Consider the following 144,179-nt stretch of genomic DNA (forward strand, 5'->3'; position numbering starts at 1 on the left):
TAAAAAATGTAAGCTGAAAATTGATTCTCATGTGTTAACATGTATATGTAAACATTAACGGTTAAGAAAAGATGAGTATCTGTAAAATGGTGAGTTATTAATACTACACATAGAGAAATAATAAGATTGCTTGGTACTAGCCTAGAGTAATAAAAACTACATAATTCACAGCTTTACATAGCTTTTATGTTGATAAACTGCAAAGGCAAAGGTAACCTGTGAGCAGGTTCTGGAACTTTGAGCAAGCTCTTAAAAGAAAGCTGAAAGAAAAGCCTTCTTTTGGTTTTTATTTTCTATTTCTGATAGAGCCAAATTTGGATTAACAGAGTTTGTACTGTGGAAAAAGGAATGTTCCAAGTTTAAAGAGGAAACAGTACAGGGTTAATCCTTCTCCCTCTAATATAATGGTGCTTCAATGAAGATGTGAGTGAAAACACTTTCTGCGCCAATGTTCACAAAAATCTCTTGGGTTCCAAAGCTACAACGCTTAGACAGGAGAACTCGTTTCAGACTTCTCTGACTGAGGTGCCTGCAGAAAGGTTGCCCCTTACATGTGGGCTGTTGCTGAAACAACCTTCACAATAGGAAAACCTTCCACTGTTTTTAAGGGATCATGGTCAAACCTGAAGTGTGCTGCTTGTATTCTCAAAGAGGGGATCAGGAGACTAAAGTCTATCCTCTGGCTTACATAGGGAATGAATGCATATGCCAGCCTTTAAGACATTTTCTGCAACAGAGATTTGCAAACTGCCCCACAGTCTGTTCTAAGATGCTTATAAATGAGCTTTCTAAAAGAGCAAGGTCACCGCAGCAGTCTAACATTCTCAACAGATATTTGAAATTCCACTGGAAAATTTAAAGAAATATAAAACCCAGGTTTTCAATATCCACTTGAGTCATAGATCATGGAATTTCAAGGACACAAAACTACTCTTGCTGTGCAGTTTCACATAGTTAATCATGCAGCAAACCACTAGGTAGAGCAGCAATACACAAGCTTAACTTGGATGCGTGCAGTAGAATTCGCATTCATTAACGGCCCATTAAAAAGATGTTCAGAGTAGATCTGAACTCTAACAGGAAGCATATGAATATTTCAATATTTTTCAATTGATTTCTTTGTAAATTAAAAAATTGGAAGCCACAAAAGTTATTTTTACACTGTCATCTTTCAGCAAAACCACACTTCCTGCGGTACTGCTTTTAGCCTTGACTTTGTATTGCATTCTTCTACTTCTTAAAAATATGGTCCCTAAAAATTCATCCTTTTTTACAGTTATTTATCATAGCCATAAAACAGGAGATCCAGATATATTGTGTTTTCCCTTCTTAACAGTATCAGCTTGCTTAGTAATCAGCTTTCTTGTTAGAAGGTTTATGATACAGATCAGCTATCTGAATTTATCTTGTTTATATTTGAAAAGGGGAAGTCTTTTAAACATTTCTTTTACCACTAAAATGATCCCTCTGCAGCCAAAAATGCCATTAAACAGGCAGAGGAAAGAGACAAAAGAGTCCTTAGGTTTTAACTGTATTTTATCTGTCTCATTCTCAGCTGCGTTGACATACAGACTGTTACAAGATTAATGGGAATTAGATTGTTTCATACTTAACCACAACAACTCCATTTCTCACCACTACACATTTCTGAATGAAAACTTTGCAGAAGGCTTCTCGTTCATGACACAGGGGCAGGTGTGGGAGCTGATGTGCCAGCTGTAAGAATGGAATAATAATGCCAACCTGAAGCTGAGTCTCTGGCTGGCCCATGCCCTGAGTTTGCCATAGCTGCTAATCACCAGGAATACCTTGTTTGTGTTGATGCCAACTGAACAGCAGTTTTGCACTGGGAGCAAGCGACATTGCAATGCCTTGCCTCAAGATTTAACAGCAGTGGGATTAACAGACATTGTCACATCCTCCAGTGTTGTTGTTGTTGCTCTGCAATTTCTTAAAAAGCTGCTTTCAAGGGACACAACATCAAACAGCTAAGAACTGAACACTGAGCCTGCTGGTATGGCCCCTGGGTACAGGCGCAAGGGTAAAGCTACTTCATCAAAGGAGCCAGGTCTCTACTGCCTGAACTACAGAAAGGCAAGGAGCAGAGAGAGGAAAACAGGAAAGGAGGTGACAGCTTCCATTTCTGTTTGAGCAAAGCAAAAGCAGACACAGCTTTTCATGTCATTATAGGATACCTTTTGAGATTTTGGGTGTGAACTCACCCACTGTTCCTTATTCTGGGGAGGTTACTGGTTGGTCAATAACTGTCATTCAACAAGAAATTTAGGTATCAAAGTAAGGAGAAATCCTTGCATGAGGGAACTTCCACTCAGTGCTTTCCCCAAAAATGATGAAACTGCTTGCATGGAGCGGACACATTTGTTTCTGCTTACCATCATGCCGTGGAGTATGAGGATGTGCCTGGAGTTGCTCATATTGGGAATTGTGCTCTTTTGCTCCTTCTGTGGCTCTGACATCATCCTGAGTAAATGCACAACAGCTCTGTAAAAAACAGGTCTGTCACACAGATGAAATCATTGACAAATGTCAGTAAATTCCTGGACTTGAGCAGCAATGAGATGTGTCTTAAATCTGTCTGAGGAGACAGAGGGAAAAAAAGACAAGAAAATGTTTCCCATTTAAGATGTTTGTGGATTTGTGCTAGGATTGGTTTTGTCAAAAATGCAACCCAGTGCTTCTTTTTTTTTTTTGCAGATCTTACACCCAGGGCTTTTCAGAATTGCACACAGACTGACAATTCTAAATTCGAGTTAAAATTGACTGCTTTTTGCATGTATGAGAGCTAATTTGATCCTGTTTCAGAAAAGGAGAGTCTCTACTGGGTTCTGCTCTCATTATAGGCAGAAAGTATGAAGGTAATGAAACCAGGACCTTCTAGATGACACAGGGAAGAGGATGGTATCCTGTTAAGTAAATAAATAAACCCTGCAGCTACCACACAGTGATTGGTGACTCTCCTGTCTGTTCCTAACTCTGCTCTTCCCTGAAGCTTAACAGTTTTTTGGGGGGTGGCAGTCATCACTCTATCTAGCTGGAGAATGAATGAACAGGATAGATATTAAACTCAGTCTCCAACCCTGCAGTGCGGAGCTGCAGAGCATAAAGATTCATTGGCACCCAAGTTCTACTTGACTTCATAAGCTATTTGAGCCGAAAGTGTATCACTCCATTTTTGACTTTACATCTTCAATTGGCTTTTCCGTTGCCTCTTTGTATAGGCAAAATCCCCTAGGATGTTCCTCAGATTACTCAAACCAAAAATTCAATTTTTCTGTACAAAGCTAAATGAAGTTACACAATAGATACCGATGTAATGAACGCACAATGGAGTTTCTTTGTAACTCCACCAAACCTTTCCCCAGCACTAGAAAGTCAATCAAATGTGGGTTCCAGCCACAAATGGCATTACTTCCTTTCCGTGGTAATAGCTACTGCAAGGAACATCATATGAAAACAGTACACTTAATATTCACTGGTTATTTCTCTGATTCGTGTTGAGTGAGCAAGGTGTTTGCCTGCCTTTGTGACTTTCCACAATGCAAATTCCTCTAATGTTGTGAGCCAAAGCTGTACTATCTTCCAATTAGCAATGGAATTTCACAGGTAAGGGAGAAACAGCAGGAGAAAGCCCTGCATAGTAGAACGTCTTCCATAAGCACATGCCTGATTACCTCAGAACATTAATATTCCTATGCAATGCTTGCTTGTATATGTGATAATAATATTCATTTTAAATGTTCTGTTTCAATTCTCTCCACCTATAATTAACATCTGAGAGTAAGAATTATTTCAGAGAGCGTTAGTCTGATGATCATAACAATAAATCACCTTGTCAAAGGAACTGTTGCTTGACCAAAGCAAACAAGATGTCAACCATATTTAGAGAGTTCATCAGAAAACCACTTTTATCACAGGATGCAGTCCAGTAATGGTAGCTCAGTGTTGTAAAGAGATTGGATGAAATAAAAATTCTGCAGTAGAGCAAACAGTATCCTTTGTATGTGAACCGCTACCTTCCACTGTTTTTATCTCAACCAAGTGCATTTAACGAATATACAGAACTACTGTGAGCATCCTAAGGGAAGGACAGTTCCATCCAGACCTGCAGGGAACTTTGTGTCGGCTGAAAGGGATGGTCACACTGAAGGCTGTGGTCAGCATCCTGTGCCTGAAACTGCTCCATGAGCCAGCTGGCAGAACCACCAAAGACACAGGATGTGGTATGAACAGAGCCATGTTCCTGGAGTCATCACATCCACAGAAGTCAACTCTGCAACAACGTGTGGTGTTTTTTGCTACAACTTGAATCTGAATTCCTTGTAAGCAATGCAGAAATGTGGTAGAAAAGACCTAGGTACGTTTCCATAAACAGCACATATAAAACTATATGATGTGGAGAAGGCATGAGTAGATAACATTGTGTGTAGCTGTATACAGATTATGTCCGTTATCACTATTCATTGTCCAAACACTTCACTAAAGGTTTAACCTAGAAACTCTTTACCTCCATTTCTCATTTTGTATTTTGAAACAAGGATTTATAGTGTTGGAATCCAGCAGAATGCAGCTAAGTTTAATATTCCTCACAAGCAACTTTAGCCTACCTGCATTTGGGAAGGAAAATTTAAAGCCACTGCTCCTAAAAGAACTGATTTTCTTCAGTTGGAAGGGGAATCCTGGTAGAAAAGAAAATTCAGAGTTTTACTTCACAATTTCACTGGAAAGGAACCACCTCAAGTCTCAGCAGTGTTTTATCTGTCTAAGATAAATTTGGGAAATTAATGAATGCCCAAGAGAAGTCCTTAGACTTTCCTTTTTCCCACGCTTTTCTTTTTTTCCTCATTTACTGGCCATTTGCACAGTTCAGAGTATGCCAAGCTCGTTAGTGAAGAAAAGCTATGGGAAAGGTATGACAACAGCCATGCAATGACAGAGTGAAATGCCCGTTCAGATTCATTTCATCCGTTTGGAAACTCTGCTCTCACAAGGAGTTGGCCAGTTTCATTGAGGGTAACTTTTTTGCCTCAGAAAGTAAAGGTAATATTTTCCTTACACAGACTTGTACCAAGCCCGACAAAACTGAAGTGTGTCGAAGAAAACAAACAAAGCAACCAAAACAAACTCCGAAAGCCCAACAGAGAGAACGGGTCTCCGGAGGGCCTCAATGCAGAAGCAGATAGCAATGCTGGCTGGACATGGGCGTTCCATGTGCTTCCATTACAGGGTGCAGGACAACCCCACTATTCTCTTGGTATCCTTCATACGCTTTAATACATCAGGCCACAGTCTCCTCCTTCACAGCATGAGAAAATAGTTGCTGTTTTGAAATACCATTCAGTACCTTGCATCTGTGTCCACTGACACAACTGTGCATATCCACTGCACATTCCCCTAGCAGAATAGATAGTGCAGCTTGGTGCTGATTGTGTCCACCTTCTCACTCACCACAAGACAAAACAGCTTCAGCCTAAACCTGGCAATTCAGGACTACCTGTGTGTCATTTAAAGCCATCACAACATACAGAACGTGATTTCAAAATAATACCTTTTCCTGATGCAGTCACAATTTCTCCCCTCCCCCAGTTCTAATTTTCAGTTTCAAAATACTATGGCAGTTCTGTTATGTTAAAAACTTTGCTGTTTCCTTCTGAGAGCAGCCAGTCGTGGAGTACGCAGGCACTGATTTGCATAGCCTCCTTGACTTCAGCGAAGCTTCCAGTTGCTGAGTGGTTATCTAGGGATGTACAACCAGCTCCAGTCAAAACAACTCTGTGGTTTCATTTACATATGGGGGAAAAAAAACAAAGCGATGAGTCAGAAGTGGAGCTCTGTTTATTATGTAATAAAATAGTAAGCCTTTCACAGAAGACGTCAGTCTGTGTTCACTGTAGTACTTCCCCCAGAACTGTCTGTAAGACCTAACTTGACCTCAAACCCCAGAAGCCTGGAACTGGCTCTTCACTGTCACAGGGAAGTGCATTGTTGTAGCAGCCATGTGAACATGAAGAGCAGCGGCCGTTACACTTTAAGCAAAGTGGTGTGTTTGCACAGACACACGTGTGCACACACAAATTCTCCCCTCCAACGTCTCTGATGAAGTTCATGTGAAGCAAACTCCCAAACTAAATGAAGATCTCAAAGCAACTTGGAAATTCTCACCCTGTGCTGTTCCTCCTCTGCTAAACCTGCCACGTCTCTCTCAAAGACACATAGAAATCTTGTATGGAAAAATAAAGCATGATACATTTGCTGGGTTTGCTTACTCGAGTCAACAGCATTTCTACTTTTAAATCATCTCCAGAGCCAGAAGTAACAGGTCTGTAGATGATCATACCCCAGGGGCATGAAAACTGAGCCATGGATATTGCTTTCACAGTGGGGCTGGTGGAATATCTCTCTATAGCTGCCAGCTGGAGGACGGTGAGAAAGAACGACATTAAGACCTGTAGATCCAGTGAGTAAGGGAAGAAAACACATTTGCTGTGGACAGGAGCATAATTTGATCCAGTGAAATACAAAGGCCAGAAAACCCATGATTTCAGAGACTAGTATCTTCAAAAGTCATCAGGGAGGTGCAGTGTGCCTGCCTGCAACTTGATGGAGGAGGGTTTTACCTGTCTGTAAGCCCAGGTCTGTAAACTTGGTTTGCGTGTCAGAGAAACAGCATGTAAGCTCTGATGCAAACTCAAAGGTGCTGCCATGTTGTCATTATCTTCTGCAAGTGGATAGCATTGGGTGACATTAGATCTCTGTCTTTTTAGAGGGTGTGATTGCCCAGCTCAAAATTCAGTGGAAAAACACTGTGTAAGAAAAAAACCTTAGTTTTCTGTGTATTATTTAAAACCAACACTGAAGCCCAAGCATGTCCAAACAGTGTAAATAGCTTTAAAGAAATAACATCCTTAAAGTACAGAACAGGCTCTAATTCTCTTTAACTGTACCAAAATTTTGTATGTACCCTATCCTGCTGATCAGCCAATCAGTTCCTCTACCATATTCTACATAGAACAACCTCTCACACTGTGAAAAATCAGTGTTATTTATTAAAAATAATGATAAAAAGCCGATTTCCTTCATTTGCTGAGGAGAACTTTGCAAGCATTGATTTTGAATGCTTTTTTTTTTTTTTAACATAAAACCCTAGCACGTTATATTGGACATCAACCAATCAATCCTTGGGTCATGTAGTTTTCATGTCAACACACAGCTCCGTAACTATGACTGGTGATGTTACACTGACTATTTTGGAGTCAAGGTTTGGCTGATGATTTCAAGGTGCTCAAGAATTGCAGCCGTATCTCTGCTCCATTTAAATAAAAGAATATTTAACTTAGAATGTACAAAATCCCGTGTTCACTGTACTGGGTCAGGATTTCACTCCTGATATTTACAGATGTGACTTGCGAAATGGCAGTAGGACTGAAGGAATTTCTGACTGCTTGGTGGAGATTAAGTACAGACAAGAAGGATTTTAATGTCATACTCCAGGTGCTGCCAAATAAGAAGAAAAGCAAGAGGGACACATCTCAAAAACACTAACAAGCACCTGCAAACTTTTTGCTGTTCCAAAATAAACCAGAATAAAAGATGAAGATTATTTTTTCAGTAGGATTTCTGATTTGACAGAAGAGCACAGATGCTCTGATACAAGTTTCTTCTGCAGCACTTACATGGTCTGTAGAGATGTTTGAATCTCATCCCCTCCCATACCCACACCACTGCCCTTCAAGTGGAAGTTATTCTTTTGGGCTTTTGTACATATCTTAGTAATTGACTTGCAATTTCAGTAATTTTTCGTGGTTATTCTGTCTGTACTTTTCTTACAGACTTAGGAATAAACAAAACCAAACTGGAAATACAGAAGTTCCATCGTGTGGTGTCACACTGACACTGTTTAGGTCATCAAGAGCCTTTGAACACCCACAAATAAGGTAAAGACAGACATGGTGGGAGCCAGGGACCACCATCAGCTCTGCAAGTAGGATGAGATTTGACATGTAATTTGAGTAGTTTCTGTCCCTGTTTGCTGGCAGTGATGTCACACTGACCACCAGAAGCCCCAAGTCCCTTGTTTATCTCTGCCAAGAACCTGCTGTAGCAACTGCAGACCATGGTTGGCATCATTCCTTCTCAGCCCTCTGTCCCACCGCCTCCATCCTGTCCCCATCCTTACATATCCAGTGCCCCAGCTGCCTTCCTTACCTGCTAGTTCCTATTACACACTCTCCTCCACATTAATCTAATCACAGACAAGCTGAGTTTCTTTCTCCAGACTTCTGCTGAATTTGCAAACCATAGAGTCTCTTATCCCTTTTCATTCCCTTCATGCTCATCCCCCTCAAGTGCATTTCAGCAGAACCTCTTCTGCTTTGAAGGTAATAAAGTTTTATAAAATGCTTGACTTGAATAATATTTTGTCTACCATTTATACATTCCAGTTTACATTTTATACCCAACTTTAACCTTTCTTGTGTTTAATTCTAGGCTTTAGTTCATGCTCATTTAATTAAGGAACCATCTGCAGTGCTTAAACCAGATCCAGAATTCTCAAAGCTCAGTGATTTTCAGAACAGCCCCTCCAAAACTGCAGTTTATTTGAACTTTGTGAACATTTTCACTAAACCCAGACTGCATTAGCACTCCGAGACCATTGCTGGCATTAGAAACTTCAAATGTATCTGTGACATTCAAATTGGGCAACTAATGTATTTTCCAATGTGACTACAAGTCTCACTTGTGGTGTGCCAACAAAGTTCATGTGACCAATGCAAGCATGCAATGGCAGAAGATGATATCAAAACCAAATCTTGCCAAGAGCTTTCACAAAAAGATCTAATTATGGGAAACGAAGAATTATTCAAGCCAAAAGCTTCAAGTTTCAGAACAAGAGAACTAATGCAAACAGAGCTGGCATAGCAAACATTAGGAACCTGTCCTGAACAAGGGAATTTGCTTTGGACAACCCTGCAAAGCATATGCATGCAGCAGTCTATACTGGGTTACACACTGGTCTCTGCATCACACTGCCTTTTCACCTACTACTAAGTGACACGATGTTGTCTGGTAAGATTTTGGTAGCTGGGTGGAAGTGGAAGGAGGCTACAAGGGTGGCTTCTGTGAGAAACTGCTAGAAGCTTCCTCCATGTTAAATGGAGCCAATGCTACCTGGCTCCAAGATGGACCCATCAGTGGCCCAGGCTGAAACCCATCAGTGACAGTGGTAGCACCTCTGGGATAACATGCTTAAGAAGGATCAGCAACTGGACTGTCAAAGTTCAATCCACCAAGAACAGCAGAAAACGTTACTTGATGCAGTTTTCCATTTCAACTTAGTAGTTCGCAACTGCTTTCATTAACTTAATATATTATTTAAGCATTTGTACCTTCCCTGCAATAATTTCACACCAATAGTCTTTACTGTTCTTATGGAACTCACAAGGTCTCAGTGTGGATTACCATGGCATTTAATACTGAGAAATTAACATACTGATCAAGTTACCCAACTATAGCAATACAAACACACCATTTGCTTCTACCATGTGCTCTAATGACAAGGTCAGTTGTCTTCTCTATTCAGGCAAATTACTTGAAAATGAGAAAGAAATTGTATTAAGAATTTCCAGCATAGAAGATGACAATGATGTCTTTTTAGTTATGAATCAGAAATTCACTGCCAACCTTAATATACTGCAACTGAAAGCCACTGATCTTTAACAAGTAGCTTCATAGAAAGTTTGAATAGTTTCATTCCATCTTCTGATAGATAAATTCCAGTTAGACTCATGTTGAGGATGATCTCACTTGCAAGACTAATGCTCTCAATTCATCTCAAAATTAACAAACTCCACAAAGATTCCTAATGTACAGTCAATTCTTTGGTCTACTTCCCTTTTGTCATTTCTCCCTATACCCAGTTCATGTTTTTGGGTGAATCAGACACCTCTGGCCAGCTGTGCCCATTCCCAAGGCACATGTACCCACGTCAGTGCTGTGCTACCACAATGGGGCTCCTCCATGGCCCAGGCAATTGCTCAGAGTCAAAGGACTTCTGGGACCCAGGGCCAAAACATGAGACTTTGCTTCTCCAGGTGTACTTACAAGTCCTGGCTGCTGGAAACATTGCACCTCCTTGCACATTAGCCAGCTCCCGTAGTTTCATCAGAGGCTGATGAGCTCCACAGCACCAGCTTAGTGCACATGGTTGGGAGCCAGTGGCAAACATGAGAAGAACTAGGAAAGGCTGTATTGCAGCAGTGCTCTGCTAGGTGAGCTGAAGCAATTGCACAAGTTTACTCTAAGGTTGCAGGAGGAGGCAAAGCGGCTCTCCAGCAGAGCCTGGATAGGAAAGAGCTTGCAGCCGTTCAAATTGCTCACAGTCATTCTGCTACAGAAGTGGCTCCTGGTCCATGGTGAAGGAGCCCCTCTTGTCCTTTTCAGCCTCTTACTGTGTATCAGCAAACAGAATTTGCAGGGATGAAGCCAATGCTAGAATAATTATGGATGTGAGCTACCTCCTCATAGGCATGGGTGAAAGACAGTGTCTGGAGGCATGCAGTGATGTGAATGCCATAGCCTCTTCATGTCTGTGACTGTTTATTCTGTGCTGGTTTCTCTGCCTCCATAAGCGTTCAAATTTCTTGCTTTAACAAGAACAAAATCATAAAGTAATCTAAGAATGCAATGTAACCCTCACACACTGGACTTCCTGCCTCCTGGGTGGGTGGAAAATGTCCTGGGTAGCTTCATTCCTGTGACATCAAGAGAGCTCTTACAAGACTGGTAGGGGTATGAAATGGGGAAACTCACTGGGGCAATTTTCTTTCTTCCTCTTTCATTTTCCATGTGTGTGAATATACTGCCCTTCACTGGTAGATCCAAGCTTAAAAAAACCAATTAGCTGACACTGAAAAGAAAGACCATGGGTTTCAGTGATGGTCAGAGAGTTCACATGTCCGTATTTTTTGCCCTGAGGATAAAAAAATATATAAATAAAAGATAATTATTCCCTTTAAGACATCTTTTCTTTAAAAAGAAATGCCCATTACAAAAAAAAAGAAATTGGAAGAGAAACCTGGATCACCAAGATCAATTCCCTGTCATCATGGCCACACAAGAGGTGTTTACTCCAGAGCATTCCCCAGACAGCCCCCTCCCAAGCTGTTAAATGCTCTGAATGCATTTAAAGCTGAAGGCTACAAAACCAGTATGTCATGGTGAACCCAGGACACAGCGTATCAGTAACACAGCAGGAAAGACATTATATTGAGTATGAGCCCCTCCAATTCTATGGAATTTCTGAGATGAAACACCTAAAGAAAGGACCACATCTCTTTCTGCCACAAAAAAGGCAAAAGAAACTTCCCAAGTCATTTACTAAATCTCACTGAAAAGTCCTCCCTGAGCCTTTGTCCCATCAACTGGCTTAACACCAAATATCTGAGCAAAACATATTAACTTAGTTCCTCTAAGAACTGCTTTATAGGAACAAGTCAAAAGGTCCAGCAGAACCAGCATCTCATTCTTCCAGAGACTTCCCTCATTAATTGGGATGGTACACGGACAAGCACCATATTCTTTTCCCAAAACAGGCCCGAGGGGGGTGTGTGGTGCACTGAAAGCAGGACAGACATTTTGAGGTCAGAAGGAAACTGGTTGGAGCACCCTGTGTGCTGGTTGCTTGTGTGGCTGGCCTGGCCAAGGCAGGAAGCAGCCGGGTGGGTTGGCTGCTCCTACAGCAGGTCAGACATGACCCACACAGTTCAGGTTCTGGATGAAATATTGCAGTGGAAGCAGCCTGACCATTAAGCTGTGCCCCATGAATACACAGTCTTCCCATAGTCTTTGATTTTGTTATTTTTTGTCTGTGAGGGCTTGCTCTAAAGATATCCAAGCACTGCACAGCAGGGGCAGGGACTTCTCCCTACATCTCTGCTACCAGTTCACAGGCTGGGATAAATTCCCTTTGGTTAAAAAAATACCCCAAAAGAAAAATTTGCCTTTATTGACTTTACAAGCCACTCCATTGCTCTGTGTTGGAAGCCGTTTAATCTTTTTAATCACCCAAGCAACAACAGCAGTGTATCACAAACACACCGCAAGTGTATTACAAATGCCACAATCTTCTTACCATGAATCTCAACCTTTCTCTCTCCTCTTGGCAAACACATACCCACAAGTTTCCCTAGTGGTTTCACTGCTGCTAGAAAAGAGCTGTTTTGTAGATCCCCTTGTTAAAACACTGTCAGAACAGCACTGACATAGCATTCCCAACTCAGATTCTCAGTTCTGCAGTATTTTCTCTGTAGTCTTTGGGAGTTAGACAGTTTTGACAACATCGGTGTGGTCTGAGGGGAAAAAATATAACACACACATTGAAACATATTTTGAATGGAGGAATGGGTATCATCTTCTTGGGGTGAACAAAAATTCCATGTGTTCTTTTAAGTGTTATGAGAAAGGTACCCTTTTCATTGAAAAGGGCTTCTTCATTTCTGCGGAGACTTGTTTCAAATACAGATAGTGAAATAAGCTCTCAGAAGTCAGGTTTTGTGCCATAAAATTTCCCACTTTAGAAGCAATTCTCCAGTGCAGTCTATCCTGAGCCACAGTCATCAGTCTCAATACTGCTTTCTTTGTGGAACCCAGAGTTCAGACATTGGCACTACACACCCTCCCTGCCCCTGCATCCTTTTCATTAGTAGGTGTAAGTCATCAGTAGGTCCGAGGCTGTTTTAAGCAGAAATCAGAGTGTCTCATTCAATGTTGTTATGGATAACTCCAAATCTGCCCAACCAACTGAGCTGGAAAGTTTGACATTTTTTCTGACATCCTAGGATGTTGGTGAGGACTCGACTCCAGCAGAGTTTGTGCTGTGCTGTATTTCATTAGGCACTCACATACAGCAGCTGGCACAGGAGAGTCTCTCTGCAATTGTACAAGCACTGAATTTTGATCAAGGCTTCAGACAGGTACAGGTGCTCAAATCTGACTTTCTGATTCTCTTCAGACACAGTTGTTGTTTCTGAGGCTACTAAACAGCAAGGAAATAATCCACATTCTGTTGAGTAAATACCCTTGTGCCCAGAAAGGAAAAAGGAAAGAAAATCTACTCATACAAAACCTATTTTTCTAAGTTAAGGCTCTGGCTCTCCTATGTGAGAAATCTTATTCCACTGTTCCACAGCTACATTTTAATGAGGTTTAGACCTCATACCAATACATGAGAGTCAGAAAGCCCAAACTTTTTATTGACGCTTTTCTTTCTTGGCTGCCTTAAGACCTACCAACATTTTTTATGTTGTACTTAGAAAAGCTGAAGACCTGCAAAACCAACATCAGGTTTTGCAATTAGGGCACAATTGTGGACAGCTGCCCAAAGAAATAAGGTTTAAGCAGGATGGTGTCAGACTGAGGCCCTTGAAGAAGACCAGAACCAGCTGTAGGGCTGGCAGTAGTCACAGCCCCTCTAGTGAGAATACAGTTATACCAACCCAAGTATGCCGCACCAATACAAACTCCTTTCTTCCTGGAAACAGCTGAGCTATCAGATAGCCCAGGGGTTCCCTAGGTTATTTTCTTAATACATTCTGTGGCCAAGCAACTCTTTAAGAAACATTCATTTCATCAAGGTAGCTCTTTTATATTTTTTTTACCATATAGATTCAAAGGAATGCAGGCAGTGGTGAAACAGAGGGCTTTCTTCAGGGAAATAACCAGGGAAGACTTAGTTATATGCACAGCTAGACATGAACAACCAATCCATACAGCCTTACAAGCATCTTTAGTGACTCATTTTTATCTCTCCTCATTCTTTAAGTTTTTAAAGGTTGGATAAGGACAGCAGTTACTCTACCCATTCACAGCAGCAAGCCATGTTACCTCGACTGGGTCCCAAGAGAGCACCTTTCATAAGTGAAGCACTCAAAGAAGAAAAACTGTTAATATGCCAAAATCTGGCTGCAAATCAACTGACAGGCCATTAAAACAGTAACCTAACTGCATTTCAGGACCTGTGATTAAAGATACCTGGGAGACATCATTAGCTGTGCTCCGTGCTTGACTAATCAAGGTAGTCAAAAGGCCACAAGTCCGCAAAGCACCATTCAAGTGCTTCTGAAATCTCATCTGAAAGACTCTTCGCAGAGTCAATGAGTGCTGGGAGCAAAAGTGCAAATCTGGGTCTTAATGGCACAGTAACACCTCAGGAAACAGACCAGCACATTCACATGATTCTCTTTAGGATCCCAAAGGATTTCCCAGCCCAACTAAATTCTCCAGTTTTTAATTGTTGAAATTTTGCCTTTGAAATCCATGGGCATTTGTAATTAAAGATTACAGAATTTAGGACCCTGTAAGAGCATTTCCAATGAAACAGAAACTTTGTTCATAAGTTCCTAATTATTTCTAGGTTCAAGTAGCAATCTTTTACTTCTGAATTTTTAATTTAGTAGAGTGACAAACTCAGTTACATGAATATACACACACTAGAGATTAAAAAGAAGGTAGGCTGCCAGGAAGCAAACTTCTATTTCCTTAATTAGCTTAGAAAATTAGAGGGAAGTTTAATGACTTCACACTATTAAAATGTGGTGCTGAAGAATAATCCTTCATGAAAAGAAAGAGAATTGTCTATAAAGATGTCAGAACTGCTACCACTGCCTCAGCCAGAAGCAAATTCAGGTGGACCTTTATGAGGATTATACAACATTTGTTGCATTCACTTTAAATAATTAGCCTCCCACTTCCCTCATATCCTAATCCAGAGCCACTTGCAAAAGCAAGGCAGCAATATACTGAAAGCTAATTTTCAATGTAAGCCAAATGTGACTTTAGCTTCAGAGTTGAAAGAACCATAAAAAAACCCCAACACTTTTTCTAAGTAACTTATGCAAAAAACCTCGAGATTTTTAGACCAGTTCAAAGATACCTCAGCTTATTTAATTGCTGCATTTTTGAAGGTTCCTGCTGCATAAACACAGACTACAAAGAGAACACAGCAGAAAAGGCTAGCTACAAAGATACAGTTTTCAGTATGAATCTAAGGAATTCCTCATAGTCATGCCTTACCAGAGAGCATAGGAGTAACAACATACAGATCCATAGATATTGGAGACTTCCAGTACAAAATACACACAACCCAAACCTCCTCCTTACCAACAAAGCCCAGCACCACAGTAATTTATACCTCCCAACAAAAAGGGTGTGATCAGGAAGGTGTTTCAAGTAGGAGTTAGCTGTGAGCACCTGTGTCTTGTTATCTTTGAACCTTGGAAAGAGGCTAGAAAAGCCGTGCTCATATGAGGCAAAGCAATGCAGAATAGGATGCATTGAGATTAAAAGAGAATGATTATACTAAAAAAAAAGTTAATTCTGCTGCTGAAATATAAAACTTCACTGAAGTTGCATCAAGGGAATGAAAATAATCAGATTCTAAGATCAATGGTCAGTAGGGCACCAGATTATATGGCTCTAAAGGATTAGTGGTAATTCCTTCAGTGTCTCAAAGGCTGAAATCAAAAGGGATAGTAAAAACAAGAGTTCAGGCCTCTCTTACACTGGAACTGTCTGGCTTTATCACGGGTGGAAAAGTCTGAACCTTATGGTGATACTTTAAGCAGTTTCACATTCTCAACAGCCCTGGAAGTTTGCTGCCTTTAACATAAAAAAGCTTCAATATTCCTGTGTTCAAAATATGTGATCATTCTTTGCAATGAGAAACTGAGACACTGTTTCCATACAAGCTACCAGCTTGAGATAAACACCACAGAAAAACCTATCTTAATATTGTAGGGAGGATGTGATTTTATTTTTATTCTTAACTTGGGAGAATTAATTGATCCCTCATGATATAATGGGAAAGCTAAGATGTCCACCGTATTTGAAAAATCATGGTAGTCAGGTGAAGTTCACAATGACTGGAAAAGGTGAAATATAACCCCATTTTCGAGAAAGGGAAAATGGATGATCCGGGCAATTACAGACCACTCAGTCTCACCTCTGTGCCTGGTAAAATCTTGGAGCAGATTCTCCTGGAAGGCATGCTAAGGCACATGAAAAACAACAAGGTGCTTGGTGACAGCCAGCATGGCTTCACTAAGGGGAAATCCTGCCTGATCAATTTGGTGGCCTTCTATGATGGGGCTACAGAACTGATGGACTGGGGTAGAGGCATTGATGTCATCTACCTGGACTTGTGCAAAGCGTTCGACACTGTCCTACATGACATTCTTGGCTCTAAATTGGAGAGACATCAATTTGATGAATGGACCACTTGGTGGATAAAGAACTGGCTGGATGGCCTCACACAAAGAGTTGTGGTCAACGGCTCAATGTCTGGCTGGAGACCTGTAATGAGTGGTGTCCCTCAGGGATCAGTGTTGGGACCGGTCTTGTTCAACATCTTCATTGCTGACATGGACAGTGGGATTGAGTGCGCCCTCAGCAAGTTTGCTGATGACACCAAGCTGTGTGGTTCAGTTGATACGCTGGAGGGAAGGAATGCCATCTAGAGGGACCTTGACACGCTTGTGAGGTGGGCTGATGCCAACCTCATGAAGTTTAACCATGCCAAGTGCAAGGTCCTACACCTGGGTCGGGGCAATCCCAGGCACAGCTACAGGCTGGGCAGAGAAGAGATTCAGAGCAGCCCTGCGGAGAAGGACTTGGGGGTGCTGGTCGATGAGAAAATGAACATGAGCCGGCTTCAGTGTGCACTTGCAGCCCAGAAAGCCAACCGTATCCTGGGCTGCATCAAAAGGAGCGTGACCAGCAGGTCGAAGGAGGTGATCCTGCCCCTTTACTCTGCTCTTGTGAGACCTCACTTGGAGTATTGTGTGCAGTTCTGGTGTCCTCAACATAAAAAGAACAAGTCCAGAGGAGGCCACGAGGATGATCAGGGGCTGGAGCACCTCCCATAAGAAATAAGCTGAGAAAGTTGGGGCTGTTCAGCCTGGAAAAGAGAAGGCTGCGTGGAGACCTCAGAGCAGCCTTCCAGTATCTGAAGGGGGCTTATAGGGATGCTGGGGAGGGACTCTTCATGAGGGACTGTAGTGATAGGACAAGGGGTAACAGGTTAAAACTTAAACAGGAGAAGTTTAGATTGGATATAAAGAAGAAGTTCTTTATTGTAAGGGTGGGGAGGCACTGGAATGGGTTGCTCAGGGAGGTTGTGAATGCTCCGTCCCTGGCAGTGTTCAAGGCCAGGCTGGACAGAGCCTTGGGTGAGATGGTTTAGTGTGAGGTGTCCCTGCCCATGGCAGGGGGGTTGGAACTTGATGATCTTAAGGTCCTTTCCAACCCTAACTATTCTATGATTCTATGTGAGATAGGGATATGTGAGAAGATCTATAATTTATTAGAATTTAGTAATTAGTTAACCTGGTTAGGCATTAGAAGGGAGAGAAGGATAGAGGAAGGGAATGTTTCATCACTGTAAATAGTGTTTGCCTGGGAAGGCTCAAATAAAGGCAGAACTCAGGACATGGGATGCAACTGATCTGATGTTTGCTAACCCACTAGGGCAAAATACCCCAAGAAATTATTCATGTTCCATTTGTGCTGTGTTGATATTTGGATGTGATTTCTTTGACGTTTTACAGTGCCCAGCTGTTTGGGACTGAAAGACATAAAACATCCGCAACAATGCTTGAGTTTTACTACAGTGACATTCCATGGGCAGAGAGGATGATCTTTTGGGCAGCTGCCCTCGTTCTGAGAGCAGCAAAATAAAAAATCCAACAACTTGCTTTTGAAGACTGCTGCATACACGGGGCCTGAGTGGTGGGGGGAAACATTCTATACATTTTATTTCAGTTACAAACAAATGTTGATCTTTGGATATTTTGGGGACTATTTTGTGATTCATAAATATTCATATGCTTGGAGTTCCAAGCTCCAATATATCCTGAATGAATTTCTAATAATATTATACTTTTATTTGGAAAGTTTTTGTCAAGAATGTCTGCTGAGTTTACTTTGCTATAATTCATATGGAAAGATTTGCTAGGGGAAAATAGCACCATTAAATACATTGGACGGTTATGCAAAGTTGATTAAATTGTTTCAGTTAGTTACAATAAACAATAGGATCATATTGAAACAACATAGTTTGAAATTGAATGTTCTGTTCTCATATTCATAACTAGAATCATGTTGGTTATTTACATAAGTTATCCTGCCAGAATGCAGCTAATATCACATAACTCATTACCATGGCAGTGCAAAGAGCACATCATGAATACTCACTGAACACTTTTAATGTAATCAAAGTCACAGAAATATGGCATTTAATGTAATTGTTCTGAAGGAAATACACATCTGAATCTCTCTATTCCTTTGTAAATAACGGAAGTGTGAAGTTACCTAATTGCCCTGAGATTTATTTTATTGCTTTAACTGGAACTAAGCTAATGTGAGTCTGTCAATTTGTTAATAGCAATAGACACTGTTCCGACTCTGTGATAAATTTAGAATAATAAAGAATGAACAAACTGAGCAATGCAAACCATGACAGTGATTTCACTGCCAAATTCCTTGAGATAAACATATTGATCAATTTACATTATATCAATCCCTCCAAACCCTTAAGAATTTGAAATTAGAAATACAAGCTGAAATTTAAAACAATTTTATTCCCTAAGAACCTTAAATGACTACTCCTCCATGACAACCCCAAGTAAAAATGGAAGTTTTCAACATACTTTTCTAAGTATTTAATATTTAATCTCATTGCTTTTTCTGCCTTTCTCATTCCTTACCTAGTCTCAAAAGATGTCAGGGAGGTTTAAAATAGACCTTTATCCATTTTTAGGGTCTATTTTTATCTTCAGACTGTGGTTCTCCATTTTTCAGTGCTGAAGACCGTTTTTTCTGCATTGGCAAAAATACACTGTTTCTCGCTTTCATTTCCTTCAAAGATAAAGTGATTCGGTTGGTTTTGCACGTTTTCTCTTATTTTGAAGAAAGTTTTTTAAAAAAACATAAAACCTATTGGAAATTTAGAGGTCAAATATGGCCAGTTAAAGGGCAATGCTTGAAAACCTTGAGTTAAACAATACTTTAAGTTCTGGTGCTCAAGGACTCAGCCACTAGAGGGTAATATAAGATCAGGAAAAGGGAACTTAACGCATTCCAGCTTGAGCTTGTTTCCAGAATTTAGAAGTTCAGGTTTTAGTGCCAAAGTTTCTTCAGATACTTTCTAAGACTGCTCGGTAGCAGTAAAGAGCTGTTGCTGCTTACACTAAGGTGACATGGAGGAGCCATAGCTAAGGACAGAGACACACTTGTACAAAGGGAGCTGTACTTGAAAGGAGGGGTATGATCTGCCAGTTTCTCTACTTGAAAAGCTACACTGATGAAGAAAATGCTTTGCAAACTGTAATGACTGTTAATGAAGTTAATGCCTTGAAGGCAACCGCTTAAAGTTAATTTCAATGTTGTTCTTGGTGAGCCCAAAAGCTGCTATTTTTCCAAAGTGAGAGTGAAATTTGGCCTTATGGAAATACTGCTGTATGAATGAGAAGTGAGGTTTTCTAATGGAATCACAGAAAGTGAAGTTACAAAAACCCATCATCCTATTTAGGTCTAAACGAATGCAACCAAAAGCTCTGGGAACTTTTCAGTGACCTTTACAGGCTGGCTGGAAGGGCCACTGAATGCTTCCCAGACACCAGACTGGATCAGGGCTACAGACCACACTACAGAGCTTATTTACAGAGTTTGCAATCTGAAGTGCATCATCCTCCCCCCTTTCAAGTGACTTAAGAATGAAGGTTTCTGCAAGTTCCTCAGAGATAAATACCTCTGCACTGACTCACACAGGAAATTGCTGAATGACATGCAATAGCTGTTACATTCTCAAATCTTTATGCACAAGGCCAATACAAAATGTTCTAGGAGCTATACTGTGCAAGCTGTTTGGTTTTGCTGAGATTTAATTTCCTCAACTTTTTTCTTTCTTTTCGTTTATTCACTGCAAATGAATTTACACATATGGCTTATGTCAATAGGGTCAGCACTGTATGCTGTGAGCTGATAAAAACTCTCTTTGAATACCACAACTGGTAACCTGTATTGGATTCAGATCAATGGCACCAGCAAGTAAAGAAATCCATGTATTGTAGCAATACTTTCAGCCATTATGAAAATAAATGCTGTTATCACAGTTACAGATAAGTTACCTCTGGGGATTTTTTTTGGTTTTGGGTTCTTTTTGTGGGTTGGGTGTTTTTTTTTTCACAAAGAAAATGGGAAAGAAGAAGGAAGAAATAAGATGGAAGAGGCGTGAACACAGGGAGAGGAGTAAGACATCATACTGCCTGTCTCTAGGACACTAACAGCTTATTCTGCGTTTGGGATATGCACAGGCAATATAGTGAGAGTAAGAGCGTCTGCTGAGGTGGAGCCAAATCTGGTACTTGCTTTGAACCTTGCCTTATGTTCTATCTCAATGTGTATCCTGAAATTTGGCACACAGTTTTTTTATTCCAGACTGGAAGGCACCCACCAGATCCCATCACTGGCCTCCACAACTGGAGCTGTGCACACGTTGCCTTTACCTTGTCATCCCCTGAGATCCAAGGAAAATTCTGCAGTTTGGGTCGCTGGAGTCTGGTATACGGAAGGTGTCTGAGATTTTTGCAGTAAAGCTGCTATATCCAGTCAGCATTAGTGTGTCTAACAGCTCCTGACTCTTTATTCCGTCAATTGCATGGTAATTCTTCCTGGTCAATTCCTTCCGTCAATTCCATGGGAAAATCCTAAAAAATTTCCTGTGAGGAAACAGACACAAATTAACAATAAGCTGTTCCTCTTTTGGGAGAATTATGGGCTGATAGGCCATATGTAAGAGATGCTCGGAGAAAGTGTGGAATCACACCTTGTTAAGAAATGCACACTCAAAGCATGTATACTCTGACCTGCTACTCTTGTTTAAAAGAGTTTGGTCAAATCAAATCACTCTCAAATGTAGACTCTGGCATGTAAGACCAAGAGTTTCCTTCATCATATTAAAATATGCCTTGAAGTGTACTCAGAGGCAGTAGGTTTGACAAGTCACAGCTCAGACACATCAGCATTGTTTCACCACATACGGACACTTCAAAAACCTAATTAAAAAAAAGAAATGAGAATGTGAAATACACCAGGAGATCAATATCCACTGGGATTTTCAAAGGCATTCAGTGTAAAACTCCCCCTATACACATGGTCTGCTCTACACCACTCTAATTATGACTGAAAATCTCTTTATAACTGGAAAGGAAACGTTTTTATTATTCAAGCTGAGAAAAATGCAGTCAGCACAAGCAGCAGGGTAAAGCCTTTTTAACACTTTGATCAAGTATTATTGGGAATTGTTTTATTACAGTATAGTCTGTGTTTTACATTAATTACATTTTTCAATTTCTCCTTTCATTTCAACCGATTTCAGGGCATTTCAAGTAAAATGAGATTTTTTTTTTCTTTGAGATGTTTTGGAAGACAATTTTTTCTGCTGTTGGGTTTTTCAGTATTGGCTCTGCATTGTTAGAGTCACACAGGATAAATGCTGCTCACTGAACTGCCAACTGAAGCTTTTAGAGTCAAGAATGACAAGTGGCATGCCATGAATAAGGACCACCTGGTGCAGGTATTTTTATAGTTATGATTGTATTTTAATAGCCCCTAGGATTTGAGAATGTGTTCACAAAGGAAGCAGGCATGTCCTGACATTTCAAACAGTTTTCCTCCATAAATAACAGCAGAACAGGTTTGTTATGTCCTCTGTGGGAACTGTGAACCCTTTTAGCATTAGAGGGACAAGAAACTTTGCACCTTGCCATTGGGAATGCAAAGTCTTAAAATCCTGATAAACTTGTCAGGGACAGAGTGAGGGCTGCAAAGATCTGAAAACACTGTAGAGCCATCAAACCCAGAGACAAGCAAAGAAGTAAATCTTCCAGTGACTTATCTATCTCCCATTAAAGTCTCCCTTAGATCTCATGTCTATTGAATGGGCAGCACTGGAGAAACCCCTGCCATGATGTCTTAGCAGAAGTGTAGAACTCAGTTTTACTTCACAAGGAGAACCAGCATGACTCCTTCATGGCTGTATGCTGCCAAAAATTATGCTGCTACAGAAAAGGGGCTTCTGTAGAATATCTCAAAGACACTCTGCACTCAAACTAGTACTCCTTACAAACACTGGCCTGGAGCAATATCAAGGAAAATTACAACTCCGCAGCTAAACTTTAATAAAAGGAAAGAATCTAGAATTTTTAAACCAGAAAATGATGACAACAACAGAGAAAAACAAAAAGGCCCTTCCTTATCAGAAAGTCAACTCCATACCCTCTAATGTTACTTAGATAGAAAGTACACAGTCGTTGAGTCAGCAGAGGGGAAGAGAAACTAGTTCCATATTATGGGCCACTTCCAGATAATCTGAATATTCTGTCTTTTGCCACTTGCTACAGGCAAGTTTGTACTTTGGGCTCAAGACTGGATGGATCTTTCCAAAATATCTGTTAAAAAATAAGCTATATTTTATCACAGCAGCATCAAGCAGTGCAGGTCAAACAGATACTTCTAATGTTTTCCCCTTGATTCCACTCTACTTTGTCCACTAAACATCAAAGCCATTGCAGGAAAAGCATCCTTAAAGGTGATGGAGTTGAAGTAGGAGTTAATTTGTCCTCAAGCAGCCAGCTAGAAAATTTCTTACTGCTGTTTGTGTCTGATGATTTAGGGAATGTAATAAACATATTGCTGATCTCATTTTCAGTGCAAGCAAGAAGCAAAATAGATGTATTAACTATTCAGGCCTAGCTGCTTCTCTTTCATAGGCACTGAAAGTAAATTATTGTCTGCTGCTGTGGCCCCTAGAATCCAAATTTAGTTACATAGTTGGCATAAATGTGTCCTTAAATATCAACAAGTTAATATTGCTGAGATTAATCATAGAACCTGCTGAGGTCATCTACTAAATTACTGAGTCAGTTTACACACTGGCTCAGTAATTTAAGTGTAAGCATAGAGTTAAGAACATTCTTAAACTGAGACCCAGGAAGCTACACTACTTACCCCTTTTTAATTCCCAAGTTGAGAGCTAGACCTGTCACTGAGCAGATTTTTCCCCTTTCTCTGTTGTGTTTGTCTGTCTTCATTGATTCTCTTCAGCTGATTATTTCCTAATTCTGTCAAGAAAATGAACTTTGCTAGATCCTCCAAAGGGTTTTTCTTTTAGCAGTATAACCCCCTCTACCACTATTTTAAGTATTATCAGGATCTGACAATAATAGACATAATTGACATAATTGAAGACCTTTCTCTTTCTCCATGATAAAAACCAAAATTCAAAGATAAATTGCTGTGGCTGTACTACCCCTTTCCATCTGGCTTTTCCTTTTTTCCCTATTCCCAGGTTTGAACTGATTTTTCCAAATCTGTCTTGTCTTGATTTTGCCAGTATCTGCAAGTGAAAGGAATGGGCTTTCCATTTATTTCACAAACTGTACTGATTGGCTTTTAGGGGAAGCCATGATAAAAATGAGATCAAACACACAATGTGCCCTTGAGAGCTGGATCTGCAAAGACTTAAAAATGAAAAAAGGGCCAGGGCCAAAGAACTCTTATTTCTTAGTAGACTCAGCAAGATGGAGGTCATAGCGGAGCCAGGGCATACGCGGCTGGAGAACCAAAAGGGACAGACCAAGCTCTGGTTCCATCACATCTGCATGTTGATTTCCACTTGTGCTTTTATGCCTCCTTTCTGTATCAGGCATGTTGCAGAATCCCACCTCCTCCTGCCTATAGACTTAGCAGAAAACGTTCAGCCTCCCAGCTCGCCGCTTTACTTGACTGCCTTAGTCTCTTCACCTTTGAAGAGAGGAAGCAGATTGTCAAGTTGAGGCGCAAATGACCCTGGTTCGGCTCCCTGAAGAGGACAATGAAATGTAATACCTGTTCTGTATGGCTTTATAATAAAAATAACAAATAGGGTGTCCTTTTCCCAGTTATTCCTGTGGGAGGGATAACACTAAATCAAATTCTAAGGGACTTTACTCCTCTTTGTGGTATATTCAATAAATATAATATTTAGCTTTTATTAACTTTTTCAGCATCACTAATAACACTAGTCTGGGAGCTTCACAGCACTGGTGTTTATTTACATAACAGCTTTACAGCTGGATTTGGAAAAATTCCTATTGCCAGACAAAAAAAAAAAAAAACCCACCAAAACTGTGCTGATCAGGATGCACATTTTTGGGATGCTTTCAGCACAATTTTCTCCTGTACTCACCTCTGTACCAGCAACACTTCATTTGTTCACAGCATAACACTAATCAGCATTCACTGCAGTTGTGCTTTGCCAGAACTGTTACAGAACATGTCTTGGTGCTGTATATTAGAATATCACAGCTACCACAAAACTAGTGATACAATTAGCAGCCACCTCTGGGGAGTCTGATTTCAGGTGACTTGCTCAGCATCTATCCCTTCTGTGTCTTCAGGCTGCTGACTGATTCAGTCCATTGAATTTCCATTCCTCCAAAAAGAAGGCAGAGCCTTGCATACAAACAGTGCTTTCCTATGCAGCTGATTTATCCCACAAAGTTCACCCTGGGCAGTGGTGGAGACAGGTCCTCCATCAAGTTAGTAAGCAATCGAGTAATTACGGATTGTGCCATAATGCATAAACATAAGATGGCTGATGTAATGTTCATGAGGCAAGAGTAACTGTAGTATTGCCTTGCTTTTGACACCTTTATGAATGATCTGGTAACATTGCTTCCAGTAGTTTCATATAGAATATATGCACCCATCACAAATATTATGATCCAGGGTTTCTGCAGACCATGTACAGAAGCTGTCTTCCATAACGGGTGCCCTCTGATACCAGTTTCATCCCTGAGATGGCTTCTGATGAATCACTGATGACTGCTCCTCCATCTGTTGTGCTTCCAAAAATGACAGCATGACATGATGATTCACCAGTCCTGTGTTAGGAGATTGAAAAAGATGTTTTAAGAGCCAGAAAAGATGTTCTTTTTACATTTATTGAGGATGATATGTTCTGTATACACTCATTGCAGATGCCTGGGGAAGACGTTCACTATTCTGCCAGCTCCCCTTATTGGAGAACTGGTTTGAATCTGATTTGGTTTCCAGTATATATAAGCCACAGAGGAACATCAGGTTGATGCTGGCTGTTACAGTCCCTAAATGCCATCATGTCAGGACCTTTGAAGTTTTGTTTCCTCTATTCACTCCTAGACCTGTCACATTCATATGCTGGAGCTAATATTATAAAGTGAGCATATGGGAAGCCCCTCCTTTCTGTGTCAGCAACAGCAGTGATTCAGTCTCTCAGCAGTGATTCAGCTGCTTTTGGCAGTGAAGGGTTTGCAAGCAAATGCAGTTTACAGGTTGTCTCATCCAGTGATGAGAAGTGAAGTTTCACTGCCTAATTTTGCCCATGAGGTCATGTTTTCCCAAAACCATGTCTCCTGTGCTCTCACTTCTTCCCACTTCTCTCTCCTACTTCTGCCACCAAACTGTGTTCATCTTTTTCCTGGGACAGGAGCAACTCCAGCTCCTCGTTCTTGACTGGACAAGGTGTAACAGCTTAGGGCAAGGGAAGAAATTCTCTCATGAGTCTGTAATAGCTTTTCGTTGTACCTGGAACAGCAACTCTCAAAGGCAGATGGATCATCAGTCTCATTTCCCATAGTTCCTACCTTAGTTTGTTCATGGCAATCAACAAAGTGGTGTCACTACCTACAGACTAAGAAAGGAAGCAGATATGTCCATTAAATGGTACTGTATATCTATTCGCAGAAGTGGGTATATTGGCTTTGCCATTGCTCTGAATGTACCATCCCGAAAACAAGCACAAGAAAAAATTCCCTGTAGCAAAATACAGAATTCCTATTTACCTAATTAGTGTGTGCAATCAAAACACAATGAAAACCCATCTTTAATACAGCATGAATTAAACCCCTAAACAGGCACAGTCTTGCTGAGCTGGCTCAGCCCTCAGCCTTCTCATGTAAGTATTCTGGAGTGTGAAACCCTCAATTTCAGCTGTCCCTTAGTCTCAGCAAGGGTGAAAGTCCTGATGGAAACTGATATTGGTGCCGTGAGTGATGCTTAGTGCCATACTGAAGCATACCAGAACTTCAGACCCTGGCAGATCTGATTGCAGCCTGCCTGGAGCCAGTAGCTGCAGCTCACACCATCACTAATACAATCAGAAGGGGCAGGAAGCTGGTATATTTAGACTTTGAAACTGACAGAAGCAATTGCCACTTGCTGAGAATAACTAGAAATTTTTAAAGGCATTGAAAAGATCAAGGATTCAATATATGCCAGAAACACTCACACAGTGCCCTTTTACAGAAGTCTCTCACACGCAGTGAATGGATAGTACGATATGCTGGAGAGTGCCTCTCTCTGGACAGCATCCATCTCTCTGGATAAGGACAGACTCTACTACTAAGGTAATAAGGAAGCAGTTTCTTTAAAACTCTAAGCATCCCTGAGGACAGCTGCTTAAGGCCATCATTTCCCTAAATATCTGCTTTCCAGTTAATAAGTGTTACTGTTCCCACCAATATAGTTTTATTCCCACAAATCTCTGCCATGTCACACTGCATAATTTAGACCTCAGCAGGTAAAACCAAGTTGTGAGTTCCCTGCACATACTCATGCTTAATCACATTTATCCCACTGCCTGCAGGTGCTCTGTGCTGTATTCCTGCTCTTAAAAAATCCCTACTAGACAGGTTCCTGGCAGACAAATTCTGTTTATTCAAACACAATCGTAGCCAGCAGCATAAAAATCTGGACATATTAAATGTGCAGAAACAGCTTCAAACAATAATCTATTTCTGGGATCACGTCATCATTTTAGAAGAAAACCAAGAGAAGTTCTGATGGCACTGAAGCTGTGAATGAGCCATGAAGCTTCACCTCATGGAAATGGTTTCTCTACTAGTGCAGGGCAGATACAGCCACTGCTACCTCCATGGCCTTGCTGCAGCCGGATTCAGCAGCCCCTGATGGTTGCACCCACCAGGGCCAGAAGCTCAAGCCAGAAGCTCAAGCAAGGGGGTCAAATGCATAGCTAACAGTGGGAAGTAGGAACTCCTCCGTTAGCTCCAGCCTGAGCCTGAGCTTTCACACAAAATGTGTCATTTGCTGTCTGAGCTATGCGGTCCTGAGGTGAAGGAAGCATCTCCAATAGCAGCGGCTGTTGGAGCAGGAAGAGGAGTGTGCTGGAGATTAGGTGCTTTTCTAGGAGTCTCATTTGACTATGACATGCCAAAGGCTGGAAGAAGAGCCTTCAGGACCTGTGTGAAAAACGGATACCTTTAACTTGTATGAAATAAAGCCTTTCCCTGACACCACTTCCTTCCTCCTTGGAACAACAAAGAGGTGGGAATGAAGGCAGGTGGGCCTTCATACATTGATACACTGAGAAAATTATCCTCCTGTGGGCTTGGCTAGTGCTGATATTGTTGGCATGAGTGCTGCACCTATCTTCTCTAGACATACCACACACAACAAATAGGACTTTAAGCAGCTATGAAGAAAATTGTCCAGACACCAGCATTGCCTCCACTAGGTCCTCGAGAGCTAGCTCCATCAGGAGTGTGTTGGGACAGATAAGAACTCATTTCCATATGTGTGCAATCCAGTCATACAGTGCTGCTGACAGAAAATTCAACTTAATAAGCCTAAAAATACGATTTCTTTCCTCAAACGAGTTCAATCAGAAGATGAAATTGGGGCCTGTAAATTATGATTCTGTTTACTTAAAAAGGGCAGTTTTGAGCACAGCAAGGGGTCTGCAATGACTGAGATCCCCTAGAACTTCTGCCCCAGAAGCCTCTCTGCCAGCATGTAGCTGGGAGCACTGCTCCATGTATAATCCTGCTTGCCAGTGTCAATTAGGAATTTCTTGACCTCTGTGACAACCTTAATTAAAACAATCAGAAATATAAATCTTCAGCAAGGAACAGAAGGTCTGGGGAAATGGTCCATACTGGATTGCTATTAAGACTCTCTTCCGCTCGGTTGTTCCTCGGTAATCTCAGAGGAGAGCTGCAGTAAGACATGCTACCTCCGTTTCATGTCCCAGCAATTAACTTCCTGACTAACAGCAAAGATTGTTCCAGCTCAAATGGCTGCAGCTGGCAAAGGACAAACAGGTCCTTCAGACTCCACGGACTGCTCCTCATCCCACAGCATCCTGAGCCAAACCAGTAACAATTTGTGCTTTATACTGTACGTTTGTAAAAGATAATATTCGCTAGAAGGGAACCAGTCACTGGGCACAAAGTTGGGTCATTTGTTTGAAAACGTGATTTCACTAGCCATGTTTTCCCCCAGATCTTCAAAATTATCTGTTGGAAGGCTGGGAGTTGGGTTAGGATGTTGATTCTCACAAGAGGAAAGATAAGATTGTCAGTGAATGCAGATGTGTTGGGTGCAAAAGGAAGAAATCACAATACTCTGTTTATAACTTTTGGGTCAGACCACCAAGCAGCAAGTCCATGACATTATCGAAGAGCCTGGTACACTTCGACATTGAAGTCTGTACTCTCATTCTTTCTCCATAGGAGGTGCCTTGCTACTGTGTTTTCAGTGGACTTTCCTGGACTACAGATTGCTTAGGCTGAAGAACACATTCTTGCAGCTCTGTTCTTCCTCTGAAGAGGTAGGTCCTTCCTGTTGACTATGACTCCAACAGATATGTACCATTTTTACTATGGGTATGGAACCTTTACCTGAAACTCAAAAACTCTTGGCTGAAGAACTTTTTAAAGCCTTCTCACCTGCTTCTTCTTAGGCCAGAATAACATGTGAACCTCTGAATTTGTCCCCACTGGTTAAAAGGGAGTAGGGTATAAATCCTGAGCATGTTTCCCCAGCTGAGGTTAGAAGAAAGCAAAAGTTTCTTCACCAAGCTCAAGATCCTTCAAGCCCATCCTCAGCACTTCATATCACAGGGCTGTAGCTCCATATGATGAAAATGTTTGTCTAAATATGTTCTGGAAAGAAATCTGGCCTTGTTTCTCAATATACTAAAGAGCTACGACTTCAGCAGAGCCACATAATGCCACCCCGCTACACTGCTTTCCTTTGTGCTCTGCAAAGCTCATGTTAGGAGGGATCCTTGGGGTGTGATGGGAGATGCTGTTAGAAGTGCACTTTCTAACAGATAAATAATGTTCAAGAGCAGAGGGACTGGAAGGAGCAGCCAGCAGAATGAAGGCAAAAGGGTATCCAAAATAATGCTACTTGCTCCATGACAGTTTTCTCTCTGAAGGAAACCTCTCTTTGTCAAATTGTGAGAGATCCATGAATGATCAGAGTGGAATGAATGCCTTGTTTCCTCATGCTTCCCAGAGATGCTGTGTTCAAACCAGCTTCTGCCAAAATCTCATAGGCATCTATTCTGCCTGTACATCCATTGCTGTGGTTTTTGAAGTCCCAGGAGTGGGATGGAGCTTTACAATTTGAGTTATCTTCAATGCTGCCACTGGGAATGCCAAGGAATTCTATGGTGCTCCACCAGTCTGAATTTCACAGGGAATAAACAAAATTCCCTTGGATGTAATTAAAACCTCAGGCTTCAATAATGCAAAACTGGTTTTCTTACTTAATGACAGTTTATGTGTTGGTATTGCTCCACAAAGTTTTTCAGAGGTAGCTTATCTCATTCTCCTTTCCATTCTTCTCCAGAAAGGTAGAAATAAAAGCATGACTGTTTCTCTGTGTCCTTCTTGCTTTGATTCACCCAAGAAATATGAAGATAGGAGCAAGAATGTTTCTTCATGTAGCTCCCTGTGTAAGAGAGAGCAGCCTTCAAGGTGCTCTAGTTAGCACAAAGCTATCTGAGAGGCAAAACACAGCGTCAGCCTCTGCACTAAAACACCCTGGGAAAACCTGCTGCAGCAAAGATTTTCTGGCATTGCTGTGATGAGCAGAAAGTTATCCTGTACTGGGGCATTCCCTGGGAGTAATTTCCACCAGGTTACATGTCTTTTTCATGCTTAGGTGGTTTAGGGGAATCAGAGTTCTGTAATGCCTCCTCATTAGACCTCTGATAAATGCACAAAGCTATGAAGATGACATGTGAAAGTGTGTGTGTTTTCTCACTTGTGAGTAATTGCTCAGTGATTAAATCTGTCAGGAAGAAGCAATGGTCGGTCTCCCTCGGAAGCATTACAAGCCCCAGAGAAAGTCCTTATCTGGTTAAATAACCACCCATGAGTCAGGTACTCTCTTCTCTTTTCCTGAAAATAAAGAGAGAACTAGTTCAGAGCTGGTAACTAGTTCTGTAGGAAAGGGAGGGACCTATAGCGGGAAGAAGTAGCTTCCATTATCTGAACCAGAGCAATAATCTCAGATGGATTAGTAAAATCCAGCAGCTGCTGTCCCCACAGGACAGAACTGCTGAAATGTCTCTTGCTGCTGGTCCCATGCCAAAGGAGAAAAATACTTTTCATGCAGTGCAGTTCAACAAAGCTGACAGTGTGGAGTGAGAGAAGGCCAAAGATGAATGATAATGTCACAAGATCTAAAACCCACTTGGAGCTGTTAAATCCCCCCCCCCAAGGAAACAGCGAAAAGCTGTTTCTGCCTATTGATCTGGTTCTGTTCTTCATCTTTATTCTTCAAAAGCTGCGTTTTATTTAAAGGCAAAAATGCAGGAATTGGAGGTTGTGATAAGCAATTCCTCTGCACTCCCTCTCCTTGGGCTCATTTCACTTGCATGTTTTTATCTCCCTTAGCTTGTGTCAGCCTCAAAAGGAGCAAATATATTGTCATTTTTTAATTTCCTCACACGCACAGCCAAGCTTACAGATTCCTGCTCCTCTTGAAAAACAACAAAAAGCAGCTTGGTTTTTAGTGACAGAGATTACAATAAACTTTAAATGACAGAAACTGGTTTTCTGCTTGGAGACAGTTAAGGTGGCTTGGCAGAGCCCTAACATGTCATGGGGTTCTGCTTTTCTACCTTCTCTATTTCTAATTCAGAGTGGCTATTACATGGTGTAACATTCTCCCTAATAGTTCCCTAATTCTTCAGCAGGTCCTGCAGACTATTTTTCCTCATCCCATTTTATTGGAAAGTCTTTATACTATTCCTAGTCACTTGAGAAAATAGCTGTCTGTGTATTTTGGGCATTGGAGTAAAGAGTGATCTACATTTTCCATCTCTTCATTAACCCATTCCCTCATCTTAGGTTCACACAAGGATTGCCAGCTCTGTCCCTTCTTCCTTGGCTGTTTATGGGGTAGTCTGAAATTGCTATTTCAGTGAAGGCCTGTGATACCACTTGGAAAGCATAACTAACGCATGGTGCTTCCCTAGAAGCAGATCTTGAGCCGGCCTGCCACAGCCCCAGTGATACTTGCAGAGAACTGCTCCCTTAAAGCCTTTCTACAGTCATGGCTTAGTAAGTGTAGGCTTTATACTCAGAAAGTTTTACACACATTTGCATGAGGAGGATCATGAAACTGAAACCTTCTGGGCTTTTGTGTATCATAAAGGAGAAGATCACGTCTTGTCAGAGACAAGAAATGGCCCAGATAAAGGATTGGCGTGCTAAGTGCTGTTTTATCTATCTTTGTGATATTAACCTAGAATACTTACGTATTAGATCCCACTGAAATGGTTCTAGCAGAGATATTGTCAACACACACAAATTGTTTTATTTTTCTATGCAGCCTCATTGCTGCTTTGTTTCATTTCCTCAACATAAACTCCTTGCAGCAGAGGCAGGGCATACAGCTAGATGTCTTCTGAACATATAGCTAGATGCAGCCATGGTTTTTGAGTGATGGCTTTCTTCATAGCTTCAATAAGATTTTGCAGTCACATTGCTTAAGTCCATTAATAACTCTTCCTCTTTCCCAGAGCCTCTCCTCTCCTACTGTTAGCTAGCATTTTGCTGCAAAGCTATATGAAGCAAATGGCCCTTTGGTATGACAATATGATTTACTTGCTCTGTTCATTTGCAGCAAATACATGCAGTGCTTGCTTGTCCACAAGAGATGCTTTTTCTAGGTATCTTTTGGCTGTCTCACTAATCAACCACAGGTTACCAAATATTTCATATTCAGGGAACTTTCTGTCTGGTGGAAACCCAGTTCCACATAGCTTTCTTGTGTTGTCACCTGCACACATGAAGTACCACCGTTTGGTACAACCTAAGAAGTGATTTTCTGTCAAGAAATGAGACAGAAATTTTTCCAGGCTTACTCAGAACTAAAACTTTTTTTTATACCAAATAAAATTTCATACAAATGATACCAGAATAATTTATGTTCATCATTAATGTGCTATAAATAAAAAGAGCTGTATCCAGGGCTCTGGTCCAACTGACATGTCTCTGTTAGTGTTATTACCGTCCCTCCTGCCATCAGACTGGAATGGTTGGGATTGCACCAACTGGGACAGAGACCACTGTTCAGTATAAATCCAGACCAACTATCTACATCAGAGGGTTATGAGTAGGCCTGCTTAGTATTTCTCTATTGAATGGTTCCTGTGGGTGATAATTCAGAACCACTCAGAAAATGAGGGGCAACGTCGCACTCACAGTTTTTACAACACTGTAAAGAAAGACAAAGACTTTGCCCAGTATTTTTCTCACCAAAAGCACTGATTTCTCTCTCTACAGAAACTGAAAAACTACTGGAATATCTTGGTAAAAGCCGCAGTGTTTGTTCTTGCTGCCAGAAACATTGCCAGGTACCTCCTCAATGCAGCACCTCCCTACCAGCTGCAGAAACCAGCTTTCAGCAAAGTGGATAACCCACCTCTGATCAGCACAGCCACCCTCAGGAAGAGGAGGGAGAGCTGTATCTCAGACTGCCTGTCACACTCTAGCCTGATTTACCACACCAGAAGTAACTCCACTTCAACACAGGGGGTGTCATCCTTCACCTTTAGAGCCCTTTTTGTTTTCTTCCAACCAGAATTAAAAGCAACAGTGCATTTAAATAAATACAGATGCACTTTAAACAGCAGGAATTAAATTTCTGCTCATGCCACCCAAAAGCTATTAGTATGACCACCATGGAAGCACTGCTCAGATCTGATAAAATACACCGAGGTCAGAAGCCAGTGTCAGTGTTACACATTGTTTAACTCATGTGTAAAAGCTGTTCATGCTGAAGCACAAGTTGGAGCTCTGCTGTCACTGCTCTCTGCTGATCTGAAGATTTGAGGCAATGAAAAACATCCTGCCACTGTCAGCTGGAATTACACTGTGTGGGGAATAATCTCACACTTCATTACTCCGTCCTACATGGGTGCAGTATTGGCAAAGGCTGAAGGACAGACAGGATTAAAAGTGCTGGCTGAGCAATCTGGTGCAGTCTGGCAAATCCTGTATTCTTCTCTCAGCAGCTAACTAAACTAGCATCATCACTGGGGTCTGGCAAAACTGTCTTTTACTGTTCTGATCAAGTGATCTACAACTACTGAATAAAGAGAGAAAGAGAGAAAGAGAGAAGGGGATAAAAGAAAGAGAAAGATGAGAAAGAGAGAAAGGGAGAGAGGAAAGAAGAAAGGGAGGGAGGGAGGAAGGAAGAAAAGAAGAAAGGAAAAATGGAGGAAGGGAGGGACAAGGATTTTAAACACTATATTCTTTCTTTGTGCCCTTAGAACAGAACTCTGCTACTGTGTGTGTTTCTGTAGCTCTAAATGCTGTAGCACTCCATTCTCAATGACAGATAGCAAGGTAAGAAAAAACAAATTGACATTGCCTTCTACAAATTCACCAACGAATTCCTGTCAATGCATGCTGTGCTCTTTCTGTCTGTCTAACTGTGGATATTAGATTTATACTCTGTCTGGAATTTATACAAGTGTTCACTATGGGATCTGAGTTTCAAAGTAAAAAGCAGGCAAAATATCTGCATTTTTTTCCACTGTGAAGTAGTTTGTCAAATCCAATGCTATTTTTATGGAATTTAACTTTGTAGAGTGCAAGTGGCACTTCCCCATTTCCTTAAATTTTCTTGTTCTGTTTTCCCATCTCTCATAAAATATTCACTTATTATGAAGATGAAAAATGCTTAAAAACCTGAGAGATGCCAAGCATTTTGAGCCTTTTCTTTAAATCTGCTGAATGTCTCAATTGAATTAACAGAAAATGAATATGCTCTAAAAATTAAGCCCATTTATCTTCCATTTGTTTCTTTTAGCCTGTCTTTCAATTCAGAGACAAACAAAAAACAAGGTTGAAAACCAAGAATCACTGGTGGAAAGTTTTCCTATATTGTCCAATTTTAATCATGCTTAATCATGTAAGTGATTGGACCAAGATTCAGTGTTTGTATATTGAGCTTAACGATGTTTGATTGAAGTTTCTGCTAAAAAGCTTTTCTAAACCAAGGTGCGCTTCAGCAGAGTTTTTAGCCTTAAACTAGTTGACTCGGTTGCACTCACTGGAACTCATATTCATAATCCTTGCAAAACCTCACACCATCCACTGAAATTTCACCTGCTCTTCATTCTCCTTTTACAAAGACTTCAATTTTATGAATCAGCCTTTAAGAAGAATTAAATAATTCCTGACTTCAGGACATTATTTTGTATGGAAATACAGAGCATCAAATCAGAGAGTCTGACAGACAAACTTTCAAAGAATGTGTGACTCAGTGTGTGGTTAAATCAGAATGATAACCCCTTATCTCTACCCACTGGAATGTCCCCAAGTCCCTAAACTAAACAACTAGTTTACTAATTGCTAGTGAGACTTTGAAATGAAGAGCACTTAAAGACTGCATAGGACACAGCAGTTCACATACTGCATGTAGCCCCAGGAGATCAAATTAATGCCTGTTGATGGGAAAGACTGCTTCCCCTCCATCCTTGCTTACTGTCAACTTGGAAAACCACTTCCTTAATCCTCTCTGCTCTGAGTGGAGTCCTCTGCATGCTTTTGGTCATGCCTCCATAATTCAGATAACCAAGATAAGAGAGGCCAGCTACTCTCTAGACTCAAAATGGTTGGCTGGTGCCTGAGGCTCACTGTAAAATGACACTATCAGAGAATGGTCAAAGGCAAAACATTTTCTCTTATAAAACCAAGAAGTCCGTTGGCCTCTATGACAGATTCCTGATCTCACAATCTGGCAATAGTTCACCGTAGCTATAAATAACAGTCAAAAATAGAAAGAAAAATCAATAAGTGAACGCTCATGGCTTCTGTGCTAATGATATATAGCTCTTAAATACAGATAAAAACTGCATTGCAGCTAGGAGTATTGTAATTTTTTTCTACTAAAATAAGAAGTGAAAAATACTAACTTAGGAGGAAAAACTCCTACTTTGCCTATGCTGGGGCATTCATTCATCATCTACAGCTTTTCTGGAGGAGTGAATGCATTAAAAGACAGTGTTGATGGCTGAGAGATCTGGGGCTTTCAGTGCCACCAGCATAACTACAAAATGGACATGACAAGCTTCCAAATCTTGCCACGCTCACTTGGAGTGGTCTTGCACGTAGGAGGAGGCTCTCCTTCAGTGTCTGTTGGCTCTTGTTATTTCACTGCGCAGCTTTGAGGATAGTATTGCTTGAACACCCTGTGCTGGATTAACAGGGATGTGGGTACAGTTGTCTAAATAGCTGCTAGAATTGTAAACATCTGAAGACTGAGATGTAGTCATGCTCATTAGAGGCATTTTGGATTCTGGAATCAGAATCAAGCAGCCAGAAAGTTGGGACTTCATCAGTTGCAACACAAAACTTTGTGCTCTCAAGGATTTTGCCAGAGAGAGAAGAGAGCAGTGATGACTCCTGGCAAGCTGCCTTTTGTGCCAGCATGCAGCATGTTCATGGCTGCTGTGACGGAGATCACTTCTGTGAGGGACTTATCATTTCAACAGTGTTTCTGAAAAATACAACCTGTCCTTTCCCCAGGAGCTGATAACAAACAATGAATTATGAAAACAATGAGCAAGCACCAGATCTCTTTACAGATTTGTCGTGAGTAAAAACCAAGGCACCGAGACTTAGAAGGTCTGTCTTCTGGGATGGTTCCACCCACTAGGAATTCTGGTCAGCTTATGGCAGGACTTGCTCTCCCACACAATGCAACACCAACTCAGAGACAACTTTGATGTCTGCACAGCACACCATCCATGTAGAGATACCAGCCTGGATCCCAAAACTGGTGTCACCACATGATGTTACATCTGGGATAGTAACCTGAAAGCACAGTCAAATGCCCCATCTGGAGAATCAATCTGCCACAGCTCTGCCACTTCCAGTTCTGGACCTAATTAAGACTGCTATTGAACAAATACAAAGTAAGTAAGTAAGTAAAAGACATGTGAAGCTTTGTCATGGCAAATCAACTCACCTATTAAAGAAACCCCAACATAAAAAATATGACAACATGTAAAACTACAAGGGAACCTTTTCATTACAGATTAAATGTATTTTCACATATACACAAATTAAATTAATCTCTGCTTCACCTGTTTATTTTTTACCTGACTGACAGCATTCATAATTCCTGCAAAGAAAACACTTACTGTTTCTCATTTTAAAATAGATGGTAATTTCACAGAGGCCTGGCTACAAATAAGTTTACATATGAAAATCCTCAAAATGGCTTATGCACTAGACTGGAAATTAGATATATCTCTGAAGTGTTTGTAATATAAAGTAGTGAACACTGGATCATTAGAAATAGTGGGACTGGAGAAAACGCCAGAGGAATTCTACCCTGCCTTCTCTTCATGATGTAAGTTAAAGATTTATTTAGTGGCATTGCCCCTTCCATTAGCTTTGCTTGCTTGCAGGCAGAAGTTTTGTCAAAGGGGGTAAACGGAAAGCTTCAGACACTTTGTTTCAGCACAGAAAAATGTGCTTCAGAGGGAGTGAATATTTGAAAAGAACCTGTGTCTAATGGAAAGCTATGGGGAGTGCAAGAGTATCTTTCCCAGCTTTGCAGAAGTCCCCAGGAGACAGTGCTAATATTCTTAATTCTTCACTAATACAGGACAACAGATGAGGTACTAAAAAATCTGAGTATCTGAATTTAGAGTAGCTTCCCTAACATGGCACTCCAAGAAACTGAACCAAAGACATCTCAAACATCATTGAAGAGAAACCCCACCATTAGCTATAAGAAAAGGGTTGTGATGCTATTCGGTCCTCCTGTGGTGCTCTCCCAAGTCTGCTACCTAGGGTCCCAGCTACTTCCCTCAGCCTGTGTCACTGGCACACAGGCAGTGGAGGAGCACACCTTACAATGCAGCAGCATCATGATAATGTGACAGGAGCAAAAGAGCAACTGTATCAGTCCAGCAGCTCAGTGTCTTGTCTCAGCAATGGACAGTACCAAATAACCAGAGAAGAGAATACAACCAGTCTGCAGGCTCATCTTTGCACCTTGCTGTCTGCTTAGATGTCACAGATCACTCTTTGAAAGTACAGAACTTCATTTGGGGCCGTGAGATGCTTAATCACCTTTTTTTGGCTTAGGAACTGTGTATTTGCAATACATTGACCATTAGCCCTGTTTGAAGGTCACCTCCTGACTCCCTGATATGGTGTACAAGCCAGAGGTATTAACGACCATTCTCAATTATATGTCTGAAATATATTATTAAGGCATCCTGACTCTTTACTCCCACTGCTGTCTTCTGCTCGCTGTAATAAAATGCTCTTAGTCAGCCTTTTTCTCTAGGGAAAAGAGATGCCAGCCCAGAGAAGGTGATTTATAGAAGACAAATGAGAAAGGTTGAATAAGATCTCATTTAGGGCCTTATTGTGCTATTGTTATTCACAAAGAATAGCTGCTTACCCCCATCAGGACCTGCTCTTGGATTTGCCTTGAAGTAGTTCTTGGCCTTAACAAAGGCTGCAAAAAAAAGGCCTTAAAAACTCATGGGTTTGCTGCAACATATCAGTTACGCAAAGCAGGAGAAGAGCTGACCTTAGCACGATGGCCTGCTCTGCAGTGCGGCAGAGAGCTGCCCTCGGCACAGACAGCAGCTGCTGTGCAGGGCGCAGGACAAGCCTGAGCTGTCAGTTGTAGTTCAACTCCCTGCTAGGCTAATAGTTTGCTGCATGGCCTGGCATCTCAAGAGGCTATATAACAACTACAGAAGTCAAAAGGAAAATGAGTCGATCAACCTAACACTTCTTTTTTTAATGCAGCCTGAGTCATTATTGCAGTCAGTAAGCTATAACTTACTGCTTTAGTCAAATCATTGTTACCATCATATATTACCTTAGAATCTATCACTATTAGAGGGTGAATGATGGAAACTAAGGCTTCTCATTATCCTCAAATGCCTCTGCATTAAGTCAAAAGGGAAATGTTTCTTTTTTTTTTTCTATCTGAGCCATGAAACTGGGAAAATTTATCAAATAGCAAAGGCTTTTGCAGCAGCTCCCGCAGAGCCCAAGCAAACATCCCTGCAGTGGTTTTCCTGAAGGCAATGAGGCTGTGAAATACTTAGGAAAATGTAAAGCCCACCTTTCAAGATGAGGCTGGCACATTGACCCCACTGTTAACAGAGCTCATGCCCTTCTGCAGAGATGGAGAGGAATCTCTACCAAGCAAAGACCCTCAGCACATGGTCTGGATAATGTATGGGTAAGCCATACCACGTCACATCACAGCACTGTGGGTGTATCATCTGCCTCATCTCTAGTAACACTTCCCTAGCACACCCTGGTTTTGCTGTAAGACCTATTACCTGTGGAGAGCATTCAGTCGCTGTGAATTTTCGTGAGGAATCTGGAAGGGAGAAGGGATGCTGCCAGGACTTTACACCTCTTTTACAGAATTTAACCACCTGCATAGTGTCATGTAAGGAATCCCCAGTAATCTCCTGTCTCATCACTTTGTTTTGTGCTTCTTAAAATCCTGATTCAGTTTTGTCATTGAGATGGTCTCTATCCTTAAGCTACCAGTTACCTTCCCCATTATTTAGGACTGTTCTTTGTTGCTGGTTTTGGTTTTAATTTTTGAGGTTTCCTACCACCCCCTTACGGGTTCACAATATTCACTTCTCCCCAGGATCCAATAATTCACCTCCCTGCCCACCACAACACCGACAAAATGATTTACTATGAAAGAAGTAAGGTAAGACATTAATGTACACCTGGCAGTGGTAGACTTCATCATGGTAGATGGAAACGGGTTTAGCTATCTTATGCTTATTGTGGGATAGTACAGGACATGATCCTGAATCTGGGCGATTACTTACAGCTGCTTTCTGTGAGGATACCTTTGTTTATGCATTAGAAATCACTGGCACATCCATATCCACAGTTCTGCTATCTTTGCTACAGCAATAATAGCATTGACCCTCCTAGTACAGTGCTGCAGCACTAGAGCTCAGAACTACTGACTTCAGAACACCATGCTAATCTACACTGTGAATTCCCAGCCTTGGTGGTTACTTAACACTATTTATGAATGTTTATGCCTGTATTTAATTTCCCGTGGTGGTTGAAGTCCTTCCCTGAGACTTGCAAAAATGGTATCATATATTTCCAAAGAACCTTTTATTCAGTATAAATAAAACATTATGCAGCAGCTTTAATTTCCTGATAATTAAATGTTAAACTTTTCCACAATGCTGGATCCTGAGCAGTGATAGGAACAAAACACTGTGTTGCTGAGGCTTCAAAGTCCAATTTGTATACTGAATTCACTTAAAAAACCTTGATGCTCATGTATTTCTTAAAGCTGCATATTGAAGCACAGTGTTAGGAAGCTGGGAAGGTGTATAAAGGAAAAGTTAGGCTGGAAAACAATCAGGTCAGTGGAATTTCATATGGATGGCAGGGAAGCAAGCAATGTAAGTATTAGAAAGGAGAGACAAGAGGAAGCAGCCAAAATACCACAAGTGTTTCGAGTGCTTGGTTAGAAACTGATCTCCAAAATGCTTTGGAGAAGACTTGAGCAGGTAGAGTTTAAAGGAGACAGGGACCAAAGACTGAGCCAACAACTTGCTGGAAAGGGTTTCAATTTATCCTAGATTAAATAAATAAATAAAGCAGTTTTTATTGGTGTGATTTGTTTCCTCTGCTGCTGCTGTGCTGTGACTAAAGAAATTTTTAATCTCATCTTCTCAGGCTTCTCAGAGTCACAGCTGTGGCCTATGACAAAAATAGTCTGTTCTCATGAAAATACCTGTGACTGGAATGAGGAGTCAGTCCAAGCCCAGCAGGAGCAAGGAAAGACTCACAAAGGCTGTGAGAAAAAGCCCTGGTTAATGCATTTGCTAATTCATTGCACTTTTACTTGCTAATTAGCAAGCACAAGGAAAAGAAGAAAAGCCAACAACAGAGGCTACATCCCTAGCTACTGTAAACCCCAATTTACACCAGCTAAGATACTCCAAGGGAAAAGATACTTGCTTGCTGTTTGTCTTGATATAAGTAGCAATTACTCCATGGCTACTGAGCTGAATTTTGGAGTTATGGGCCAAATTATTTGAGCAGGCATATTCTGAGATATCCATCTTGCAAAATCCTTTGTGCAGAGCCGCAAAGTTATCCCTGGGTATTAAAATAATCTCTTTCCATTTAATTATACTGTACCAACTACATACATACTTTCCTTCTCATGAAGCAATTCTGCTTTCCTGTAAGATGGGCTCCTCAACAAACTAGTCACCCAAATAACACCAGCCCTGGCTAGGTCAAAGAGCACCATGAGTCATTTCTTAAGGAGGAAAAATAAGATAACTTGCAGATCGAAAATATCCCTGTGTATGAATAAGGGAATTTCACTCCCATTGGCATTTAGAGCTGAAGTAACTGTCTCCATATGAACTCAGTGCCTTCCAAGCAGAGCATTTGCTAAGTCGGACAAAATAAGCAGGATACTAGTGCTTCTTCCCCCGTAACTACTCAGTGCTTCGTGCGGTAGCTGTGAAAACCCACTGCATGACTGAGCCATCTGGACATGTGTTTCAAAACTAGAGCTTCAGAGAAACAGTCATGCAGGTTTTGTTTTTCTAAATCTATCTAGAGCTCATCCAAGCAGACAAACTTGGTGCAAGGGAGGAGGCTGGGCTGCACATCAGAGCCCCCTTGTTTACTGGTAAATCCCACACAAGGGCCAGCACAGGAACATCTCTTTGAAGGATAAAAGCATTAATCTTTCTCTGTAGTGCCTGCCAATAAAATTAGGTATAAGTTACTGACACGGTCACTAAGCAGACTGACTGCTTGAAATACTTTCCCATTCTTAGATGGAGACTGTTTTATAAATTCAAATTATTTTTTATTTAGGTGACAAAATATGTTTTTATAATAATTAGTGCAGTCGAAACAAATACCCTTATGCCATCACCAGTGGAAAATGTTAAAGACCAGTGGCCTGAACCTTTCTTAAAAATTACTATGTCTAGAAAAAGAGAATATTTAAAGAGTTAGAAGTTGCATGTAATAAACCACATAATTTTGATCATTTTAATCATAAGGGAAAAAATACAGGACCAAATCTTGACATTGACAGAACTCTGCTGATGATGCCATGGCAGGATCTGATTTATCGTTGCATTTTTCTATCCTTTCATTCCCACTGTGCTTGTTCATTCACATTAAAACCTGGACTTGCTTAGATCAAAATGCAACTGAAACACAGAATGGAGGCAGCAGCCATTTCCTGAAATCCACCAAAAGATCTATTCCTGAATGAGCTCTTTGGAGCTGAAAGTCCTGACTGGCAACCAAAGTGACACAAGTCATCAGAAAAGCAATTCTGCTTTCTGGATATAGTCATCAATTGAAACACAGGTGACCAAAGAAGGTGGAACAGGTGAAACACAGGTGACTGAAAGAAAGGGGGGGAAAGTATAAGAACAGTTAAGCATTGGATCATATTGTCCAGAGAGGCTGTAGAGTCTCTGTCCTTGGAGGCTGCTTTGTCTTGTTTGAACAAAACCTTGAGCAACCTGATCTGAAGCCAGTACTGACCCCACTGTGAGCAGGAGGCTGGACCTCAGACCTTGCTTGGTCCCTTCCCAGCACAGTGATTCTCTAAGGCATGAACAATCTTTGCTGTTTATATATGTGTTTAAAAATAAAGCCAGAGAAAATGGGTAACTCTTCCACTGAGGATTTAGAGTTCTTAATATAGTTGTTAAAATTTGTATTCCACTGTTTCGACATTTTACCTAGATGAAAACAAACACAGTGAGGGTATCCTATCATGAACCCATTTAACATTTTTTATCCCCACAGGCTCTTGCCTTGAGGAGGGAAAAGGAACATCTGTTCTTTTGGCTCCAGTTAAGGGTTTAAGTCTTCCCAGTCTTGAGGAGCGCTTCATAAACAAAGCCTGAGATCACTGGATGTTCCCACAAAACTGTTTGTGTAATCAGGCTGAGATGGTTGCAAAAGCAGCCACACTGAGGCTGCTGTATGGTAGTAAGAAAACCTGCAGCAGTGTGCTGTCAATCGCTTCAGAGATTGTCTTTTGGATAAAGAGGGATCTGAGGACATTCAGAACTATAAATCAGCCCTAGACTAATTTTTTGTTCAAAAAAACGATTACAAACACACAAATACACAAGAATTGTTACTCTCCAGTCAGCAGTTACCTGGGTAAGAAAAGAGAATAGACTGGTTGGTATTTGTATCTCATCCATCTTCTGAGTCTTCCAGGACCATCTTGGTCACTCTGATGAAGATGAGTGACAGCAAAGCTGCAGCTGCATAAAATCCCCTCTTTCCTGCCCTGTGACATACAGCACGGTGGTTGATTGTACAGAGGAGGAAGAGGCCGCTGCCCATCTCCTGCTGCATGCCTGGTTAAGCTGCCCCAGCTTGTGGCTCCTGTTGATGGGCTGCACCTGCTGGCTCTTTTTGGAGTGGGGCAGTAGGATTCAAAGTGGTGGAGGCAGCTTCAACAAGTTTACGTGTTTCCTTCAAGCATCGGACACAGAAAATGTTTGCTGGATTCTGAAGTCAGGGCTTGAAACAAACCGCAGTTAATGCTCATTGTACCAGAACAGTTGCATTTTCTCATCTTCTCTGGGTTCAGGCAGATGTGACTGCTTTGTCAGTGTGGTTTAGGAGCACAGCAGGTTAGTGCAGAAGAAACAAATCATCTCTGGAGCTTTGGAGGCTTTGCCTTCACTCAGGAGGCAACCTGAGTCCCCTCCACAAGCAACTCAGGAGAAAAATACAACTCTCTTTAGTAGTTTCCTGAATTTCAATGAATGATTATTTAATGTCTCTAGGTTCCTGGCAGGACCATCCTCTATTTCCTTTTTCAGCTGACTCATCCTGCCACACTGTCATTGTCACCAGACACCTCTCTCACATCATTGTCCCAGTTGTGCCCTTTGATTACCAGTTCTATCACTAATCACTTAACGCCAGCTTTAGTAATCTGTATTTTCACAGCTAACTCAGGATTCTTTGGAAACTCAAGATTTAGGAGGACTGTTAAAGACAGGGTAGACAAGACCTTGCTTCCATCTATGCTTTCATTTTCCCATTGGCTCCAATGGGGCCAGGACACCACCTTTAGTGTCTGAGAGATAAGCATCGACAAGACATTTTAAAATCTGGGTTGTTGATCTTAAGCACAGTAAATCCATTTGTATACAGAAGAGATGTCATTTGGACTGAGAATTAATGAAAACCAGTCACAGCTGGAATTTTCTTCCTCTTTAAAAGGAACATCTCATTTTCTTCTAGCCCTAGCCAGACGAATACCATGATTTCTAATGTTTGGTACACAGCCAGTTTAACCAGTTGTTTTGCAGTGGCTCATTCTGTGTGTGCACAGATGCTCTAGAGCCACCGGAGTGCTGTTTTTCTTTCCTCAACAACCAGGCAGAAGGCGCTGTCAGGGTTTCCCAAATGACAGTGTCTGGAGAGCCTGAATGAAGTTTCTCATATGTGAAATTAAAGCCAGCGGTGTTTTATTCATCAGGGAGCTGTCTGGTGTGCATCGTGAATGTCAGGTAGGTGTAACCCGTATCAGTTATCAGGAGACAGGATCAAGACTGGAAATTAAAAAGCTGTCTATCTTTGCTTCAAAGCTGGCAGGGACAAAAACTTAAAGGATGAAGAAACTAATCAATCCTGGGAATGTGCTGTGTGGACTTTCAAGAAGTGAGAGTAATTATCCTCTCTAATCTCTCCCTGAAGCCCATAGCAGCATGTGGCCAGATATTAAATGAGTAATTCAGGAAGAGAGAATATAAAGTAACCATATACACAAATATTAGGCTCAGTGAGTTTTCTTCTTCTCAACTTCCCTGTTTCTCAGCATGTGAAGCTAGCTACGTACCTTCAAATCAGCATCGCTTATTCTTGTTTTGTCTTACGCTGAAATCCCCCAAAGGGAGTTGAGATCCGAGGTTTCACCTTTGATGCCTGCCTCACAACTGCAGCTGCCACTGCTGCTGTCCTGCAGAGCGTGTGGGCCCTCATGTGGGGCTGTTGGGGTGGACCATAATGGGTGAAGCTGGGCCCCATGGGGATCCTGAGTACTGGCGCTGCTGGTACCAGAGTCCGTTAGTGCTGGCTCCCGGCTGGTGGTGAACATGGGTGCACTGACCATGCAGCATCCGAGCAACATGCTGGACTTCTTCACTTGTATTTCTAATGCAGACAGAGAGCCCAAATGTGCCTTTCAGACTGAGTTACTTTCCCAGCAGTGCTGACCTCAGTGTTTACATTTTTGAACAAAACTCTCAATCTCTTTTATTGTCTCCTGAGAGGCAGAAAAAAGCATCTGTGATTATTGCCCTCATATTTTAAAAGATGATCACTACCATTCACACAGACAAGGGCCTTTCCCATGCGTGCTGTTACAAGCATTTCCCCTCCCAGCCCACAAGTATTTTGGGGCAGCAGAGAAGGAAGAACCCTATATTTCCTTTAGAACATTTCACGCTTCCTCTTGCTGTTGTGTTTTCCTGCTCCTCTCAAAGGGAACACTTTCCTTTTCACATAGCTTAGCCTTCAGTAGTCAGTCTCACTAATCCTCCCATGCTTCCATTTATTCCTCTGTAGAATAACCCATGTTTGAAACCCAGGAGAAACTCTCAGGGTGTTCTGTGATATATGGATGATACAGAAAATAATTCATAATCATGGTAAAGTATCCAATGATATGATGTTATCCATCAAGATATGAAATATAAATGTTGATATAATAATAAGATAAAATGAATTATTTGAAAGAAAGCACAGAAAGAAACAGAAGTCTCTGATGAACCCCACTAACTAGCTCTAGTTAAACCTGGGAATTTCTCAGTGGAAATTGTTTCATCAGAAAAGACAATATTTTCAAAAGCAAAAGATTACACTAAAAAAGAGAAAACTGAGACTGTTTGGGTTTGGTTTCTTTTTTACTTTGAAAAAGTATAAACATTTTAAAATGTTAAAGGTGAAAAATTTTTACCTGCCAAAATATTCCTTGTTTAAAGCTCCTACATCTGGGCTAGGAATACTAGTAAATATTTAAAAATAAGAAAAGAGGCTTTGGAAGATAAAAGCCAAAAGAAAACAACAGCTTCATTTTTCTTTGGGTTCTGTACTTTTTTTCACCTCACACTTCATTCCAGCTCCAGCTCAGATAAATTTTGTAGACACTTGCAAGTTTTTCAAGGAAAATCCATCTCAGATGCAACAACCAGTAGCCAATTAATTATGAAGTGATCCTTTCCAGGAGAAAACCCAAGCACAAGTTCAGCAACCAAAGAACGTTACTGCCTTGGCATGTGCCAAAACAACATTCCTAGACTTTTTACCTAAAAGATCACACATCTTTTCTGAAAAAGTAAAATGACAAAAGGCCACCATGTATCTCACTATGAGCTCTAACTGGGAAAGGAGATGATAATGACATGCTCCAATAATCACAATTTTACTGTTTGTTACTTCCATCATTTTCACTGAAGATACTGATAATACAAGCCAGGTCCCAGCTGTTCCTGGGGACCAGCATGAGCTGGAGTTGACACCTTTCACTGTCTTTCAGACGGTTGGTGGTCCACAGACTCTTGATGTAGGGAGGTCTTGCTTCTGATTTTACTCCTTTATCACACAGTTTCCCCACTTCTGATACAGGAAGGACAGCCTCACCCACTGTTGCTATCAGTTACTGCTCCAAAGAGTGATCCTCCCCTTCCAAGAAGAGTCATGCATCACCTGGCTGTGCCAGAGCTGAGAAAGTCCTTCTCTTGCTGGTGGCTGCAAGCAACCATAAGCCACATCCTCTACTTCCCCAGGGTGAACCAGCAAACTCTTCACTCTGAGGTAAGTCTGGTCTATATGCACAAGGATAACACAGAATTGCTCTGATGTATTCCCAAAGACAGCCATTGCCCTTTCATTAAGTTCCTTGGAAATAAAACTAAGCTGAATTGACAGCTTTGGTACCAAGGGAAGAAAATCCATGGTTCAGTTAAAGAAGAGAGGGAGGGGAGTAGATTCAATGGAACATTATTAAGCTCTTTCTTTCTTTTTTTTTTTTTTTAAACAAGAAATGTTTGGAATTGGGTTTACAATTCTCCTGCTGTTCTAATTTTAAATATTTCCTTTACATCACTGAAAAGAAAACTTGGATTTAGTAAATCCAGTGTGTGAAAGGTCCTTTGGGCTGGTAATAAGACTTTCGAAGTTGCAGAAATCAGTCTGTGAAAAGATGTTCACTGGGCCCGTTAATGTGGAGTGTCTCTTCAAAAGGGAAGGCTGACTTGGCTACAGGAAAGTAATTCCTTCTCTTGCTCAGATAAGGCTTTGATCTTTTTTAATACAATCCTGAACCTTACAAAGCCATTTCTAGTAATTGCAATCCTTGAATAGTACACTGACCTTTCATATTTTAAAGATACAGCCCTAAAAATAACTTCATTTTTAGAAGCAACCTTATCTTTGCAGTTCTGTGGCACTATCAATGTGCTTTGTCACTTCTTAGTTCAAAACGTTGTCAAGATGAAGGTGGCTTCACTCAGCATAATGAGAAAAAGGCTGTTTATTTGTCCTCTCCATAACTATTTCTGCGTACTTCTTCGTAGCTTTATTTACCTATCAAAACCACCATGATTCTTGTTTCTTGCCTTCAAAGACAGCCTACACTTGCAATTTTGGATAAGCATTAAGTGAAGACTTCGAGAGCAGCTATTTTAGAAGCAAAACAGTGCAGGAAAAAACGTACTTAAAAAGCTCAAAGGCAATGAGATTCTTGTTTTCTAATTTGGGAAGTTATTAGATACACCTTTCATATTGTTAGCAAAGGCAGAGGGTCTGCTTGTTCAAAGAGCTCTCAGACGAGCTGGAGGGATGTCAGGAGGGATGGTGCTCTGGTGCTGCCAGTTTCACTGCAGGGAAGTCTGATTTGCCAGCAAAGGTCTGGTCATAGTGGAGCTGAGCTCCTCCAAAGCTCCTTCTCCCAACCTGTTTCCACACAGCCCAAATGTGACCTGGGTGGTAAAGACTGGGGTCAGTATGGTGTCAGCTAATGTGGCTGTTACATGCACTAGTTTTGTATCTTTTACACAATACCCTTCAATACCTTATTCCAAGTCATCATCCCTACCATTGGGTCATCTTCTTATCTCCAGCCTAGAAGCTGACAGCATCCCTACCAAACTTCCAAGCCTCTCTGCTATATAGATGGTTGTGATGAAAATGGACAATGGGCTAGTACAGAAACATAAGACTTCGTCTGAAACTCAGAATAATTTCAGTCTTTGGGATGTGGCTTAGTTTTCTCAAACTGAGAAAACATGAAAAGCCCAGATCACTTGTAAAATTGTATCAACTTCATTAACAACTTGCAGGCTATGCAGATCCTGTTTGAACAGAGATGATCAGTAAATGAGGGTTCAAGTGTTTTCAGTAAAACTCCATAAGGTTTCTAAAAGGCTGTGAATAATGTCAATTGTAAATTCTTTACGGCAATGGCAATGAACAAATAATAAACCCAGTGATGAACAAAAGTGTACATTTCTCTAAGGATCCATGCATCAATTTTTTATGGTGGCAAGTATTTATATAGCTGATGAAATGAAGAACATATGTACAGGGAAAATGACAAGATAAAGCTTCATGTCTTGTGTAACCCTGAGTTTGCTAATGCAAAGCCAAGAAATATTTCAGTAAAAGCCTGTGCATTTGTCCAGAGAAAGTTTTCAGAAAGAAGTTTTATATCAAATTCTCAGGGACTTTTGCCTAGAGCTGATAATGGCTGCATTTATGGCTATTACTGTCAAGAAAGCTTCTTTCATTTGAAAATCATTTGAAAGTGAGGAGAAAGAGCTGAACTGAGTTCAGATGAAAGAAAGGCTGTTTTCAGCAACAAGGTGCAGCTGGTATCTGCAGTGGTAGACGGATAGTGTGACAGGGTAGGAAGCCCGCATGGACCTAACAGGGACAAAAGTGAATGCTGAAAGGAGAATTGTTTCTCTCAGGTGCTTCAAAAAAAGAAAAGCTTCCCATCAGTTGCCACACACTGCACATATCAGAGCTATTAGTGACCTCCAGCTGCAGTCACTGAGGGAGGGCTGAATACCTTATGCTGCTGCTGGATCCCTGCCATTGCACACAGCCCATCTTTTCTCATGGGCCCCCCAGGAAACCTGCTACATGTGCTCGCCTGGCTTCTTCTTTTTCATTTTATAGTGCCCTGCTGAGGACTAGACAGCCCTGTTAAATATTTGACATAAGACCAACTAGGAAAAAACTCTACTGTCTTTCCAAAAGCAATAAAAGGACACATGCAGGGATGAGAGGATGGGGGAGGAAGCAGAGACATTTAAACCACCAGGTCATCTCCAGACTCCTAGAACTGCTCAATCCAGGCTCCTGATGCTCTTTGCATGAGGCTTCTCCAACACCCTGGCCACTTACAGCATGAGCAGAGGGAACAGGTGAATGGGTTATTGTTGCAGCCCCAAAGCAGAGGTCCTGCCTGATGGGGCTGTGGCAGGACATGTCCTCTGCTGGGTCAGGCCTCAGGCTCCAACCCCTCCCTCTGAGGTCCCCAGCCATAAAGAATACTGCTACCTCTCTGGAAGGGATTTAGCAAGACAGACACAAGCCACTTTAATCAAAACACCACCCAAGTGAGACCCTCTGATTAGAAAAAGAGGGTGAGAAAGAGAAACACAGCACAAGCAAAGCCCCAGTGTCAGGTTTTTCGCCGGCATCAGAAAAAGGGAACAACTGAAATAAGCTGTTTCAAGTACTTGCCAGTGGCCTAGGTGGTTTGAACAACCTTCCTGAAAAAAAGAGAAACATAAAGCCCATTGGCATTGTGGTCTTATGGTGTTCCTGAAAATCTTCCTTTTACTTGGTCTGTTTGGGTGCCCTGCTATTTTGTAGTGATGCCGTGTCGTTAAGATAAGATGCAAACATAGCTAAAACAATCTTTTTCTCCAGACTAACTAGATTTACTTGCTGACTTGTAAACCAATTTGAAATAATAAGACTTGAAGAGCAGCTTTATCAGAATGACAATTTATGACTTTTCCAGATGTGTTTTGATATCCTTATATGAATTCTACCTAAGCCTTGATGTTTCAAGATTAAGCCATTACTTCTATAAGAAATGATCTGCCTGCCTTCAGGTTATTTTATGTGCTGACTGTTGCCATTGCCAAGAGTCAAACTATGAGGAGCTGAATAATGCCTCTATAGAAAGGGTATTTATAATTTTCATCATTAGGTATCCATTATAACTATGTCTGAGTCTCACCTAAGAGTTCGCCCCTAAACCAGAGCCAAAATACCCCCCACATTTGCAAAGAAACATCCCTTGCCCCAAGTAGTTTTTCTGTTACCAAGGTGGAAAAAATTACTATCAAATTAACTGGCACCAACAGCGTGGAATAAAGGCTGACCTGATTGTTCAGTGTGGAAAGAAAAACTTTTATTTTCTATGAAAAATGAAGGCCTTCTTCTTTTCATTTATATGACATTTTACAGTCCCCTTCTTTCATTCTACCTCCAGTGTTAGAGTGCTCTGAAGGCTGTGATTTCAGCATACAAATAGCCATCTTAAAACAAACAAATCTGTGAATCGAAAGAACAGCTACAATGCAGACAAAAAGTTGCCTTGTAAAAAAAGCAATGGACTAAAGTGATTCTGTGTAAAATTAACCCAGCTGCCCCCCATGACTACAGCAGAAATAAAATGCCATGCATGGAAGACAAGTTACAAAAGATGGAAAACCATGTCACCATGTGGCTGAGAACAATATATATTATCCCGAAACAGTGATAATTCAGATGGAGACAGCAGCCTGTATGAGTCAGAAAAGTTTTATCTGAATACATCTAAAATAGGAAAAAACACCAATTAAATACAAATAACAAGGAACTTAAGAGATGAAGCAAACTCGCCTGACTGCATCCAAACTTTGGCAATATTTAAACTGGTTACTAATCTCTGGGTTGCGTCCAGCTTCACAGTCAAATCATAAATCTTCACAGGACCAGAGGAGAAGAAAATTAAGATGTTCTGAAATTTTGGGACAGAAAATATAGCAAGAAGTGCAACCAATCTGAAGGAAAGCTCAAATCCCCAAATTTACACTGGCAGCCAGACGAAAAACTGATTATAGATCAGCAGATAACCAGGAATGATAAGGATTGTAGAATTTTTTTAACAGATCTGCTGTTAAAAACCAAACCTGATCTTTTACCCTTGCACTAGAAGAGTTCGACAAAAATTATCATTGAAATATAATCCTAAAATGGCAAAAGCACTGCAACTTAAAAATGTTTCGGTTTACACATTTCAAACATTAGAATAGTTTTAGTTTAAACAACCTCACTGAAGGTTCACCCACAGTCTTTGCACAAAGAAAGCATCAAGCATCCCAGTGACAATTCCTATCATATGTGATAGAAGAATAACCCAAACGTTAGAACAGAAGACTTCCTTTTTGGAATGTTTTCATACCAAATTGTTGAACTGTGACAAGAAAAAGAGAAACCTAGTTACCTTTTCCAAAGCTGCATACCCAGATTTGTACACAGGCAACTGTCTGTAGCTGTCCTAGTTTAGGTTTCAATGGTTGTGTGCAATGCACAGAAGCAATGCATTTCAGTGGCCATCAGTCAGGCTGGTGCTGCAGGAGACAGTCCTGTCCCTCAGTGCACACAAGTGTAAAGAGGCACAGCAGACACAGGAGAATGACATGGGGCAACTTAAAGTGGTACCACAAGGTTATGACAGGAAGTGGATTTAATTTGGTTGGGTTTTCTATGTTCAGGTTCTCCAGTTTTATTTGAGAGTTAGTTCTACACTGAGATTCACAACTACCATCAGCTCAACTGCTGCAAAACACTCGTGTGTGTCGTTGCAGATGGGCAAATCAGGGAATATTGGCTTGACAACAAAAATTTTATTAGTACCATCAGCTATAATAAACCACAGTCATCCTACACACCAATAAAGATGACGTGCAATAAAGATTAGGTAAGATGCTTTGAATATACTGCAGAAATATTACTGATGAGTTTCTTGTGTGGGTTTGTGTCTGATGTGCAAAGATTTAACGAAATATGACAGTACCTTCCCAGTGAGGGATCAGTGAACTTGGAGCCTTGAGGGGAATGCAAGGAGAAGCAAGACAGAGAACTAGCTTCCATGGGGAAACAACTAGTTTTATATATTGATTCCAGTGTTTCACTGTCACAGAGGAACCTCTGGGAAACTCTTAAGGAAAACAAAGGAGAAAAGAATTTCTGGATCTGAATTTAATCACATAATATCATGCAGTGCAATATCAGGAGAACTAGTATGCAGCCTCCCAGCTGTGTTACCACCAGCCTTCAGCTGATGAGTCTATAAGAGCAACCAAAGCAGAGAAGTTTGACTGCCTGCAGTGAAGTGGAGATTTGGGAAAGCTCTTAGGAAACAGCCTTCAGTGGTAGCAAAATGTTTCAGTGATGCCAAATTCCTGGCTTAGAGGAAAAAACGCCAGGATCCCTGGTAGGCACTAAAACCTGCATCAGATTGATCTTCTTAATCCTTGGGAGGCAAGACCTTTTAGTTCAAAGGCCCCTACTCCAGTGGAGATCACAGTTTTGCTGGAAAGGGCCACGGATACCCTCTGTGAAACATCTCCATGCACATGCATTATGTCAAGCTGCTTTGCATAATGTGAGAAGAGAGGAAAACCTTTTTGCCTAAACCTCAAATTTGCTGATGCTTGACTTTACTGCAGTTTTCAGAACGCAAAACTGAAATTTCTTGGTTTCACCTGAATCTTAAGAAGAGGAACTTACCAGAATCCTATTAAAAAAAGGTTGTTTTCATCATATTTTCACCAAGACTAACTCAGGCTCTATCATAAATCACAAAGGAGGATGAGCTTCAAAGAGATTTATGGCATTATTGGCAGTGGATCAAGGCTGGCCCTGTGACCTTCCCCAGACATGTGGAAGTGAGAGGATGTCAGGCCATCAGTTGCTTTATCCTCTGATTCCAGGACTGGGGAAAAAACAATGACAGTGAGTTGTGTCTAAAACCCTCCAGTCTGGCTGTCAAAGAGGGAAACAGTTACTTTAAAAGTTGCAGAAGTAACTGAGAATAAGAGGCCACAGTGGTTATTTTCTTTGGAGTTATTCACACACTTGAATTTTTAAATGCTGCTGCACTGGGAAATATGAATTTCCCCACTGAAGAAGGCAGCAATACTCAGTAAATATAGAACATTTGATCCACTCAGGACAATAGTAAAAGCACAGACTAAAGCTAGTTGGCTGTGAGAAACTGCTCCTTTCGAACTTATCCCAGCATATCCTCATGGTTCTTTTCACTTGCATATTCCTGGTCATTTTCTGCATGGATTTCTGTCCGCTACATCTGTGGCTTCATTCATGCTTCTTTACTTCAGTTACATTGGTGGAAAACTGAGTCTTCCCTGTGAGCTGTGTACTTTCTCCAAAAGCTCCCCCCTAAAGTAGGGCTACTCAATCTGCCTTTGCTTATTTATGAGGTTCTGTGATTGCTACCTATAATTTCTTCCTGGAGTCTGTCTATGAATATCTGTAATAGGCATCCAGCCCAACAGATACAGAGCTGATTTTACAAAAGTATTTTTTTCCTATGTGGATGACTTATTTTGCTGGATTGGGTCTTTTTTGCCAAAGTAACTTATTTCTATAAGCACAACCTGTCACATATGTATATCCTGAGAACAGCTCAGCTGTGAATGTGATTAAATGTTTTACACAGTGAATGTTGCTGAACAGATTTAGTGAACTATCTTATAACTACTGAGTTCTCTGATTCCTTATGATCATTGTTATGACATATATTGATATCAGGAATTTTACACATTGTGACTTTTAAAGATGAAATATTGCCGCTGTGATTTGCCTCTCCATATGCAACCTGTCACCAAGAGCATGCTCTAGTGTTTGATCACAAACCAAGTATTAACCGCTCAGCATGACCACAATTCTAGCTAGGCAGATCTTGAAAGATGCCATGCATCTTTCATGATTCTTCAAAGTGAGCAGAGGCTTTGGTTACTCCTGCTTGGATAAGAAATGAAAGTCTAAGAATACCATGCAGCTGTCATAACCTCTGGGCCAAAGAGTGTATTTATAACCTGGCTATTCTGCCTTGCTCCTAACCCTAGCCAAAATTCCTAAGAGGAAAACAGCTTTTTGGGAATCCAATCCATTCAGAGCTCCGGGCAGTTTCGGACCAAGTTTCGGAGAAAAATTATCAAGTTTGTTCTTAGTCAGATGAGCAATCTCTGTCCTGAGACTCATCAATTACTGCCTTCTTTCATGCTGTATCAGTTCACAGTGGCTACCAACAGAAGAAGAAACATTTGTCTTAAGTGCCTACCCAGACTATAACTCTTGATCCACTTTCACAAGCAAACCCCTGCCTTTTCCAACAGGGAGATGAGGGGAGCCTGGTGAGAAATGAAGACCTCAGCTCAGTAAATACAGTTTCCATTCAAAACATTCATTCTATGATTCTATGACTAAAACGTGCAATCACTCTCCCTGTTAATGCTCACATCAGAGACTGATCTGCTCTTTTGTCCCTAGAGGTCACTGCAAAGCAGAATTAAAGTGCTAAGGCAGCGTGGGGAGATGAGCAGGGACCTTGGCTCTATCTTCCCCCCTATTCTTCCATTTACCTGCTTTCTTTACTGGCACTGTGCTGCTAATTCTCACAGTCTGGTTTTAGTTTATTCGGTGGAACTCTTTTTTATATTGTATTTATTACAAGTAACATAAAGAAACATACATGTGTGGCCATATGCTTATAAATATCATGTGTTCCTCCATACCCCCTCCATGGCTATCAACAGGTAGCTACATGAGACATATTTTGTTCAGAATGGGCTAAGTTTTCTTCTGTTTATGAGCTGCTCAAAGTTAGCATCACTGTAGGGCTGGGATGCCTTGGGTCACAGCAAAGGAGTAGAAAATTGAATAGGTCAGTCAGGGAGTTACTTAATCATTTTAATTCACTTTAAGTTATTTGTATGAATGAAACCATCTGCAAGAGAATCAGACTCACAAACCACAGATGTGTCAGCAGAGAATTGTAGTCAGCCGCACACTTCCAACAAGCTCTTGTTGGATGATAGTTGTAACAGAGCTTTAAAGCCTACTAAATACGAACCATTTAGATACAAACATTTAGGATTCTTCCAGGATTAGTGACAGCTTAAGGCATGACAGTGAAGATGTTTATAAGCTTTCTTCTAAGACAGGAGATCTGCAGTAATGCAGCCAATTATCCTCATCCGACTTTCATTTCAACTTTTCTTACCTGCTTTACCCTCTCATCTCTTTTTGGCCTGAGATCTGTGGCAGCTGTTTCTTATGACCACAGAGTGGTAACATCACATCCCATCTTCAACACGAGCTGTCCACAGAGTATTTAAACCAAAGCAGCCAGAGTATCTGCTTAGGCCATTGGCCATGGACATAACTCTGCCAGATTTCCAGCTAAAGCATGTGGGACACTGGGCTAGAGATGCAGACAGCAGTTAGAAGACAACTTCAGACAGAGTCTGAGATGGAACCGAGTTCTCAATGAAATGGATAAATCATTTACATTTTAAATATTTATTCAGCAGAACCCATTTGCTAATGCTGCTTTCCTCAGGAAAGCAAGTATTTCCTCCCATACTGATGGAGGATGTTTTTCTGCTGTCCACTGATGGCACTGACCAACCAAAGTCAGTTGCTGGAGTTATGCATGTTCCAGACAGAATACAGACACCACTTCACCAAATGGAGTGGCTTATTATTGTAAACTGTGAGATAACCCAGCTGTGCTGTCCAGCTGACATTGAAACAAGGGTACATGGGTTATATGCACGGGGTTATGGCACTGAAATACAGCAGGCTGGGAATTACTCATGTGAAGGGAAGATATATAATTTAGGATACTTAAAGGTCTGGGAGAAGATGTGGGAACATCCCTGGCAGTGTTCAAGGCCAGGTTGGACAGGGCTTGGAGCAACCTGCTCTAGTGAAGGATGTCCCTGCCCATGGCAGGGGTTGGGGCTGGATGAGCTTCAATGTCTCTTCCAACACAAACTACTCCATGATTCTGAGAGGGCTTATATCCACATTATGTTTGACCAAAGGAAGCAGTCTGCTGCTTCTGTTAGCTGCACTGTAGTGATACATGGAAGCATCAGTGAAAAGAAAAAAGGGGTGGGGTGGAGGGGGGAAGAGATGAAAAAAAATACCACAAACAGAAGCAAAAGCAGAAGAGAGAAACATGAGTGTCAGATGTTAGCAGATAAAGAAGAATTGAACATCAGATCCAGAAGTCTTTTGTGGCACCAAAGACCATGCTATGAGCAAGATAAAAGAAGAAAACCATGAAATACTTTTTGCATGCAATAGCAGCTGGCACCAGAAAAGCACCAGAAAAGATGACTGAGGAAAGGGAGCATCAGCGGCACTTCATAAATACCCCCTGATTCACAAGTGCTGAAGTAATGACTGAGACACAAGTCAGATGTACTTTTCCCACCCCATTTGTCCTCTGGGTTTTTTTTAGTTGTAGGAGATTACTAAAATAATAATATGAAATCTTTAAAATCCCTTTTATCTCTTCCTACCTTCTACATGCCCTACTAATGAAAAAGGTGAGTTTGTTTTCAGCTCATACACACGGGTATGAAAACACCATAGAGAACTTCTGGAAGATTACTCACTGCTGTGTCTGCCCTTTAGGGACTGAGCCAGCTGATGGGGCCAGTTACAGTTACAGCTTTTAATTACTGAATAATGAATATCATTTCCAGATCATTCATTCCACTCAGGTGTGGATTCAATAACCTTTTAAACAGACAATTATTACCACACTGAACCAATACAGTAAAAGAAGGATCACGGTTACAGTACAACCCTTAATCTTTAATTAGAGACATAACTTCTTGCTGCAAAAGACCTTCTCTGACCTTCAGCAAGTAACTTTTGATTTCTTTGTTCCTATTTCTAAGGAGAGCATAGTAGCACTTTCTTACCTCAGAGGGGTGCTGTAAGTATCCAAACATTACATATTTGAGCTACGCTGTAAGTATATTCAAGTGGGTATCACCCACTTTATATTCCCATCACTTATAAATATTGTATCGCCTATAAATTTTAAAGTTATAAAGTTTTACATTCTCTCTGCAGAGAGAATTAGGCATTTTCCTGTCAGTTATGTAGATTTACTTTACTGTTTCCTGCTCTTCTAATATCATTCTTTTATCTACCAGACCACACTGAAAAGTAAAATATATGTGACTGTGAGACCTTTCCATGGTTTGAGAACACACGACAGATGAAAATAGAGCAATTTCCTAAAAGTGCCAAGAGAATTTTTCATCTTCACTTTCTAAAGAAAGATCACATTAAATATTACCTCTTTCTGTATAGAAATCTTCTCATGCACTTTCAGTGAAAATTACTATTTTCTCTCAAGGGAACAGAAGAAAAGAAAACAAAACAATACAGGTTTTCATGAGTGCAGTGTAGGCTGAATTTCAGCACATTTACTCAACTCTCAGATTAAATTATCTGTCCTATAAATCAGTTGAGAAAGAGTGCTTAAAACATGTAAGGGGTAATACAGAGAAAACGAAACCTCAGACAACAGCTATTTTTCCATCCTATAAAAGCAGGCTGAAAGTCACAGCTTTCTGCAGTCAAGCTATAGTCAAGTGCCAAGGCAAGGGTAATGCTCAGCAGAAGCCAAAGGCAGTTCATTGCCTCAAGCCACAGTCCTGCCCAAAATCTCGTTTCAAAGCAGACATCTGCAGGATTCCCCTCTGTGTCCGGCTTAGGAAGCAGAGCTCAAGATGCAAGGAGCAGGGCCAGGTCGGATGGGGCTTGAAGCAAGCTGCTCTAGTGGAAGGTGTCCCTGACCATGGCAGGGGGTTGGAACCAGATGAGCTTTAAGGTCCCTTCCAACCCAAACCAGTCTATAATTCTATGATCACACACAGTCATTAGTGCCATTGCCTGTTTTTATAACCATCATCTGGTTTTGAACAAGCTAATGAAGGCTATGGAAAGTCTGACCAGGTACAAACTTGCCTATTTGAAGCCCACTTTGGCAAGGATGGAAAGTGGGATGTCTAGTTCATTTTTCACCCCTTCTTCTTCCCTGTTGCTTATGCTTTTTAACACCACAACCATGCTTATCTACTTTTTAACACCACAACCATGCTTATCTACTCCCCTTACTATCTGAGGACTCCAGCCTACAACATGCTGCACCACTGCAGTGCTCTCTAGTCCAGGTTGATCCTGGGTGGTTGATCACACATGGGAGGTACTGCAGGATGTCATCTGATTGTTAACACTTCTGTACATATCTCAGTAACTGCTGCCTCTGCCTTTGTTGCCTCTTCACAGGAAGCTTCTTAAAAACTGAGAGTGAATACTAAACCCAAGGCCAGTGGGGTCAAGAGAGACAAATCGAGCTAGCCCAAAACAAAGCCCCATTACAACTCCACTACACTGCCATTCCCTAACAGCTCAGGGGTCCCATAGTTAGTAAAGATGTTCCTTTACTAACATGAACAAAAGTGCAGGATCAGTGAGAAGCCAGGAATAAACATTTAACAATCAAAATAGAGCATACTGGGGTCAAGAGAGTTTCCCCAGTAAGAACTGATTTATTATTGCTCAGTGAGCAGCCTGGTGGGGTAAATGCATGCACACACGTGTTGTGACAGTTCAGTAACCTCCTTGCTCTTTAAAACAATTTGTGCTGCAATCCGTGCTACCTCTACACTTGCACAGATACAAGAAATCTCCTTGACAATAGTACCTCACATATTTATCTGCTGTACAAGAACAGAATAAAATATACTTCTGTAAATTTTGTCATGCTTTTAGTTTCTATTATATTGTTTGCAGCAAAAGAAGAAACAATGTCAAATGGCTGCGTGGAGAGATTCTGTTATAATTGGGTATTTTAGCACAGGCTGTTCCATCCCAGTTGAGAATACTTTCTGAAAGAAAACCAAGTGATAATCATATTTATTTCCCAATTTTGCTCAATAAAGCAAATATTGCAGTAGATGGGGTTTTTCCAAAGTTTTAAGCAGAAAGGAATATTCTAGAAAAAAGGGAAATTAATTTCAGCATCACAATTTCTGCTCTCTGTGCTTTGCTGTGTGGCAACCAGACACAGCTCTGAGCTGTGAAATCCCAATAGGAACCAGCAAATGGCCTGGAAATTGTAGGTTTGCTCAGCTTGGCAGTTCACCACTGATTATCAAAGAAAGAGAGGTTTGTGCCTAAAATCAGGATGTGAGGTGGGTTGAAGGAAGGCTTCAAACTGAAATGGGAATATCTGGATCTAGGATTTGCCCATTAGAAATATATTTCCTTATAGTGTTTTTAAGAAGAAAAAGTCAAGAAGTGATAAATTGATCTTAATTTCTAAAGTTTGCCTCTGAGGATGTGGTCTTCATAAAGCATGCACTCAAGGTCTCAGTTTCCAGAAGCACTCAGACAGGCACTGCCATGAGACTTCTGTGACTGACAACCCTGAGAGCACCATTTTCTTGAGCCAAGTTTTCTTCCAGTGCCCCTCAGTTTTTATGTTCCTGTTTCTCACCCCAGCGGGTACAAAAGAGCAATACATTAAAAATAAAAATTAAAAAAATCATGAATATTTGCATACTTCAAGATTTCAGAAGGGTTTGAACCAGGCATTGGCTCCGTGGAGGAACCTGTCTGGCTCTTTTGCCTTTGACATTTCTTCCTCATTTTTTCCTACTTCAGATCTTTTGCAAACTCTCATTTGTCTTGACTTTAGGTCTCCCCTGGCTTTATGTTCATTACAGTGCCAAGGAAAAAGCAAGTCATCATTCATGTGCAAAAAATAAAAAGGAAGCAGAAAAAACTCACTCATGATATGAATTTTAACTGCAGATACTGGGACTGGAAAAGTCCATCCAGCTGCCTGCATTCAAACCGTCTTTCCCTTCACACTGTTCACTTTCTCCTGTGAAAGCACTGGTATTGGTATTGTATTTAACAAGTGTTTCACAACCAGCATTTACTATTATCTTACGCTGTGTCTTTAACAAAGCACCATCCCAGCTTCACTTATACCACAGACAAAAAAAAAGTGGAAAAGTTGGAAATAAAGGGTATCTGTAAGCCTCAGTTTGTACTCATTTGGGATTTTGCATATAAGTTGCTGTCCTACAACTCTAAGACACTTCAGACGTAAGCCAGGAATCCTGGGGGGAATTCCAGGTTTAAGCAGGATGTCTTTGCTTGAGTAATTGAAATTTCTTATTTCATTTTCTCTATCCAGGGGTCAATACCACCTCAGGAGACTGAAGACTCACAAGTTGAAAGATTCTTTAACTGCAGAAGAATATTGACACTTTCTGACAGGAAGTATCTTTTATAAGTAAATAGCATTTTCTTCCTCATAGACTATCAGGTTTTCAGAGGAAAAGCATAATGAACAAGGAAGGAGGAGTAAGCAGGACAAAGACAAGAACTGCAATTAAACAACTGATTAAGATAAATATGAAGCTATTAGACCAACATAAAATGTAAGAGGGGTTGTGAGCATTGATGTGTCTCCTACCTCAAAGTAACCTTCTGTGCAAAGGTCTTCCCTTTCTTTTAGTGTAGGCTTTGATCTTCCCTGAACTACTCCAGTTAACCTGAGTGCTGGCTTTCTCTGTAGTTGTTCCTGAGGAATAGTCCTTCTGGCTTTATTTTCTGATTATACAGTGCAATTTTATTCTACAGTGTTCAACAATAAGTGTTCTATTTGTCTTCAATTGGGTTTAGAAACTGATGTTTTGTTTTTAAACCTTTAAAATTTTGCATTTTCTAAGCCTAATGTATTGTATTTGAAATTCTTTCTTTGAATGGTTTCACTAACAATATTTTTTTCTCCATCTAATAAAGCTCTCTGCAAAGTGTAACATTATTCAACTAACACTTCCTAGTACTCCTTCCAGTATTTCTTCACACCAGTGCTGTGGATGTGGTTCCATTTTATTTTGCTTCCTGAATTAAAGAAATCACATTATCTGCCTTGTTTGTGCCTTTTCCCTTTCCTACATGTGGTACTAATTGGGCAATCATATGTTCATCAGTCAGGGAGCAAAGGGGAGCCAGCAGACCACAGACACCCCAGGCTGCTGTTCTCTTGGCACTACAGAACAAAATGAGAAAGACCATATTATTGTACTCCACAGTCTATATCGAGAGCAAATATCAACCTGAAGGTTGTTAGTGTTGCATGGGGTGCAAATAAGATGATCGGCTGAACACAAGCTGTCCTTCTGTTGTCCTTTGTTAGGAAAAAGATTTGCTACAGCTTGAAAGTTCACTGAGTCATAATTTGATCAAGATTGAAAAGCCAGTCTCTTGGAAGTGAACTTGGCCAGGATTCAATCAGCATGTGCTTAAATTTAACGGCACACACCAATCAGTGTGGACGTGGGAAAATAGCAGCAAGCCTCAGAACTGGAGAATATGAGAAATATTACTACTTCAAGAAAAGTAAGATAAAAAAACTCCCAGTAGTTGATCACTCAAACTGACAGACTCTCCTGCTCCACCACCACTATTCTCAGTTTGAAAGCTGTGTATCAGCAGTCAGACAAACTCTGCTCTTTCAGGAAAACTGAAATCCTCATGTGCCTTTTTTATTCCCTTTATAAACAGTACAGCCAAAAAAAAACCCCATCCAGGTTGTCTTAATTACCAACAGTGTTGATGTGTGAAGAGGTGCACACTGTGGTTTTATCGCACATTTTGGCAGCGTCTTTCTCACACTGATTTTCTCTGCAGACAAGGCAAGGCACAGACATCTGCTCCTGTGTGTATGTGATGCTTCAGTATGAAAGCAGCAATGATATCCAGAAAGAGTACACGCATGTTAAGCCAGCTCATACAGCTTGGTGGTATTAATTCAACATCATATATTTAAAGGGCAAATATTCTTGTGAATGTTAAGTAGCATTTACATTATAATTATAGCCTCTCAAAATACATACTCTATTTCCTTTCCATGTCCTTCATGGTGGAGCTGACACGAAACACAGGACAACTGAAAGACCAGCGTAGATGAACTTTGAATTCACCTTAGCTTTAGTAGCTGGAAAGTAGCAGATTGAAACCAAACTTCAGCAAAGGGTCAAGATCTGCTGAAGATTTGAAGATTTCTGGGATAATTTCATTAAGATGTTGCCCACCTGGGAAATCGCGTGATATAAAACATTACTGGACTCCCCACACTCACGGTTTAGGCCTTCCAATTTCTAAGGTACTTAATGATACAGCCAAGGTAGCATAAGCAGTCTTTAACCCCTGGGAAGACAACACTTTATCTCTTCAAGCTGTTTATTCAGTATGGGTCCATCTTATATATTCATTTAAAATAAAGCTTCTGTGACCTCTAGGAAATAAGCATGTTTGTGTCAGCTTATTGTGCTGAAAGATGCCAGATAAGTGGTGTCTAGAGGTGAGAGACCTGAACTCAGCCTTTGCATCACTTCTCACTATTAATGTGTGTATGTAATGAAGAAGGTTTTACAGCCCAGCCAAATATTTGATGAATAAGCTGTCTGAGTGCAGTGCTAATGTGTGACCTGGCTCTGGTTTGTAACCTCCTTTGTGAAAGGCCACACACAGTTATTGCTGCTTGTAAAACGCCACAGAAAACCTTCAGTTGTAGGAGCAAAGACTGTTTTAGCTCATCATACTATTCAAGTCACCAGAATATGCCCTGTTTTGAAAGCACAGTGTCCAAGATAGGTGTTGCCTGGAAAATGTTAAAAGCTATAATTTTTACTATCTCACTCTCAATCAATGCTTTATACACCGAGAATCTGTATGCTTCCTGTTGCTGCAGTTTTACCTCATTTGGGCTTTGCTTTCTTCTTTTCCTTTGTAGTAAAGATGGCATAGCATTTGCCTTCCCTGCATTCTCCTTTGATCCCTGAAGAATCATTCCCACTGGCATTTGATACATTTGTGCTAAGACATACTTCGAGTAATAAGGGAAAGCCCCAAACAGCACAGGCTGTTGTGGAACATTAATTTCATATGTTATTCCAGCCTGGTCCTCAGCAGGAGAACTGCTTTAGTGAGAAGGAACACACAAAACCTGTGTGCATGTGTGGACTGGCAGTACTGGCTGCAAGTAGACTAAGAACATCTTTGGTCTGGCTACTCCAACAACTATAAGCTCACCAATTTATAGCTTGCGTCATGGGAGAGGATCTTAGATGAATCCCAGCAGGTAGCTCAAAGAGGCGTAAAAAAGCCTCTGTGGTTTAAAACCAACCATAGCTTTTGGGTGGACAAATATTTCCTTACTTTGAAATATTTTATGATCTTCTGGCATGAATTGTACAGTTTATGTTATCTCATATAGCATATTTCTCTTACTAATGCAGCATGGGGGGGTTATTTATAGAACTGTACTTTGCAGTGTGCTCCAATAAATATTTGTGGCAGTGAGTTCCCAGAGTTAATCACACATTGCGCAACAAGCATTTATTTTTGTTTTTCCATGTAAAATTCAGTGAACATTTAATTCCACTGACTGTCCTGTGACTGTCTGCCCATTCCTGCGCTACTGCTGCCGTGAAAATATACACTTCTGATACACCTGAGTTTTAATTCCTTCTCATACAGACATTTGTTCTATCCTTCCAACTGTGAAGCTCAGTCAAAGATGGGAAGGTGGCCTGTGATTAAATGCCAGGGAACAGACCCCTGCCAGGAGAGCCACACTCTCTGGGGATAGGTTGGGGGGGGATCTTAAATAGCAGTGCTGAGCTGCATTTTCCCTTTGTTTCCTAAAATGTAGGGTAAAATCAACAAGTATCATTGCAAGTAATTTCCTAGATGTGAGAACCGTCTTGCCTGTCTTAACCACTGGAGTTAGATTTCCAGTCTAAGGCACTGACTTTGTTCCTCTGAAAAGGATATCTCCATTCATGATTAAAACAATACTAGGGCTTGACCCTTTGTGCCACATTTTCCCTCTTTGTCATATGAAGGATATAGATGTTGTGCTATAAAAGTTACCTCTATTGTAGGCCTGGAAACTTTAGGTAAGAGTGTGCAGTGTGCCTGTTCTATGGTACCTTGTTATCTAAGCAAAATGTAGAGCCTGGTGAGACTATAAATTAATTAATGTTTATAAAGTGCTGCAAAAGCTTAAATAGAAAGTGCTATTGAAATACAGCATCCCGCAGGAGGATATTCACTTAATCCTTTGGCTTTTTTGGTCAGTAAACCGGTAATCATCCTCCCACACTGCCAAAGTAATAGTTCTTTGCTTTTCTTCACTTGTGATTCTAGTTTAATAGTGATATACCCCATAGCAGCAACTCTGCTTTTTCTTGCCAAAGCTTGGATTACTTTTCTCCAGAGTAATGTTCCTGGAAGATCATTCCATAGTAACTGGATTTTGAAGGCAATTAAGAAGATTTTGTTCTAGTTTCCTAATACAAGTAAATGCAAAAGCAGATGCAGAAAACTATCACCATATTCTTTTCCACAGCAGGGAAAGGTAATCCTGGCAACCAGAAAAGAAGTTCAGGCTCCCAACCTGAACTTTGTACCATTTATTAACTGCTGCAATTGCTTGAGATTTTATTTCTCACCCCATAGCAGTGGGAAGACAGTTGTCACATGAATTCATCTCCAGTTCCTGCTGTGATCATACTAGTAATGAAATCTCACATATTATCAGAGTTAATCTGAGCTGTGGAAGGATTTTTGCCTATGATAAAAATATTAGAGTTTGCAAGAATGGTTTGACTGATTTTGTCAGAGGCAATCACTACTGCGTCTCCACCTTCATCACTCATTTTAATTTGATTTCCAAGTTTCTCATGGGCTAACCTGAGGAAAGGAGAAGGGAGATTTAAGCACAGCTACATGGAAATAAATTCTATTTAGCCTGAGACTGATCTTGAAAGTTGTTACTGAGTAACATCAAGCTACAGCTGCTACAGTTGTTGAATATGTCTGGCTGGGTCAGCTAGCAAACATAGTTAAGACGGAGTCGGCATTTTCTAACTGAATGCCATTATTATCAGTTCCAAAAGTTACCCTTTTAAAAATTAGAAGCCCCCAAAGATGTAGCAAGCCAAATACAGCATTGCTTCAAAGTATACATATCAATTGTAAGAACATTCTGTACTTCATAGCAGCAGCCCTAATCTACTACAAGTAGCACACGTAAAACCCCAGTGAAGCTGGGAGGTGGATAGAGGTTCCAGGCTGCCCACAGTCACCAAAGAACAACCATGCTGACAAGACCAGCTTCAAAGCTGCCTGAATGACAAAACCAGACGGTGTTTGTCTCTCTGAGACATCAGTGAGAACAGCTTTTACAGAGATGAGTGAAAGAACAAACTCATTACCAGCAGTCCCTCCAGTCTGCACCACCTACAAGGACAAGTAGACAAGAGACCACGATGTTACTTCTGGACTCTCCTTATTAAGGTTTAAATTGCAGACAGAGAAAAAGAATGGTCTTTCTTTTTTCTTTTTTTCCAAAAGAATAGATTGTCCTCTCAGCCATAAGTGTAAGTCATGCTGCTGCCCAGCTAGTGATCATGGGTAGTTCTTCGACCAGTCCTTCATCTAGTTAGAAAGGATCAAAAGCAGAAAGCAGCACATGATGTTGATCAGAGCTCCCTTAGGTCCTCAACTTGTCTCCCTCTAGCATCTTTCAACCTTTCCTATGCAGGAAAAGAAGGTACAGTTCTTCTACCATAGCAGCAACTATATGGAATCAGTGTTAGGAAAAGAAGAAGGGAATATTCTCCATGCATAGATTTATGGAAAGACTACCAGTTTATGAATGCTAAAATACTATAATCAAGTGTGCCTTGGAACTGCTCAAAAGATGATTTTTGGCTCATATAAAACTTTTCATGAGTTTACTAGGCACAACCTACATAGGGATCAGTTACATTATTGAATATGAGTTTATTCAACTCTGTGGTTGATAGAAAGTCCTTCAAGAAGTGGCAAGAAAGAACAGCATGCAGTGTAGACCCAAGCCTGCTCTCTTCTACCCTGTGAGAACAAACTTGAATATTACTGACTTAGTGAAGGAGGCAGGTGAAGTTAAAGCAGTTTGGAGCCAGTGCTGCTCAATTGCTCTTCCAAATGCCAAACAGAACTTCTATCAACATCAGAAATTAAATTTGCTCTCTGTATTTCATTTATTAGAAGATGAAGAAAAGCTTCAAGAAATATTTTTTCAAATCATGTTAATGTTAAGGGAAAAAAAAGAAAAAAAGAAAAGACAGAATATGCTTTGCTGGTCCAGCAGTTTTCCTTGAAAAGTATATTTGTAACCTGAGAAAATTCACAGCTTCTGACTACGGAGATCAACCCCCTGGAAGGTCTGCTGTACAACAAGGAGCTAATGCGTCTTAGGCTGTCAGCAGCATCTGTCCTCAGAATAAATCAATTTCATAAAAAATTACAATGCATAACAGCCTAATTAAGTTGAAGATCCTAATTAGACAAATTGAAAGACATTTCTGGCAACAATGCCTGCCCTCTTTTTTTCTTTGAAACCTAAAACTGCACGGTGAAGTGCTTTTTCAATTCCATGAGCCTTGAATGCTTCACCCCTGTAATACCTTTACAGCTCATTGCTAATGTTGTTGTCACTTCCTATGGCAGTGTGTGGTTCACAAATAGCACAATCAGGACACCACTGGCAGGCCTGTCTCTGTAATTGAAGGGAAATGTCAGATATTACAGTACAATTTTTTCCACAATTTTTGGGCTAAAGTTTGCTAAATCCCAAGTGCTCCTTCACCACACCAAACTATTTCTAGGTATTCTTATCTGCCTAATCACTTTTGTCAGCTCTCATCAAGTGAAGTACCTTTGATGCTTGGGTCTTAAATTGCAGTGGACAAACTGTGGAGCTTTGTGAGATGGTGGGCACTACAGGTGGGCTAAAAAAGTCCAAGTGGGGCAGGCTGCATATAGCTGAGAAAATTCAGTTTTCCTGCTTCCTGTGAAAAATGGCACATGAAGAAAATTCACTACCTTGAAACAAGAAGCAAGTAGTAAATGGATAAACGCAATAAGCCAGATGCCAGGTTTGTCCTTGGTTTTGTTTCTCATGCAGTGCAGCTACTCAGAAAAGGTGCGTGTGATTCTTCTTTTTGAAGTGCTAAAAATTAGTATTAATGCCTGCATCTTCTGATTCAAGCCAAGCCTAGTCCTTGCACAGGAAACTATGCAAAGCAAGGATATGCATTCTCATTCTTCATGTAATGACCTGAAAAATCTGCCATCACAATTCACTTATGTATTCATACATTACAAGGCCAAACACAGCACTGCAGAGCCTCAGTAAGAATTCATATCACAGGTGTGAGGGAATTTCTGCTTCTCTGAATATAATATTTTTTTAAACATAGATCTATATTGATTTGATAATTGCTAAGAATATGAAATCTACTAAAGTCATCAGTCAATGTTTTCTTCACTTTATAGACATGTTTTTCACTTCCAGATGGAATTCAGTAAGCTTCAAATTCTAAGCACCAGACCATGGAATACTTCTGCCTTCCTACAGAAAGAAAGTATCAGAGTTGTTTTGTCTGTGGTTCACAGATTCATCTTGAGATTGCTGTTTGCAGCATAAGATCAGGTTACCTTTGACACGTTCATTGCTAAAGAAGGCTGGGGTTTAATTTACTCTTTTAGGAATGACAAGGAATATTTTTTTCAGGCCTGTTAATTTTTTGCATGCTTTCTCTTGAATTTTCTGATTTGAAGATTTTTCCAGTTCCTGTGTAGAGGTTCCTTGTAGGGCTGCTTCGCAATCTGCCTTATGTTTATGAACTTGCCTGCTGCATTAACAATTTATTATGCCTTGAATCAAATGTCTTTGCCCATGTGTAGCCTTTAAGGTGACCTACCACGTGGCAGAAAGAAGAAATGCTAAAGAGCTTTGGAATTCATCACAGACTGTCCACTGGCTTATACAGCTTACATTTATGCAAGTGAAAGTACAGCTTGACTTAACAAGAGCTCAGATGCCCTTTGCCTTCACTTTTCATGTCGCTGCAAGATGAACAAGTCAAGAACTCAAGTACTGTGAAACTGTTGACTTGATCAGTAGAGGGGTTACTGAGCAAAGTCATCTGTCCTCAAAGAACCATACTGTTAAGAAAATATATTTGAAGGCAAAAGACCTTTAACTTTAGTGCCAGTTACTTTAAATTTAACATCAGTTCTCTTATTTGTAGTAACTTCCAATAACTAGCTTCTTTTTTTCTGTCTGTTTAGAGAAATGACAGTTTATGTAACAAGAAGGAGTTGAGAGTAACTCAGCAAGAATGTTTTCCTTATCATATGCTCATTAAATTAAGAAGATGACCACATCTGCCTTGATAACAATCACAGATTTATCATCAGCTGCAATGGGATTATAGCAGCTCCAGGATTCTCTGCTTTGCACCAGTGCAGCTCTCATGGCAAGCAATACAAACACTGACTTTGCGGGGTGCTGGCTTGTACCCCATTGGAGAAGTTCTCAGTTGGCATTAATCTCAGCTGATCCTGTATTGCTCACACCACCAGGAAATCTGATCCCTTTCTCATCCCATACTTAGTATTCATTGCTATCAACTTTAGGCTGACCTGATCTTGGTTACAGTGTTAGATCTGAATAAAACTGCTTCTAATTCCATGCTCATTGCATGGGGGTGGGACTAGATGACCCATAAATGTCCCTTTAAATCCAAACTATTCTAGAATTCTATTATTTATATCACTTCAGCTGAGATCAGAGTTTTCCTGACAGCCTTTTAATAACAGCTCTTTCACTCAAGTATTGTGTCCTTTCTGCTGTGCAGCATTCAGGGCTGGCTCTTTCCTATCATCTTCTCTGGCTTCAAAGCAAATGGTCCATTGTTAACATCCCGATGTTCTCTCATCATCCTTAAAACCTCAGTATCAGTCATGTCTTATCTGTGCTAAAACAGTGATCAAAGCCTTTAGCACCCATTGTCATTGTTGCACTTACCACAAACCCCAGCTAGATATGGGGAGCAGAAGCAATTACATTAGTTGCTGGATAGTCCAGGAAAACGCAATGCAGTGTCTTGCTCTTGACATTAACAGTGGGTGACAAAAAGGCTCATTTCTCTTTATCCCTCCTGCAATGTCTTAGAGAGACAGAAACAGACAGCAATAGTCTTTTAAGTAACTTGTTCCAATCCACACAATCTATTACAGTCAGTGTTCTGTGTGTGCCTTTCTTCTAGGTCCTGGTTCAACTCTGTTCCAGATGGCTTCAAAGTTTACTCTGTAGAACCCATGCTACTACAGTGCACTGGGGTTGAGGGAAGAGTACCTCCTAGGGGAGCAAGTGACATCTCCAGATGGTTTTCTCTGATTTACTGCCCCTTTTATATGTGGTTCTGTGGAGCTGTGAGAATGTGCTTAGAAAATCTTTCAGACAACTCTAATTTAGTGCAGAACTGTTCTGGAGAATTCCAAAGCAATTTCTGTATAAGATAAGGCCCTTCTAGGGAGGGCTACTTATTACGTGCTGTGCTTTTGCCACATAACTTTCTGCTCATTTCAGGGATTAAGAAGGATGTTAATGCAGGAGAAATTCCTCTTTCAGGAAGAGCTTTGGGTACAGGAAGACCATGGTTAATCCTGTGCCCCTGGGGACTGCTGTGTCAACCTGTGGTTGCTTTATAAGAATGCTATACAGATGTTATTTCTCTTCAGGAAGCTGGCAGCCTCTCCATCTTTCGGGGTTCAAAAAGCTGATCATGGTTTTACACAGTATTTAGCATGTAATGACTTGTGAAATTTCCAAGAATCCTAAAGCTGATGTTCCCTTGTGTTGTTCATGGAAAACATCTTTTTCTTGTTTTCTAATACAACCTATGACCTTAACATGTGGTTGGAAAGGATGTACTTGACATCCTGCTCTTTTAAGATTTGATTTGATCCTTGACCAGAACATACTGTCTGATGAAATTTTACAAGATACAGTAAATGATGGCTCAGTGCAAGTTTTATTAATTGGAATGGAAAAAGTCAACCAGTAAAATTAGAGATGAATATCAGCAATGACACTCAGACTCCATACATTTCTCAGTGCAAGCCATGGGACTCGGTGAGATACTCAACACAAACTTGTATGGAGTTGATAGGTCACAGAGGAGAAGAAATTCCTGCCAGTTCTGCCAAATTACTCACCCGGCTTCTCAGTAAACCTGAATGCTATAGTGACAACCAACAGAAACACATAGGGCTCAATCCAAAACTGGCTGTCAGCTGGTAAGAGTTCATTTGTATCACACTAGGATTCCCCCAGAAGTAACTGCCTAAGAAGCAAACCACAGTCAGTGGGAAAACCTGGAGTAAGCTCCAGCCCCACATGGCTTAGCAGTCTGCAGCATACTCTGATATGCAGTCATCTCACCATTACAAAAACATATCCTTTGACAGAAGGAGGCAACACGGAACAGCTGTAAAGAATGAGGGATGGAACTCCATTCTGAGGAAGTAAAAAATGCTGTTAAATATTACCCAAAGTGTGAAGCATTGAACCATAGGAACAAAAAACTACTGAGATTCAATTAAAACTTGGTTAATATTTCGCAGCTTTTTTTTTTATGTGCCCTATATGTCTGGGATTAGGTACAAGAAATTCCTGAATTCTAATCTTAGGTATGTAATGGTATGCAATATATAAACCTTACAGCTTGCTTAAGCTGTCTGTGATCATCTCATCTAAGGATGCCTGTTCAGAGGATGCTGTGAGGACAAACTTATTAATGCATGTTAATCACTTTTCCACTACAGCCCAGCCCCTTGGTAAGAACAAATGAGGTCTAGAGAAGTGGAACAACATTTCTGTACATTTTATTTGGCAATTCCGACCATCTTCATTGATATTTTGAGCTCTGATAACATTTGAACAGTGCTGATTCCTCTATATTCTTTTCTCCTTTCCCAGAGCTAGAAAACTGAAACAACAGAAAAAAACCCAACAAAACAAAACAAAGCACAAACTTCAAATGCACTAGGAAAGCCTGTCTGAGAAATGTTCTACCTTATGAAATGTTTTACACATTACTTTCTATAGTCATTACTAGTGTGTTTCAAAAGCATCACAAGAATTGTAGTGCACTGAAGGTGCTCCAGCACATGGCTCTGTATAGCTCTGTTTCTGCATTCAGCCCACAGGGTAAGGGCATTTATAGTAGGAAAGAAACAGCAGAACTTTTCCATGCATAGTTCTGGTTGTGGCACACGCCAGTGCCAGGTGTGGTGCACCTTATCTTTTATTTCACTTCATTCCTTTGAAGCTACTTTTAACAGATCCAAGTAAACTAACCTTAATACAGAACTAAAAAACTGAAGACTATCTCCCTGGGGTGAATTGGTTACACTGCCTTATGCTTCGTGATCCTGCTTAAAAAACTACCAAAACTGACCAAAAACTTCATCCCCCTTTCTGTTTAACTGTCTGCTCATCTAGAGAATGCCATTAGTGGGCTCTCCAGAAAAAAATAACATACCTGATACCACTGAAATTGCAAACAGACTTTTCCATTCAGTTGTTATATGCAGCTAATCAAGTGTGGAATTGGACCCACTAATCATAGCTAATTAGAGGGTGGAAGAAAACTACCAGGAACACAACACTGTGTGACGTTATACAGAACAGCTCCAATCTGAGTTTGGTTAATACAAAGCAACTGCTTGATGACTCAGAATCTGGACTTACAAAGAAAACATCTGGTCCAGCCAAATGACAAACCTCAGTATCACTTTTGCTATGAACTGCAGTGGAAACACACCTAAGACCTTTTTGCAATGAGGAAGTGATATTGATGCTAGTGCATTATCAAAATTACAGCATCATTCATGTCCCTAGTGTCCTACCCAACCTGAGTCACGTTTCACTACAAAAGTTGAACAGATTAGCACATCCAAATCTACTTTTCCAGGTTCCTAATGAACTCTGGCATAGTGTTGTGATTTTATTTCACAAATGACAGATGTCTTACGTAAGATTTTGGTAGTGGGAGAGGTTAATTCTAGCACCATCTGGATGAATCTGGCAAAGACTTCCAAAAACACTGATCTAGCTAAACCCCAGATATGGCTCCATCCATTGGACCAAAGAATCCATCAGAATGTATTTCTTTTAAAAAAACCCAATTTATATATAGGCTCCTGCCACTGAAAATTTTGACCTACGCATTTTGTAAGTAAAACTTAAACGTTTTTGTAAAGTTAGGCTCGCAAGTCTATAGTTACGTGTCTAAGTATGCATTTAAAAGCCAATTCCAGATCTGTTTCTATGAAAAAGCATACAGAGACCTCCTAGAATAGAATGAGCAGCTTTGCTTATAGGCAGACATCGTACCAGAGGCTTGTCCTTCCAGTTGTTCTCCCTCACTCTTACCTTTCTAACCTCAGGAATCCACTCACTTATGTGTTAATGCAAAGCAGGAAGAAGGAAAAAACCTAGCCTTAGCCAAATAGTAAGCTTCTGGTTTGCTTATTGCCTTAGCAATGCTTACTAACATTATACAGTAACACAGTTCCCAGGAGATTAAGGTTTAAAATGTTTTGCTTCCTAACAGTCTTTCATTTCCCACATAAACACTGTGTTAATAAAATAAAGCCTAATAAATAAGTTATTCCGAATGTGATGACTAAGAAGTTATGAGTTACTTGGACCTTTTGGTTATCAAAATTTGCTGAAGTGAAAGGTCATCAAAATCCTGTGCTGTCTGTGCTGATCTCTGCTAGAGGAACTGTGTTATGAGGGGCTCTCTTGGCAGAATTGTCAGTGGCAGATTGCAGTTTCAACAGTGGTAAAGCTGCAAAGTTCTAACTAGTGGAATCTGGTATCTGTCTTATTTCTTCTCTGCAGAGTGGTTCGGTATCAGTCTGAGTGAGCAGAGGTTACAATTTCTATTCAAATTGCAATCACTTATCAATAGCTCTCCTGATCTGTATCACACCTGGGACATGGTCACAAAAGAGAGCTACTTCTTTGAAGGAATTGTAGTCCCTGGTAGCAAAAGGTGGGAACAATCTTCTGGCACAGGTCCATGTAGGCCAGGTAACTTGGAAGATGCTTTGGAACCAGTATTGCTCCTTCTGTGGCTGAAGAATGCTACAGCTAGATCACATTGGACCACTTTTGTTATTCCAGAGTTACCAGCAGCATGTGACACATCTCTTCCACTCTGCCATGAGTCAAGCTTATCTCCAAATCTGAATCAGTGTTGATCCTAATCTTGAGTACCTCTAGCAGTCTGTCTCCATCCCTTCTTGGCTACCTCATAACTTTCTCATGATGCTGCTGATAACAGCTGTCAGTATTTAGGGCTACCAAAATTATATTACAGGCAGGCTGTCCTAAAATGCATTGGAAAACAATCCATAAAAGTCTATTTTCAAAGGCATAACCTCTGAAAAAGGAGCATCACACAATTTTTAAGAGGTATGAGGTGAACACAGGCACTCAGGATCTGGAACCTCTCACAGAAAAGCCATTTGGATAAAGGTGAACTAGGTCATGCACTTCACTTAGCAATATATGGCTGCCCATTTATGAGTGTAGACTTAGTTTTCTAAAGTACCACATTTCTCTTCTGATCAACAGTGAAAGGGATTGATTAAAGTTACTGAACAGAACATATCACACAAATGCACTAAGCTCTGCTGAAGGCAGACTGATTAAAGTATTATGCACGTTGGATCATCCTTATGATTTGTTTTATAAAATAAACACTTGTGACTTTACCCTCTAAATTTCCCCTCTGTTTTTCATTCAGCACAGGCATCACAGTAGCTATACATTTGCTCTTGTTTATAGATATTTTGCTACTATACAGCTAAGCACATCCACTGAATATAAGAATTACTTTGAACAATAGAAACATTTAACTGCTAAAGACTATAAAAATGCCATTTTCATGAAGTGTTGTCTGTCACTCTCTTCAGTGCATAAAAATCAGAATTGGAAAGAACTTTCAAGCCAATGAGCTTCTCTCCTTTATGTCAATTAATCTAGACTTTTGCCCTGGCAAGATTTTTTCTACATTATATTTACTACCATTTTATCCAAAATAAGATAAAGACATCATAAATTACAAAGCTCTAGCACTTAGTCTGCTGGATAATATCTTCAGTCTCCTATTGTCGGGAAGCTTTTCACAGATACTCTGCCAAAATGTCTGTGTTATAAATCATTGCTTAGAATAGCAAATACTAGAAACAGAAACATACCAAGCAAGCTTCTCTCCTTCTTTCACTATTTTTGTTTATAATGCAAATTAATTGAGATCAAACTATTTTGTATACTCTGATTCTTTCATAATCACTTGGGGGTTGTTATGGACCACAGTGTTCCTAGTCAACAGCCTCTAAGACACTCATGAACACTAAAAGTAAAGGGCTTACAGAATCTTGGGACAGCTGCCTTTTCAGGTTGCAAGCACCTTTTATGCTTTGCTCATTACCATCTTCATGTCATGGATACACCTACAGAGCACATATAGCACTCACAGCCTGATGTATAGGACGAGCAGAGTGATGTGATGGACAGGCACTAGCATTTGAGACTGAGTGGTGTGCATTCCTCAATATGTCAGTACATAAGATGCGTAAGGACCACAGTACTCACACCACCACACTGGCCAGGGCATAGGATTGTGATTCAGTGGACCAGGTACGAACTATAGGGTCTGGGACAGGAGATATATGACAAATGTGAGATGGCAGTCAGGAAACTGACTGTCATGCCCAGAACATGCAATCAGACAGATCTGCACATGTGCTTGGTAACGTGGCCTCTGAGTTAGCTCAGTGAAGGCTACCTGCAATTGCAAAGCAAGGCGGCTGCATAGCTTGGAAGAAAACACAGAGAAAATTTTTAAGACAGAAAGGTATCAGTGGGATTTTGGCTACCAGCTCCCATGGGATCAGGATATCACCTGACCAAGATTTCATCCTTCTTGCTCTAAATGCAATCCACTGAAAGACGCTGCTGTTTCATCCCCTTCAGCTTTTAAATTATCCCATTCCCTTTAGTTATTTCACTTATTCAATTCTTCACTTAGGTTGTGCACACATGGGTGTGCTTGATAGATTCTCATAATGATCCTCTTATGCACACTGCCCCTGTCACCACAGCAGGAATACCAAACAGATAAACATAAAAATGAGCAAGCAGATACAGATGCAAACACTGGCAAATTACTTGAGTGAGAAATTCCCATGCCAAAACTCTTTCCAAGGTGGAATGGACCTTGACACTTATTAGTTAATCTTACACGTATTTGTCTCATATTAGCCTATGCAGCTATTTCTGCAGATACCTTGGGTTTCACTGCATGTGTTTAGTCTTGTTGATAAATTCTTAGCCTGATAATCATCCTTCCCCCTTGCTGCTAGCTTTTCTCTATCAACATCAGCAGCACATATATCAGATTTCGTTATTTCACGCTAAAAACTAACAAGCCCGGGACTTTAAAAGGCCATTTGATTTTGCTTATGATCCTAGCATCCAAATACTCTATTGAAAACCTCAGTGTGCAGGAACTTCTTACTGATCCAAACTGAAATGGGGTGGGGTGCAGGGTGAGAACTGAGGAAAGAATATTTAGCAGAAAAATTAAAGTTTGAAAACTGCAAAAAACTGATTTGGGAATTACAGGGAAGTTTATTTCTTACTGTTCCATTTAAAATCTTTGGTTTTTACTGATAAAAAACGGAAAAGGAAATTCCATAACAGAAGAGTGGATGACGATGATTCTATAGACAGCCAAATTGGTTTTGGTAAAAAAATAAAGCATATTGTTGTATTTTGTTATCCATTTGAACTGTACTACAACGATACACAGATTATTCCTTTTCCTGTCCTGTCATCCCTGCACTATGGCCACAATGGCACTTACTCAAAAAGCTAAATTTTACTAGAGCCATTTCAAAACATGAATGAACTTCAGAGCTTTCCTTTACCTGAAAACACAGTGTGGCCCAAATTGCTACTGCTCTGAACTTTCTCTGTCAGATCCTCAGCACACAGATGGCCTGAGGAATAAGAGAGTGAATCAAAATGTTAATCCAACCACTCTCAGAGAGGGCTCCCTGTCACACGTGCATCCAAACTTCACATATTTGGCCTAGCTTTACTCTTTGCTAAGCTGCTAAAACATCAAGTTTTAACTCTGTTGAAGTAGCAAAAGAGAGCTATCAAATGGAAGGCAGGGACCAATGGAAAGCTGAGGCTTGGAAGGAGACCTTCTGATGGATATTGTTTACAGCTTTCAGTGCAGTTTGGTTTCATCTCACTGGAGCAGGAAACAACCTCTGAGACAAGTATCTCCTCACTGCTGTCCTGGCGACATGATGACAGCACCAGAGCACTGAACAGAGGCCCAGGGAAAGGCAACTCTAAAGGAGAAGGCTCATCATAACACACAATCTGTAATTACACCACTTTGGAAGATGGCAAATTTTTATGTTTGAGTAAAATGCATAATCAATAATCAACAGGTCTTTTCAACTCATATCTCTCCACTCACACTGTGCTATTGAATAACAATAATGTTCCACTGCAACAGCTCCAGGTCCCTTGGTTTTCATTGTCACTCTGAAATGCAGTATATTAACATAAATTCGTCTGTTTATCTCATTTTTCTGAGGGTGAATGTATTTGCAGCTTTTCCTCAATATGAAATAAACTCTACTTATGTTCGGTACTCAGGTTTCATATACAGGGTCTTCCCAAGTGTGACATCTTGGAACATTTACACATGTCAAAATAGCAAAAATAGGGCAAAAATTCTTATGAGCACTTGTCCTTTTTTGTATGAGATTTATCATTCTCATAAACCCAGGATTATTTCAAAGCTAGGAAATTTAAACCTTCCTTTTAGTTAGTACAAACTCATTTATTTTCTGATTTTCCAAAGTAGATAATACCTTTTATTTAATCAATAAAAGACTCAAATATTTAAAGCACAGCTAACATTGACTGCCATCAAGTGTCTGATGAACACAAACTTCTTGATTAAATCCTGGATTCAGTACTTCATATTAGAGAGCACCTTTTGAGATTCACATTTTGAATTCAATATATTCATTTCTGCAGTGCTCCAGGCACAAAAATGTCTGTAAAACTGAATATTTAACTTTCATATCACTCCTGCTTTTTTGGAACTTTAATATTTTTATCATTAATATCACACCAAATAGAAATTAAGACACACAGTAAAGTGTTCAAAGTGGTCGCACATAATCTTTGTTTAATATAAAATAGAACCAATTGAAGCATATGTAACCTACGTGCATAAAAGGAATACCATAAAAAAGATGCCCAAGTAACATACATGTTCAAATAAATGCAAACCAGTTCTCATTTATTTGGCAATTTTCTGTCAGGAACATATATTCCCTGGGGTTTCTCAATTTTTATGCATTGGAACTCAGAGTTCAGGATGAGAAATTCTGAGTTGGTGGTTCCCAGTTGTTCATCTATCATCTTTTTCATTCCACCACTTTAGGAAATGGATGGACTTAGTGCATGAGCAATACGTTACCTAGAAATTCTACAGAAAATCTTGTTTTGATTGCTAGGGAAGAAGCTTTTATAGTTCATACAGCTATTCTGAGCGGTTATGTAGCAATTTCCACCTGCAGGTCACCATAGAGGTTGACAGCTGATGGGTATCAATTTTCTCTATCCCAGTTTCCTTGTGATTGATTGCTCCATGCAGAAACTCCCTCAACACTCAGTGCAATCACAGTTCAATACCTGGGGCAGAAGCTTCCCTTCGAGAAATGCCTCCTTCCCGTGCTGAGCAGTTCATGTGTCAGCAGCAAGAGGTGAGCCCCAGAGATCAGCACTCACAGAGCTCCCCTTGTCAGGTCCTCAGTGCTCTGAACCAAGACCTCAGCAAGGTCCCCAGCCCTTATCTGTGTTGCCTGCCTGACTACCCCAGGTTTTATGAACTTTTTTTTTTTTTACTTTTTCTGTTTAATGTATACATACACATAGTGCACATGAAATAAAAATTGCTCATCTGGGTGCCTCTGCTCTCATCATTCATAACTTGAATAACATTAGTGTCAAGTTTGGTTTTTGTGAGCATTTATCCACATAAGAAGCTCACTAGCAATGAAAACATAAGAACAGAATAGCAAATAAAAGGCTGAATCAGATTATTTTTGTTGTAATGACCCCATGTAGTGGATTGAGTGGCCCAGCTTCCTTTACAGAGCCTGTTGTCATACTATCAACCATTTTCTTGCTACATTTGCAGTGCAGCTCCACCAAGGGAGTATTATCCCAGTCTGCTCCCATGGTCCCTTCCATCTCATGCTTGAAAGCTTTAAGGCTGTAATGCTATATTAATCTGTGTTACAAAATGTCACTGGTTGCAGAGTACTGGTAATCCCACCTACCCCAGTAGAGCAAGGTGAAAGATTCCAGCGTGATCTGGGCTCTCAGTATGGCCTCTTGTACAATGACTAAATAAAAGCCGTACATATTATCTTGTCTCCAGGCTGAAACAAAAATCTAATGCATCAAGAGAAATTACATCTTTTTTTTCTTTAAAGGTGCGCATTCACTCTGTTAATTGAAGAGCAGACACTGGAAATAATCTGGTAATTGGTTCTTGCTGTAAATGATTTATTGGGCATTGTAATAAACATAACAGCTCTTTCTGCTTTCAGTCCACAGCTTTTCTTACCTAGCTGCTACTGCTAAGCTAATTGTCCTTGCTTGCAAATGTATTTGTATTGTACAAGCCTTTCCATTAATGCTCTGAGATTAAATGTCATAAAATTCAATGTTTCGGTGACACTTGAAAATGTAGTACCTGAATTACAGCAGTGGCTGCAATGGCGCACCTGTAAATCTGATACCTTGCCCTGAAGACAGAGTCTGAAAGTTTTTATTGATCTTAAAAGTTTCCATGTGGTCTGAACTTAGTGTTACGATCACTGTAGCAAATTCAGCAAAGAATTTCACTCCAAATCACTTCACCATCTACAGCTAGTACCAGAAAAAGACCACAGTATATATGGTTACCTAGCCCAAGGTGAACCATAGTGCAGATACGAATGCACCCAGGTACCAGCTTTCATTTCTTGAATTGCTGCTCTTTAACTGAGCTACTTTGTACCCTCTTAAGAAAACAGAGGAGAGATGAAACAGCGTCGTATCACCAGGATGCATTTAGAAACTATCTCTGCGTCTGGAAAAATCCAGTGTTATCTGTCAAATTAAGCATGGCTCTTTCAAGGAGACAGTCGACTCCCAGCTGCTGGAGAAATGGAACACTTATATAGGAGATGAAAGAATGGTGAAAATATGTTGACTGCATTACCCAGGACCTTTTGCATTCATCTTTTCATGTGTTTTCATAAGGTCCTAGTAAACTATTATGAACTGGGGCACAGCGTGAAATCAGGAGCCCACCCAGCCCAGACCACAGTACCTCAGAGCAAAATATGGAAGAGGAGACTGAGTCTCCTCTGGCCGATATTCCTTCCAATACCTTGGTATGCAACCAGGTTGTTTTATTGAGGGTTATGATTACCATCTGCAACAGAAGTCATAGTGCCCATCATAAACTGAAGGACCCGAGCCCTCAGTGGGGACTCAGAGGCTGGCTAAACATTCTCCCCTACATGGTGCCTCCCTGAAGTAGCTCCCTTGCTCACTGCCTCTCTTGCTCACCGCCTGTCCAAGACTCTCCAGCCATTGTTTTCCAGCTGCTCTGACACTTTTTTGTTGTGCTCTGTTGTTCAGATACAGGAGTGTCTGCTCAGATACAAGTTACTGTTGGAAAGGAAAGAGTAGGAAAGTCACAAATACTATTACGAAACAGTAATTCTGTTAAGAGCAATTGAAACATTCAGTATCACCAACCACAAGCCCCTATCAAACCTCTGCTGGAATATGACCCTGTTTCTCAGCCCAGAAAACAATATTTTTCATCAGCCGAATTAATTCATAGGAAGCATGAATGCACATATGACATTAGGTAGGGAAGCAGATGTATTTGGTGACAGCCTTACAGCTACAAGAATCATATAACATTTTATTTTCAACTGTTGTTCCAATAATTGCTTTCAGATACTGAAAACTGCTGGTTTGCACCAAGAAAATAAATAAATATGGAAGACACGTTACCATATTGCCATTTTCCCCCCTCATTTTTAGAATAGATTTAGAATCATAGAAACATAGAATAGTTACGGTTGGAAAGGACCTTAAGATCATCCAGTTCCAACCCCGCTGCCATGGGCAGGGACACCTCACACTAAACCATATCACCCAAGGCCTCGTCCAACCTGGCCTTGAACACTGCCAGGAACAGAGCATTCACAACCTCCCTGGGCAACCCATTCCAGTGCCTCACCACCCTAACAGGAAAGAATTTCCTCCTTATATCCAATTTGAGGGTTTAGATCAATCACAATGGGAACAAAATCCTTGCGCCCCCCAAAAGCTACAGATGTAGCAGCAGCATTCAAAGTCACATATACACCCTGAGTGAACAAAATACATTACCCTGACACTTGAGTTAATGCTAATAAAGACTCGCCCTTTCAAGACCCTTGATAATCCCAAAAGAGGTACTAACTTTGATCATGTTTCGTGGCCTGAATCACACAGCTCAAATCACCTCCTCTTTCTTCTTCTCTGTCAACTATAAAAAAAACCCAGAACTTGAAGCCATCTATCCCTAATCACACTGATTATAATTCAGTTCCAGACTAGTGAATAAAAAGCAATACAAGAGCTAGAACATGACAGAATGCTGGCCCAGAAAACTACAGATCTATGAAAAATGGCACTGTTCAACAGCTGTCCAGATTTAATTTTAGGATGAACAGCAGAACACATCACCTCTTGTTCTGCCTAGCATTGATTTACTACTTGCAGTACTAATTTAAATCATTTAATTTGCAGAACTTTTAGGTCCATCATCTGTTCCCACAGCTGAGTCAATACTGTGGCTCAGCTCACAGGAGAAATTGATCTGCAGGCCACTCTTTACAAGACAGATTAATTTTTGTCCATTGATTGATTGGCCTCTGTCCGCTACACGTACTTATTTTGGACCATTTAAAGCTCATAAGGTTTTATATTGAGATTTATTGATTTCGCAGGGTAATAAAATGATGAATGGGTGTTCAGCCAAGCACAGAGAACTGATGCAAGCTTGAGGGGAGAGACCCAAACAACCCCCACAGAGTGGAAAGTGAAGAGTTGCAATGCCCCCTCTGTTTCTGTTCAGATTTTCCCCAGGTGTTGGTGGTTCACTCTTCCAACCCACGCAGACTAAAGCAATACTTAGGGCAACGTGAGGCTCTTTTACCAGGTCTGTGCCTCCGGGTGTGCTCTGTTGCCTCCCAGCCTAATGTTCAGATAAAGATCTCCTGGTTTAAACACAGCTGGAAGGGCCAGCCTGTCCCTAGCTCCATCATCGAGGATGACAATAGACACACTTTTTACAGTCTTTGCTTCTGTCTCTCTTATCATTTAGTGGGACGTATTCAAGGTTTTGATCACTCTTTATGATCACACAAAATGCTTTAAAATCACACATCCTTCCTGGACATCAACTAAGTATTATCATGATTGGGATATGATGTCATATACAAATGCAACACACAAAGGCTACAAAGATTACAAAAATAACATGTTTTCCTGATAAAATATCATGTCTTCAAAAGCATTTTCATGTGAAGAAATTAAGACCTTTGCTGATGTTTGAGAAATTTTTATATTCATTATCTCTTATATTTTCCAGTTGACTGAAGAACTAATCTCACCATCCATTTTTGTGTAGTCAGCCCCATTACAACACAGTGGGAAACACAATCCTGATCTTTTACTCAGTCTTTTTTCCAGGTAGGGTTTAAGGTGTTAACAAAACCTCTAGTATATATAGCACTGCTAGTCACTGCAGGATACCAGCTGAGACTACCTTCCTTCTGCAACTGCAGTTCAGTTTGCCAGTATGGCTGAAAGACTGCTTTCCAGAGGGGGAACTCTGTCTGGATCTTGTATCTCTTATAAGTGTTGTATTCCATGTGCTCCAGCTTACAATCTTGAGATGTGTGAATTATGTCCAGTCTGGTCTTCGTGGCTTGGCAGTATTGTGTCTCATAAACTGAAATATGCAGCAACAATTATTCTCTCTATAGCATTCCACAGTATTTTATATTAAAAATCTGGAAGCCTGAAAATTAGCAGCATCACAATTAAATAATAAACATATGAAGGTGGAATCAGCTGGCACCTGGGTACATGAAGTACATCAACCACAGCAAAATGATCCAGCTCACATTCCATTGGAATCTGCAGAATTCTTTTAGTTCAAGGGACACAAACCCAAACCTCTTTCTTTCTGATGGTTTTAGTGTCAGGATTTCTTTTCAGACACTCTTTCAAGTACTTTGTATGCTCCCCACAGAAATCCCCCTGGAAGGAGATTTCTCTCTATATATAGTTCTTATAAGCATGGCTGACTCATGCAGGTCTCCACAACACGCTGCTTCAGTTTTATCTTGTTGCTATACCATATGTTTTTTGAACTACCACTTCAGCCCACTCCAAATCCTATCAAATGGCTCCAAAGGAGATAAATGGCCAAGGAGGAAAGCACTTCTGTTCTGAGCTACACTTTGTAGATGAGCAGTAACTCTTTTGATTTCATTGCAATTCCTCTGATATCTACATCAGGATATCTATCTGGCTCTTCATTTTCCTCTTCCATTAGAAACATATGCATATATTTTGCATTTAGAGATTTTGTCATGCTGAAAAACAAATCTCCCACTCAACATCATGCTGCTTGGAATGCATTTGAAATTAAACTTATTAACTGTGTATCTTTAGACTGTAGCTGTTCCACTTAGACAATCTTTACAACTCCAACTGAGCTATTAATTGATATTATTGCCCTCAAACTATCAGCTTTTTGTAGTCACAAATACAAAGGAAAAATACAAAAGATCCAGAATTAATTAATAATAGCAGCAGGCTTTCATTTTCAGCCTAGCACTTGTAACATTTTAGGATAACTGTACTATACTGGCTGAGTGTCCCAAGAACATATGCGCTTATTTAGTATATTAACGATTACATTCTCTTTGTGTGCTCTGAAATTAGAATACTTTCTCAAACAAAGGCTCTACAGTTGAGTATTAACAGGACTCCTGGGTCTGCCTCAGAACCTGCAGTTTGAATGTCTTAAACCCTGCCAAAATGTTTCTTAGCCTCTTCCTATAAGAACAAACAAACCACCAAGTATCACGTCATGTGCAGCATCAGCATCATGATACCCATTTATGAGCAAGTACAAATAAATTTTCTGTTCTAATTTATCAGGTTTCTTTTTACCTGTCTTGCTTGTTTGCTGGTTGCATGCATAGGAACGTGTGTACTTTACAAACATTTCACAGGCTGTGTTTTCATGTCATGCAGAAACACAGTCACAACCAAAAGGCACTGAAGCCTCAGTGTTATTATGCTGTGAGCCAGCTACAAAGTACAGACCTGGAAGTCCAGGAGTTCCACTGTTGCAGTGCCACTATGCAGACCCCCCATTTAGATGTATGTGGGAAGGGAGCAGGAAGAGTTGAAGGCAGCTGCTGCTTTTTTCAGCACTTCAGAGGGACTTCTGAATCCTACCGTATTTTATGCTTAGTCCTGCTTAGTTCTTTGCTCTTGAGGAAGCCAGAAGGTAGAGCTGGAACCCAGATTAGCCCAGCAGGTTGACCTGCTGGCTCTTGCCACTGCTCACTCCAGAGGAATTCTTGCCCAGGGTAGCAGCCCAGCATTCCTGCCCCAGACAGGCTGTGACATACACAGGTGTCCACTCTCCCTTTGGTGTGCTTGGGTATCTGGTGTCAAGCAGGAACAGCTTTTGTCCTGACACTATACTAATGCATTTACCCAGGTCTTTCCTGCTCTCTTCCAGATCTGACAGCCTCTAGCTAGGTGGGGGGGAAGCTTTAGTTACACCTTTTATGATTCACACCTAATTTAGGTGCAATTAAAACATCTAAAGTCATGAGAAGAATAAGACATATACCTTCCAAGGAAGGAAAAAGAGTGGTATCTAAACTATACATTTCTAACAGGTAATCTGCTTCTCACCAGGGTGCTTGTCAAGTTTGAGAAACTGATACACACGTAACAGACCTGAAGCATCAGCCTGGCTCAAGGTCACGCTGCAAGAACCTTCATCCTTCAACAAATCAAATGGTGAAGATCTACCACCAGCAGGAAAACCCCCCTTTACAGGCTGGCAGCCAAAGGAGAGAATCTGGTGTTTCCACTGCAAAGCATGAGGGAGCACAGAACTCTGTAGGAACTATCCCTTTTGGCACAGGGAAAAAGGCACTGGCCCTGTCAGAATCTTTGATGTAAGAAAGTCACAGGAGAGAGTCATTTAACCCTTCCTCTTTATGAAACAGCAGTAAAAGAAAAGAATGGGGGATTTAGGGAAAACCAAGAAGGAGGTATATAGTAGATATGGGTCATAAAAGAAGCTCCAAGATGGTTAAGACTTCCTTATTGTATATATGTGCTTTTAAATTAAGTTCATAGACTATATTATACATATTTTAGCATATAGACTCTAGTTGTGCCCCAGGGTGTGTACAAATAGCTCAGTATCGTGCTGGGAACTGCCTGATGAAAACGGAGCAAAAGCAATATTGTGGTTCCCACCACAAGGCTCACAGAAAGCTATGATCTTCCATCCTGGCTATGCCCTTTGGCCTCTCCAGTCCAGGAGGATATTTAATTATAGCCGGATATTTTAAGTTCAGGAGAGAGGAAGGAGGGAGAAGCAAACAATTTTAAAGATAAAACAATACCCTTTTGTTCATTTTTTTCTTTTATATAGGAATTATATTGCCCTGCTTTTATTTGCTCTAATTTAATGTGACATCTGTATTGAAAACAAACAAGCAAAAAAGAATCTCTATTTACTACCAAACACTGAGAAAATAGAAAGAAAACAGCGCTGATTAAAAAAAGGCAGTGACTAATAATCCCTAAAAATACTGTCACAGATCAGGTAGTTGCCTGGGACTCAGAGATCCTGTGTTTTGCATCTACTCATACCACTTTTTTGCCACTGGGACTTCTGGAAGTTGCAGTAGTATCACCAGCCTATTTCCTGAACTGCTTGGAGACCATTGGATGAAAAGCAGAAAGAGGAGGAATATAATTAAATGGGGTGGTCTATCATTTTTCTTGTTCCCTTCCCCAGCTTCCACAACAATTTGATTTGGCAATAGGCAAATAGAGAGGATTATTCACCCTAAATCTCTAAGACAGAATAAATCATCAGCTGCAAGCCATATGATAAACCATGTCCCCTAGAACAAGAATTACCCTTGAGACACATGAACATTTCTGGTTGGAAATCCACTGCACACAGCCCGTTTCCCAGCAGGTTGGGTTGCATCAGGTCACTTAAGGCAGCAATTACTAGCATACAGTATGCAGAGAGCATCCTGGGAGAGCCTTCAGGCTTGCTCATGCCATGGGAAATAATGTATTGATATTGAGGTTGACAGAAAACACCGTATCATCTGTGGTGTGCTGTGGATTAGGCGCCGCTGATCACTGGTATAGAATGAGTGCGGTGGGAAGGGCAAAACAAATGCTTTCCATGGAAAGCTCTCTTATTCCATGTCAAAGTGAAGAGCACATGAGTCCATGCTACTCCTTTGCATCAGTCCCAAAATATCTGTGCTACACACATGCATATGTAGAAACACCTGCAACGGGGATGGAGATTTCCTTTTGGCAGCGTCTGCAGTTCAGATTCAACGTTTTCATTTGAAAACCAGTAAAACTGCTATTAAAGGAAATGTTTGTGCTATAGTATGGCCACAAGTGGAAAGTATGCAGAACAGTGCACTGCTTTTTTCTTTTCTTTTTTTTTTTCCTTTTTTTCTAATGCAATCACTGCAGTGATGTAATTGGCTGTTTGAACCCTTCCTTAATCACTTCAGTAATATCCTACAGCAGAAGTCATCCTGCTGAAATTCACAGAACTGTCCGTGGATTTGGATACTGCTTAATAAATAGCCTTAATAAATGACCTGAAGTCAGATAACTGTCCAAGTGGCAGAAATGTTTTCCCTGGGCACAAACCTGTAGCACTGGGGAGTTCAGGCTGGGAATGTAACAGAAACTATCACAAGCCTTGTTATATAGCTGCTATTGCAGAATCATGAAACTATGTATTAAAAATTTGTCTGGATGACTTTATTCTACTTTCACCTCTCCTATGAATGCATCAGAAGCAGATACAATAAACAAGGAGGAATATTTATCACATTCACTCCTTTAACAAGATCGGAATATTGGCGTTTTCTAATAAAATTATGACGTAAATGTGATTAAATCCCAAGATCTAAAATGATGGAAACAGCACAGAAATTCAAAGCTATGTTATTAATGAGTAATATTTGCACAGTGCTGGACCAGATAAGATAGGGAGTATGTAAGGTCTCAGAGCTTAAATCTGTATTTTACCCAGAATTAATTTCCTCTAGCCACAGTCTCTGCAGCCACATGGCTATTTCTCTGCAGTTAAGAAACTTTGTCAATCTGCAAATGTCTCTTGTATTGGAAGAGTGAAAACGAGCAAATTTCATACTAATGGCATAGTAAGGGACTGAAAAAACTGTAGATCAGGCTTTATACTGTCACAGGTATTACCAGGAGAGCATCAAAAGTTGGGCTGAATAAAAGTTACAATTAAGGAAAGAGGAGAACCAAAATACACTGTCATTGCACTTGAAAGTACCTTCACTGATGCAGCATTCAAAGATATTTACAGGATTGTAGGGTGGCAGCTAAATTTTGGAGATAGAGTATTCTGTGATACTATGATACTCTATGAAGATAGAGTGCTCTATTCTATGAAATAGGAGCAGAATAGAGCTGCTTTTTTAGGATTTAAAAAAAATCCTGTATTTCAGGGGTTTTCAGGTAAAAAGAGGAATACAGTCGAACTAATCACTAGATTGGAATTCATTTCTCATTGAAATCTAGTATGTGTAGCTTATCAATCAATCTCTAAAACCAACATGTAACAGTGACTAAATATACTTGATCATTCTGGGAAGATAGCACAAAAGCATATACTAGAATTGTTTTTTCAGACACACAGGTAATGAACATTTCATGCCACCTTCTGATAAGGATTTTTCTGACATGGTTTTTTAAACATATAGCCTACAGGACTACAACTGAACTCAAAATCTAAAGGAAGGATAAATTCTTGGGTGTCTTTAGCTCTGCCAGTAACAGCTAGTGTATCTCTACACTGGAAGCCCAGTCATCTGGTCCAGATTTGGAAGCTAATAAACAGATATTAACATCTGAGTTAGTTATCTAGACTCCCTTCAGTATTGGGGAGGAGAAAGTGGCATTCCTAAAGGAAAATTCATTCAATTTCAGACTTCTACTTTAGAGGGAGAGGAATCATCCCATAAAGGTGTTGCTTTGCAGGCAGGATAACCTGGACAAAGCACTCAGAACTGATGTATACATGACAGATATCTTAAGTTAGAGGAGATGAATTCCACCATAAACATCTATACCCAGCATCTCCCTAAGTACAGGAGGCTCATGATTAATTCTTCTTGAGGGGAACATTTACAGCTGGCAAGGAGTCCAACACTCAGTGTTTATGCACAGCTATTACTCTTCCAGAGAGAGAAAAGTAAGCAGGTCAAAGATCAGCTATGTGCATTACACATTTCACTGTACTGTGCTATTCCTATCTCACATTTCACAAAACTGCTTTTGAGGTCTTCTGGGACTACAGTCTTCATCCGGGGCTGAAAGGCTGTTCAATAAGACAGGAGACATCTGTGATTTTGAGCAAATATATGCTTTGGCTCAGAGGCACCAGAGTTCTGGGATACTGACAAGCAGCACATCATGGCCTTCTGAATCTGGCAGGTGTCACTCACAAAGGAAGCTAAAAGAAATGCGGACAGGCAAGTTCACAGGTGTAGCAGAGTTGCCTCTTGGGTTCATCTTATAGGAGGTGACAGACAGTGAAGTGTAGCTTAAGAATAGAGCAGTCTCCTTTGGGAAAAGCCTTCTGAGAGAGCTTTCATCAACAGAAAGCATGACTCTTCCCTACATTTCAATCTCACTGCTTATTATTCTGTGGAACTTTCTTGCCAAAAATAACCACAAAAGGGTCAGAAGCTAAGCCAAAGGTCCATCTAGGCACAGCTAGCATTTACTTGTTCACAAAGTTTTTGAAAACATGCACACTACCAGCCGGGCTCTGACAGCAGAGCTTCAGCATATGGAAAAGAAAATCCACTCTTTCAAATTAAAAATAAACACAGCATGTTCCGGTGCTTCATTTAACTGCAGGCATTTCTGATTCTTCCTTTCACATTCTGTAAACCAATATCTTAAATTAGAATAAGGGTGACAGACAAATCAGGCTGGAGGAAAGGAAGGTCCCAAATCTCAGCCTCAACTTTGCCTCACATAGTTTCACAAAGCAGGCAGCAGCCAGTGCTCTTCTTGTGTGTAAATACGGGATATAGGCAGCACTTAACTGACTATAAAGTATCCCTGCAGTCATGTGGCCAGTTTCCTGCACTGTGAGGAGAGAGCTTGTACTGCTCTAGAAAGTCCTGATAAAATAATGGATGTTCCCTTTGCTTCTTCCCAATAAAGACCTACTTTGGGAACACGGCTGAACACGTGGGATCTTCATAAACCTCCCCTAAAGTACAAGGGATGAGTATGGTACAAGCCCTGTGTTACATTCTTTATCACAACACACTCTTCCAGCAGAAAAAAAAAGCAATATAGGAAGGCAGTAGAAAACACTAAAGCTGTTGATTTTGAAACAATCTGTACGGAGAAGAACACTTTTCTCATGTGTTGCAGTCTGTTTCTACCAGAATGGTTATTTTAGCAAAGAATGCACTTAGTGAGCTGGACCAGGAACTCATGGCAGATGACAGACGAGAAGCTAAAAGCCATGACTCTGTGCTGACCACAATCTCCACTAACTGAAAGTAGCACATTCACAGGGAGCAGACGGGCTTTCCTGTGTGAGCCTCCTGCAACCAGTTTTCCCCCCAAACGCTGCACAAGTTGTGCTCTGAAGCACTATGCAAACGTGGAGTGAAACACCACAGCCAAGAAGAGAGGCTATTCACTTTGTTGTACAACAAAGAACACGATCTATTTACATTTTATTTCTTCTTACTGCTTGGAAGATGAAAGCGAGTTTTCTGATAGCAAAGCTTTGAGTAGTGACATTTGTTACTTAATGAAGTCTGGAACAGCAAGCATCACTGCTCATCGTGAAACTACAGAGTAAGACAGTTTTGAGATGCAAAAATCAGTTCAAAGTATTAGTCAGATTTGAGCAGCAAAAGTAAAATGAAAAAAAGAAATGATACTTTCTGAAACACTATATATATTTGCATAACATTCATCCCACTGTAACGGGACTGCGGCCAAAGCATTTTTCACACCAACTCCTGTTGTCTCAGAGACAGTAACATTAGAAAAGCAGAGTTTGAGCCCTACAATATTCATGGAATTAACGTATTTCTTAGTCCCCTAAAACAATCTCTAACTATTTAACACTAAATGTCTCTGAAAATAGCTAGAAAATAAATGTTTGTATATTTTGACTATGTTTATCCTTTAAAATCATTAATAATGATTCAGATTAAGAATTAAATGAAGAGACAATTATTGTATAGTATTACAATTTTAACAACAGAAACTAAGACAAATGCCGTATCTCTAAGTAGCAGCTCTGGAAATAATTTTGGCAATTAAAACCAAATTTGCTTCCTTAATTATCACACATTGCTTTCACCAGCTTTAAAGTAGGGTGCTTCTGCCAGCAGATTATTTTATGTCAAATGCACATGCACACACAGAGCTAATTCCAACATAAAACATCTTTTCAGCCCCTGTATGCAGATTGATAAATTTCTGCAGAAACATTTGAAGCCTCTAAAGAACAGGAGGACATATTTTACTTTTATCCAAAACAGCTTATAGCTGTCATTTGTGAATACTCAGAATCACTCAGTAGAACGGGGAAATTCTTGCCCTGACTGTACTACTGGTGGATGAAAAATGCGTGTGCTTCAGGGGAAAGGAAACAGTTCTAATAGGAACTAAGGCATCTGAGGACAAGGGCAGGGGAGAGCAAAAGGGAGGGGGGGGGTTTTGAACATTTACTAGAAAACAACATCTATAAACAAGCTATGTCTACTAATAACTAAAAACACAGAAACTGCAAAGTTGGAAAGTAAAAAAACTTCTTTAGTATTGAGATACAGAATTCATTTGATATTGGGCAAATACAATCAAACATGAATTTTGTGTCAGTGATGTATTCTCTAAAACGTAGCACATGGCATCACTTGCAATGAATCCAGGCTCCTCAAAACCTACAGAAGGCGCTTCTTCCAGAACACAAGATATTTCAAAGAGGGATTAGACTACCCAGAAGAAAACACATTGTTTAAAACAACAGTGGTTCATACCACAGAAGTGAAATCCCTGGGACCCAAACAAATACAGAAGTGCCTCAGTTAGAGAATCACCAATAATTTCAGTTGGGAAGAAGCTCTGGATGCCTCTGGTGCAACTCCCTCACTCAAAGACAGCCCAGCCTTTATATTAGATACAGCTGCAAGGTCAGAATACGGTCATCAAGGCCATGCATGTTCCAGGTGTGAAAGCCACAGAGGATGGAGATTCTCCTTCCTCTCTGGGCAAAGAAGTCTAATTTAAAGTCACTTATGTATGTATGTGCACATCTCAGTTATAACTATGAACAGGGAAAAGCTCAGGCACTGGGATGTCTTGGCAGGCATCTGTAGGAAGCTGGATTGCCAACTGGCTTACCTTGGCAATGGAAGTCTCTGGCTTTCCTAAATCTTTTGCCTTTCCCAGGAGCACTGCGTGTTCCAGATATAGCTGTGTTAGGAGACCTGGGGAAAATACCCATCTATTAGATGAACAGACTTGTCATGGGCAATGACAATGGGCAGCAACCTTCTTTTAATTAATGTAATATTAATATGAAAATTAGAAAAATGTTTAACAGAAGAAAATCCAAATAAATCTTAATCAGCTTGTGCAGATAAATCATTCCTTATTATATGGACTACTCAGCCCTTGACAGCTAATGTTAAGCAAAGGGAGAGCTCTCTGCAGTATCGCTAAAACAACAGGTGATTCCAGTCCCAGATACAACAGACTTGTTACAACAGACTTATTATTTTACACTCCCCCTGTGCTGAAAACCAGCATGGTTAATCCAGAGAGCAAAGGGAAAGGTACATGAAGACAAGCCTAATAAAAAGCTCTTCTGAGAAGAGCGGGTAAAGAAATAGTTACAATAACTGGCAAGATCATTTCAACTAAATTTATATATTTTTACTTCATTAGACAATAGGGAAATGCAGTAAATGATGTGTAAAGTAAGTACACTTATTTTAGAAAATTAATTACAAAAATCGCTTTCAAATGGGACTAGAGGTATGTGGAGGCTTATCTGGTGAGATAGCATAGCCAAATCACAGTGATCATTCATGAATCCCATTAGATTAAATTAAATTAAGAATCTGAACAAATATGCCAGGAAGAATAAACAGATGTTGGCTTCTGTCCCCGTTATTTTCTTGGGGGCTTTCTTCTAAGGCAATATTCGTGCATCTCTTTCGTTGACTGAACTTTTCCAAAGTCAATTTTTCTGGCAACCCTATACCCTAATATTTACTATAAAAGAATGAATAAGCTCATGACCAATTGATAAGAAAGATAAAGCTGTGGCACTTAGCTTTGTGCTTGACTGTAGAGTTAACAGAAAGCAGTTCACCTTGAGACAGATGGTGGGAGGATGAGGAGGGTGAAATTTTTTTTGCTCTAGAGTGAAATGCTGATTCTGGTCGCTCTTTCTTCCAGTGCCAATTACCATTTACTCTGCCCTTGGAGGGTTACCTCACACTGGTTGTGAAACACCTCCACCGATAATTCTGTTAATATGCAAACCTCCTTTGGGTACATATTGCCTCAGAAATTTTAAAAATAGGAAATACTATTCAGATCATGCACTCATAACTCCAGCCCAGACAAATGCCTTGTATTTTACCCAGTAATTCCTGAACAGAGCTCAACAGATTGGAGCAGAATTTAAGACTACAGACAGACATCAATTTGTAACTAATAGCTTTTAAGACAAAGAAAGTACTACATCTCTCAGAAGCTGTTTCAGGGTCTCATTGCTCTCGCCGATAACATTATTTGCATTTCTTCACTTCTTGATCCTTTATTTATTACACAATTGAGGAAAAGAAAAACAACATTTTATTTGAGCCAAAGATTACACAAGTCTTTCTGGAATTACTGGCAAAATTACAGCTCAACTTTCTGTCACGCTTGTAGAGAGTGAATCATGGGCTGTAAGCCTTCAGTTAGCTTTTACTTTCAAGATAATACTCACTGTCTGCTGAAAGAATCCAAGAAGTGGTGAGGAAGAATGCTGAGTTCTAAAAATATATTTTTTAATATATGTGAGCTGGTAAAATTCTAGTTACTCCAGAGAAAGGTGCAAGAAGTCTTGAAATGGACCATTTTCTTCTTCCCAAGCCATAATTTATACCATGAAGCATGAAGGTTAACTGCTTTTTCAAACTCACATTAATTTGTTTTAGTATTATGATATCATTATTTGTACCAAGTATATTAATAAAGTCAAACCTTTGGATGTTGTATCTGATAGTGCTAAATCCTGAGCCAGCTGTATGGTCGGTGAGGAATAAAACAACCCATCAACTCCAAACCTTTTCCATTAGATAACCAGAATAATATGTACACAATATGCTTCCTTTATAAAGGAGGATGACATGATGATCTTGTTTTTGAATCAGCGGTGAAAACCAGATGTGAGCACACAATAAAGGATGATATGGAAAACTGTTTATGTCCCTTTTATGAGCTCAGCTTTGTATCCAACTGACTGACACTATCCCGGGGTAATGAAGATACAAACATCATCAGACATCCTGAAATTCCCAGAATACAGTTGTTTACTGGCTAGTAGTTTATTTTGTTTTGACAAGCTTGTAGAAAATACCAGCACACCCCAACGGGCTCTCCTAATTAAGCTTGAGGTTCAGTTTAAATTAAGAAGAGTTACCACTCCCTGGTTTTAGATTTACCCTGAAAAACAGCTTTTGAAAGAGCAACCTGTGCAGCTATATATGCAAGAAATGTCAGAAACATGCCTGGGACCTGTACCCTCTGGCAATGAGATAGACCCATTTCTCTTAACCTGTGCCTGGCATGTTTTCTCTGCAACACTGAACCAAACCCAGCACAGTGACCCAAAAGAGCTCCTCAGTCCAGAAGGAACGAGGCAGTTAGAAGAGGTGGAGCTTCTCGTTGAAAAAGTTCTTAGTAATGGCCATGATGAGGTGACAGATTTCCATGACACCTGCTGGTACCACTTGGGATCTTTGAAAATTGATAGGAACCACAATAAATATTTCATAATGCTTTATTTACAAAGGGTTTTTCATGGAAAGTGGTCATATTTGAGTATCTTCCCCTGCAATTCTGTAAACATTTCAAGGTACAATCAGATTAGCTTGACAGGATGCCTGTAATTCAGTTTGTGCTCACACAGCAACTTTTTTTGCCTTCAAAAGGCATGTTATTTCTCTCCCATCGATTGTTTTAGGGCAGCAATCTAGAATATTTTCAGTATTTCTTTGCCAGGAAGCACAAGTTTATATAAAAAGCTGATTTCCACCTTTGATCTACTTCTGTAGATCATTTCTCAGTGTTTGCTCTGTGCTCTTGATCAGAAAATTACTCGTTTGTATCTAGTGCACAGTGGAACAGGGAAACAAGGCCAGCACAGACCCTGCACACTGGCAATCATGCAGAGCAAAGCAGCATGTTCAAAGGGTAGTTTGGTCAATACTGACCTACTGGAAATTAAAATAAGTGAAAATGGAAAAAATTAGACTAGGATTTAACTAGTGCCAGCATCCAATATTTAAATACAGAATATTAGATCAAATACCCGAGCTCAGGTGGGGCCTGTATTTCACAAGATTAACTTACCCTTGTCTAGTGTCCACATCGGGCATAACAGAAAAGGCTTGTGATTGCAGGCAGGATGGAGGGAGACAGCTTCAAAAAGAAAGGGTACAGCAATCTGTCCTAATGCCCCTTCACTCTGTCAGTGAACATAAGATGTAACTCAGTTCATCATGCATCCTGTTCATGGTCATGGGACCTTCTCTGCTACAGCTGATGTTAGGAAATTGTATTCTGAAATGCTTAGAAACATGGCAAAATATGTGCTGGAGGTCACCAATTTCATTATGTGGGAAAGTTCACAGGGTGCTTTGAGCACAGAACTGGGAAAACTGTACTTATGAGTACCCTTGTAAATAGGCAGTAAAAGAAACGATCCTTACCTGCTCACAGAGATTAAGGGTTAGATTCTATAATCTTAAAGGTCTTTCGTAACCTAAATGATTCTGATTCTATGTTTAGCACAAGCAGTTGCTATTATCAAATTAGGGACTGTAATTCTGACTCTGTAATGTTTAGTGTCACAGTACAAACTGATGCATGGATACAGTCAGAGTCTTCATAAGACTTGTTTTCTCTTCTGGCTTTTTAATTTGTAGTCCACATAGGCAGTTTTTAGCTTGCCCTATATGCCACCAAAACTGGTACTTTCAATTTTCCTTAGAAAACACAGTGTAGACTGCAATTTGCAAGTGTTATGTATTTCTGTGACTACAGCAGAAGATGCATTCAACAAAGCCATGTTAGGGCTTCATGAAGATCAAGTTGATTTTAATGACAGAATAAAACCCTTCTCTGCCACCAGCAGAGGACTGAACTTCAAAAGTCAAAAAACTCTTCATAGGAAAGAAAAAGGCCAGATGTTTTCTCAAGAGCAGCACCCGAGTAGTTGCTGTTCACAGCACTAAATATTTATGATTTTTGAAAGATTTGCTGGAAAATAATAGTTGTTGGCCTGAGCAAGTTTCCATGTCAACTGCCTCCATCACCGAGATGCTTCCTGTTCTATATTTTGGTCACTCACTTGACTTTAAATAGAGGGCTGTTTCATAAATCACTGATTTATTCTTGAAGCACGTTGGTAAAGCATTGAAAAACATGATGTGCCAGGCAGTCTATGCTCTCTAGAGATACAAGATTGACTGAGGAGGTGTTGAAAGAAACCGATTTAGAAGCAAAAAGCAGTGTTTGGTACTACATGTTCACAAGTTGTCAGTGAGCTGTAGCAGTCCAGAAAGGGCTTACCCAAGACGGAGGGCAGCATACGATCCCAGCTGTTCTGAGCTACAGTCTCTCAAGTTCCTGGTCTCACTGCTCCAGCATCGATTTGTCTGAGAACAGCACCAAAGCACCACATGATCCAGAAATGTTTAACCCTCTTTTGCCATAACATTTAATTGCAAATGACTCTGTTTTAAAAGCAAAGAACTCACCAATAAGTATTTTAGTACTACACAATGTGCTTGGATTGGGCCATGACAGGATGAAAATAAAGGGATAACTATTTTAGAAATACATTATTAACACTATGAATTTAAATACCAAGTACACTGGAATCAGAGTGTAAAAAGCACTCATTAACATAGAAAAAATGGGAACGAAAAAGCCATTAATTTGCAATGAAAACAAGAAGTTTAATGTTTAGCAGTGGTGTTATTTCATTTTTATAGTTTATCTTCTGCATCTGTTTTAACATAGCTCAGTTGTACTGCGCAGTCAGTTCTGAGGCTTTAACTTTCTTCAGCTAAACTTCATTAATAATTTGTTATTAGAAAGAGCCATCTAAAGTTTCTGAAGTCACCTCAATAGCCAAGATGCCACTGACACTAATTTTAATGGGGGTGTGAGGAGGTGGGGGTGTGTGTGAGTGTAGAGGGAGAAGGGGCAATCCAGCCTTACAAAATACAGCTTTAGTCTGCAAAATTAGGGGGAGAATTGGGGCATATTGTTGAATTAAGCTGTAGCTTTATGGAAACTTTAACAAGTTGCAGCAGTATTTTTATCCTCGATGATTTCTGTTAACAGTACCACTGCGCTGCTGCAGCTGAGGCTCAATTAGCATTAACATGTGAAATCCTCGGGGTGTTTCACTTTATGAAACCATTACATTCCAATTGATACTTTTTCCTGCAAATTTGCCACTGAAATTGACTCTTTAAATCATTTGGAGTACTGTGCATTTTAACAGACTTGCATATTCTGATAGAGTGTGTCACTTGTGCCAGTTACTTCTCAACCAGGAAAATACAATAAGAATAATTGCCCTGAACTGGGGCAGCTTTAAACTGAAGGTTTGGTGAGTGTCTGTGTTGAAGAATCAAGTGTAAAGATTTTTGTACAGAAACTAGAAACCTGTCCCTTGGGATTTTGTTACCAACTAAATCTTCTTAAGCAATCCCCTTCTTGCCCCTTTGGCAAGAGAGCTGCTGCTGAAAGTTATGGATCTTTTTCTGTAGAAAGAATAGGAGCTTTCAGCCTGGAAAAGCTCAAGGAACATGCTACAAAGAGCTGGTTTCCATGAGTGGCATGAAGGCAACAAAGCAGGAATGATTATACACTGGATCTTCTGAAACAGGAATGAGGGAGCATCTAGCAAAACTAGCAGACTCAAAATATCTATACTTTTTCATATCATGAGCTTGAATTCTTTGGCATGGGATGCCGCAGATGCCAGAAGTTTGCATAGATTGAAATGTCATTGAAAAATTCCTGGGAGAAAATCCATTAAAGGCTCATCAGCTGTGAATGCAATAGCTGTTCCTTATTTCTTTTCCCCATGAAAAGATTCCTAAGAAAACAGTAGATATAAAATTCACTCTCTCTGAGAATTTTAGTTGTGCATAGGCACCTTTTACATCCCTTCACAGGAGAGCACTTTGCGTGCCTTTCCCATGAAAGGGCCTGAAGCCAAACCCAGTCCATGGGCCAAAGCAGACTTCTGCAGAACTGCACAGGGAATTGGAAACACCCTTTCCCTTTAGAAAACTGAAGACTAAGGAAATCAAGTTTCCACCAAGAATCCAAACTAACACTCTCCTGGACAAAATCCTACCCCATGTTTGCTCAAACAGACAAGGACCGTTACAACAACCCACGAGAAGAAATGCTGACTACAGAGAAATAGCTTTGAAGTGCTTAAAGAGGCACAGGAGGTGTGTTTAAGCAAGTAAAAAGTAAGGAATTGTAAGTGGGGATGGAATTAAGACCCAGTGAGCAAGAAAACAGAGTTTGTACTCTACTAGGGGATTACATTTCACTTGCATTATAGGAGCCGTGCATAGCAAATAATAGCTACAGGTTTACTCGACAACCTTTATAGAATGCAATTCATTATCAAATGGGATTCATTATCAAACATTTGTAGAAGGTGAACCTTGATTTAATTTCTTTCTGATCCCTTTCAGTCCCTGATTTCATTTATTTCTAATATCTGCTGACCTTGATAACCTAACTGGTATCTTTCTGAGGCAAGAAAGTTCTTTCTCATGCCTGAGCCTGTAGCTTCCATAATACCATCAGCTCAAGACTGAAGGGTCAAGGTACCTGCCAATATTTGCAATATTTGCAGTTGTAGAAGAAAACACCGCCAAGGTTTAAAAACTACCCTCTTTACCTTCATCAGGCAGATTTTCTGAAGGGCTGTGAAATGGAGATTGAACAGGATCTGTGGGGGGCAGGCAATGAAGAAAGCTTGCTAATAAATGTACTCACTTAAAAATGAGCACAGTAAACTACTGCCTGACTGGGGCATGGCCCAGAAACATCCGTGTGTAATGTAAGTTCTGCTTCACGCCCTGTGCTACATCTCTGCAGCAATGGTGTTTTATGCTATATTAGTTATAGTGGCACAAGATAATAGTAGCAAGTGAGGAAGCTTCTCCATATTTGAAATAACATCTGGGGCACTTATGAAGGACACATTTTTTTGCTGAGTCACTGGACTAAAGTTAAGGCCAATTTGTGCTCTGCACAGCAAACGTTTCTGTGAAACCCAAGGGATCCAGCAGAGCACTATAAGAACCTTTCTTTTCTTCGGTACCTACAAGGTACTACTTCCAGCCAGTTTCTTGCTGCTCACTTAGCAGTCAAAACTGAAAATGGCTGAAGTAGGTTTTCTTTGTGTTGCTTGTTACCACGGGTCACAAATTATCTGCCATTCAATTCTGCAAGCTTTTCCTTTCATCAAGTGACAAGCAATACAACACTAACCAAGCAGTTCCTGGAAAAGACTTGTAGCCCATATGGCTGCAAAATGATACTGTGCTACTTGAACTGGAAAAAAACCCCAAACCCACAAAAACTCACACATATTAAAATCAAGCTACTGTCCATATGATCTTGCACTTCACTATTAGCTCAGTTTACACAGCTTAGTGGCTCAGCATAAAAACTAACTGACTTGAAAGAACTTGTGCTATTGGGATTTTTTTTAGCCAGCAGTCACAGAAAGAGAAACAAGCAGACACCGTTCCTATTTAAGATGCTTTGTGACTACGCAGCATTCCTGTTTGCTTGCACTGGATATTTAATAGATAACAGATTCAATAACTAAAGTGCACTGTAAAAGCCACTTCAGGAAACTTGCATCATGCTATCTCATATTGAAAAGCCACCTTTAAATATCACACAGGAGAGCATCAGTGCCTCTGACTGATTGAGGTCCCCTTTGCAAACTCCCTTAACTTAGGGAAAGCTGCCACAGAAAACAGAGCAGGTTCAGCTCTGCCTTGATTTAACTAGTCCATTGCAAAAAACATACAGCAGAAGCCTGATCTCGCTATTGATTCAGCAGGAACAAGTTTCAGTCTGCCAGCACCACACATCAAAGTGTTTCTGCAATAATGACATTTTTCAGGCATTTATACAGATTTTCTTCTAAAAGAAGAAAGAATTGACAATATCTAAAATTTTGAGCCATCACATTTCCAGCACATAACTTCCACTTCACAAGTCACAGAACAAAATTTGTCCAGTATTTCTAAGACTGATAGAGATTCCCAGACATTATCATACAATAAATGCAATATTATTACCCATTTTATGGCACTGTCTTGGAAAAAATTTGCTTGACAATGTTAAGCTTTACTGGGTTTTGCTGCTGTTGTTCCATCACTTACATACACAGTTCTCTTTAAAATGTAGACTGAATTTACCATTATGAGCATCTTATGTTTCTGACTTAAAAAAATTATACATTGACGTACAAATACATGTATTTAATACTGATAACACAATTGCATTTTTTGGATTCTCTGCAAGTGTCTGACAGTTTATGTGCTTGAAATAAGCTGCAAAGCTGTAATGATCAGAAGTCACTGATTCTTCCCTGGAAAAGGCAACCATACTTAAAATTCTCCTCTTGAAAAATGCCTGGAGCTCATAGACAACCCTCGCAAGCATGCACCAAACCCACATAACATCAGATTCCTGGTGGAGTCCTGCGTGGTATGTAAATGAGTGGAACCCAACTATGCAATATCATGCTATTAATGTAGGATTTTTTTTATTCTAATTAGAGGAGTAAATTATTTTCATTATTAAGTATAATTTATTCATTTCCCATTTTCAAAATTCCAGTTTGTACAGTTTCATTTTCTGCAGTGAGTTACTTTGATCAGTGTCCCCATTCTCTGCATCCTGCCATGGATGTGCACAAGCCTTGTTGTGATTTTTAAATCAAGCAGATTATCCTTTATCCTTTCAATCCTTTATCCTATCATTTATCCTTTCAAAATGTATCTTCTGTCTGTTACAGATGAGGCAAACTCAGTGAAAGGAACATTTTCCAAAAATCATGTTTAAGCAGACTGCAAGTGTATGGACAGTGATTCCAGAAGTCCCATCTGCCCCACAGGGGCTGTCCCCTTTCTCCCGAGCCAGGCATACTAGGCCTGAGGACAACTGAATCAGCAACAAACTACCAGCACACTTCTCAAAATGCATTCAAAGGGTAGGGAAAAAAATAAATCAGGCTAACACCTATCTGACTGAGAGAATCTTCTAAGGCTGTTATGGTCAGCAGGAAAAGCAACTGTGACCAGAATCCAAGTGTTTTCATTTGGGAATTGGTTTTTAGTTCTTGCTTCTAAAGCAATGGGACTATTCGATAAACTGTTAAACAAATACTGCTGGTTGATGAAATCTGCTGCTGGCTGAGGAGTGGTTGCTCATGCTGTTTTACTGACTATAATTTATGCTTAAAGCTGCTTTCATTTTACTTATGTTAAAAACTCGTGCACAGATACACAGTACAAAAATCCTACAGAATATTTAGCCATGCCTCCATACTGGCCAAAATAACTGGATCATTTTAATAGTTAACTGGAAATTTTAATAGTTACATTTCCTGATAAGTTTCTGCTATCTTGGATGACTATATACCCCATAACTAATGCTTGCTCTACATGAAATTTTAATGATATCTGTTTACATGCAGTAATCTGCTGGATAATGTGGATTTTCTGATGGGTTTGGGGAGTATTTGTTTTCTCCTGAAAGAACGTGAAAGAGAGAAAATCTCCTACAATTTTTGTACATATCTGTGTTCAACCTCAAATGTATGTGTTATTAAACTCACTAATGACAGGTCTTCCTCAAGCGCCTTGTGTTCAGGTGTCTCCATTCTCCTGGCTTGAATCTGCAGTCATACCTTTTTGGTAGGTTTCTAGTCCCACTTCCAGGCAGGCTCACATTCCTACAAGATTATTTTTCCCTTATAATTTATTTTATGTCCTGAGAAAAGCCAGTACCTTCGAATCACAAACGGGAACACATGATAAGGGAAGTGAAGAAATTAATCTGCATCCACTTCCTCATCAATAATTATTGTGTCTATACTATCACACAAACCTTGCCGTAAGTCTGAGGAATATAAATGAAATCCTGGGGTGGCTGTCAAGCAAGACTGCTTTCACTGGACAGGAAAGCACTGCCGTTGGATCAGAAGGGTGTGTTGGCTGATGGCACATACAATATGCTTCACAGCATCTCTAGGCCAAACTGACAATCAAAGCATGTGCCCAAGTACCTCATGGGTTAATTTTCATCACCCTTCACACTCTGTCCAGCCTCCCCCTCTGCCACATCCCAGCACCCTTCAGCCTGTACTCAGCCTGTCTACACCCAGTTAGCTAATGCTGTGGCCTGGGCTGTCTCCCAGCTTGGCAGCAGGCGATCACTCAGAAAGCCAGTTTCACATCTATCTCATCCCCTTATCCCAGCTCTTTTCTGCTCTGGCCCTATGGTGTTTAAGAGGCAACTAAAAATAATATTGTTGGGCTCTGGATGTTATTGACACAACGAGTTCTCAGCTTCCTTGGATTAATGATGTCTGGCTTGACTGTGGTGCCAAATCTAGTTATTTTCTTGCAAGTTGTATAGTACCTCCTGAAGGCCCCAGTTGCATAATTCTGCAAAAAAAAAAAAAAAGCCAGCAGCAGCTGAGAAGAAAGTTTCTAGGCTACATGTTTGTGGTGAAATATTTGAAAACACGAGGAGCTTTAAACCCTAAGGCTCCAAAAAAGGCAAAGCAAAAAGGATCCTGCGCTGTTTTCTTTTTCCTTCATGACTTGGAAGTTCATTTCGTGAATTTTCTGTGCTCTGAACTCACTCTTCAGTGCATGGGTTTGGCATTAGTAATGTAAATACTCGGTAATCGGCACAAAGTGACCCTTTATTTTGTGATCCAAGAAGTCAGTTGTGAGACACATTTCCCCATGTGACAGAGTTTTCATGTATTATAGCAGTAGATGTTATATCAATGTTGCAGGCTTCCAAATAACAAAATCAATCTTATAAATTTCATTTCAAGGCACTACATAACCACGTCAAGCCAGGTAAAGCTTAAGGATCCACTGTGACTAAGTGTTCTTTCAAAGTCCTAGAAACTAGCCTCAGACACTGATGCAATGCTGGTTTTCATATTTTGTTTGTTATATTGCATTAATAAGGAGAAAAATTGCAATTCACATTACCATGTAATTGTAATTCTAAGATATGAGCCGCTTTTTGTTGTAGACTGAACTGAAATAATTGAATTATTTCATATTTATTGAATTAACGCTGGTCTTTTTCAAGCTGAAAAAGGTGTTTTTCTACTTTATCTCCTCTGCATGGTAGGATGAAAAACTTCTGCAGTTATCTACTGAAACACTGCTTTTTAATCATTCTCTCTTCGTCTGCCTACTAGCTGATATCATACAAGTGGAGCCATAGAGATAAATTTCTACTATCAGTTTACACTCCACATTATCTTATGTCTGCCAACATTATCCTTTCTGGAATTATCCTGAAAAATGCATAATAATTCAAATCAAAATTTTGAGGCTAGCTTTTCATGCTGGGTACATAATTTTGTATATGTATTTGAGCAAGAAATTCAACCTTATGTCCACATTTGTGTCTAGAAGGTTCCCTCCAGTGAACACTGTACTGACTGGGAATCTAGCAGTTTCCAAAACTGAATCTGTTGTGTATCATTTGATCATATCATTTCCTTTGTACTTAGCCACCAGTCCTGTACAACTGACATTTGTGCTTAAGCATGGCTAGAGATGGAAGCATGTTGTGCACTCCTAGTACGTGGAGCTTTTTGACCAGGAACTCTGAACTATAAACCATACATACTGTCAAGTGAGAACACACTAACACGCATCTGAATGACATGAAAAATTAATGCTACATTAATGGTCTGCCTGAATGTTAGCTAGATGTTCCTGAAATCACAGAAGATGAAAGAGGTTAGACACAGCTTGCATGTTATCACCTCAAAACAGCCTGATATGACACACAGGAGCACACTGAAGACACTGGCTAAATTCACTCAGCCCTAGGTATTTCCACAGAACACCCGAGATATACATCACTTCGCTAAGTCACAGAATCACAGAGCTCATTAGGGTTGAAAGGAAGCTCTGCAGATCATCTAGTCCAACCCCCCTACCAATGTCCAGCACATCCTGGTCACACACAAGAGATGTTCATCAGGTTGCACATAAGCATAACAGATTTTAGCAACTACCACCTCAATCGGATGGACTGCGTGTGGCTGAAGTCAGCCAGACTGAGGGATCATTCAGACTTCAGCTTAATTCTGTTCAGTTACAAATAGAAATACTGATTTTGTGTTAATGCCAATTTCTTGCACACACACGAAAAAGCGGGGTGTGAAGATTTTAAATCAAAGTGTAGATCCCATCCATTTCAGCCAAGACAGTAATTTGGGTTCAGCATAGGACTTCATACTGAAACTGAAATCACTGTTTCCACAGATATCAAGTTGAATTATGAGCTGCAACTTAAAGTAGATAAAAAGATTCCTTTGCATTCACAGGATTTATTACATTTAATCCACTACATTCTATTACATGTTCAGCAGCTATTCCCCCTACTCCAGGTGTCTTTCACTAAGAGACAGTAGCTGGCACAGTCCAGATGGATGTCTGGGCAGAATGACAAAGAGGCAGGACAAATTGTCTCACATGAGGGCACTAGAATCTTTCCAGGACATTTCCACATGCCAGTACTGATCCAGCCATAGCAACAGAGTTAAGTTACATTCCTTGTGGAATGCAGGAATACCCATAGGAGGCTTACCTAGGCATACTGAATGCAGATGTGAGTAGTCAGCATGCCAAGAGGAATATCCTTTATTCTATCATTACAAGGCACTTAGAGAAGCTATTATGCTTAATATAGGAACTCATGGAAGAAACCTGTTATTATTTATGGTATGTAAACATGAACAGTAGGGCTTCAGCTCTTAACCCTTATCACTGGCAATTTCTTGCCTGGCTCCCTAGAATTTATAAAAAGGAAAACGTGCACCCATATAAATGTACAAAAGTACACTACATGCTACCCTCTGCTGCTTAATAGAATTGTGACTCTGACAGTCACCCAAAGCAAAATGTGACCCTCTGTGTATTGATGGTATTCACAAGGCATTAGGTAATTCCAAGACAAGATGTGTTTGCTGAAGTGCCAAATGGTAAGCTCTTGAAAGGGTTGGTGAAAGGCTATTGCACAATGTGCAAACAGCACACAGCAGTTTCAAAGCAATTTGCATCACTCAAATAAGCCAATTTATGTTGTAAATAGAACTTTTCCCTGCATTCAGGAGGTGGCACAAACAAGCAGACAGGCTCAGGACAGTTTCTCTAAAGTTTTTCATTTGCAGAAGTCCATCCTCTCTCTGCTGTATGCCAATGACAGGAAAATATTCCACTCATCTTTAAGAGTCCTCCACCCCAAAGGACCCTCCCTTCCTCCCTATGTCCAGCTGTCACTCAGTTCGAATGACATTGTTGTTATTGTGGTTGTCAAGGTTTTAGAAGGCCAATACCAAAAAAGGTATTCGGTTTGGAAAATATGTTATGTGTTCTTGGAACTGCATATAATTGGTGACCTCATGACTTTAAATATAAACACTGAAACCTAAGTATTTATCTGAAGAAATAGTAAGATTTCATGAACATTTTGTTAATCCTGCTCTTTTAAGGTGATTTGAGGAGATCTCTTGTCTTGTTCCTTTTTTGTCAGGATTTGCTTCTCGGTAGTTGGCAGCACTTACCGGTGTGGAAGGCAGTGGGCAAGTGCCCACACACTTCCCTGTGGAGGTTCTGAACCAGACCCCTGTGCTAGCCATCTCAGGGCTAGCTCTGCCAATACACCTCAACATCCATTTCAGCTTCTAACTCTATCCCTCCCCTCTTCCACCAGTCCTTTTTAGGCCTTGTCATTCACTGTGCTATTGAGATGCTCTCCAGGACCACAAACCAGATCTGTAACAGGGACGCAAATGACCTCCAGTAGGACTGCCATAATGAGCAAGTCCAAAAGTCCACCACATTCAGCATCTCCTAACAACAATCCATAGCAGATGCTTAGGAAAGGAATATTAGTAGCAGGACAGGCAGAGAAAGACTCTTCCCAGGAGCACTATCAGCATGTCTTTAGCTCAGGTGCAACACACACATCCTTATTTCCATATATTCTTAATACAATTCGCATCAGAGACAAATTGTGTCAGGGTGCCTTTCTATTAAATCATGAACAGTGTGGTCTAAAAATTGATTCATAAATAACAGCTACTGTTCTCAAAGACCCCACTTACTTACAGATGGCACAAACCAAATCTCAGGATGTATAGATAAATGCAAACAAGAGATAAATTGCAGGGACTGATGCCATTATCTGTGTTTTGGAAGAATATGAGGCAACTCTGTCAACCCTCTTCTGCTGGAGTCCTTTGGAAAAGGAGCAGCTGTTGCTGTCCCTGTGGAAAACCCATGCAGCAGAGGGGCTCTCTGTACATACTGATCAAAGGAAAAGGAGCAAGAGAGTGGTCACTGAACAAGGCCTCCTCTTGCAGAGACTTCCCTGGCAGCCTGCAGGCAGGGCAAGCAGCAGGCAGAATCACCTTCATTATAGATGGACAGTATCACATGCAGAGAGATGGGCAGAGTGTAGTGTAAAAGCTCCATCTGCTCACAATTTGACTCTCTCTTGTGCCTGACTGTAGCCCCAAGGAAGACTGCCGCTACTTGTACCAGCATCCATGGACAGGAGGAGAAACAGATTTAAATTTACGCTTTATTTGAATTGAGCTGGCGAGGTTTTGTCCCATCAACACTAGACAGAATAAATACTTCTTGTCACTGTTCTGACATGTACCGAACCATGCACATCACGCATCTGAGTAAAGGTTTCCCTGCTCTTTCTAGTAATTACTGTGTGGTTGGAGTTTTAAGTAGTTAATAGCTTCTTTCCTGCTCCTTCTAATAATCACTGTGTGGTTAAATAGTTAACAGCTCTTTGCGTTTTCCAACTGGACAATGCTTTCTCTTTCACTCTGGAAGGTTGCAGTTGCTCAGTAAGTGTAACATATTCCCTTAAAACACCCTGGTTACTTACAGACAATGCGAACACAGGCACATGCTTTTTTTTCCTTCTTTTTTAAATTGCTTTCTCCCTTTGGCTCCTGGATTGTGGTCTTATCTTTTTTTAACTTGTAAATTCATTTCCTGTTTCTTAATTTTGTTGTTTACTACACAGTCCCTGAACTATGCTTTGCCTTTTGATGAACATTCCCTCTGGTAAAACCAGCAGTACAACAGGCCAAACAGGCAATGTCAGCTGAACTCATTCCTCCAGTCGGAAGCAGAGCCACTCTTATGAGCGTAATTAACTTTTGGAGCTTAAAGAACATGCACCCTCAGTGATCTACAGTATGCAGCTGGTGATCAAATTCCAAAAAACCTCATTTCACCAAGACATTTTGTTCTATTCCAGTTCTCCTGGGATGATCACATGGTCATTCAAAAGTTGTCGAGATGCACTATTCTGTCGTTAAAAGGAGCTGAGAAAGCTCCTAATACAGAGACACAGATTCTCTCTTTTGAATCGGACTACAACAAACCTAAAAATAACTGAGGAGAAAACAGCACTATCTTAAAAGCCAGATAACAATAGATAAATTGAGCCAAGAAGCAAAAGCAACACACCAAAACCAAAAAAACAACACCAAATAACCCCTCCCAAGCAATCAAAAACCCCAATCAAAGACTGGAAAAAAGAGCAGGAAAGTGTCACTGGAGACAGTCACAAGGGATGGTGAAGGGAGAAGTGCACAACACCATGAAACGAATAGTACCTTCAGCTATCTGCAGGGTAGTTGCTGGGGAAAGGGAAACCTGGTTTGGGTGGCCATATATCCGTGCTCATCCCCTGTGGGTACAGAGGCACCATCTAAAGCCAACTTCCTCCCCGTAATCTCTGAACCTTGTGGGCACTGGATGTGCAATGGGTGTTCAGCTATTTCTTTCTAAACTATCAAATAGGTGGGGTTTTCCCTGGCATTGCTGAATGTGTCACTACTGCTTCATTGAACTGCATTCATTACACATTTCTTTGAACAAAGGTGTAGTCACTGGCCTGAAGAAAAACACAGAGATCATTGATAGGCACTTTGTGTAATAACAGATTAGAAGGGATTCTAAGTCTCATCTGATTGTTAAGTAAAGAAAGGAAAACACTAAGCCTTGGAAAGTCTGTTGAAGCTTTAGTAGAAACAATTAAAAAGTTGGTTCTTGAGGGAAATTATATTCTTGGATATTCACAAACCAAATAATTCTTCTCCAAAAGCATTTACTCTACATGAAAAAATGTGGCTTTGCCACTAAGAAACTGCCTGAAAAGCAAATAATTTTTCCCCTGAAAGCTGATTTTGTCAGACAGAAGTCAGTAATTCTCACTCAGTTCACCACCAGCATCACACTGGAGCTCAAGATGCACAGTAGCCACCCCTCCTTCCCACAGATGCAGGTTTTCCTCCTGGATGTCTAGGGAGCAGCAAGTCCAGCCCCACACTGCCTCCTTGCACCCAGGAACCCAACTTGGGCGTCATCCTGCCACAGGGAGATATTCAGACTGCACATCTGCAAGACAATTCAGATAGCCCTTCTGGCTTCTACCTTACCTTCCTGCCTGCAGGTCAGGTAAGCATCTGAATGAAAATAGTTTTGTAACGCCAAGGACTCACCAATGACTGGTATCTTCCTTTTGCACTCTATATGTGTGTATTGTACAAATTCCTGGCCACTTTGTAATCCCATCCTTTCAGCTCTTTTTTCTTGTCTATTTTCTTTTTTTAAATAGAGTCCTTGGATAACCTTCAGTTTCTTGTCTGACTGAGGGTGCTGCTTCAGTCCCATATACCTTGTTTTATTAGTCTTTTGCTACAGGCATCTTCTTGACATTTCATTCCAGATCTTCTACTAGAAATGTGTTTTGTCTCCATGCCTCTCATATGGTAAGTCTTTCAGCACAGGGACCGACTCATTTTTCTTCTGTCAAAGAACACTCTTACTCCATTCATTGTAGACCTCTATGCAAATATTTTATACATAGGTTTATGGCACAAAGATACTGAACAACTGTAAATCTTAATTACAACTCATGGTATATCCCTTGTTTAATAATTACATTATCAAACAAATAATATCTGTCTTACTGAAATTAAACAATACATGGTTTTAGAAACTCTCACCTATAGCCAAACACCAGTCACTGTGGAATGCTTGCCTGGAAGGATGAAAGACCAAAGAAGCCAACAGAAACATTCTACCCACTGGTGAGAGGTAAAATAAAACACTCAGTTGCCTTAAAACTGAAACAAGCAAATAAATTCTCTGCTGCTCCAAGCCCTGCCTAAACCTCAAAAAAATGTTAACATCCTATGTGTGTCAAGAGAGTTATTTATGAAACTATTTTCTTGTCAGCCACTGCAGTACATTCTGTCCCTTTGCTAAGATACTGTAAATTCGTGAATGATGAGTAAAAGCCTTACTTTGGCAGAAATATTCATATTTATCTGAAAAAAGAAAATTATCAGCTTGCTTCAATGCTGAGATAGTATTTCTTCCACTAGTGGTATGCAATTATACCATGCTCTCCCCCTGTGCTAAGGCTCTAACTTGTAGCAGACAGGGTTTGTTAGTTCAGTAAAGGATGTCGGTTTGGCTGAAGCACACTTGCTTCCTTAACAGCTTCAAAGCTTTCTCCTAGCGTTAAACTTTCAGACTTTGTGCACATGCTTTCTGTTGTGAACAACTGTTAGTAGTCTCCTGCAGGGAGAGCTGGGTGCTAAAAGCACTGCAGTTGCCAGCCTGCCCCGCAGCTTCTGTGCATGGGTGCCCAAGCCTCTGCTCATAGAGCTAGGCTTGTAGCAAATCTGCTTCACTCCAAGCTGAAACTTCTCACTGACAGGTTTTCATGTAACAGCCAAACTCTCACCAGCTGAGATTAAAGAAAGCTGCCTGCCCAAAGTGGTGGTTTTTCAGTGGACCAGGATGATTTATGCCAAGTTTATGCTTTTCCAAAGTATCATGAGCTAGAAGAAGGCTGGTGTCTGGGAGATGATGGTAAGTGCAAATGGGCTCCATAAAGCAGTCTCACAAATAAACCAGTCACACAGATGCTTCCAGTAAAGCAAAGTGTGTTTTGTTTCCTTTTGCAAGTCATAAAACAAGCATTTTATTGTTTAGGGGACTGATGATCTGAAACCGGATGAATTTCTATAGCCAGTGTTAAGCTGGAGGTTGCACTCAATAATCTAATTGTCCATCTGCCCGTTAAACCTATGATTCTGTGAAACACAAGATGTTTTTCAGAGAGCTAACAGCCCTTGGTTGAGAATGGCTGTAAAGGGCTCTCCTCCTATCAGTCTGTAGAGATTAAACAAACAAAAGAGACAGGAAACCTCCTTCTATGCTGCAGCCCAAACTCCTCCCTAGGTGAAGAAAAGTCCCCAGCTGACTCCTCTGAAACTAATCTCCTCCACATTTCAGAGATACCAGAACTGGACACTGATTTTCTCTGGTTTTGTTTTAAACCATAGCATAAAGACAGCTTGCTGCTAACAAAAACGGAATTGCAGCAAGTTTCAATAGAGCATTGCAGTAATTCACCTTGAATGGTGGACACTCCTAGGCAGGCATGGGCATGGAAGCATTACAAAAGGAGATCCTCATAAAAGTCCAGTACTCCCTGCCTCAGAAAGCAGAATCCATACAGGAATGGTGATATCCTGCCTGAAAACTCTTGTGAGCAAACTGGTATACACTTGAGAATGGAATGGGAAAAGTTAATATAATTGAGTTTCCATTAACGGAATGTTAACCTCCTTGCTCATCAGAAAGAATGTGGATCATGAGTTTATAAATACATGTCTGTAATTATAATCATAATGCTTTATAAAAAAAGAACAACCATTCTGGCTGGAAATGAGCTGTAAATTTCCACACAAACCTGAAATCTATTCTAAGCAAAGTGCAGTATGTGATCTAACAAATGCCAATTTGGTACACGCTTCAAGAAGTCAGATATAAATCTGGGTAATGCTTTCAAATAGTCATTTACTAGCAATGAATGGAATACAAAAAAGTGGGGGGAGGGAGAAAGCTTTCCCTGGACTGACCACAATTCCAGCTCATTAAATCCTCATTTTTTTTAATGCAATGTTTGTTCTCATTATTTATCTTCATTTCATAACAGAACACTTGTTCTCAAGAAAACATAACTTTGTTCTCACACCCTTTCACAGTACATGCCAAACTTTCTTTCTGACATATTTAGTTTTGTTGGTATTCCACTATGACTTGGAAAAAGTCGCTACTGAATGACATGAAAGAGCCATAAACTTTAGCAGAAGATGAGCATAATGCTAACAAGTTATCTGTAGAATCTGTTACAAAGTTAGCTGAGCTTCTGACCTCTTGAAAAACAACCACTGATGAAACTCTAACACACACATATATCAGAAAGTCTTCAATATTTACCCAGGGAAACAGCCTCAGATTTATAAACATTTTCTCACAGTGCAGACCTTCCATATTTACAAAAGGCATTAGCCAGGTAAAGTCACAGTGGTAATTTAGACTTATTTATATTCACAATTTATACCAATTAGAACAGTTATTCTTTCATAGAACCACCAGTAAAAAGATTCTATACTTTAAGAGAGAAGGGGTTGAAACCCAGATGATGATTTCCAAAATTAAAACTTCAGCTCTGCTCGGCAAACCTGAGTTCTGTCAGTTAGCCTGATGAGCACCATTTTCAGAACACCCAAGGCCAAATGCTAAGAAGGAATCTGTGAGAACCTCAGTTTTCAGTGTTGTTGCTTCTTCTTGTTCCAGTTTGACAAATTTAGATACTTTTTACATATTTATGGATTTTATATAAACAAAACTTCACCCACACAATATGCAATAGCCATGAGATATACCCGAGGCCGGTGATTAAGATAAGGAATCTAAGTAATACATCACCCCTGACCTCCCATACATTAAAAAAAAAAAAAAAAAATTAAAAAAAAACACCAACCACAAACTTAAAAAAAAACAGCAACTTTCAGAGACTTTAATTAAGACTTACTTTGCCATTCTTTCTAAAGATAGGTTTAGGTCACTTCATAGCACCAAAAGGAAAAGCAGCACTAAAGATACCTCAGGAGTTTTCTTGAGTGTATTTGTGTGCACTTCAGTACATATAGCTGCGTTGTGCTAACCCAGTTCACACGGGAGAGTGATGCAGAACAGTTGTGCAACTGGAGAAACATCACTTATTGTTTCTATTCAGAAATAAACACAGGGGGTCTGAGCCAAGCTCTCGTTGCCAAGTACCACTGATCCATACTCAGGCTTGAATTCTTCACTCTCCTTCGTCCTCCCTCTCTTTATCTGAATCCAGAAGATGAATAAAAACTATTCATTTCTCTAAAATTTAATATGTTTAAAATTCAAGTAGTCTCATTGTGGCTCAGCCCACTTCTAATTAATATCTGTTTCACTGTTTTCATGTTTTCCATTTCACTGAGCACAACAGACCCCTGATCAGTCCATCTCTTTCCTGAAACAGATATGAAGCTGAAAAAACAATATGAACTTCTCATTTATTCAATCACCAAAAAAAATCAGGGTCCTGCACTCTGTGTTCAGGCTTTCATTGAATTTTATTCTGGTTGGAACATTTTAATAATAAAAGATATTAAGATCCCCATGATCAATGAATATTCATTAATTCAAAATCACATAGCAATTCCTTATAATTATATGAAGTGTCCAAAGCACTGACCATTGAAGGAAATTATAATTAAAGTTATTAAAATGAATTAGAAAAAGAGTAGCAATTAAATCCCAGTTGATGGAATGTAAAACTGCTCTGCAAATAACAATATGGATGGCTCCTCCAGAAAAGTGAATGCTGGTAACATTTCTTTGCTTATAGTTATCCAAAATTTAAGCTAATTTTTATGGTAGGATTTTTTTGCCTTAATAAAAATATGTGAATAAAATTCTTTACCCAGCAAAGTTTTTCTAAGATCCTGCTGTATTTTCTATGAAATGCCTATTGTTTAAGTCTTTCCTTTACAAGAGACACCACTGCATTAACAGGCCTGATAAAACATCATGGTCTTATCACTGGCTGCAGAAATAACAGCTCAGTCATAGAGTTGATGCAGCAAGCAAAGCAATTTGTGAACTACTCCTTTTTTCAAATGGAACTGGTAATGACCAATACTTCTCCTTATCTTCACCTTGTCAGATTTACTGCAGTAAAGATCTGCTTTCTCTTCCCCAGTAAACATCCCCAGAAACAGGATCTCTTTCTCCCTCTGGTTCAGTAAATATATTTTCTTTCAGCACACAAAGGCTTAGGCTGCAGCAGTGGACCGGGAGCCTTTCCATGCTAAAGGGAGGGAAGGCAGGCAGTTCTGATGGGAGGAAATCCAAGGGCAGCTCTCAGGTGTGAGAGCAACTAGAGCTAGATTTCTCTGCTTTGCTGAAAAAGCAACTAACATTTACTAGCTCTTAGTGAATAATCGCATTCCACCGAGGTAGATCTCTGATGTTCTCCTCCATGTCAGGCACCATTTGCTCTCCCCAGAGTTTTTCCAGGAAATAACTGCTTTTGCAAACTGAATCTGCTCAATGAAGTACATATGAAATGGAATACACATCCTTGTAAGTTTTCTCACTCTACGAGTTCACACTAGGTATCAGAAAACTCAGTGCTCTAATCTGAACCTCTGAGAAGAATGAAGTGTGTATAGAAGCTAAGTCAGACCTCTATACTTCTCAGATTACAAGTCCATATTTACAATTCTTCACCAGCAAATCAGCCTGAAATGACACATCTGAAAGTGTGTCCCCTCTCTGCAATAACCACTACTACAGCCAAAGAAAACGCATCTAAGCACAATAGGTAGTTGGTTACCTTCCCCTGGAGTATCAGCTCAAAGAACAAAACACGATGAGAAGTTTTCTTGTCTTCTGGAAGCTAACCCAAGTCCTTTGGAAGCTCAGCTGGCACCTCACTCTTTTGGAAGAAAAATAGATTGATCTCATATTCCCTTACCAAAACTGGATTCAGAGCACATTGTATGTACTTTTTGCTAAACGTTGTGAAGAACACCCGAGTTTTTTGACAGCTAAATGCACACAGCAGACTTCAGAAAAGCTTTTACTGAGACTGACATATATTGCAATTCCACTGGTTTTGCTGTGAAGTCAGTAACACGTTTAATAGTTTCAGTGGCAGATGACAGCGTTATCCTTAATGCTAAACTATTATGGAAAACTGTTTCATCACTGTTGAAGATGGATTTCCTACAGTTGATATTGAAAACAGCTTAGCTACAGGAGCCAAATGATTTATAATGCTATTGAAAAGCTTTTGGTAAGATCCTTTCTCTCCTGGGAGAAGAGAGGTTCTATTAGATGTGTTGTTGATTACCTTATATTCTTTCCTTTAAAAAAAATTATGTGTAACCTAATTAGTGTATGGAAAAGAACTTCAGTGAAGCTCAGTAGCTCCTATAGCTCTAGAAGCATTTTTGCTTGAAACAAGACATGTCTGAGTGATAATATGCTCTCACCATAGACTAAGGACCCTATGTAACAATGACTTTAAAAAAGCAGTCTTGCTAGTAGTATGCCATAATAAACTCATGTTTTGAGCTATTTGCTTGCATTGTTCCTATTGGCTTTAACTGTTTCAGTCTTTGGAAGAGATAAATTAGTGTCTATGAAGAAAAAAGCAAAAAGATGTCCATGTGGTGCTTTGCCTATAAATCTTTTCCACTAGGTTTTGTATTTCTGTAGTTAACTTCTTTAGAAAAGCTAGTACAATCACCACCTATTTGTCTCAGAATACTGAATAATGTATCTTGATTAGGTTGAAAACCAAACTAATTCTTTCTGTGGTGCTGTCCCCCATCCAGTCCCATGACCTCATCCTGATATTCAAAATAATATTTTCCCACAGGTCAAGGGATACAAAAATAAATATATTTCCACAGACGCAAGTTGAAACCATTTCAATGACTGTACCTCACTTCAGAGACATGCTCCAGCACAAGTTTGCACTGATCACTAAAACAAAGCAAAAGCACTGTGGCTGTTTTGAGCTGTTGGAAGAACAAACAGAAACTTGTGCCTTAGGTTAACTGTAGCAGCAGATGTAGCAGTAGGGACACACCTAGTGAAGGGATGCTTTAAAGAAGAAGCTTTTAACTCTTCAGGTGACTTCCTTACGTTCCCAGAATGATTTCTGGCAGCAAACCCTCTGATATCTTATTTGAGTTTGGGTAGAGACAAGGCTAAGATTAGTCACTATTTCCTTGTAATGACCAGAAGTGTTTCAAATACAGCAAAGTTTAAAAGCAGGCATTTTATTCTTTGGCTTACATTAGACACAATACACTTTGCATGTGATAAAGCTGAAGTTTCTCTCCTGGTGACATTTGCATTGCATCTGATTGTTTTACCAAGCTAACAAATGATTTTCCCATTCAGCTCTGTTAAAAGCACAATGACAAGAAAAGTAAACTGAAATTATGTTCCCTACAGTACACAGTGAGCCCTCTCCCTGCTAAGGGGTGAAGGTTTGGAACCAGCAGTCCATAGAAACACATCATCAACAAAGCTTCTGTAGGTCCCCTGATGCCACTAGGTCCAAGAAATAGCATTTAGTCTATGAACTTCCACAAAGGTCATGAGATATCTGTGGGTTTACAGGCAAAAGCCAGCTTCTCTTCCTATTTAACAAGGGTTGAACAAATCCCAAAGGAGACGACTGACATGTGTTGCCTCGAGCTATTTACTTGTACTATTAATCCACCTCTAGTTGTATCCTTTCTCCCACATAGCCTCCCCCTTTTGTACAGAATTTTTATAGTATTTTAATCTCTAAGGATTTAATCCATTCAAATAAAGCCAGCCTGAGGGCAGACAGCTCTTCTGGATAAAGAAGAAACACCCAGTAACTTAGCCACAAACAGGAACAGAGTTAGGTATCTTACTGTCTTCCACTTAGATTTCTTTTAAAATCTTAGGCACCACTGGTACCAAGGATTTTGTCATGTTTCAGCACAGTTTTTGAGACTCACGGTGAACACATAGAGGAAAGGCAAACACTACACAGAAAAGTCTCACATAGTAGTAATAGATTAGTAATGAAAAATATATACAATTGATTGCATCCTTGATAACTCTGAAAATGCATTCCTTGATGGCTGAAAAAAAACTAGCAAGCTACCTGCAGCAAACTTGTCCTGTCCACACTGACACAGGCGCACCAAAGCCAGTTCTCTCTGCTACCTGCAGTAATCATTACAGTAACCCCTAATCATCATCTCCAGCACCAGTTTATCCTAGGGAAGAGTCTTTCTGGAAACAGCACCTACACAAAGAATGCAAGACCTATATTTGTAACGTATAAAATACTTAGCACATGCACTCTCCAATCAGAATATCAAAGGCAGACAAGACTTACTTTTCCCCATGAGAGAGCACATCCATCCAACCCCAAATTCAGTGTGATAACAGCTAACACCACCTCAGGTGCCAGACTATTAATTGGTTCCTCAGGTTAAGTGAATTTGAGGAAAATCTTTCCTAATCCCTGATCTGTGGTGTGAGTTGGGAGGGTTTGTGGTTTTCTAAATCTCTGCTTTTCCTTCCAGCATTTACTATTGCTTTCTCATTTCCTATTTTTGTTATGCTCTATTTACAAACACTGGCTGCTCATTTTGAAGATGTGAAAACTGCAAAGCCAAACTCCTAGGGGTTAGAAATGCCATGTGTATTGAGGCTGGAGCTAACTTTTGCTCTTTGTTCATTCATTTTGAAACTTGAAGGAGACAAAGGTACACACTATAAGTAAATGCAATTGCTGTCACATAATTATGATAGTCATAACTCCTGCTATGACTGCTGGGACTGTGTATGTGATGCACATCCATTAAAGGGAAAATTCATCCCACCTTACCCTTCTTAGGAACCCCTACTTCAGCTGGTGAGCCAAAGAGCAAAAGTGGGAGGCTGGGAATATATGGTAAGACTATCTAAATCAGGTCTGGGATTTTTCTGTCCTTATACCCCTCAGTGCAACTTGTACTGCTGCTGACCTCAGGGGAGGGGGACCTGGCTTAAGCCTGTGTCTAGTTTTAGTGTTTGTAGTCATCAGCCTGCCAATATTGTCTTGGATATGTTGAGATAAGGGAATTCATGGGGTTTTGTTGGTTAGTAACACAGCCAAACCAGAACTGCCTAGAAGGCAAAAAGATGTAAGGGCTTTCCACCGTGCTGAATGCTAAGCCTCATCTGCAAACAATGGAGATATTAGAAAGCCTTTTAAAAATAAGTCAGTTTGCAAGAATACTTCTATAATCAAGATTCTCAGATGCTGAGATGCATGCACTGGTGAATAACTGTAGAGCAAGGATTGGTCGCCCAGCCGGCCCTGCAGGTACCTGGGAATGCACATGGATACATGCAACAGTGTAATCTACTCTGCTGACACATATAGATGCAGTTACATGCTAGGGGCAGCACCTTGGGCCCTCAGAAAGAAGACAGCACTGAAAAACATGGACACCAAAGAAGTTTCCTATGGCCTCTTTGCCAGCCTGCCCTAGAAAGTCCTCAAGAGGAAGGGCAGCCAGCAGTGTAGCTGTCACTTGGGTCAACTGCTTTGGGAGACCCAATCCAGCTCAGACACTGGACAGAGGCTGAGTATAACCCAGGCACCTCTGTATACAGAGAGAAAAATGCAGCCCTGCATCACCAACAGACCGTCTGCCTTCAGCACTGACTCTTACTTGTATTATTTTCTGGAAGACCCAAAATCTTGGAATAATTTTCACTTCTGCTAAATACTGTCTTGGCATCAGCACAAGATTGCAGTGTGCTGAAATTTCATTTATCATTCTTATTTGATCAACAGTAAATACCAAATGTTATTCCTCACAAGTGGCTAAAATTGTGCACTATATTCTCACTTGTAGAACAAGTATTTAACTGCGTTTGTATCCTTCTGGCCTTTTACCATGGTGCTAAGATCCTATTGTAGGAGGAGGAAATCTGCAATGAACTTTAAGCTATCCTGACCACATATTTGCAGGGAGTTAATGCTCCATGCAACCACAAAACATTAACTAAGTTTATTTTAATAAAATGCTCATTAAATTGCTATTAGATATAACCCAGAACAGCCACACCTCTGTCAAAGCATCTGCCATAATTCTGTTGAAAACTCATCTAAGTAAAAACCCATCATGTTCATTATTCGATCCATAAATGTCTAAATAAAAAGTGAAGGAGAATGATGAATCACAAGTCTGTAGAAACAGCAGTGCTCAAGCTGTGAGTTGCACCAGCAGTCTCCTCATCTAACGTAAATCACTGCTGTGTTAAACCAGCCTGATGTAGCCATGACTTGACTGAAGTAATAGAAAGAAAAGAGCAGTCATTATAGCACAGAATGAGTAAAACACCAATAAAATAATGTCTGGAGAAGTCCAACCTCAGGGGGGTAATAAACTTGAACTAATTTCATTAAATAGGAGAGGAAACAAGAGAGTTTATAAGTTACAAGAAGAGAGGTTTGAAATGACACTGTTGGATTTCTTTCTGGTATCAGTTCTTAATTAACTCCAGTGGCTGCCAACCTTCACACATGAGCTCAGAAAGCTGTCATGGCCTCATGACTCCATACTCCAATACCAGCACTCCTAACGCTCCTAGTTCTAGGATATGTTGAATGCCTTTGATGATTTCATTCAAAGTGCATCTGCTTTTGCTGGCTGCCACGTCACCAGTGTGCTCACACGCTCACACTGAGAGGCCCAGGGCTCATTTTTTTCCCTTAGCAACTGCGGAGTTTGGCACATGCTGGTCTGGCCTAGACATATAGAAGCAGGTCATGGGAATGGGTACTACTCAGGATGAGACACAGGTGACATTTTCAGAGGACTATGTCCTTCAAGGTACTGACCTATGCAGATTCCAAGCTCTTCTCCATTCAGATGTTCTGCATCATAAGTGCTACATTTATATCTCACAAGCCTGTGAACCAGAAATCCAGATGCCTTTGCAGGGCATCTCTCCCAGCAGCATTGGCAAAGCTCTAGAAAATACTTCTCATTTTTTGGCTGGCCTTTTTCAGCAGATCTATGGGTCAATCAGTTGAAATCTGCAGCTAGATTCAAGTAGCATGCTTAGCAAAACCCTCTGAAATGTGGAATGGCTCATAAACAAAACAAGCAAAAAGCAGTCTGCATCATATCCTTTAGATGAATACAAATGAAGAAGACCATTTTGGAGATACCCAGTCTAATATAATTTCTGTTTCTGTCACACCAAGTAGGTCAACGGCATGCCTAAACATCCATAAAACATGGGACAGCTGGCATAACGCTCAAGAAAAATAAATATTATGACATGAAATGCTAACATTGCTCCTTATCAAAGGACATTAATAATGCTTTGCATATGTTCATCCAAGTCTAGGAGACAGAAAATATGTATGTATATCTGTTAGAGGATTAAAGGATAAGTGCAGCAACAAAAAGTTAGTAGGGATGATGGGACAGACTGCCAGGATAGGGAATAGATTTTCAGTATTCATTAAATGTTGCACTGTGCTATTAAACTGAACCCATTTTGAGATACAGAGAAGCTACCATACATATGGTGTAGTATAATGTTACATTTGAATGTTGCTTGCAATTACACTTATTATTTTATGTACTTCACATAGAGTAGTCCCATTTCCTTGCAACCTATCCATGCAGTATGTAGAACTGATATTGAAATCATCATATACAAATAAAACACTGCATCTGCTCATTGGTGAGCACAGAGATATGAACAACCCAGGTTCCAAAATCATCCTCTGATTAAGGATGTTTCCTAGTTAGGAAGCTGTAGAGAAGGTGACTTTTGTTGGAATGCAAGGTTTGCATATAATGAAAATCATACCATCATCTTCTTTAATTTGTCTAATACAGGTTTTTTTAAAGATCTGATTGGTAGGACCTATGCCTGTTACATTCAGTAAACACTGTTGCAGAGAGCCAACTGCACTCACGTAGGTGGCAATAAAAAATAAAGAGATAATGCAGACTCCAGTATGACATGAATGATAGTCATAAGAAAATAGCTTTATTGTTTACTACTGCTTGTTAAAATACACTCATTTATGATTATTAATTTTGTGAAGCTTACCCTCACTCTACTAACAAAACTTGTTTCTTCTAGATAAAGCAACAATAAAAACAGTTTACAAGTAATAATCACAACTTTCTCCTTGAATCATATTTTACATGTAACAGTTATACTAAAGTATTTTTAGGGTATGGAGAGATAGCATTTATAAGTAGAAGAGTAACAAATGCAGGCAAATTATTTAGTTGATGATAGTGTGTTCAATTAGCTAATTTCATATAATACAAGACTAAACCCATTATTCTTAATAAATAGGCAAAATCCATTTATTATAGAAGACTATTTCTTTCTAAGACATGCAAGTACACTAATAAGATCCATTTTCCTATGCAAGTGTTTATAGCTAAAATACAAAAGATCAAAGATGTGCAAAAAGCTTTTTGTCTTTTGAAATGAAGCTTGAGTCTGATTTATGAGAAGTGTGGCTATATATAAAAGGAAAAAAAACCCTGAAATGAGTGTAACGTCAGTATCATGCAAAAATGAAATAGCTGGTCAAAAATGTTCTGCAGTGAAACATTTCATTTCTGATCCCTTTAGTTCTTTTTGTTCAATAAATTAAAGCATTAATTCCATTAAGTTTCCATTTATTTACATGGCCAACATTTTACCTGGAAAACTTGATGCAGATCAAAAAGTTCTAAGAAAGACAAAGAATATATTTTATAATGAGTGTCCTTAATGCCAAGATTACAGAATACACAGGCTCTGGCATTAATTCTCTAACTACAACTCTACATCTCAAAGCAAAATTAACACTATGGAATTGTACTGCTATTTGTGAGGATGCCAGGGACTGAAGCCACATCTTGTCATTTTCAGAAGATCATTTTGGGTCAGACTGCTCTGAATCATCAGAGACACAGCTCTGGATCTCCACATCAACATGGATAATAGCTAAGCAAACAGCTGCAGCCTTCCAGCTGAACTTTCACTCACTGCCCAAACAGGGAAAAGCAGTGAATTGTAACTAGGCTGAGAACTCCAGCACTCAGCAGTTAAATTAGTCCAGTTCTGAAGAGAATTTTACCAACGTATTGTTAGTTTTAATTTCACCTGAATAGAATAAATAACAAGCAAATCAAAAATAAGTCCATAATGCTGACCTATGAGCCCCTGCTCCTGGCTGTGCCCCTGCACATTGCTTCCTTACTAAAGCTATAGTAACCTCAGGATGCACTCCAAATTTAATGCAGTCTTATGTTTCAGCATATGTTTAATTTTGCTTTTTTTAATTGTTTGAATAAAAGCCCCACTCTCAAAGATGTTTATTGAAGATGTATGTTTTCTTAATGTATTCTCAATATTAGCAAATTACTTTCAGACTCGTCTCATAATGGCAAATAAGAACTTCAGAGATGCAAAGCTTCAGAAAATTAGAGTATGCCTGAAGTCATGCAAAATTTATGAAGTTCCTTATTACTTATCAAAACTCTCCAAATCACTCAGGTTCATTATACAGTATTTAATGATCTTTCATGTTATTGGTTTTTAATGCAAGTTCAGATATGGATCTGTGAATTAGACAGTGGTTTTGCTTTCCACTTCCCCCTTTATAATAAGGAACATTTTAGACAAATACCCTGCTGCTCTTAATTTGCTGAACACATGGTCACAGTTGCTTCCTCTGGGGCTTCCCTTGCTACTGAAGGAATGGTGTCTTGGCTGTCATTTAATAGATGATGGAAGACCACACTGCACATATTAGAAGCACAGTTGGTAGACTTTCAGCAACAACAAAACACATTAACTGTCCATCTGAAGTTTCCCACCAGAGGGGTGAGATTACAGTCAAACACTATTCCTGGTGGGAGTTTCTAAGCCTTCCTCCACATAATTACAAGGGAAAGTGTAGAGTCCTGCATCTGGGCAGGAACAACCCCAGGTTCCAGTATAGGCTGGGGAACGACCTGTTAGAGAGCAGTGTAGGGGAGAGGGACCTGGGGGTCCTGTGGACGACAGGGTGACCATGAGCCACACTGTGCCCTTGTGGCCAAGAAGGCCAATGGCATCTGGGTGTATTAGAAGGGGTGGTTATAGTCAGAGAGCCTCCTCCCCTCTACTCGCCCTGGTGGACCCACTGGAATATTGTGTCCAGTTCTGCCCCAGTTTAAAAAGACAGGGACCTGCTGGAGAGAGTCCAGCGCAGGGCAACTAAGATGATTAAGGAGTGGAGCATCTCCCTTATGAGGAAAGACTAGGGAGCTGGGTCTCAAGTTTGGAGAAGAGGAGATTGAGGGGTGACCTTATAATATAAATATATAAAGGGGAGTGTCACGAGATGGAGCCAGGCTCTTCTCAGTGGCAAACAATGAAAGACAAGGGGAATGGGTACAAATTGAGCAAAGAGGTTCACTAAACCTGAAAAAACTTCTCAGTGAGGGTGACGGAACACTGGAACAGGCTGCCCAGGGAGGTTGTGGAATCTCCTTCTTTGGAGACATTCAAGACCCGCCTGGACACGTTCCTGTGTAGCCTTATCTAGGTGTTCCTGCTCTGGCAGGGGGATTGGACTAGATGATCTTTTGAGGTCCCTTCCAATCTCTAACCTACTGTGATACTGTGATACTGTGATAAGCTTCACCCCCTACAGTCCCCCCCCCTTCCTGTTGCTTCCCCTCAGTGCCCTCCACAACCCATGACTTTACCTCACTTGCAGGCAGCAACTCCTTCTCAAAATACAGCAGACACATGAGGACAATCCTGGTAACCTTATGGCAAACCTATATGTGTACCAGCAGTCATTACCACTCCAGTCCTTGCCATGACCACAGAGCAGCAGCCTCCACCATCTCTGGAAGTCAACAATACCCCTCCAGTACACACCTTCCCATATTCCTGGGGACATCTAGCTATTAACTCAGTTTTACGACTTCTTCAGTAAAAAAGGAAAAAAAAGCAGTTTTCACCCTGCTCCAGGTACAAATAAATGCTGAGCTACCCCTTATCTACTTCCTGCTCCAACATTTACCTAATCCTTCTGCAAGCATGCTAGAGAGTGTATCTACTAGCCAGGTACCCAGCTGAAATCATTCAAAGAACATTGCCAGCCTGGAACGGGCAGGCAAAAAGGAGAAAACTGATGCAAGGAAAATCTCTTTGACAACCATGGAAAGGACGTGAAGTATGAGAGACATATGGGTGAGCAGCTAAGACGCCCCACTTTGAGACACATAGAAGAGGAACTTCAGTGCTGGCTTACGCATAATTCAGATGAATAACTTTGTCATGGAGCTATCTCACTATTGGCCTTTATCTCTCTGATACTGATCATAACTTCCACCCTGCCACATAACAGTAGGTGAAAGCTTAGCAAAATCTCCATGTTCCTACAGAAAGTTTGGATTAAACAGAATTTAAAGCAATTTGCGATGAAAATCTGTTTCATTGGAACGTTCTGATCAACATCTTTAAAATGCTTGCTTACCAGAACACAGTTTATGTTTCAGACACATTCAAGCCTTTCCTGGTGTGATCGAGCAGTAAATGATGAGAAAAAATAGCTGTTATCCCCTACTTGGGAGTTACCTTCATTTCTTCTAGCAGCAGTTTACATTCATCATGCAGCTGCTGCAAAAGAGACTTGCTGTTTGAGGCACATCATATAGTCAGCAGCACTGAGATCACAGTGACGTGCAAAGCAAGGCAAGAGAATCACCCCTTTAACCATTCCAAAAATACTCCTGCCACAGCCAACAAGAGTATGCGCTGCAGCCGATCCGGACACCACCTAAAAGACCCAGGTTGTATCTCCAACCGCTCCATTTTCCCAAGACTGAAGGACATCACAGAGACAGGTACATCACTAAAGTTCTCAGTCATTCGTTTCTTTTTAAACGTTGATGTTATGTCTCTTTGTAACAGCCTCAGAGTCACACAACAGACTAACAGGCACTCACCCTGTTAGTATGCGTAAAAGGCTACAGAGGCTCTGTGAAAAATTCACTCCAGCAGAAGCAGAGACACAGGAATTACGATTGTAAGTATGAACAGAAGAAAATCACACTGTACTAAAGAGGGTCTGAATATCTGTATATATATCTGCATGTGGGAAGGGGGAAAGCTTGGCTGCTTACAAAATTGCATTTTCCTCTCAGATGGTAACAGTACCTTTCTTATATATCACCAGCTAAATGTCAGAGGGTATTTGACTTGAAAGACAGGCATTGTCATTTCCTTGTGAAAGGCAGAGAAACTCAGGCACCAGGAGAGCGTATCACTTGTCTAAATTCTCTCAGTAACCTATTAGAACAGCTCAGACTACAATTACCACCTCGTCATGCTCAGGCCAGTGCCCTACCTAGTAGCAACACTGCTTCCCCACACCAAACCCCAGAGGAGGGCCGTAACCAGAGAACTAGCCTGAGCAGAAGAGATAGCAGCCCAAAGGCTGAGAAAAGATGTTGTAACATTTGTAATATTCTTCATGTATGTCTTACTGCTACTAACTTGATAGTGCCTTTCTGTTACATATATACACAGGCAAATCATACACATAAAATCATGTGAGTGTTTTCATCAAAAAACATGCATGACAAGAACTTTTTTCTCCTCCACCAGCTCTAGAGAAGTCCAGGATCTATTTCAGGCTGCAGTTACTTTAAGATCACAGTAAAGATGAAAGTGACATACATATTGTGTTGAGGCAGTCTGATTTTGTCCTTGCAATTGTAAATACTTTGTGTCCCTCAATATATTTTAATACATTTATGGTAACATCACACACTCAGGTGGAAGGACTGAAGACAAACAGACATAATGATGAGATGCAGATATAGTATTATTGTGAAGATTCTTCAAATTGGCAGCTGTTTCTACTCCAGACATCTACTGCAGTGCTCGGATGGAGATAAAGGCAACAAGTGAAATGAAACCTTTCCTCCAATGCAAATTCCAGAAAGTCTTGCAGGGCAGCACAGAATTAAAACTCTCTCAGCTCTTTTGCAGTTTTACTACCATAATGTACTCATTTAATTTGAGATGGAAATTGCATGTTTGAGTTCTCATTATACAAGATTTTAAGCCTCTTCTAGAGTTTCATTTGTTCCCCTGCAACTCTCCATTGAGTTTGCTTAGGCTATAAATAAAGATCTCTTGGGATCCTGGATCTTGCCTTCTGAACAAAAATTTCAGTGACTCATTTTCATACACATTTTCTTCCATTATCTTCATCACGGGCAAATGTTCATGTTCATTCCCAAAGGTCAGAAGGAAAGGAGCTGTGACAAGTCTCCTATCAGTAGGTCAGAACGCTTGATCCTTAGATGTCCTTAAAGGTGAGTTATTTTTTAATCAGCTACTGTTGGAGCAGTTTCTGGATACAACTATATCTCCTTAGAGATGTTGGGTGATTCCTACCCAAAAAAGGAAAGTTGCTAATCAGAAGAGTGGTGCCAGACTGACTGACAAGTCTAATGACTTCATTTGGCATCACTGATTTGTAAGCTAGTCGACGCCTTATTGAATTGTTTTTTCTAATGGATATGGATGGTGCTGAAGTCAAGAATGTCATTCTTAATTACAACAAATATTAACCCGAGTAATAGACTTGGAATGCACAAAGTCTGCTGAGGCACTCCCTGGTGGGGACACAAATTATCCAAACAGCACCCATATATCAGCTCATCAACAGATTATTTCTGAAGTATCATTTTCTATTTGTTTGAAACATGTATTTTGTATCATTAAAAAAACCAGGGACAAGAAATCATTGGCAATATCTCAAAACACAAATTTCTGAGGATGTTATCAAGTGCCTAGTGCTTTTCATATACTGCAATGTACCATACCCATTAGTGCATTCAGCTCTTCCAGAATACTCCCATGATATGTCCCTCCACATTCTTCTGACAGATTTATGCAGACAGTTACTGAGAGCTCTCATGTATTTCTCTGATCTTTCCCTGGACAGTTACTCATAGATCTCCTTCGTCACTTAGTTCTTTACACCAAACACTAGCAAGATAATGAGATGTTCGTCAGGACAGATATTTATAACTGGATTTGGATCTTGCATTGCCTGATGCTGGTGAGGGACAGCTTGTACAATGATCTTGCAAAAACTGTCTGAAACTATAAGTTTTGACCTGATGGGTCAAATCTGCTGCCTTTAGCTCACTTTTATTTCTGACTGACGGTGACTCCTAACACTTTCAAGAATAACTCTTGCAATGAGCATATAAAAAAATGTGAATTCCATCAAAATCCTACTTGTTATCTCAGTTAAGCAATAGCTTGAAGCAGCTGCATTCTGTAGCACCACAGTGCTTTGGTTTTGGTAAATGAATCCAAGAGCAGATATTCGTGCGGTTATAGGCCTTTTCAGGAAAAGGCCCTTATCTTGTTGCCTGGTGCTGCAGCTAGATTGTTTATATAAGAAAATGACAATTTGATAGCTGTGTTTAATAAACTACTGCTAGCTCAGTGAGGAATCTAGAGTGCTACTGAAGTATGCAATCTCCTTTGCACTGAGCTTTATGCTGCCAGTTAAACCTCCAGGTTATAGTCAAGGGACTGGTTACAGACTATAAAGTTCCTGATAGCTTGAATTCCATCATTTTTCCTTCCCTGTCCTGCTGTACAATCTGCATTTGGCACTAGAATGCTTCAGGCAACTGTCCCAGTGTGAGACATCACCGAGTCTGCACCACAGGGTCAGGTTGCCAGCCCTCCTGCCTGAGGAGCTTGCAACTGGAGCATTGTTCATGCTTATTCATGCAGAGCAGATGATTTTTCTGCTATTGGAGAGTATTTCTTGTTGCTGCCTTGTTTTAGTTGCTGGTGCTAAAAAGGATTATAGAGCATTATTACTCTGTGCAATGGTGAATGCTTCTGACTCCAAATTACGTATTGCAAATCTGGGCAATGCACTGGTAGGCACAACATACCTGTGTAATTCACAATAAACATTTAAGACTACTTGGGCACCTGTCACAGTAGTTAAATAATCAAAGTGAGACCTGCAAAGGTGGTTTGTGGATTTTCTTCTTTCTCTCCTTTGCAATATGAAGGGATCAAGTGATTTCCCTGTCTTGAACCCTTTTATGTAATGATTCTAAAATCATTTGAACTCTCCTGATTTGCACTGCCATGGGACATATGTGGATAAGCAGCAGCCAGATCTCCTGTTAAACCACAGGAATATGAAAGCAGCAGAGATTATTTCAGTTCTACAAAGTAAAACTGTTCTCATTGTTCCCTTACACTGCCACTAACTATTAGACAATACACAATGTGGTTCACTTTTACATCTAATGCACACTTAGAATTCAATAGAATTAGGTCTTTCCCAGTTGCTTTAATAGTAGGTACAATTATTCCCAATCTTGACATGAAAAAGACAAGAAACTGATGTTTCTTCTTCCTGGTTTTTCTCTGGAGAAATAGTGGTTATAGATTTTTATGGCTTCTCACAAGAACAAAATATGGGGAAAGCAGCAGATTCATGAATATTTATCGTTAATTCAAATTCAGTGTTCTTTTAAACAAAAATACAGGCCAAACTATAATTCTTTTCTTTGAAGTTCTCAGAGTTCCACAGGAAGGATATGTTCTTGCTACTGAGTGCTCCACTGTCCCTGATGCAGTGTGTAATACTGTAAAATTAATTCATTTCTCCTCTTACACTCATCTCTAAAACCAGAATTGCTTGGAGAGGGATTGCAAATGGACAGAAAGCTTCTTTGGTGAATGTTAAATCATCATTTTTACTGCAATGAGTTCAGCAAAGGAAAGACTGGAGAATTACTGAGATATGGACAAGAAATACAAGTTTCCAGCTCCTCTAGGATTTTTAGCTGGAGCAGGGAATCAGTAAGACAGAAGCCCAGATTTGCTTCCTTTTCTCAGAGACCCATATTTTAACAAAACTAGAAGTACAAAATACTTCAAGAATAAAAAAAATGGCTTTATTCCAATACAGATATCCTGGAGTTCTGATTTATGAACAGGAACAGATCAAATTAGTTAATAAATTGACATCAATTTCTTTAACTGAAGATCTAGGGTCCGTTTTTTAAAGCCCATATTATTGCACACATAAAACTCCGTCACTGACCCTCCCAAGCATTTTCATCAAGGCAAAATATCAGAATGGGTTGGTATATTACCCCCGCAAGATGAAATTCAGTGTTTATCGGCACTGAGTCCTCATCCACTTACTGACAAACACAGTATTTATGCTACAATGGCAAATCCTAAATGTCATAAAGATGTAATGAAGTCATGTGCATACCACGATCAGAATTTAATAAAATGGAGAGAGAGGAAGAATAAGATTATTTTTTTAAAGAGGAAATACTGGTCCTTCACAGAAGTGTCCCAACCTGTAAAATTCAAGTTTAGATTTCAAACGCCCTGCTACTTCAGAACCCGAATTGCTATGACCCAGTAGAGGCAGAACTATCTGGATATTTAAAATCCAAGGGGGGACTATCATCAGGCTTAGGCGTAATCCTGGCTCTCATGCACAGAGCAGTAAGGAAGTTTTCACAAGTTTCTAAGGGCCAGTATATTTGTAAGGCACTCTGGTGTTTAAAGGTAAAGGTCAAAAATACCAAGGCAACACAATTCCCACCCAGTGCAACTACAGCACTGAGCCAACCTGCATATCTTTGGAAAATCTCTTTCCCAGCCACATTTCTGCTCTCTTAAAAGTATTACTGTCAGATCAGCACCTGATGATTCGAATGAAGAAATGGCTCAGAAGTAGGCATAGAAATGAGACTAATTACTTATGACATAACGTGCCAGCATGAGGGAGGTACTATCCAGACTGAATTTACCTTCCAGTTTATTTCTTAAGGCATAGAGATTTATAACACCACAGAGATCTTAGCTCATTCATCAGCAGTTGTTTCGTTAGCCACAGAAATGTCTCATCTCCTTCCAAGCTTGCACAGCTCTTGGCCCAGCGTTTTTATGACAGTAACATGAGTTATGTGCTGTGTTTAAAATGTTTTTCTTATTTCAACATTTAATTACTGTCCTTTTAATGTCACCTTAAGTATTTTAAATGAATACTGGTCTGTTTAATGTAAATAAATAAATCCACACATGTACTGTCTTTAAAAAAGACTGCAATGTGTACTAATGTTAGTTTTTCTGATCTAGAGCTGACTATAATATGGAGATTAAAACATTAGGTTCATTCCATTGTAATTCTATTCTAAACGAGTCATGTCTTATATTAAATGCATAAGAAAGGTAAGGATACTTTCAAGAGAGCCTGGTATTCCCTTCTGCCTCACCACCCCAGTTCAACTACTTCACTTAGGAAGCCAGGGCCAGAATCCTATAAGCCCTCCTGCTCACCAGTAGGACTTACTGAGAGGTGGTGGTGCTCAGAGACTTGCAAAACAGTTCCAATAAAGTGTGACTGCCTGGAAAAAGTCAGAAGAGTCTCAATAAAATGAAGTTTTCTTCCACCACAGGATTTTCTTTTTGTGCTCCCAGAAATGTGTTACTGTTCATTCAATGCCAGTAGGTGGAAACACTTAAGAGACCTAAAATTTATAAGAGAATCACGTGAGTGTAGAAGCATTCTGGGTTGGTTGGGTTCTTTTGGCAACAGGGGCTCTTACGGGAGACAACCATGTGTTTTCTTTCATGGACAGTCCCAGTGCAGCCTCAAGAAAATAAGTTTTCTGTATGAACTGATAAGAGGGTCATAAATAATAAGAAAATTATACCCTGTACACCAGCCCGCCAGCAGACAGCAAAGAAATTCAGAACACAGGTTCTGACTTTTTTCCTTATCATTAGGTGATATTTGTCAGACATTTATCTAACTCTGTGATAGTTCCTTCAGCAGTTTTAGTCCTCTCCTGGGAAGATGCCAATAATATTACTTTGGAGCAGGGAGAAGTGTCTTTCTTAAGCTCATCAACCTAATGACCTAGTTCAAGCTGCCTGAACGAGCTTGTTACTAGATGTCTACTAGTGCTACTGGCTATGTGCTGCTTTGCTTTTGTAGCAGGAGAGCGTGCAGGCTAGGGCTGCTACTGGAACTTCAGGGAGATGATAAGATACTGTCTTCTGAGTAGCAGCACTCTGCCCTCTCTCCCCAGCTCCAGGGAACAGAGGGCAGGTGGCAAAAGAGACCAAATGGTGGTCACAGACCTTGTGATCAACAATGGAAGCCATAAATGGTAAAATGCATAGTTTAAATAAAGCATGGAGAAAAGGCAGAGAGGCTCTGATGCAGCACCTTGTTACTCTTGTTTTCCTCTTGTTCTGAGGAAGATCAAACTGCTTGCAGTCACCTGTACTTCCTGGGTGCTACGGTGGTACTATGTGATACACACAGAAAGAAAAAGATCCTGGAGTCTGCTGACATTAGCAGGTCCTCCACAGACTTTGCTCTCTGTGGGTCTGTTTAGCACAGTGCGCAGCTGCAAAATGTGTCCTTCATGGAAGACAGGTAAAAGTCTCAGAGCGGAAGACACAAAACTGTCTGTCCTAAGCTCCTCCCTCCACTGCATTTGTGGGATGATGCTAAGGTGAGCATGAGGTCAAATGTACACCAAACTGGCCCCCCAGTTTCTGATAAAGGGCAGTTTGCATTAAAAGAGCAGCATCCCCCAAAACTGACATCTGTAACACTGACGTTTGTCTTAAGTTTGTCTTAATTTGCAGTGCTGTGAATTCCTCGTTGGCATGTCTTTTCTTTTTGATCCAATTGCTCAATGACATTTTTGTCAAGACTGACAGCATTAAGTGGGTCCATCAGCTTCCCAAGCATTTTTAAGCTGAAAACTATACACACAGACATGCTCTCATTCCTGCCGCTGCTGTGGAGAGAGAGGCTGTGTTATTTTCTCTCTTTTTAAGTCAGGAACATACTTTTTCTAGGCTTCCAAACAGTGATTTTTTACCAGACCTAAATACATAGTCTGCCCAAATAGGCTGAACTGACTTTATCCTCATGAGGTCTGTTTCTGAGGGGGTGCCTGTATCAGTTATCAGATGGTAATTGTGGGAGTCTTCAGCCCACTCTGCTCTGGCAGAAACGCTAAAGTATTGTGAGGGAAAAAAAGCATGGTTTAGTGTGGGAAATGGGCCCACAAAACTGGAAGAGGATTAAAGAAACATAAAAAGCACAGTATTTGAGTTAATTGATAACATTTTGCTTCGAAAATGCTCTATTTCCATAAAAATGACAAATACTGAATCTCTGCAGGAAAAAAATGATTCAAAATTGCAAATATTTGCAGTCTTGCACCTCCTCACTCCAGTTTCTGGGAATGTTTTAATATCAGGGGCAGAGTTATTTCTGCAGCTACATCCAGTCCCTTCCTCATTGCTTCTTGCTTTTCATATTTCTTTCATGTGAGGAAGGCTTTCTGATTTGTGCTGGTATGACCTGTCTCAAATATGATAGCATGTTCACAGTCCTGTTCAGATCAGAGTGAATGAGCTAAACATTATAGCCTTGTTTTTTTCTTCACTCATATGTTTACTTATTTCTGTGAGTTATCAGGGTTTCTAGTTAAATCAAAGCATTAAGAGGAATTACATAAGCCTATATGAAGATACACTTATTTAAATTCTCTACCAGTACCCCCATGCCCAACGAGGAGCAGGCTGTATTTTTATTCACCGGTGTTGCAAAAGTGCTCTGGAAGTGCTTCTGCTGTTTCTTGTTGAAATCAGATCAAAAAGCCACTACATATTTTTAACATTGCTTTGTAAAAGCAGAATACAAGGAAGGCAGCTCTTCACAAAATTGAGCCATGAAAACAGGACTCCTTCTGCACCATTTGTCTGCTAAAACAAAATCCATTTTAAAAGTTCAGGTTTTGAATTAGTCTAAGAACATGTGAAGATGTTCTTTGTGTTTCCTCAAATGTATATTCTGTAGCCAGTCTTTTGCTGCTTCAGCAACCTCTCAGCAGAAGTACATTGACTAGCTAAAGGGCATCCTGTCTTGCAGTACATGGTTATCGAAATACTACTGAGTAGAACCTCCAGGCCATTCAATTTATTTTTTCACTGAAAACTATGATTCATCTGAATGAAAGCAGCTCTGCAGTGAATACTACCTGCACTTCTCTGATCAGGTGTTTTCAGTTGTGCTGCCTTGAAGTGCTACCCTGAACTTGGCAGGAAAAGTAGCCTATTTTTTATGGTACTTATCATGTCATTCATCCAAAGGTAGGTAAATGGTTAGTGTTCATGTCTGGGTTTCAACACACTCTGCTTTCTTATAGCACCCGCCACTGAAGATCTCAAAGCAATTTGTGAACATTAATCAACTGAGCCTCATGACTATTCAGCCAGTATGTTATTACCCAGGCTGGTAAACAGAGATGTAAAAACACATCATATTCTCAGTAGGTCTATAAGAGATGAGCAGTAGCTTTGTCTTCCTCTTTGTCCCCTAGAAAAGGACTTTTCTGTCTGCTGTTTCATCTAGAGGGACACAGAAAGCAGCACCAGTAAGGGCAAAGACTGGTGCCAGTAAACCTGCCAGCAAAAGATACTGTGCAAAGAACCGTGTTTTAGTCCAACCAGTAGCAGTTAGAATCCTGCCACTGCTGTTGGCACGGTGTCCTGGACCTTGCCAGTGAGCTGAAACCAGCTGACTCCTGAAGTGGCCATTGAAAGGCTATTGAAACATCTGGTTCCTAGGGGGGCTACAAAATCCTGATGTAGTGTGGCCAAAGCCAGGAGGAGCTACAGGCCACTCTGTTACTCTTTGCAGGCTGGACATGTCGCATGTGTTGCCAGCTAAAAAGCTGCAGTAGATCAGTTTACTTCTTCACTGATCTTTTCTTACCCAACCCCTTCTCATTTTGCAGTGATCATATTTTATTACATGCTGAAGGCTGAAACACTGTTATATCTGCACCTAATGATCTAATCAAACTAGCTTTAATCAATTTAGCTTAAGCACCAGGAGTGGGAAGATGCAGGCTCACTGTAGGCTATGCAATCCAACCAGGATGCCCAGGCAAGCAGCTACTCCTGCTGCCCTTTGCTTCACCACAATTCCCCTGAGAGTGGTACCGAGACAGATGCCCTGACTACCCACACAGCTGTAGTCACACTGTGTCTGCACCCTCACAACAGGAGAGAGCGCCCAGCCTGAGGAATTCATACTTTAAACAGACAAGGCAGAGAAAGAAAATTACAGATTGAAAACAAAACTGAGAGTGATTATCTGGAGTCAGCAAGAACGGTCAGTGTGAAGGATGCATGTCCAAAATCAAAGGCTGCTCACTGCTTTTATTAGCCATGAGAGTGCCACCTTGGAGACAGCAGAGGCAGAATAGCTGAGGTTAAGCTCATAAATCGAGTGTTCGGTCCTCTTCCCGTCAGTGACTCCATTACATGTTAGCATGTCATTCTTGTAAATGTTTCAGTTTTTGAAGGGTAGTGCTTTGCTATACTCCCTGCAGTTGGGAAGGGCTATGCAAACATCTGCCATACACTCCTCAAACAAAATTCAGCCAGAGCTTTTGGTTACATGCTTTGTCCTTAAACCCAGTACTGAGCTGCAACTTTCAGCCATAGCTGCATCATTAAAAATGAACCTTTTATTTGAAACACAGCACATTTTGTAACAGGAAAATCAATATACAGTAACCAGCATACTGCAGGCAACAGCTGTAGGACATAATCAGATGTCAGAAAGTTGAGAACTGTATTTTGGCAGTCATATGTTCAGCTAATCTTTCACTTCGTGTTTTAAATGGCACCGAGCTATAAAGATCAGAGATTTCTCTCACAGGTGGTGATCCACAGCCACACAAAATGAAGACACCAAGACACCGCTATTTTCAGCATTAAAGGCTGAAACATCTAAAATCTAATAAATAAATCAGTTGTTACTTATTTTTTCCCTTATGGGACACTGTAAGGGGATAGCTGTTCCCAGAGCTACGGAGTGTTAACAACAGTCTCAGTGATCTCACAGCCTTTAGCAAAGAGATAGGAAGATACTTAAGCATGAAGAATACCTTGAGAAGATTACTAAATATTTTTCACTACCTTCACTTTGGCTGTGGGTAAAGGTGCTCACCTCTGTTCAAGGTTGGGCTTAGACAAGATTATCTAGGTAGAAGAGATGAAGCAGCAGATGTGCCTGGTATACAGGATCAGAGAACACATATAAAGAACTTCATAGAGGTTTTGATCACCTGTTACTTTATGAACAGAAAGTTTACAATTAGAAACAAACTGTTTCATGTGGGTTTATGTTATTATTAAACACTGAATCTGCAAGGAAACTAGGGATTTTTGGAACCTATCTATTTGTTCTTAGAAGGTGGGAGATGATTAATTCTCTAAAATGGCATGTGATTCACTTCGATTACAAAACAAACACTTTTTTTTTCAAGCAAAAGGCAAAGGGCGCTACATCATTTTGTACTGAAATTGCTTTTTCAACCACATCCCACCGAGTGTATTTTCTCTCAGATAATGAAACTTGCTTTTTAAAGGCTTTCAATCCAGATTTATGTGGCAAATGCTTTAACTAACATTGATATATTCCATTTGTTTAGCTTTCAGACGCTGATGTGGAAGTTTTAACTTGAACTGCATTGCCCTCTAGCGCTGTGACGGGGCCGGCCGCAGTGATGTCACCAGCACATGCAGTGTGAGCACAGGCAGCCAGTTCATGCAGAGCTGCCTAAATGCTGACAACCCCTTCCTGGAGACGCCTGTCACAGCAGCAAGGCAGGGGCATCCTTCCAACAGCACCACAAATGCGCAAGGGGAATCAGTAAACCTTTTATTTCAGGGACGTCATGATTGAAAAAGCTACTTTGGAGCTCCAGCCAAGACTTGTGCCTGCTAATTTCTGTTCAAACGAGTTCGTAGGAGAAATTAAGCAAGTTTGAACAGCCTGTTATTTCTGACGGGCTTCAGAGGACTTCACGCTGTGCAAGTTTTACGTGCTTATAGCTGGCAGCTGGGGAGATGAGTTCTCAACATAAACCTGGCCGGGGCTCTGCAGCAACTTCTTGGGTAAAGAGATAACTTCCAACTGAGCTCAGATCATCTGTGTGTTGTGCAAGGGATCCAATCGTAACTTGCTATGGAGCATGATTTTTAAGATGAATACCTACCTTGGCAATAAATCTCATTCATCAATACCTGGATATTTGAAAGGGTCTGCACTGAATAATGGCAATCTTTCTGCAAACAGCTCCAATGAGACAGCCAGCAACCTGGATTCACCTGCCTTGGATGTCAATAGGGCAATAATTGTGGGGCTTATCCTCGGTGCCTTTATACTCTTTGCTATTGTAGGTAATATCCTCGTCATTCTCTCTGTTGCTTGCAATAGACATTTAAGAATCCCTACAAACTATTTCATAATTAACCTTGCAATAGCAGATTTGTTGCTGAGTTTTACTGTCCTTCCGTTCTCTGCTACACTGGAAATCCTTGGCTACTGGGTTTTGGGGAGGATATTTTGTGATATCTGGGCAGCAGTCGACGTGCTATGCTGTACAGCTTCTATTTTAAGTCTATGTGCAATTTCTATAGATAGATATATAGGGGTACGTTATTCTCTCCAATATCCAACTTTGGTGACAAGAAGAAGGGCAATTTTAGCTCTCATAGGTGTCTGGGTCCTTTCCATGGTGATTTCTATTGGGCCTCTTTTGGGCTGGAAAGAACCAGCACCCAAGGATGACAAAGAGTGCCGTATCACTGAAGAACCATTCTATGCTTTGTTTTCTTCCTTGGGGTCATTTTACATTCCTTTAATCGTCATCCTTGTGATGTACTGCCGGGTCTACATAGTGGCAAAAAGGACTACTAAAAACCTGGAAGCTGGGGTTATGAAAGAAATGTCCAACTCCAAGGAGCTGACTTTACGGATTCATTACAAGAACATTCATGAGGACACTTTAAACAGCACCAAACCCAAGGGTCACAATCCCAGGAACTCTGTAGCTTTCAAACTTTTTAAATTCTCTAGAGAAAAGAAGGCAGCCAAGACGCTGGGAATTGTGGTTGGCATGTTTATCTTGTGCTGGCTACCTTTCTTCATTGTTCTGCCACTAGGTAAGTTGGTTATCAAGGGATTGCAAGGGGTGGGGAAGGAAGAGGGTTAGCTATTTACCACAAAATATCATAGAAAAAAATATCAGACTAATGATAAGTAGATCTCATTTTGAGAACCTAAGTGAACAGATGAAAGGGAGGCACGTGAAAGCCATTTACTTCTGATACTGGCTTTTTCAAAGACTCATGCAGAAACTTTGTGAAGTGTGCAGCCTGCAGAAAGTCTGCCCATTGGGTAGTCCTTCTCAGTGATGGGACAGATGTCAAATCAGGGAAGCATCTTCAGAGTTTATACATTAAATCCCCCTTTACAGTCTCTGTTCAAATTGAATTATGCTTCAGAAACATCCTTAGAGGATGCTTTAACAAAAATCCTAGATAAGAACCAGTTTAGTTGACTGTTAGATGTTTGGACTACACCACAGTAAATCTTCTGGCATTATTAGGTGCCTTAAATGGAAATTAACCCTATTTATGAAGCTCAAAAAGTTCTAGTTCTCAGTTCAGACACCACTGATCAAATCCCAAAAGCAAACATACGAAGCCCACCAATCCCCACAAAAAAGTTCTCATTGATTTCAACAGGTCTTTCAGGAGACTGCGATGTGAGCTATTGTCAGTCACTTCATTCACTTTCAACTTTAAAATATTATTAAAGCATTTGATGTAGCTTTAACACATTGGTCTGTGTTCCCAAGTGCTTGTGAAATTTGCTTGCATGGTCTTTAACATCAGCACTATCTCTGAAGGGGAATATCTCAAGACATTGAATTACTAAGCTCTCAAAAATATCTGCCCAAAGTTCATTTCTCTGAGACAGAGACAATCTGGCAGCCTAAATAGGGAAAGAGGTGGGAAAAGAAAAGGGAGAAAAAACATTCATTAATGTTCTGCATTCGTATTTACTTAGTTACCCCACAAAAACATTTCTAAATGAGTGGTAAGCAAATATTTTTAGACATTGTTGTAGAAAACTAGAGTTCAGCAACCTGGTCCTAGTGAAGTGTTATAATTGCAGTGAATGTGTAATACGATTTAGACTAGCATCTTTATTGCAAGACAACTACTTAAGCTATTGCAGGGCAACTTTATAACCTCTAGCTTATATCTTAAATATCTTTATGATTCAAGATCTGCAAAAAAAGTAATGTTAAGGATGAAAAAATTCCAAACAGAAAGAAAATTGTGAGCAAAGTTCTCTTTGGCTGCTGAAGTTTAATTCCTTGTACATAACATAGAGCACATTTCCAACTATTGCAAAAATACATACCTATGGATAGAAATGTATTTTTACCATATGGAACCCGTACTAGGTAAGTAGGTAGTAGGCCATGATCCCTTGCCAAAGCAGATCCCCTCCTTGATTTTGAATTATTGAAGGAACTTTGGAGCAAAAAGCAAATGTGAATACAGCAGAGCATATCTGGAGCTAGCAGGAGTCACTGTTCAATGAACACAGATGCAGACCAGTCTATTAAAAACATCATGGTCGCAGGGCAGAAGCAATGTGAGAAACAATTAAGTTTCTTGAAAGAGTACCAATTTTCCCTCAGGGAAGCCATTTCATAACTCCTAGTCCTTTCTGTGAGATTTGAAAGTCATTGCTTAAGACACCTGAGAGGAGAATTTACTGCTTGTCACAATACGGTTTTATCTCTCATATAAATTGTGTTCAAGACATCAGTGAGGTGACAGGCTGAGAGCCTCCACGACAGCACACTGTGCTGGCAGAGGTGCTGGGCTGCTGAATAGCTAAACCCACTGCCATGGGCTCTGACCTGGCATAGACTCACATCAGCACTGTGAGTACCTGGTACCCCACAGAGCAGAAGTTCAGGAAGAGTTGCCATTGTGTCAGAAAAGTAAAAGGATCAGTCTCTCGGGTGGGCAATAGAGACTCTGCTGGCTCTCCTGTCCTCTGTCTAGAAATCCTTTCAGGAGCCCAACTCTTAGCTGACAGCCTTCGGTCTAAGAATGGGGGGACAAGAGGTATACATAGTACCTGATACAGAATCCAAAAGCATTTAAATAGTAGGTACTTTCTCTTTGTTTTCCTGACTAGGCACAGGGCTGGTTTTGTCCTTGTCCCAGATCTCTGCTTTTAACTTATTCAGCACACTTCAGAACCTTGCACTTCTCGTCTCTGCATATCAGTGCAAAGTTAATTAACAATGTTAGGCATGACTAAAGCACTGCTGTCTAAAACAGGTGAGGAAAAGACCTTTTCTTGACATGCATAATGCAGCCATTCCTAACTAGAGAAGAGGATAGAGCAGTGTAGGAAGAGTTCCTAAAGAGCTTGCTGTGTGCTGCATTCTTCCTACCAGAAGTCTTCTGCTTGAAGTCACAAAATTAACTGAAAAGCTATGAAGAGCCCTTACACAAAGCACACAATACTATAAAATCAATTTCAGTGATACGCAAACTGTAGAATCCAAAAGGTACTCATAGTTTACAAAACTCTCCATAAGTGCCCTGGGCTGCTTTAATCACAACCCACTCTCTCATCAGTGCAGGACTGCAAGCTGTAATATCTGTTCTGCTCCTGAGTCCAGATTAGATACTTACCTTCCCTATAATGGAAGGACAGGCTTCTTCCTTAGCCTGTATTTTCCCACCTGATATTTGCACTATTAATCCAAATCATAGCCTCACATCTGCAGCTTTACTCATTATCTCTTTTTTGCTGCTTGTTTCACTCACCAAAGCCATGACTCTGCAGAATGGTATCAGCAGAGCAGCCCTGGTGTTCTGAGGATCCAACCATCAAACATCTGACAAGTTGGTAGGTGTTATTTCTGCAACACCCCAAAATCATGTCATAACAAATCTGCTTATACGCAGAAAAGTTTCCTTCATGTTAAGTGTCCTCAGGTCTTCTGTTAATTTCCTAGTCAAAATTATAATTCCTCCACTCTGGTATTTCAGTATATTCCACATCTCCCATTCTGATATTCCAGACAAAGGTGGCAGATATACAGTGGGAACTGATGCAGTGCAGAAAGCCGCGGTATTGCTTGAATAAATATTCCAACACAAAAGAAAAGAAATATTAACACTTAGAGAGTGTTTTTCAAGCAAGAATCAAAAGGCTGTGCAAGGAAAGCTCTCTAACAGAGCTCTGTATCTAAGAAAGGATAGGAATTACAGCACTGACACTGTCATGTACTGAGCATCATGAAAAGATCAGCACAAAGAATGATCCACAATCTCTTTTTGAAGGACTCGACCACACTGCCTTTAGTGTTAAGCACCTGATGATGCAGCAAAACTGGCATCAAAGAGAATTGTGAGCAATTTTTTATTCCAGTACCTATTCTTTCCAGATAGCAATAGATCTGTAGAATATCCATATTGCTCACACTCATAAATACTCCATGGCTTTGTGAACAGTTGTCTTGCCACTCAAAATTTTTTGTGGTTCATCATAAGAAATAAAATGAAGACATAGATGTCTTTGAGACAACTTATTGTGCCATAAGTTCAGTGACTCAGATTTGAAGAGCAAATATCTTGCTTCTTTAAAACAAACGTTTCTTTTCTTTTCCCTCATGCAAATCCTTTCTTAGGCATCAGGACTATATTAAATATGCATTTCTGAAAAATGCTGACTAAAACAGATTATTTTTATCTAAAGACTAGAGCCCTGCAGCAATAAGGTAATGATCATTAGAGCTCCCTCCTTTAAACAAAGGAATATCCTATTTTATGCCAATACCTTTATTTAAAAACTTACTCCAAAATAAAAGATCATATATTTCCCCCTCACTCACTACTAGGTAAAAGTTTAGTATCATTCCTGTTAGTTGAGGTATAAGAGTGGGATTCCCAGTCTTCTCCCAGATACAGATACACACACACACCCTGCAATGGGAAAACTTATCACCTTTAACCAAAGCCTGTTAACTTCCCCATCTTAGCTCCAGTGGAGAACAGCAAAGCATTATTCACTTCCCAGTTCCCTAATTCCCCCTGCTCCCACAAAACCTGTGATCTTACATTGAAGTCAGAAACAAAATGTTTGTAACTTAGCTGGCTGTGGGATTAGGTCCCAAGATCCTCATAATGAAGATACAACTGGTTTGACTATCCTTATGTATGGAGATTTTGAAATCTTTCTATAAAATAATAAAAAGAGCATAAAAATATTCTGCATGCTACATGTCAGCCAATACAAAATTATTCTTAAAATAAAATGTTATGCGAGTATGTAGATTTATGTTACATCAGGCCAACCTCTGCATCTCTGCACCAAGAATACCAAATTAGGCCACTTAGTTTCCCATGGGAAATACTTCAAGGCATTAGGTCCAGTGTCGTCAATGCTACTGGGTTCTCCTTTTTGCAAGGCCTTAGGTCTGGTTTGTCTTTCATCTCATTTTGGTTTGATGCCATCAAATTAATAATTGTACAGAATTTGGACAAAGAAGTGATATATGTGGCAATTTGACCCTCTGCCCTCTTGCAGATCACTCTTTAGTACGATGTTCAATTGCACAGGTGATAGCAGGAACCCACTCCTCCTATTTTCTAGCCAATTCCTGTAAAACTAAACATCACAGGGGCATTTCTTAACCAGCACAGCATGTTTTGCCACGTGTGGAGGACTAGATTATTTCAAGATGATTCATTTTATCGCTAAAATAGCCTCCCTTAAAACCTGGTTTAAGCCTTTTGTTTGCAAACGATGCCAACTACCAGTTACTTACAGGCTTTTACCTTTTAGAACAAAGTTGCTTGTTATTAAAGCAAATGAAACTGCACAAATTCGGGGGTACTTCTGATGTAGGCTTTTGATTTGCAGGTCAGAGGAGCAAAGGGAAATCTGGAAGTGAACAGTCCCACAAAAACAAATACACAAAGCAATAGAGGGAAAAAAAAATGCAAAGAAATCAACTCATGTCAACTATTCAGGCTCAGGGAGGGCAGCAGCTCCTATCTCAGGTGATCAGAAAGCTCCATGGAAAAAAAAGAAAAAGACTAAGGTACTGGGCAGCAATGGGAAATCTCAAAATTACTAAAATCAGTGACAGCAGAAAAGAGAGAATTTCAGAGGAAACACTGCTTTCAGTAATCAGCAAGGCTGTAGACACAGGTCCTTATGCCAAAGGCATTTGCAAACACGTGCTACTGCTCAGGTTGGTAGTCATGATGAAAGCACTGAGCAAAGTTCTGTGTGTGCGTATGGCCCTAAAGCATGGAGACCAGACCTCAGGATCTCAGCTGCATGTTCTTTACAGTGCCTATCTATGAAATACAAACATGAACAAAAAGTGTTAACGTTTTTAGTATCTTCACTAAAGTCCTCCTCCACAGTCCATTGCAAGATTTTGAGCCATTTTGATGGACAAGTGAACTTTAGAAACTGAGAAGCAATAACCAGAAGTGTCTAAGTAACAACAGAGAAAAAATATAATGGAAGTTCACACAGTGTCGTTGTGTTATCCAATTCCATGCTAGAACACTATTATTTACCAGTGATGTACAAGACAGATTGCCTTAGTTATAAAGGGTGAAAAACACCAAAGCATTCCCAGTAATTGAGATACTTAATTACAATAACTGAAATGTCAGGAGAGGGAGATGAGCTTTTCTAGACACTCTTAATCAGCCAATCTTTTGAAAAACAGGAATAATAAGCTCGGTCCTTGTTATTTCTACTTAGCAAGCTACAACAGTCTGTAACTCGTTTGGACAAAATAATAACAATACTGTCATGTGCCTGCCTCTATCTACTGTCAGTTTCAAATCACAAAGCAAGATTCTTACTAAAATTGATCTTGATTTTATCATATTTATGTGAGGGCAACACAGTTTAAACAAAAGTGAATTCTCTCCAGTCATCACAGCTGTTCTGGACTAAGAGGTGCTAAACTAGCATGTCCAACATTATACAGGGTTTGTGTCAAAAATGTAAGTGCTTGATGGATTTTTTCTGTATCTCATGTATTTTCCATCTCATGTATCTCCATATGTAGCTACTCAAGTTGTACTCCAAATTTTTAATAATATGACAATTATGGACGAGACATGAAAAACCTTAATCCTGTTACTTTTTTTTTACTGCTCTTTTTTAAACTACAGCTTTCCTTTTGCTTTATCATTCTGGGCTGGGCAAAAAAACTGCTATTTGTCTTTTCTGTTGCTCTTCTAATAACAACTTGCAAGTGGTCTGTTGTACCATAAGTTTTTACAAATTACTTTCAACTCTCATTTTGCCAGTGGTAACAGCTCTGTGGCTCAATACATAAGCACTGTCCCTTTAAAAATGCAAATATAGATACTCTGCTTTGCACTTGCTTGTCATTTAAGTAGGTGTAGCAACTCTGGCTTTTAGTAAAAGATCTGACCCCTATCTGTACCACAACTTCCATCAGCAAAGCTTCAAGAGAGGTAAAGTCCTGGTTTTATTTTGGCCATTCTAGATGAGTCTCTATTTTTGAAGCCGTTAAAAGGCTCTCAAAACTGAGCCATTTTGAATGAAGTTCATGTAGGTCTCATAGAAATTATTCGCTCATGTGAAATATGAGGCACCCTTTGTCAGAGATAGGTGGTGTGGATTATAAGAAATTGTGAATTTTCATCAGGAGAAGAAAATAAAAACAATAACTTTCTCAGCCTATAAGACTGCAAGGAAAATTGTCCTTAGGCTTTACTCTTACTCATGACCATAGCAATAGATGAATGTAGACTTTATGGTCAGATTCTACATCTGTGTATGTCTGCTACTTTCATTTGCCTGCTTAAGAACTTGACTAAACAGGATCAGGCCTTAGACTGGTAGGAGTTGCCAAGTTCAGTTAACAACAATAATGGATTGGTTTGCAGACAATTATTTCCCTGTTCGAACAGGATGGAGGAACGAGTATAAACCACTTTTACCCTGTTAAAACAGTGAGGGGAGATTTCTCTGTTTGGCATCCTTGACTCAGATGGAAAACAGAAATGGAAGACTCAAGGGTTGTGGACTGGTTGAATGATACCTTCATCACCCCTTACAAATGTTTGCTCACTGCAGGGCCAGAAGGCTCCAGCAAAGAGAATCCCACAGCTGCTGCAGGTAGTCAGTTTTAGGACCTAAATTCTTCACAACCAGGACAGTTTTCTTAAGACCTGATCTAGATCCTTGGTCATACTTGTAGTGTACCTATGAATACAATGAAGAATGAGAACTGCTGTACTTGCAACAGCATCATATTTGTATTTCTATTTCCCCCATATTGTCTTCCACAGTATCATTAGTCATTTATTCCTTATTTGATATTTCTCCTTCCTCAATAGCAAAGTGTTCTCCCCCAAAATACACACACAAGTTACACACAAACACAGGGGTGAAGCTCTGCAGCATGTTGTTGTCTGCAGGATTACTGTGATTCTCATGGTGTCCCCCAGCATGGTAGCCTGCACGCTGCTGGGATATGCAGGCCAAGCATCCCACAAAGACATCAAAGTGCTAAAAAGCATAGCCAAATGCTAGGCATCATTACTTGTTTGCAGTAGTTGTAATTTAACCATCTTTCCTTCATTTTCTTTATTGAATTTAATTCTGTTGATTTTGGATGCTCTTCCCATTTCTCAAGCTCTTTTTTTACTGTTATCCTAACCCTTTTCTCCAGAAGGCCTGCAGTCCCTCCCGGCTTGATCAACTCTTAATTTTATAACCACACTTTCTATTTCATCCTCTACTGTTTGTAAACTGTGGGGCTTTTTCCTACATTAAATAAGTCCTGGGGAATGTAAACAAACACTGAATGCTGGAAGGAAAGAAATCAGGAGCTTTAGAAATCCAATTAGCTTTAAAACCTTGGCATGCTGACTTGGCCAAGCATGTAGTAAAAAGGACCGCAGAAAGTTTAAATAAAAGACAAACACATCCTTTCTGCATTTCTAAACTCACAACAACTCCAGCTTATTGCTTTTACAGGGAGAATTTTCCTAGCGATACTCATGTAGCATCTGAGCTTTCCCTTTTGTTAGGGAGTGGCCATTACTCAGCCATTAGCAGCCAGCTACCAGCAGCTCCAGCTTAGCAAGGGATCACAGCATCAGCTGCAGGGGAGAAGCCGAGCTCCTCAGCCAGGCCACCAGGACCCATCTGCTGCCCAGCACAATCTTACTGATTGCATGACAAACTTGACCAGGTCTCTGTTCATAAGAAGGCTGAGTTCCACCATAAGCCAAATTTCTTGCAAAACAATTTTTGCAGAAGCTGTCTTCTCAAGAAGAGATTGGGAGAGAGGGTTTGATATTGCTGAAGCTTCCTGCGTTTCATGTTTCAGAAGTCATTTGTTCTCATTCTGTATTTTGCAATGCTTTTCCTCACTGCAGCCATTTTTAAAACATTGTAATATTATCTTGTGGAGAATGTTGAAAAGTTCAGTTCTAACTCCAGTCAGAATGACTCCAACCTGCAACAAAATGGAGTAATTCTCTCCTCTGAATGAAGGAGGATATGTTTGCCTTCCAAGGGTACCTTAACTATTGAAATCTGATGTATTCTCTATAACAAAACTTCAAACACTAATTACCGAGTTTCTAACTATTTCTATTTTATAGTGTTCAAGCAAGAGGTAGTTTTCTCTCCAGAATGCCAACATTTAATTTTCTACTTGTTATGAATAGAGACAAGTAGTTTTAAATTTTATGGCTTTTCTTTAATCTTCAGATGATGACAAACCCATGCAGTGAAGCACTCTAGTTTTTATTACTGGAGTATCAACTGACATACAGAAAGCACTTAAACAACTCCAGATCATTTTATTTCAATAAAGCAAATGTATTTGTTCCAGTAAACAGGAATATACACCCACCACTCACCCTGTGTTGGCCCTCATCTGAGCAAAACTGCTGTCTGAAGAAATGTGATTTTTTGTGACAGGCAGAAAACAGCACCTGACAACCCACACCTCATCCATAGAGAATTTTTCTCCTTAAATCCAAGAAACTCAAAGACTCCTGCCCTAATTATTATCTAATTTAAGTATCAAATACTGGATTCTAAACAGAACTGATGATTCTGTGAGTAATTTATATATTTAACTGATATCAAATATTCAGCTTTTTTAATTGATGTTTAATTAATAAAAAGTTAATTATCACAACATCAAGTGATTAGAAAACAGATTAGTAGCTGGAGTTAAGAACTAAATAAGACATTAGGAGAGCAGAAATAAACATTTAAAAATTAAGAGGAAAAAGGAATTAAGTAACTGGAAAGTGAACATGCCTGGCTGGAAAAAGAAAAAGCAGAGCTATTAAAGAGAAGTCAGACAGTAAAGGAGAATGTGGTTAATTTTAGATTAAAAACATCATTAATAGTTTAAAATTTTCCTCCCCCTGGTACAACTAATAAAGATATGGCATTCTTAAAAATATACACTCACAGAAAACATTACCATAGGA

The 144,179-nt window shown here is 40.2% G+C and overlaps 1 protein-coding gene and 4 long non-coding RNA genes across 7 annotated transcripts in view; 3 read left to right on the forward strand and 2 right to left on the reverse strand.

Annotated features, from left to right (window-relative positions):
• Nucleotides 1-5,831: 5,831 nt before the first annotated feature.
• On the reverse strand, nt 5,832-20,715 carry LOC133222813 (uncharacterized). Its single transcript, XR_009728378.1, has 2 exons — nt 20,577-20,715; nt 5,832-6,821 (listed from the first exon to the last, which is right to left on the reverse strand). It is a non-coding gene; the product is annotated as an uncharacterized LOC133222813 (long non-coding RNA).
• Nucleotides 6,754-108,341, forward strand: LOC133222812 (uncharacterized). The gene is made up of 3 exons (XR_009728377.1): nt 6,754-6,823; nt 52,272-52,426; nt 107,738-108,341. It is a non-coding gene; the product is annotated as an uncharacterized LOC133222812 (long non-coding RNA).
• On the reverse strand, nt 50,277-51,079 carry LOC133222803 (uncharacterized). The gene is made up of 2 exons (XR_009728372.1): nt 50,980-51,079; nt 50,277-50,493 (listed from the first exon to the last, which is right to left on the reverse strand). It is a non-coding gene; the product is annotated as an uncharacterized LOC133222803 (long non-coding RNA).
• LOC133222811 (uncharacterized) lies at nt 77,608-84,027 on the forward strand. Of its 2 annotated transcripts, none has more exons than XR_009728376.1 (2): nt 77,608-78,179; nt 83,020-84,027. It is a non-coding gene; the product is annotated as an uncharacterized LOC133222811 (long non-coding RNA). The 2 variants fall into 2 exon arrangements; XR_009728375.1 differs by having other exon boundaries at nt 83,679-84,027.
• Nucleotides 108,342-133,240: 24,899 nt separating the features above from the next.
• Nucleotides 133,241-144,179, forward strand: part of ADRA1B (adrenoceptor alpha 1B) — a 17,862-nt gene continuing 6,923 nt past the window's right edge. The window contains exon 1 of one of the 2 annotated variants that reach the window (XM_061372871.1): nt 133,241-134,777. In XM_061372871.1, the coding sequence (XP_061228855.1) occupies nt 133,805-134,777 (973 nt within the window). In that variant the 5' untranslated portion in view covers nt 133,241-133,804. The remainder of the gene's footprint in view (nt 134,778-144,179) is intronic. The other variant, XM_061372873.1, reaches the window with a different exon arrangement.

This window comes from Neopsephotus bourkii, unplaced genomic scaffold, assembly GCF_033783945.1.
Source record: "Neopsephotus bourkii isolate Nb327-2 ecotype Australia unplaced genomic scaffold, CSIRO-AGI_Nbou_v1 NB_1622, whole genome shotgun sequence".
Classification (NCBI taxonomy): domain Eukaryota; kingdom Metazoa; phylum Chordata; class Aves; order Psittaciformes; family Psittacidae; genus Neopsephotus; species Neopsephotus bourkii.